At 39.9% G+C, this 108,354-nt stretch overlaps 4 protein-coding genes and 2 long non-coding RNA genes across 7 annotated transcripts; 2 read left to right on the forward strand and 4 right to left on the reverse strand.

The window, feature by feature from the left end:
• Positions 1–3,540: 3,540 nt before the first annotated feature.
• LOC145442950 (uncharacterized) lies at positions 3,541–11,871 on the reverse strand. The gene is made up of 6 exons (XR_013916197.1): positions 11,612–11,871; positions 10,961–11,088; positions 10,028–10,144; positions 7,888–9,428; positions 7,571–7,677; positions 3,541–4,870 (listed from the first exon to the last, which is right to left on the reverse strand). It is a non-coding gene; the product is annotated as an uncharacterized LOC145442950 (long non-coding RNA).
• A 722-nt stretch (positions 11,872–12,593) lies between these two features.
• On the reverse strand, positions 12,594–15,399 carry LOC145442986 (uncharacterized). Its single transcript, XR_013916240.1, has 2 exons — positions 14,440–15,399; positions 12,594–13,286 (listed from the first exon to the last, which is right to left on the reverse strand). It is a non-coding gene; the product is annotated as an uncharacterized LOC145442986 (long non-coding RNA).
• Positions 15,400–31,636: 16,237 nt separating this feature from the next.
• Positions 31,637–65,632, forward strand: LOC145442789 (uncharacterized). 2 transcript variants are annotated; one of them, XM_080320782.1, is made up of 14 exons: positions 31,637–31,775; positions 31,835–31,973; positions 32,580–32,723; positions 32,837–32,915; positions 42,219–42,396; positions 46,397–46,585; positions 46,920–47,087; positions 52,950–53,063; positions 54,686–54,812; positions 56,102–56,293; positions 60,596–60,662; positions 62,935–63,081; positions 63,766–63,884; positions 63,951–65,632. In XM_080320782.1, exons 1-14 carry the CDS (start codon positions 31,695–31,697, stop codon positions 65,486–65,488), a joined length of 3,282 nt encoding a protein of 1,093 aa, XP_080176908.1. In that variant the 5' UTR covers positions 31,637–31,694; the 3' UTR covers positions 65,489–65,632. The 2 variants fall into 2 exon arrangements, with proteins under 2 accessions (XP_080176908.1, XP_080176909.1); XM_080320783.1 differs by having other exon boundaries at positions 62,938–63,081.
• Positions 56,300–60,061, forward strand: LOC145442868 (uncharacterized). Its single transcript, XM_080320901.1, has 2 exons — positions 56,300–59,197; positions 59,749–60,061. The coding sequence occupies exons 1-2, from the start codon at positions 58,502–58,504 to the stop codon at positions 59,998–60,000; spliced, it is 948 nt and encodes a 315-aa protein (XP_080177027.1). The 5' UTR covers positions 56,300–58,501; the 3' UTR covers positions 60,001–60,061.
• Positions 65,633–71,049: 5,417 nt separating the features above from the next.
• On the reverse strand, positions 71,050–86,462 carry LOC145442925 (uncharacterized). The gene is made up of 3 exons (XM_080320974.1): positions 85,803–86,462; positions 76,998–77,156; positions 71,050–71,834 (listed from the first exon to the last, which is right to left on the reverse strand). Exons 1-3 carry the CDS (start codon positions 85,804–85,806, stop codon positions 71,581–71,583), a joined length of 417 nt encoding a protein of 138 aa, XP_080177100.1. The 5' UTR covers positions 85,807–86,462; the 3' UTR covers positions 71,050–71,580.
• Positions 86,463–92,317: 5,855 nt separating this feature from the next.
• On the reverse strand, positions 92,318–99,003 carry LOC145442926 (uncharacterized). Its single transcript, XM_080320975.1, has 3 exons — positions 98,873–99,003; positions 94,596–94,724; positions 92,318–93,087 (listed from the first exon to the last, which is right to left on the reverse strand). The coding sequence occupies exons 1-3, from the start codon at positions 98,874–98,876 to the stop codon at positions 92,825–92,827; spliced, it is 396 nt and encodes a 131-aa protein (XP_080177101.1). The 5' UTR covers positions 98,877–99,003; the 3' UTR covers positions 92,318–92,824.
• Between the last annotated feature and the right edge of the window lie 9,351 nt (positions 99,004–108,354).

The raw sequence follows: 108,354 nt of genomic DNA on the forward strand, positions 1-108,354 counted from the left end.
AGCTGAACCTGTTTCAGCGGGCTTGATTGCTAGATTGAATTTATCATTGTTTTTTTTCGCCTGGCTTGTGTCGTTGTTGTTTGTGGTATTCATGATATTTTTTTGGCTACTGTGGTCATTTACACCATACCGTTACTCTTTATGCAGTCGAGTTTTAGCACGGCCCGCTCCAGGCTTTTTTTTAAGAAACCGCTCACATGGATCAGATGGCGAGGAGGAGCCTAGAAAGCCCTCCAACACTTGGTATTGGATACATGCGTGTGTGTAACCTAAAGCAATTAGATCCGGTCAGTGAAGGCAAGCGTGAAAGTGCCTCACATGTCGTCATAATCAGTAAAGGAGAATTGTGAACACCTTCAACGATTACTGGTATTTTTCAGCCTATGTGTTCATGAATGACTAATGTTGAACATTCATTCCCAAAATTACACAGTTGGCATATTCATTATTAACTAAAGGGGGAATAAGCTGTAAAGCAAAGACGAGCCAAGCCTCATTCGTGATATCGCAATTCATTGTTAACACCCAAGAATTTATAATTACTGGTATCAATCCGTTGCTATTGTCGCACGGATCCGGACAATCCAAATATTGATAATGTCCGAGCAACAGCAATTCGGCATTAATATGTACAATAAAAGCGCCGTGAAACGATGCCAGGTATAAAGCACCAGTTAGTTTGCTTCGCTGATTGCTGGCTAATCGTAGCGCGATGAAACAATGTGCTATCTACTTCACGTAGCCTATGTATGGTGAAGCTTGAATTCCTAAGTTGGTGCGGCCAAATACCTTCTCATACTGAGTTAGCTGTTATGTATTTTCCATACCTAACTTAAATTTTAGATATGTATTAACTTTATGCGTAGGCCTACTCAGCACGCGAAAAGTGCTAATGTGCAGCAATAACTCGCCAGTCCGAAAAGCTATCCTTTTCGGGTGATGTATTTGTATATCTAACTTTGAAAGGATTATCAGCTATAAACCTAAACGGGTGTATGGCATGCATCGTTTTGTGATTAACAATTCAGTTCGTTTTTTAATACTAATGCCTATATTGGACGACTTTTCAGGCTAAATGCATCGAATTCAAACTCTCACTGCGTGAGGTGTAGGGGTAGTTTCTCGTCCTGACGTTAATTAATAGGCTTTTGAAGTCGCTGATATTTTTGGGGAATTTGGATGATGAAATTCTACACACGCATGAGTTGACGAACGCCACATCACGACTATAACGAACAAAGTGTAGTCTTATATCGTGCGAAGTCATGACGCTCTCTTAAAAAGTTTAATGGTCTATAACTTTATTCAATCGGGCAATCATTATATATTTGCCAGTTTCATTTTTGCGAATTTCTAGCCCCTACGTTCTACTATCATGTATAATAGGCTCGATATGGAATGAAGTATTCCACTGAAAAACGAAGGTATTGATTCCAAGGGTAAAGGTTGGGAAGATTTCCCTGCTCAGGCACACCCCTTTGAACCCATCCCGCGACCCAAATTAAGTTCTACATCCCTGATGTTTAAGTTTCACAGGACGAAGTCCAATTGTGCCATGTTGATTGATCGGTCTCTGGAAAAAAGCCATTCAATTGTGGATGGATATGAAGTCCATTACAATGAGCCGCGGTCTCACATTGAATGGGAGGTCCGCGGTGGTCTTCCTCACAGCTGTAAATGAAATCATCAATTGATCACATGGTTATAGGAATGATCGTCGAGCCTTTGTAATGCATAATATTACTGGTAGCACAGAGAGTGAAATTATCACTACCATATATTCTTCATTTACTTGCAATTTACATTTTACTCTCTATCCCGCCATTGTTTATTAATTATGATCGCAATCTATTGAATGACCTGTGAGGTGCCGGCGACGAGGAGAAACTTAGCGGTGTCGCCCAAAAGACCCTATTGGCTTCAGCTTGTTATTGAGAATTCAAAAAAAAACGTGAAATATAAATAAGTCACAACCGTCGTAGTGTCATCACTGTATGGTGTCTGCGGAGAAATGAAGTTTGATTGTTCTCGAATTCAATGAAATTCGAATACAACACTCCAAGTATCGAGGGATACAAGTAGCTTGACTGAATAATGCAACTCTCCTGTCTGATTCGACGCGATGTGCTCTGCAAGTGTTCACTGTACAGGCATGACTGTTCAATGCCTTTGAAAACAATTCAATATTTCGTCATTAAATACGCTGTAGGCAATAGGGTACAAGAATGGCATATTGTTTATGATTTGCGTAAAAAATGTATTTTGAATTTGATGAATATGAAATTAAGTACTGGTAGCATCGTTTAAAAATACTTCTCAGAATCAGACATGGGGTGATTACTTCACGAATGTAATCGATTGCGATCGATTGCGATTACGATTACTTCTGAATCACGCGATTACGATTATGATTACAACAAAATCAGGAAGTAGTCGATTACGATTACGATAACATTGGAAAAGTAATCACGATTACTCACGATTACATTTATTTTGCTTCTAATCTAACTAATCTTAGAAGATATTGGTAAACAATATAATGATTGTGATGAAAAGGTGTAATGAGATTACAACTTTCTTTATAGATAATAGATCATTTGCTTGCTACGTCATAATACACCGAATGCCCAACTTTATAGTGGACGATTTATCGCACCCAACCATTTGCTTTCTTGCCAGGTCCGCAACTGCCGCACCGCAAACTCCCTAATAGGGTGGATAGCAGGGTTGTAATGACTCGAGTCGCGATTTTGGTGACTCGACTCGAGTCATTTTTTCAAATGCGTAAAATTACTCGACTCGATTGAATTTTTGCATAAACTCGACTTGTACTCGAGTCATTGTGCATGACTGGAACCAAGTCATACGACTCGAGACTGGGCGGCCAAGACAGACATTTCATTGTAACTACGAAGAATATTAAAGTTAACACATTATTGATATTTCGTCTATCAGTTCTAATACTGCGAACATAGGGCCAGAGACTGTTAAGACTGAGGAAAATAACTATGTTATGAATGCGAGTCGTCTATGTCACTCCAGCAGAGTTGAAAAAGTGGGTTGAACCGAATTGAACTGAAAACTGAACAGTGAACATATAATGACTCGAACTCGGCCCCGTACTATAGCTGACTTGGACTTGACTCGGTGGTGAATTGAGAATGACTCGACTTCACTCGAGTCAAAACTATAAATGTGAGATTGACTTGTGACTCGGAACCTTGTGACTTGGTTACAACCCTGGTGGGGAGCGAGCTCTAAAGTATTTCGTAAATCAACATAAATTATACAGGATATTTTCGCGAGATTTAATTAACTCGAAAATGTTCTTCGAGCTTCGCAATTTATTGTCTCTATAACTTGATTTTATATTGCATACCTCTCTCCCTCAAGAATAAAAGCATGCCCAAGTTAAAGGAATAGGCATTTCGGTACCACACCAAAATACATATGCAATTTCGGTCAACATGCGACTCCGCGATGTGTGCCACCAAAGTAAGACCTAGGCCGAAGCTTTGAGTATGTGTCCATTGTCAATAGCCGCGCAAATAGTCCTGACGTTTCAATCTGAGTCCCACAAAACAAATGCCACCGGGGGCATCCACAGAGGAATGAAGACAAGACAATTTGTGTGTGCGTCTCACAAAAGTTTAGTCTGCTACGTTTGGGTGACTACACTATATTTTGATTATATAACAGATGGCAGGTCACGAATTAACAACATACAATAAAGCAATTATAACAACATATCAACATATCAACATATCACATGTTATATAACTATGAATCACGCGGCCCCAGCTCTACCGGCAAATCTGACCATCGTGAGTTGAGAGGATTAAGAAATAATAATATAATGTAAATACCAATATTCTGACGAAATCCAGTCATCAGCCTGAAAATTGAACACCGTATGGGGCCCAAGACTATAACGTTTGGAATTGGGGTACGACTTGCTATTTTGCTCCTGATTCTATTTTTGGATTTCAAGTATTTTATTCATCCACAAAGAATTGTGTAATTACGATTGGAGATCGTTTCAAGTAGAGTCATAGGAAAAAAGATGAAGTGAACATAAAATTTTGTCTTCCACTACAGATACTGCAAGCTGCCGCCAGGAGAAACGGCAAACAACGGCTCGGATATGATATATATCCCAGCAGCTTCATTGTGGGAATCGTAATGTTTATTTCATTTGGCGAGTACAAAATTTCAAATGTTTGTCCGGTGTACGTAGTACTACGTATTAGGCCTACTGCCCGCCAGCAACAACGGTCAAGCCGCGTTTAACTAGGCATAACCCGACATCAATACATAAGTTACTATTTGAAACTAGGCAGAGTGGTGATTATTATCCTGCTGTAAGGCAGTGGCGTCTGGAGTGTATTGATAACCTGATATACAGCACACTCTTAGCGAAAAGAGTGGTTATACTCACCCCAAAAGGTGGTACACGAAAACAGAACTTACGTAACCCTGCCGGTGTGAATGACCAGAATCCACCCCATTCCTTGCGGTGTATATCGGATATCTCACCCTAGCCGTTAGAATTGATTGGGGCGGAATTTCAATATATACACCCCACTTGAAATCCTGCATCTTCTTCCAAATGGCACGCTATTGCAAATAAACTTTCTTGATTGCATATATTCGATATCAATTGAACCATAATAACATGAAATGGAAACATATTTCGTGAAATAACAAAAACAGAGATCCCAGCGACGGAGAAAAAATTCACTGAAAATACTGCTCGAAGAACATTGTTGCCCATGTAGTATTGGGAAGTCGCCTCCTCCAGGTTTCCGATAAACACTCTTGTACGGCGAAGGCTGAGTCACTATCTTCAGCAAGAACTTGTGGCATCATCCTGAAATCAAAATGCATATTCACAACCCAAATAACAGGCACATATGCTAACATGCATAACTTAATGAAAGACCACAAAAATAGAAGCCATTACGAAGTATATATATTTTCACAAAGTACTTACAAAAAATCAGATGTTACACTTGCTAAGGAATTGCAGCACAGACTGTGGTCCGATAGGGTGAACTTACCGCTATAGGAAACATGTTCACACACGATCACTGTATGTGTGGGCAATTAGGCATCGACAAGATGGAAATTGATGGATAGTTTTCATGCAAGCTGCATGTAACAGGCAGACTTGGACAACTAGAAAACGTTCCCTTTTTCCAAATTGGATTGGAATTATATTACAACTACAAGTTTTTTTTCGAATTAGAGTAGAATTAAAATTTGAGCTACACAGTTGGAAATTAGATTAAAATTATAATTCTAGCTAACAGTTTTTTTCAAATTAGATTAGAATTAGAATTACTGAAATCGCCAAAAGTTGAATCAAACTCCGTTATCATCAAATCATAGTTCATCTTATGAGCATGAGAATAGCAAATTTCTACTGTACATTAGGGTGTTCAAAAATGACTTTTTCTTTCAAATCTACTGGCTACTTGGTAAAATTGTTAGGTTACCTAATTGAAGCCTGCACACCAAATTTGGTTTGATTCCAACCAGTAGCCGCACTGCCGCATTGCTACAGGAGAAGAAAGTTTTTTATTTATTATATGAAAATGAACGAAAAAAGACTAAAAATTTTATGTTCACCCCATTAAATTGTTAGGTTGTCTATAGCAACAATGCTCAACCGATGTGGCTCAATTCCAACCAGTGGAAGCGGAGTTATTGCCGTCACAAAATTTTGGATTTGAATAAAATAGTATTTACGGTGAACGATTCTTTAATCATTTATGACTGTTGTGCCCACCGTAAATACTATTTTATTCAAATCCAAATTTTTCGAAATCAATAACTCCGCTCGACTGGTTTGATTTGAGGCAAATTTGGTGGGCATCGTTTCTATAGACAACCTTACAATTTCATTCGTGAACGGAAAATTTTGAATTTTTTTACTAATTTTTAAATAATAAATAAAATAACTTTCTTCTCCTGTAGCAATGCGGCAGTGCGGCTACTGGTTGGAATTGAACCAAATTTGGTGTTTAGGCTTCAATTCCGTAATCCAACAATTTTACCAAGTAGCCAGAAGAATTTGAGAATAAAGATTCATTTTTAACACCCCTACTGTACAGCAAGCTTGGCTTGTTTCGCACTATACAGTTCTCCTGTAGCATTTCCAGGAAAACCAGACATTAGATTAGACTTAAAATTAGATCATAGAAAGATTTCATACATTCGATTAGAATTGGAATTAGAGCATAGAAACATTTCACAAATTAGAATAGCTTCAATTAGGATAATTACACAACTAGAATACTAGCAACACCGCCTATATCAGAAATAACTGAATACATTTTTGAAGATTCTTGCTGTAAGTAGTGTCACATGCCATTAGTAATTTTATATTAGTCGCGAAGATTCATATCGCAATTTTCAAGGTAGAATCCTCTGAAAATCTGCGTACCATACTTGACTATTTTTCCGACATTTCGTATTCTACTTCCACTTGGCGTAGTTTTGACATGTATTGGGAACTGCTGCATCTACTTGTAATCGAGTATAAATTGAAGTTGGTATGTTTACATCGACTTGAGTAGCAACGCTGGTAACTTTGACCATCTCTGCTTTGGTTTACCTCATAGATGCGACTACGAAAGTTGACATCAGGTGTCATTACTAGGGCAATTTTTTTTGACATGTCAAAAAAAGTCAAAATTAGGTCAAAATTGTAGCGTTAGGTCAAAATTGTTTACAAAATTTGTCAAAATTGTTTACAAAGTCAAACATTTTTTGACCTCTGCATTTCGTTTGTATCGTAGATTTTGCGCTGTCAGTGAACTTATCATTTGATATTTTACAGCTTGTAGCCTACTTTATAGGCCTACAGTTGTAAACGGACCATCGTCTGCTCATTGTGATTCATAAAGGGTCAAATGAAACAAATATGGACATGGTTTTATGGTCAACGTACCAGAATATCCTAGCTGAAGCAAGAATGCTTGGACATTGCATGGTTCTTATATCAAGAAGCGCAAGCTTAAAAATTGTGATATAGACAACATTGTCAGAATGAAGCAGCACGGTTTGTCACCAGCACTGTGCACAAAACTTGCGTGTTGTCAGCCAACAAATGCTGCTGTTGAACGTTCTTTCTCCGTTCTTGGCAAGCTACGTAGTCAGGACAGACACTTTCTACCAGAGAATGTAGGAAAGGATCTTTCGTTGTACTACAACAAATTTTAATTATTTCTACCAGAATACGTAATGTAACTACTGGAATTCTTCATAGGGTCAGATTTCGTTAAAATACTAGTTTTTCATGTAAAAATCTGTCAGTTTTTGAGCCAAAAACGTTTTTTCAGGCCAATCTACTTTGTAAGGACAGACAGTTCCAACCAGAAATGAAGATAAGTAGTACAATTTTAACATTATATGCGAAAACACCTAATTTGCATACGTGAGGTCAAAATTTGGTCAAATTTCAGTTTTTAAGTCAAAAAAGGTCAAAATTTAGATTTTTTTGGTCAAAATCTTCCATGTTTTAGGCAAAAAAAAATTGCCCTAGTCATTACCAAAGTTGTCATACCTGCTGGCTTGATAACGAGTTATTCAGTTTTCGCAGCAAACTTCTAAACTCGGTTAGTTCCTATGATATAATCTTGCTCTTGCAGCATGCAGTCTTTAAGCAGCATCCTAAAATTAGAAGAAAATCAGAGAAAGAGATACATGGACTTGATTTAAATTTGACTACTTGGTATTAATGCAAAACACGAAACGTTTTCTAGTTGGGCAATATTGACTTTCAGAATGGATTCAAAGCGACCGCAGATACAGGTCTGATTAGAAAACCTTGACTTGCCTTATACATGGAAATTAGCAAATTAGCTGGATGCTAATGATTACCTTGCAATTTGTGCTGTTTGATAACGATCCATCACTGTTTCGCAGCATAAGGTTTTATGGTTCAATGCGACGTCGACTTGGTTGAAATGCCCTGACATGATCTTGTATAGTAGCATCCAAAAATTGAAATATTAACCATGAGGTATAAACGTTTAGTTGACAATTTGGATTGGATTCTAAACTCATCTGATATGTGCGCTGGGGGTCTTCAAAAATGGATTTTTTCTCAAATCGTACTGGCTACTTGATAAAATTGTAAGGTTACCTAATTTAAGCCTGCACGCCAAATTTGGTTCGATTCCAACCGGTAGCCGCATTGCTACAGGAGAAGAAAGTTTTTTATTTATTATATGAAAATGAATAAAAGAAGATTTGAAATTTTCTGTTCACCCCATTAAATTGTTAGGTTTTCTATAGAAACATTGCTCAACCGATTTGGCTCAATTCCAACTAGTGGAAGCGGAGTTATTGCCGTTGAAAAATATTGGATTTTAATATAATAGTATTTTTACGGTGACCGATTCTTTAATCAGTTATTACAGTTGTACCCACCGTAAATACTATTTTATTCAAATCCAAATTTTTCGACATCAGTAACTCCGCTCCGGCTGGTTTGAATTGTGGCAAATTTGGTGGGCATCGTTTATAGACAACAATTTCATGGGTGAACAGAAAATTTTGACTCATTTTAATATAATAAATTAAAAAAACTTTCTTCTCCAGTAGCAATGCGGCTGCTGGTTGGAATCAAACCAAATTTAGTGTGCAAGCTTCAATAAGGTAACCTAACAATTTTATCAAGTAGCGAGTAGAATTTGAGAATAAAAAGTCATTTTTGAACACCCCTACTGCACCGCAAGCTTGGCTCGTTTCGCATTCTACAGTTCTCCTGTAGCCTTTTCAGGAAACCCAGACATCAGATTAGAATTAAAATTACCGTAGACCATAGAAAGATTTCATAAATTCGATTAGAATTAGAATTAGAGCATAGTAACATTTCACAAATTAGAATAGCTTCAATTAGTATAATTAGACAACTAGAATATCTAGTTGTCCAAGTCTAGCAACACCACCTGTACCAGGAATAACTGAATATATTTTTGAAGATTGTTGCTGTTAGTAGTGTCATATGCCATTAGTAATTCTATATTAGTCGCGAAGATTCATATTGCAATTTTCAAAGTACAAACTTCCGAAAAACTACTTACCATACTTGACTATTTTTCCGACATTTCGTATTCTACTTCCACTTGACGTAGTTTTGACTTGTATTGGGAACTGTTGCATCTACTTGTAATCGAGTATAAATTGACGGGGTATTTCTACATAGACTTGAGTAGCAACGCTAGTAACTTTGACCATCTCTGCTTTGGTTTACTTCATATATGCGACTACGAAAGTTGACATCAGGTGTCGTTAACAAAGTTGTCATACCTGCTGGCTTGATAACGAGTCTTTCAGTTGTCGCAGCATACTCCTAAACTCGGTTAGTTCCAGTGATATAATCTTGCTCTTGGAGCATGCAGTCTTTAGGCAGCATCCTAAAATTTAAAAAATAATCAGAGAAAGAGATGCATGGACTTGATTTAAATTTGACTACTTGGTATTAATCCAAAACACGAAACGTTTTCTAGTTGGGCAATATTGACTTTCAGAATGGATTCAAAGCGACCGCAGATACAGGTCTGATTAGGAAACCTTGACTTGCCTTAGCCCAGTGGTTCCCAACCTTTTTCGACCCATCGCCCCCTTTTCAAGGTCTACACCGATCATCGCCCCCAAAATTTCGTGTACCGAAAATTGGGCATACAAACTGTAATCACCGGCGGGTTGACTAAAAAAAAAGGTCAAATTTTCGGCTCGATGTCTAATTAGACACACTTTTGTAACTAAATTTCCGTGGGTTGACTAAAAAAAAAAGGTCAGCCGTTTTGACACGTCATCGCCCCCCTATCGCCCCTTCCTATTTTTGCCCCCCGTCCCCCCCTTTGTCCATTTTCGCCCCCCTGTCGCCCCCTTCGTCATTTTCGCTCCCCTAGACTGCCAAATCGCCCCCTGGGGGGCGTTATCGCCCACGTTGGGAACCACTGCCTTAGCCTATACATGGAAATTTGCAAATTAGCTGAATGATAATGAATACCTTGGAATATAAGCTGTTTGATAACGATCCTTTACTGTTTCGCAGCATACGCTTCTACCGTTAAATGTGACGTCGATTTGGTTGAAATTCCATGATATTAGCTTGTATAGCAGCATCCTAAAATTGAAAAAATAACCATGAGGCATACGGTAAACGTTTAGTTGACAATTTGGATTGGATTCGAAAGGCCCACGACATCCGAAATGTGTACTAATGTTGTAGCCTTGACTTGCTTTATGCTTGTAAATAAGCGAGTTAAAGTACAATTTTGTAACTATCCTACGCATAGTATATTACTCACCAACAACATATTTGATTTCACATTCACAGAGTAAGAGTCTGCTACTAATAGCTATCAGTCCTTGAATCTAACAAAACGCAGATTTGTGCATATGCACAGATCGTGTGTATGTCATATCATGAGTCAAGAAGTGCATATATTATGATTTGTTTATATTGATCGAAAGGATAGTTTGATAAACTTTGGCAAGGCTATGTTTGCCTCTTCATATTGGTCAAAACATTGAAGACCCAGCTAATCCGTGCATTGTTGCACACCGAGTTGACCGCAGTAGTGAGCATTGCTACTCAAGCCATAGATGTCAATTTCTACTCAATGACAAGCATATAGAAGTGGCTACGTCAAATCCATGTCAAGCTGCTTCAAATTAAAATAAATATATGAACAGAACTCAGAGAAGTAGTTTCAAAAGAAGTAGTCTGGTTGATGGGTCACATACTCTTAACAGATAGTCTGAGTTGGCCACTGCAAAATATGTTCAATGAGGTAAGCCTGTTCCTAGTCAAGTCTCTCATATTCATAGTGATAGCAATATAGCATCGTCATATTTTCACCCATGTCATAATATCATTAACATTTACTGGCCCCAATTTACGGGGATCGAAAGCTTTCATCAAATGTCCATTGCTCACCTCAGATACCATTGCTTCATATGCTTCAGCCCTTTGCTGTTTGTATGTTACACTTGTTTTCTCATGAGGAGAAATCAATAATTTCATTCTTCAAGAGCCACAAATTTGCGATCTTTGCCCATGCAAGTCTGAAGTAGAATAGATAATATGTTTACCTTAATACCATAACATAACATAATATATAATGTGTATATAGCTCAGTGATAATGACAGGGTGATAGGCCTATAAACATAGCTCTGCATAGTCAGTGGTAGGCTACCCTTTACACTTAAACAGGTCGTGATGTGCTTTGGTAATCAATATAACGACAATCGAGTCGATTTTTTTTTCAATGCACTTACAAACGATGTCGCTCAAACCTAAATTACCGTAGTGTATAATCATAGTTTATGCTGGACCTGTCAACAGTATCTCCATTAGAGACATTGAGCTACTGTGTCTTAGAGATTGGTATCGGTACTGGTGATACAACAATTTATGTGAATTCAATGTATCGTCACTACCGGTACGTTTAAAATTCCAACTTGCTACATATAATTCTGTTCAGTACAGCTGCGACACTGAGTAACAGTCTGAATCGGATCTGTACTGGAAACGCAACGGAACAAATGTTCTTTACTACAATAGTACAGATACGAAATGTAACTCACCATCCAGATATTTTCAATCTCGAAAGAGGCTTTCTTCACAGATTCACGACGACTAATACGGTCAGTCGATAGCCAGTCTGGTCTCTTAAGCGCGGAAATACGGCATATAACGAAACATTTTACATAGCTGTAGCCAAACATAGCAGCAGCTGTTCTGGTGACGACGGTTTGTATATTCCATTATGATGTGACAATTGACTCACTGATGTAATAACTATATTGAAGTTAAGGATCTCCGGAATATTTGTATGTATACTATAATAGACACTTACGTGACCTTTGACACGAACCAATCAGGTTGCAGTAGGATGTAAACAAAGAACAAGCCCGGGCAAGCTTACTATGAGCTCTTATGGAAAAGGGTTGAAAAATATAGGTTTTTAGCAAAATTACATTGAATTGGGAATAGCTGGCTTTGGTGAATGGTAATAACATAGAGCTAGTATGTATATGCAGTGTTATAACCTACAATAAGCATGAATGATGGCAAGCACGCATCAGCATGGTATGTCCAAATGAATGAATTTCTGACAACTTTTCGGATGAAGCAACTATTGCTGTATTATCCTTAGTCGTATACTATAGGATTGTCGTACCGAATAGAATGTATTAGAGGAATAGTGAGTCAGGATATGTGTGGTATCCATTATGTGGCGTTATATGCGTTCTATTTATGGAATCGACATTTGTATATAGTAGTCTACAGTCGTATCATTATCTAGCAAATTACTGTCACACTGGACACTTGTCTGCATATTCAATGATCATATTAATATGATATATGTTAGGCAACATGATCCGTTCCCAGCTGAAATCGTCATTTTTTGTTCTAGCTCGTGTATTGAATCTATCAGGATAAATGCCGGATAAACACTGTGCTAATAGCCTGTGTAACATGGAGATGGCTACCCAGACCGTTCCTGGTGTGCGCTTTTACCTTTCCCAGAGCCAATGACATGCATGGAAGAATGTAAAATCTGGATAAAGGCATGTGGACTTCCTTGTAGTCATCTGAATTCTCATTTTATTAAGAAAATGACGTATCTATTACTGTACCAAAAATATTGAATCGTGACATAATCTAGAATCTAGATCAGTGGTTCCCAACGTGGGCGATTTGGCGGTCCAGGGGGGCGAAAATGACGAAGGGGGCGACAGGGGGGCGAAAATGGACAAAGGGGGCGACGGGGGGCGATGACGCGTCAAAACGGCTGACATTTTTTTTTTTAGTCAACCCATGGAAATTTAGTTACAAAAGTGTGTCAAATTAGACATCGAGCCGAAAATTTGACACTTTTTTTTAGTCAACCCGCCGGTGATTACAGGTTTGTATGCCCAATTTTCGGTACACAAAATTTGGGGGGCGATGATCGGTATTGACCTTGAAAAGGGGGCGATAGGTCGAAAAAGGTTGGGAACCACTGATCTAGATGAAACAATTCTGTGTTTCAAAATGAGTCCAATCTGAAATGCAGTCACACTTGATGCCACAATCAACTTGGTGTGTGACTCGTTTTATTCCACTCCAGTTTTGTTGCTTGATGGTGTGTAATGTATTGAAATTGTTGAAAACAATATATTCAATAATGAGACGAATAGTTGAAATTGGTAGCGGTGATACGTTGTATGAGTCGGACGAGTACGCCTTGATAGGTGCCTGCACAGCAGTATTGCTCTGTAAAATAAACATATTATATATTTTGTGCAGGCTTGATGGATATCTTTTATGAAGCTGCAGAAAGAGGAAGTCGATGGATAAAACGCAAGAAAATCAAATTTCTGGAAGAAGTATAGAAGCACAAAACAGTAAAATCGTCCAGGAAAATTACAAATTGACGGACAATTATTGCTAGTGAAGTTCAGTTCTCAGAGGAGCATCATAATGTCAAAAGATGCGGAGAAGCTGAAATTTTATGCTAGACTACATTAAATTCTTTCTGAATTGCCCGACTTATCCTACTGACGTCAAATTTATAGTATTGCTGTAAGCATAGTATTTAACCATTGGGTCAGCCATATGTAACTGCTTCATTAAATCGCGATTTGGCCATGTAGATATATTTGCATTCATTCATGATTTCTCAAATCTAGAATGATTATTGACTGTCAATAAATCCCATACAACTTTGAAAGGATTGATGGATTGTGGTACACTTACTTTTATGCAGGAACTATTCACAGGGAGCATTTCAGATCGAAATATTAGTTAAATATGTGGATTCGACAAGAAATGTAAGAAAATGATGGAGTTCAGCTATGGTGAGCCAGGCAATGCTATCATGGCAGAAAAGGGATTCACCATTGAGTCTGATATCAAGAAATTGAATCTAGATTTAAATATTCCTGCACGTGATTTACACACCGTCAAATGCCTGAGCCTGACTGTTCCACAACAAGAAAGATGGCGAGAGAACGTATTCATATTGAACAGCTGATCGGAAGAATCAAGGAGTATAAAATTTTGTCTGGTGTCATACTATGCAGCATTGTGTATCACAACTAACCAAATATATATGGACTAATTGCATACTCTAATTCAAGATTGAAAATTAAAAATGAATGACGCATCATATTCGGCAATTGTGCAAATTCAGTTCCATTGTCAATATCGTAATGCCTAATAGCATGCTACGGATCGTAATTGCGCGGTGCCATGGTCAGTCTGTACCAACAGTGCATGTCTAGATATTCCAGTGGTGTGCATTATTGAAGCTCATTTAGATGCCCAATTTGTTGAATGAACAATTCTCCAGATGAAAATGTTCTAGGATTATTTGTGTTTGGTGGAATGTTATAAAACTGAAGACACCAGATACACCAAAATCTACCTTGAGGCAGGAGTTGATCGGTTGCGAGTACGGTGGAGAGATTGCTTGTCAATCACGATGGAGCTCACTGATGCTGATGCAAATCACAATGTAGTCCTTTTAGCTTCAGGTTCTGGATTGTCTTAATCAATGCATATGCATGAGAGCATATATCAGAACTCAATATGAAAATAAATCATGGTTAAAATATCTATTGAAGGAGTCTCTGAAAAAATGTCTTTTTCCTTACTTACCCTGTCTTACAAGTGCAAGACCGATCAATAATGGATTTTCCGAGAACGTGTATTTCCATTGAGTGTGTTATCTCACTTTTCCGCAAGTTGCGATAACATTGGCTGTTCACTAGAATATTGCTTCTAAAAAGAGTGGATTGTCTCCTCAATCTTTATCCCTAAATCGTGTGCATAGCGCTCCATGAAATACTTCGTAGCTTTCTCCGCGGTGTTAGAAGAAGATGCTGTTCCACTCAAATCCATAAATTCGATAGAATCTCCATAGCTTTCAAGTTTCATAATCAATACACAAAAATTGTGATGTGTGGCAGCAGCTATATTTTATAGTATATATATTTCTGAACATGAGATATGCTTGAAAATTTTGCTCGAGACCTGGAGCCTATGAAATCGTTAAAATATGCATTACCACAATCCTATAGTATAGTATACAACAATCGTCGCTTAATCAGAAAAGTTGTCAAAAACCCGTGCATTTGGACACAGCACGCTGGTGCGTACTTGCCACCATTCATGTTCATCCTAGATTAAAAGCTGCAACCACATACTAGCTCTACGCTATTACTATTCATTAAGGCCAGTCATCTCCAATTCAACGTAATCTTGCTTAAAACCTTCATTTTTCAACCTTTTTCCATAAGAGCTCATAGTAAGCTTGCCCGGGCTTGTTCTTTGTTTACATCCTGCTGCAACCTGATTGGTTCGTGTCAAAGGTCACGTAAGCGTCTATTGATTTATCGGAAATATGGATTTGATAGCTGTGAAGCTGCAGATTGCATCATAATAAGCTTCAAAAAGTCTTGCAGTACTAGATTTATCTTCATAGATCGAACCATTGATACGATCCGAAAGCTGTATGCGAATTGTCGGTTAGGCTTAGTGTGCAATTCATAAAGCTACCAAATAGTGAATAACACATCAATATAGATATGAAAATAACCAGGAAACTTTGCCCAATTTAGTCCCTCTTTCGCCCAATTCAATGATTGTTCCGTGACGTAACCTGGTGTTCCATTCTAATTTGAATTCTTGCTACGCCCATATTGCGTACTGCTCATATAAGTTTGTGGCTGAAATTTAACTCCTTCTAGTATTCCCAGCTCTAAATACCCTTAACCTGCATTATATTGTGGTTATACACTAATGCTGTGCGGAATAGGCCCGATATATTTTGTACATATAGGCTACGTGCAATGTACATTGTACAATTGTGCATTTGACGTGACATGAAAGAAATTATAAACCAGTATCGTGACAACTTCATAATGTGTCGTATTTTGCCACACACTTGAGATACATCGGTCACACTATAGCAGACAGGGTGAAATTTCAGCCAAAGTACGAGTACCGCAGTGCACGATAAATGTGAATTACAATATGATATTGCGGACTTAGCTATTATTCATTCATGTCAATGTAGCACACGAATGTTATACAACGAATGCTTATTTGTCACTGAAGCTGAAACTATATGCGTAGGCGAATTTACTTGATCGAACCGGGTTAAATCCATAAAAACTGAACAATGGAACATTGCCGAAGCCTACCCAAGAAGCCTTAAAGACATGGACAACGATAAAGTGGGCGAAAACACGCATTTTCGGTGGATAATTCAACCCCAAAGAGAATATGTCCTACACGACCTACAGTTAGACACAGCAGAGAAGTTCTCAAGTGCCCATACAATGATCAGTACAGTGATTCGACTGAATTTTTAACAAGAATGCAGACTTGCCGCACCCCTGCCTGCTTAACCAGGCTTCTGACCGACACAGACTTAAAACTTCAACAGTCAAGTTTTGTGGAAGCGGCTAGCGCGGATTGAATCCCAAACTTCATATTTGTCTGACAAAAGGTGTAATCTTTAACAATTCACCCCAAATGCCAATGCTTGGGGTGTATATCTTATGGTATATGTGTGCAGGGGTGTGTTCGGCTCATTTCCACCAATAGCTTAGGTGTAAATGACAAATTTAGTACCCAATAGGTGTGGTGACCCAAAACACACCCTACGCTAGGGTGTGAATTGCGAAAACACACCATTTTCGTTTACAGTGCATGACAGGTGTTCTTACAATCGCACTACATTGAACATCGAATGTCTATTTCATATGTGTGGCTGTGGAGTGTGGATACAATGACGAGCAAAGCCAATATACTTGTGACGTAATAATGAGCAGTGGCGTTTGAAAATCAGACATTTGTGCTATCAATAAACCTGGTATAATATGTGCTTGTTCACGAATATTCAGTTTATGTCATAGTCCTTGCGCAATTAAAAAGTAATCGTTCATGCACAAAGCAATCGATTAGATATGTGGAGTAGTCGATTACGATTACTTCGGAATTTTTTCGAATGTAATCGATTGCGAATACGATTACTTGATTATGCTGTAATCGTCGTAATCGATTACGATTACTAATCGCGATTACCCCATATCTGCTCAGAATAATGAAAAATCAAAAATGTTGTTGGGTGAAATGCATGCTTCAAAATCGATCGACTATCATCTTCATTCATGAAATGTTTACTTTGCATACAGTTGACTTGTAACCTGTCTCATTGTACGATGCGTTGCCAGAAAAATGTGGGGACCATACATACGATCACTATATCGCATACTCGCGTATGTTTGTTTGAATAATCTGGGCTACAATTGAAAGGACACAGGATTATTCTCCAACACTTTGACTATAAATATAGTACGCCATGATTAGGTTATCATGTAGCAGACCGCATGCGTCGGTATAGAATTTCGACAGTCGCATGCTCTAGAATCTAGATATATATTTCAATGAAATTCAATTACATGCGAGATTTCGTGAAAACTTGTGAGTCTTAGAGCGCATATATGTGATGTATTGTATATGAACTGGTATGCTGATATGCATACTAAAAATTCGTAGACTTAAAATGTGCTCCATACTTTGTCAACTAATGCCCTCTCGGAACCATACTTGGAGTGTTGAAGGTGTGTCCATCATCATCATCATCATCATTGATATATTAGCAATTTTATCAGTTCAATACACCACAAAAATGCGATACAATAAAAGGATAGGAAGGTGTCGAAGCGACTTGGAGTAGTCTATGGGATCAGACACCCACCTCGGCCTAGGCGATGTAAATAGGAGGCATGCACACTGAATGAAAAGTAAAAGAAGATAGTATAGAAAAAGCAAGCGACAAAATGAGGGGCATGCCATGGAAGGCGAGGTCGATAGGTCAGGTCGTGGTCCGGTAGTCTTGAGGATGGACTAGTATTCACTTAGTAGTAATTGTTTGTGTTTCGACTTGAATGTGGACAAGGACATGTTCGTCGACGACGGATGGCCTGCGGGATACTGTTCCACACGTCAGGTCCGGCATATTTGATAGAGCGATGATCTTTTCGGTCCATCATATGATATTTGGACGACGTGGACGCGCGTGTGTTGTACTTGTGCGCTTTTGATTCCGAGGTAGAGAAGTCATTGAAATATTCGGGGCCTAAATTTCGTTGGCAATGTCTACTACGAAATGAATGGAGCGAAAGTGGTACATGCTGTGATTTAACAGTCGAGTAGTCATAAACACAATTGTGGGCCGCGTGTGAAGTGAATTGCACGGCAAAACATAACAATCAAACAGCAACATAGTATGCAGTCGCATGTTAACTGCTGGTGATAGAGTCCTCAATTTGAACATTGATAATAATATTATTTATGGCAAAAGATGACAGGCCACGTGTTGTTTCTCGCCACACTATCCTATTATGAGTAATGTGGTTCGAGGCAATAAGTTAATCGGAGAATATTGCTTCCGTGACTACATTGATGGTTGTATAATTTATTAACTCGAAGACTTTTCGTGTGCCCCTATCAAGGGTTAACGGCATATTGAGAAGCATATATAAACATCGATTCAAATTAAAACCAATTTGGGAAAGTATGACATAATAATGTAATAATAATATATCGCTATACAAAGTCAACTGTACTGGTAACTATGTGGTAGTCATAGCAAAGGGAGATCAAATAATGCAATACACGAAAAATGCTGAACAAATATGCAACAGTATATATTAATAAAAAAAAATCAAGATTATAAATCTATACACTGTTTCTTCGTAATGAAAATTCTTCGTGTTGAAATATATGCCCGTCGGTCAGCAAGTTCATTAAAAGTGGGAGCGATAGTTCTCTGCAGATTTTTGCGCTTGAGCCGCTGCTGGTTACTTCGAGACGAATTTGTTTTCGGTATTCACCTGCAGAGACATTAAACGCAAAAAAAAACGAATCCGGCGCAAAGCTTACTCGATTTGAATTATGGCGATAACTATCTGCTCATTGAATATGTCAGACAAATCCGTGTCTTATTAGGACTCTGCGAGCCGTGTGATAATTTTAACAGGATGGTTTGAAGTGATGTCATAGCTATAATGTGATGTCACAAAAGACAATATTGCCCCTATTCTAAGTTCTATGCAGTCTCAAAGTTGATTACGGAAATATTACTATTATAAATTTATTGATATTATTACATTGATTGTATTCAGAATCCGTAACGAAAAGGTCTGATTTAGCAATTAGTATATATTGACCAACATATAGTATCGCCACTTTGCCAGTATATTTCTGTGGACTGTCTAACCATTAGTGTGTGTAGAATGTAGAATATAGATCAGGGATCACCAACCTTTTTGAAACCAAGAGATACTTCTTGGGTATTGAATAATGCGACGGTGTACCAGCTACTGTCGCCGTTTATCCTTGTTACGTTGGATTTCTTCACTTTTAGACATTCAGAGCACCTTTCCGCCCCTTACCAAGAACAGTCACCGGGACTCACACCAGCGTCTCCGGGCTACCGCCCGTTTGCCGCCCTGCGCACCGATGCGTCTATCTCCGCATTGAGACTCAGGAACAATGTTCTCTCTAATTTTTGACGTGTCTGCGCACACTCACCAACTCACTGAGCAGACCCTTGGACAACAGTGCGTAACGACTAAAAAAAGGTCAGCACTTCGGATTTTCTGTGCGCAGAGACAGTGCCAGCACTATGCATTTTCGCACGTGTGCAGCTTAGAGGGAACATTGCTCAGGAATGTTAACTAGATTCACGTTAAGTCTCCCTATGGGCGAAGACGATAAACGCCCCAATCGGAAACTGCGTTCGTATGTTCCTTAGGGTCGACCGACCCATGTTCAACTGCCGTTCATATGAAACCCTTCTCTGCTTCGACATTTAAATCTCTCATTTGAATATTTGCTAATGCGACCGCGGGCGTCTCATGTGGTTCTCGCCGGCACCGCGTTGAGGACCCCTTGATATGGATACTATATTCAAACAGCTTCTTGGAGGTACAGAACTCCAATATACAATTGAATAATATATTCATATTGAAAAGTATATTCATATTCGGGTTCATTTCAATATGAATATACTATTCAATTTTATACTGTATTCAAAATGCATACCTGATAAATGAAAATTGTTTAGTAACAAGGACTCGTTTTTACGTGATATGGGTATTAGATTTGGCTGTTACGGGTTACCCTCGGAAGGGCCGATCCTTCGCGACTTCTGAATTGTCGGAGCATAATGTCACGGCACGGACATAGAGATCACTTGCATACAGAGTGTCGCTACATTAAACGTACTGGAATAACTCGTACCGGACTCACTCTAAATTGCTGAATTACAAACCGACTTCGTGGAGAGCACTTCATTCAAAGTTGACAATTCACCTTTTTCTCTGCGAGTGGCTGGTTGCACATCCCGGCCTAGTGTAACATTATTTGAAATTGTAACACGCAACGTTTAGCGAATAATGTCGAACCAAATTTGGCAGTGCATGTTAGGTCACTCAGTACGATAGCCGTCTACTTCTATCGTCGCTATCAGTAAACGAACACATATGTATTGATGAATGAAAATATGACGAAAAAAGTTATAGCTACATTATTTTTAACCTGGATGCTTAGCTATAGGCCGAAGGCCAGTGCCGTATGTACCCAGAGGTTAAACCGGCTCTGATCGGAATGTAGGTTTTGTAGCGTTGACACGAGAAGCGTTCTTTCGCCTATTAATATTCCAATCTGCTAAAATCACTACCAGATTGACATACAATGAAGGATGTGAAGGCGCCGAAACGAAATAACGAAGCAATATCAATAGAAAACACCCATCGTTGACTATGAATAATTATAAAAATCTGTTTTGATTGCACACAAAAAGAAGAATCGCAAATCATACTGACGTGTTGACCGTTGGTATCACTTCGACAACTCCACGTATACATATCGGATACGGTTTGAGGTCACATTGTTTAACAACTGTGAAGTCCCAAACAATACATTCAACGTAACAATGGGTCTTTAAAATAGCTAACAATTATACAATACATCGATGAGAGACTGCACACACGACGAATATCCTAGAAATTCCCAACTGACTGACCGATTGAATGGCTGCACGGATGAGATCGTGAAATCCAGACAATGGTGAACCGTCATGTTACCCAGAGGATCTATTTCGAATGGCTAGGCTAAGAATGTGTAAGTGTATGGATACAATTTTAAATCGTCAAGTAATTGACACTTAGTTCTGGGCCTCAGCCACGACGGAATGAATTATAATCCACCACAATCAACAGAAACGCAATAAACGTTTTCATCGGTTCTCCCATAAAATTTTGAATTAGACTGATGACACCACGTAACAAAATTTTGCAAAAGTTTTAGTTGGCTAAAAACTTTTATGTATTGTGTTTTAGTATTCCAATCTAATTACCGAAATACAAAAATATTTTTCCTGAAAATATTTTTGATTTTACGCATAATTGGTCCGTATTAATCACAATAATTCTTTATTGGAGGTAAGAAAACGCCAATGAAAAGGTTAATATGAACAAATATAGCTTACTCATGCATCAAATAACAAATCAACACTTTAAGAATCTTCAGAAGTGGTTTTGTTTGCGTGACTTGCGTCTGTGAAATGAGAAATCTTCTCTTATTGTGGACCACAAATAACATAATGTAACAAAATTTGGCAAAATTTTATTTGAGTAAAAATATTTATGTACTGTGTTTTGTTATTCCTTGCCAATCACTAAAATAAAGAAATTCCTTTTGAAGTGTCCCTATAGTCTCTGAGAAATGTCACTTTTTTGATTTCTCGTTTTGCTCAAAATTGCCCTGTTATAATACGCATATCAGTTCCGACGCATTGGCAGCTCCACGGGCCAGTCGCATTTTGGTAGATCTCCGTACATCACAACAAAGCATAATATTATGCGGTAGATATATCTAAAGTAAAAAAGTTCTTCCCGATTCCCGCAATATGATGTCCCTCGATTTCTTGCTTCGAATATATTGTTACACCCCCTCCCCTGATAATGAAAGAACGCCTAATGTACCAGATTGAGTGTACCTATATTCGCAATTACGAGAGAAAGTGTCGTCCAACATCATGTATATCGCAGAAAGACCGCCGACGATCAAACCTATAGGCACAAAATGATTGGCGCATTTTCGCCGAAGATTTCGATATCGATATGTCCAGGTGCCGAATAGTCAAATCCTTGTGAAATTAGACCAGCGATATACATCAGACCCGCAATACACTCAAGTAACAATATTATTGACCTATACACTTTGAAAAATTTTCGCGCTTGGCGCGGCTACTGGCTCGCGCGCTGGTTCGACAATTGCATGTGGCCCTATGGCCGAAATGATGGACCCTGCTAGAGCCAATACCGACTAACTGCGACTGAGAAGATGATTGTTGATAACAACCAACTATTATGAATTGAACGATGGATCAATGTGACGTCACAGTTAATATAAATTTCTATAAAGGAGCTTGAGCCGGCAGTTTTAAAAGCTTAAAATGACATTTTTAAACGACACTTGAGGCAAATAAATGCCAGAAACATGTTTTACCAAGGAATATGGTATAGGAAATATCAAAAAATCGGCGTAACTAAATATTTGTTACATGGTGTGATTCATGTTGTACGCTGTTCAGATTTACAGAACATTTCTTATCGATTTGGTGTTGGGTATCAATGCTCGTTGGGATTACGCTGGTTTTCAGTGAAAAAGAATTCAACAGGATAACAATTTCATTATGGTTAAATAGTACAGGTGTGGTGGTAAATTTACGATTTACTATTCGGCGCTTACGCAGGGTTGTAATGACTATAGAGCAGGGGCGGGCAACTTCTCCAGTCTGCGGGCCGGATATAGGAAAATTAAGTACTTGGCGGGCCGGATTGCTGCATCGATACATTATTCGCCCATTTATCCACATATACAAGGAATAAATCGTATTTAATTAATGTATTTTAACGACAGCAATGTAACTTCAAAGCCATTTCTCGCCAATAATGACGAAGGCAATGTTGCTTTGAGAACGGCATTGTCATACAGGCACCACCACCACGCCTGCTTCTCTCTGAGCAATCGACACACTGTGTAATCCTTAATTAAGATTTCAAGGCGTTCGATAAGCCCGGTACCCTAAATTTACCAAGATAGCATTCATTAGGGTGCAGTAGGTGACGAGATTGTGGTTGTTCAACTGATTGGCCTATTTTATCTCGATATTGAATTCATGAGGCCTGCGCCCTCTACGAAATTTGCAAGTGCAAGAGTTGGCGACCGCTGGCATAAGCGGTATCTTATAAAAGCCTAGAAGTGTGCCGTGCTACAAAGTCGGCGTTTATGGAATCAAAAATAAGAAATATCGGCCTGGTGTAAATGATCATTGTAGCCGACAAACACCATGATTACCACAAATGACATTATGGTTGAGTACATGGTAAATGCCGATAATGCAAGTCTTCTCGCTCCGACGAACTTAAGTGTAAGCTCCACCCTCGCTCGCTGCGCAGTGTGCATACATGTGTGTAATAACATACAGTTACTAAAATTTGACTGATGTAAGCAAGTAGTTGTAGTGGGGAATCTCGGAAGACTGGGGCTGCGGGCCACATTATCATGTAAGACGGAAGACTGTCCGCGGGCCGGACAAAATCCCCTCGCGGGCCGGATCCGGCCCGCGGGCCGTATGTTGCCCACCCCTGCTATAGAGTCATCACTCGACTCGAGTCCGACTCGAGTCACGATTTTCTGGTGAGTCATTTTCTCAAAATACGAAAATGACTTGACTCGACTCGAGTCAATTTGCGTATTGATTCGACTTGGACTCGGGTCATTTCGGATGACTCGAACCAAGTCATATGACTCGAGACTCAGATGGCCAATACCGACATATCATTGTAATTTCGAAGAATAGTAAAGAAACCACACTATTGGGATTTCATCTATCGATACTGGTAATTTAAATGCGACCAGAAAATGCTAAAAGTAAGGAAAATTAGTATATTATAAATTCGAATCATTTGATATCACCAAACAGCGTTATAAGAAGTGGGTTTAACAAGACTTCAACTGGAAACTTAGCGGTCAACACAATTACTTGGACTCGGACTCAGTCATTATACCATGACTCGGACTCGACCCTCTGCTCGATGACTTGTACTCGGACTTGACTCGGTGGTGGATTGAAAATGACTCGACTTGACTCGAGTCAAAACTATAAAAGTGAGATTGACTTGTGACTCGGGGTCTTGAGACTTGGTTACGACCCTGCGCTTACGCATCAAAACAATTGACCACTGTTTCTAGATAACCCTCATGGCAGCAACATGTCCAATGTCCATTTTGTTGAGACTAGCATGCAGCCTTGATTTATTAGCTGCCAAAGGATCAGGATCAGGTAAAGCCCTGCACTTGTATGAATTGGAGAATATGGTCCTGTTAAATCGCGCCAGGCATCATAATATCTTTGCAATCGAAGTGCAACAAATATAGCATGAGCTATAGAACTGGCGAACGTGTGGAAAAAACTCGCAGTTCTAGCTTCCTCCTACTCCAAGGCACATCTTTAACTTTCGACCTTCATAGTTGTATATATATTTCGCTCAAGTCTATAACAATCTAGAAATGTTGCACAATATAATCGAAGGCTAAGTTCCAGTTAGTATGTTGTACAAGGTACAATGTTGGTGTGCGCATCTTTTACACTACGGGATGCAGGGGCGATCACAAAGTATAAAGTAGTTCGATGTCACTCAAATGAAAGTGAATGTGTTCTAAAAGTGAAACAATATAATTCAAGTGAGAATAGAAGGGGTCTCAAAAGTCCTCGTGTAAGTGCCCTAAACTTGCATGATGTGGGTGCATGATGTAGGTAGATAATAATTATTTTCTAAATAGCCAAAACCGCGACAACATACATTAAGCCAAGGTGCTACATGAGTACTCCAAGAAGATATATGTAATTTGTTGTGACTTTTGGTCAATACCGTATGACTTGATCATTTCCTTATTACAGCATTGATCTCGTTCCGGAATACTTTCGTATATTTTCGCCGTTTACGTTTCTATACCGGCTGAGTTGAATTGAAATGTCAGCATGATCGATTCATTTGATTGTTCCCTAAAAATACAGCCCAAATCCGCGTTAGTCCACATTCAATATGTGGATTAGATGCCCCAGGTGTATAGGTTATCAATTTATTCACAATGTAGTCTCTCGCGTCATATGAGCAGTTGAACACTGAGTAACATTTACAACCGCGAAGAATAAGAGGGATGCGCCATAAAAGGACTTGGCACTTCACCATTCAAAGACATTTAAGAAGCGATTCAATCAGTAATAATAAATCATCATACAAAAGGTTATTATTATCACAGAACGACGACAGTGGCCTTATGCGTCACGACAATACACTGAAAAACGTTTAGGGTATTTGCTTTAATGGATGACATGTCATTTCGCGCACTCCCACTCTTCAGACACTCTCGCGTTCTTGCGTCCTTTTTCGGGTCTCCGCTACCGACTCTGACCGACTTCCTCTGGGATATTTGAAGACGCTGCGTCGATGATGAACTCAGATAAACCTCCGACACACAGAAGCTTGACAGCTACGTGAGGTATCGGTGATGCGTTATGTTTGTTGGCAAACTTCACAAAAATGATTAAAGGAAAATGGTAAAAATATTGAACAGAGCAGTACTGTTTCTTCATTTAAAAATGAAGAAATTTTGCTTCTGTGCAATAAACCGCCCATATCATTAAAATACTTCGGAACATCACAATTTAGTTCAGAATGCCGACTGAACTAGATATTCTGAATACATTACCAGATGATCAGGGAGCTTAAAGAAGAGATGCAATATCGAATTTGCTTTTTCGATGATGATTCCACCATTAGTGGAATTTACCCAGCAGTTTTACGTTAAGCTGGATGTAATTGTAGTTTAATACACGCACCAAGGGTATGGTAAATAGAAATGTGCAAGTTTGGTATGGTATGGGGATTTCCGAGTATGGCATAGAAATTGTTTTCCATCGTTTTCCATACGTCCATGCCTCGACAGTTTTCCGAGAACCATGACAATGACCCAACGCTCAATTTGGCGAATCCATTGCATAACTCGGAAAATCGTTACTTGTCATGACTATCTCATATCTCAAATTGCGACTCAGACTCAACCACCCTTGTCAATATCTATTTGAAGACTGAAAAGATGTGCAAGTGGTTTATGGAGGAAAATATTATTATTGATAATTGTTCCAATCTGAATATCATAAAATCATATTATATTCGACCGCTGTCGCGTTACAGCTTGCATAGGCCTACCATGAGAAGTTTTAAAATCATAGACGATGTGAATGTAGCTGTTTCATGAATATTTAAATGCATTAGTTGAATTTGGAAGTCGTTTCCTGCGCTTTACTTGGATGATCATCACCCAATTTCTATTTGACATAAGCATCATTGTAATTCAAAAATATCTAGCTTATCTCGGAGCGACGTTATCCCATTCCGGCATGCAACACGCATTGCAACTTTATTAAATATGGTTATCTCTGATAAAGGAACGGACACCCTGGTATATCGGCTGATGAAGCTTATCAGTACGACCCATACGTTGGCTGGGGAACCGGACATTGGATCCGCTATCGCAAAATCTCTAATGATTGTAGCGATGTCAAATTCTATTCTAATGTATATATTCTGATGAGACAACTCCCATCATACCCAGACACAACTTAACGGTACCATGAACTTATATTTACGTTCAAATATCAACAGTCCCGAAAAGAGACCGGTATATATCTTAATGTTGACCAATGTGCAGAAAGCATAATAGATACGGGAGAACCATCCTAACTCACTAATCGGATTGGTATTGTGTATGCTTTGCCGCTTCCAAATACAAGCCGGCAATATTCAAACTACCTAACAGCGATACGTGACATATTCACTTAAACACAATACCCCCAAACGCTGTCCCCATTGGTGACATACAACAAAACGTCGCGTGCCTTTCAGTCTACTATTTACTCACCTATACAACTGCAATCACGGCAATTGATAAGGATAACGCGCTTTCCGTTTCAAAATATTCCCCAAACCACAAACGCGCGCGCTATTGTGTGCGCATACACTGGTCTACTTGTTATAATATTGCTCCAAACGACAATATTCATATTCAAACGTACTTTTTAGAGTTCGTTGTGAAATTTCCATCAGTCGGAATCCGTTAGCATCAAAGTCATACGAAAATAAACCATTTATTGATCAGCTTAGAGTTGAGAAAGTATTGCGAACCTAAAGTCAGATTTGAGAAAGTAACGAATTCAAATTGTGCCCTTGGACGAATCCGAAGTACGGTTGTTTTGCAAACACTAATTTGGCTGTCGAAATATGCATTTGGGGTGATATTAAATTCTCCTTGGGCTAGATACTCGGACTGAATTCATTACTAGCTACAGACTGTGAATCGTACGGGCCGGAGATCAAACGATAGATTTGATAGGTAGGATATTGTTCTTGATTACAATCATTGATCCCGATGTAGCTTAGAGTTTGAGATTAGTAGAGCATTGAGTTGTGCATTGTGAGGTGCATACGCATCGTGCATTTGCAAAACTTCCGTACTCGATATAACTTGTCAGGGATTATTTGGATTCTGCATATTCAGGATGGGGATTAAATTCTTTACTGACAGTCGGTCAGTCGGTGTATCGAGCACAACAGTCCAGGCTTCAGAATATGCTGTTTTCATAATTTTGTTACAAGATAGTGTCATCAATTTTTCTTTCCCGAATACAACTGTCTCGTAATATTGATGTTTATGTAATTTGAGTGATCAATCCATTCGAATTTTCAAACTGGAAATTAACCCAAGTCAAGCCTCCTATAATAGAGCACACTAATCAATTTATGGTGTAGAATCAGTAAGTGGTAGTACAGTAGGCGATGTACCTACTAGAAAATTATTAATAAGGACTTGATATTCCAGTAGAGCAGGAGTGGACACGTAATTCGATTGGTATGTGTTGGCGGCCGTCGACGTGCATATTGAATTTACGAATGGACTCCCGAATATTCGAGAGATTTTAATTAATTTTGAAATTTTCTTCGCGCTGTGCGCGATTCAATGCGAATACATTTCCATCTTAATATGGTAGCGCCTTTTGCAATCTGAGTCCCATAGTACGGATGTGAGCAGCAGAGGAAAATGATGCGGTCCATGTAGAAATACCAATTTTGAATCATGTGTTCCCCACTGAAGAAATTTTTTCTATGGTACGTTTGGGCGATTCCAATATATTTCCACTATACGGAACAATCTTGATGGGAGGTCAAGAAATAACAGCATGCAGCAAAGTGACTAATAACAATCGACCCCCCGATAATCCATAATCATTTATAACTTGCCCTAAATTTTCGAAAACACTGCCTCCATCAACTCTACCGGCGAATCTAATCATATGGGCTGGGAAAGGATTAATGCTTGATAGGAATATGTGAAAATGCTAATAATAATGATGGAGTTCATTCGCGAATCAGCTAGTTTTTTCGCGCTAACATGATCACTTGTGATTTCGATGCGCATAGCATATAGTAATCCGATATGAATAAATAGATGAGTCCGGAGTTCACAAGAAATGGATATGGAAGTTTAACATGGGTATTTAACGTCCATTTAGTTCATTACGACTATGCCATGGAATGCGACTGTAGGCTACATGAGCAATCGAACTGCGATCGTGCATAGCAAAACGGTGTGCCACCCCTGCAGTAAAGGGACCAATACTCCCCTCATTGCTATAGTATAGTGACTATGCCGATCCGAAACTACGACAATAGACGGTTGCAGCCAAATTGAAGTTTAACATGTATCTCTTGTAGGAACGAGAGGAACGATAAGACGGTGCTGCAAGTACTGTACAGTACTGTATATAACAAACGTCCAGCATCGTACGTTTGAATTCGTGACTTATTTGGTGTTATGACCCATTTAGCACGCACAGATTTATAATAATAAATAACAAAGGTTTTTTAATCTCCCACGCTATGTATCTTTATCACACTGCAGTGCGACGTTGCAAAATTAATGTATCTCCAGGCTTTGTCTACATTGTTTTTATTGAATTTAACGGTCATTGCGGCGGGGGAGAGTTGTAGTGGTGTGCCCCGCCGCTGCAATACCGTTGTATTGAGGGTTCGCGTTCTACCGAAGTCGACTCCAAACTATCATTATAAGCGTCGCGGAAGATACCTGCGTGTCCCGGATATTGCGATGAATTATCGCCAGTCAAAAACTTTGTGGACAGTATCCACTGGATAGTAGTACTAATTTAACGGTACTCATGAGTTCATATGGACAAAACCAAATTTAGGGTTAAGAGCTTTGAAACGGTGACATTTGGCAAACCCACCGGTGTTACATATTCATCTGAGCTTCACACCATAGGTTTTGCGAAGCCCATAACGAAAGCTGGCACTACTATGTCGGCGTCCTAGAAATGAAAACATAAGATACTCGACCTGGTGTTAAACGACAATTCCCGTCGTAACACCTTGGATACAAAAGCAACAACGGTCATTATTAAAAGTCGCCTTTGTCACACAAGCTTTATGTTTCGGAGGAATGTACCTATTTTGCTGTTACACTAGGATCTGGCGACAAAGTTACTGGACGAATGGTTGACTGGTTGACGAATGGTTGACTGGTTGACGAATGGTTATGTTTCTTTACTGAATGATAGAGGCCTACGTTCTATATATTTATGGCTGCGGTGTTTTCGTAATATCATGCGCGGGCCGTTGTTCCATCATCATGATATCCCAGATGCCACGCCTCAAATATACTTGACAGTTTGAAACAAGCTTCTTACGATTTCGTATTGAAAATCCTTCTGCGACGGTGTCATTGGTATAGTTTGAAACAAAATTGATTTGAATAATTGATCGAGATCACAAAGTAACAACATAACGTTCGGCGGGACTGCCATTGTTAAAATTGAATCAGTGTCCATTGTACCCCGCGGATTGTTAGTGGGTGATTTGAATTTTGTTGGCATGGACGCTGCTAATGAAAACAAATGAAAAGTTCACAAATATACAAGAGATGAATGTAACAAAAACTTTAAATCTAGCCAATTTTAGAATCCTATGCTGAATTGATCTCCGAATATGCGCCAGAGTGGCTATATAGTTAAAGTTATTCAAAATATTAAAACTATATAACATGACATCAAATATAGACGACTGCTCATAAAGATTGGAATATAAATTAATCTACTATGATAAACTTCGAAATAAGGCAATGTGCTTCTGAGCAACTGTTCCCAAAGATCCGCTTGATGCCGCTAATGCTACCTCATGTTACGAGGGGCGGGCAACTTCTCCAGTCGGCGGGCCGGATATAGGAAAATTAAGTACTTGGCGGGCCGGATTGCTGAATCGATACATTATTCGCCCATTTATCCACATATACAAGGAATAAATCGTATTTAATGATTGTATTTTAACGACAGCAATGTCACTTCACAGCCATTTCTCGCCGATATTGACGAACACAATGTGGATTTGAGAATAGCATTGTCATACAGGCGCCGCCATGTCTGCTTCTATCTGATCAATCAACACCCGGTGCAATCCCTAATTAAGATTTCAAGGCGTTCGATAACCCCGGTACCCCTAATTTACCAAGATATCAATTCATTAGGGTGGAGTAGGTGACGAGATAGCGTCGTTGTTCAACTGTGTAGCCTGATTAATCTCGATATTGAATTCATGCGGCCTGCGACCCGATTTGAGTTGGCGACGCTTGGTATAAGCGGCGTCTTACTAGGGTTACCATACGTCCTCTTTTAAGAAGATTTGTTCTCTTTTTTGACTTTTTTGAAAGTGTCCTCGGAGGACGCCCAAATGTCCTCTTTTTTGAGAATTTTGGTTAAATATGTGGCAAAATCGACTGAGATACAGTAAATTAGCACTGAAGTAACGCTCCAGCGGCTATTTCGGGAAATGAGCCGGAAAGCCGTAAGCTCCACTCTCGCACGCTGCGCATACAAGTATATCATAACATACAGTCACTAAAATTGGAGGTAGTAAGCAATTAGTGGGAAAGCTCGGCAGACTGGGGCCGCGGGCCACATTATCATGTAAGACGGAAAACTCTCCGCGGGCCGGACAAAATCCCTTCGCGGGCCGGATCCGGCCCGCGGGCCGTATGTTGCCCACCCCTGTGTTATGTGATAGGTAGGGCAATCCAAGTGCTTTAAATTATTATTTGAACAGAAATTAGAGATATTATAGTTACACGGTAACGTCATCTTCCATATAATTATTATATATATTTATTTATTTTGTCATTCGAACATTCCCATGGGGATTTCCACATTGGGTTCGAGGTACGCATTGTAGTTTGATACGCCAGATGCTCTTTCCGCGGCAATTGTCCGGGAATAGGGCTCGCACTGGGACGGATCCCGCTCGTTAGTAGGTGAGTTAAAGTGTTACAGCTGCGGATGGAATTTGAACACGGGAGTGCAGATTGCGTGACCAGTGCTCTCAATCTTGAGTCGACTGACAATTGATATATTTAAAATAATATAACATTACTCTTTGTATATCAGTGTCAAGGTAAACAATTACTATAGATATGAGTCGTGTAACTCCGCTACCAACCGAGAGCGATCCATTCGCAGAAAATTTCGCCGAGGGAGCTGCCACAGCGACAAAGGTAATATTGAATATGTCCCGAATGCAGACATCTGCAATCATATTTGTTATACCTTTTAGAGCGGCCCGCTGCTCTCCAAACCTGTCATAGGAGTGATAGTAGCCGTTAGCGCGTGTGCTGTTGCTGGTATCATTGCCGGAGTGGTGATTGCAACACGGCCAAGCACGCAAACAGTGTGCACCGGCCTAACTGAACAAGGTATGAACAATGTACTTTTTCCTGAATATCATTTTTTAATGCTGTTTCGTTATATGTTGGTAGTTTTCCGAATAGTTTTACTCTATATGTCAAGGTTGGTTTTCCGGATTATCAGTACTTTCAATATTTTGTCAGGCTGGCGTTACACCGGTTCTTTATTGCTTCAGAAAAAATTTGCCACTTTAAGTATCATCTGCGTCACGGTATATAGCAGATAACATAACAATCCAACACAGAGGACAACTGGTCTAAAGATTCTCATTCGAATACATGCTAGATAGGCCTACAGGTATAATACATGGTCCATGCGAAGACCAAACTCTCTGTCATGCATCTTTATATGGACCGAAACAATCTCAATACACTTTGTTTTGCCAATAGAGCAACAAAAAAGTTTTGTTACCTATAATGTTTTGGCAACGAACAAATTCCTAATCATTCGTCAATGAATCTGTGTCGTCCTAATCGCTGTCCAATCATAATGTTTGAAATATAACTGTGTTCGATATCGAGGTTTTGCTTAGTATGGTCGACGCTAATCCGCTATTTCGAGGATCGAAAAGTCATGCTAGCAAACAAATCAATTTTCATGTTTTTCGAATTCAGGTTGCAACGCCTCGCTGTCGCAAAACATCCAATTCATAACTTCCGATTGTGAAATGGACATCGGCGTGTGCTCCGGAGAAAGTTGTCAGACATGTTCAGAGTGTTGCGGAGCAATATTTGAGACAACCAACACGACATGCGAGGGTAAGCTCAGCTCACGGTGGCTTATTTTCTTTCTTCCCGATAACAAGTGACGAATGTGTGCACGTTGTGCACGAAGTTGGCTGCGCATAATTTATAATCTCATTTCTTCGCAGGGCAAGAAGTCATTTTCTCGAAGGTAGTCGGATGCGATTGTCAAGGTTGCAATAATTTCCCGATTGCTGTCTCTGGAAGGTGAGCTTAATTTGACGGAACCAAATTGATTGCAAAACATCTAACTTCGAGACGCTTGTGCTGTGATCTGCCAAATCCTCTATACCTAGAGCTCGCTAAAGTTGTCTTCTAAACACATTTGCGCACGGATCCGGACTGCCGAGCATGCTGTACATCTTCCGTATTTATCGATGTTGAATACGGAAATTTCTAGCGGCGTCGCAGGACTAATTACCTCCTGATTATTTCTGACTGATGAGTAGAAAAATGCCATAGAAATATTCATCCTTTGCAGAAATACTGTTGTGACAGGTTGCCTACCAGTTTGTTAATCGATGGCGAAATATCGTAAAATATATATCTATATGCATACTTTGGACTCCGCAAAAACAATTTCCCAATTACTGAGCACAATCGCGGTGATATATCTGAAAACTGAAATATGTGTCTCTGTGTCTCTATGTGTGTGTGTGTGTGTGTGTGTGTGTGTGTGTGTGTGTGTGATTGAGAGAGACTGAGAGGAAGACAGCATTGGGTTTCAAAATTCTTTCTATATTTCGAATTTGATCAAGCGCATTTACCGACGTTCGCTCCTGATGAGAGCCAGTTGAAAAGCTTTGACTGGAATAAATTTGGCAATATGAACGTATTGTTTGCTGTAAATCCTATAAGTACAGAAACCCTACCCAGCCCAAAAATACCAACCCTGATCGAACACAAGCTAACCTGGCTCCTCACCTTAACTTGAGACAACCCTTTCACGTTGGTTATTAAACTTTAATAACCTGGACAACCCTTACACTAAGCAGCAAGCCTTCGGGGAACCCCAAATTTTCGCTGATCCATCCAAAACTAAAGTTCAACACATTACACTACTAAGCTACACATCTGATACATTACTATAGATTACTGGTGCATAAAATGATATGTGAATCAAGTCTTAAAAGAACGAAACAATTGAAGTACATAATTTTCATATAAAGCTTAGACATTCGCACGAGTATTTATAGCATATCAGTGTGACTACCGCCATCGTATTGTTACGTCGAAAAGCAACAACGTGATACTAATTGCAAATGATCTAATGAATGTTGGAGGTAAAATCAGCGTTTCAGAAAGGCGAGCCTCCCCTGCGTACGCCGCTGCAGAGGACGTACAAACGCAACAGTCTCATTTCGACCAGACTTGTACAAACTACTGGATTTTCCAAAAGCGCAACTAGAACTAGAAGTGCTCAATTTTTGAAACTTGCAACTACAACTAGACCTAGAACTACCCTATTTTCAAAATTCCATTTTGAAAACTTTTGTTTCACTTTTTGAAAGAAACCTGGTTATAATAATGCACATCAAATCTTTCAGCGTGCCATGAAAAACCATCTTACGTGCCACTTTTAACACGCGTGCCAGGGGTAGCCGGTCCCTGGCGTATTCTCTATTCATAATAGAGTCGATATAACATGTGATAATTTAAGTCGGGATTATGACATAAGCAAGCATTCATTCGGCTAAAGCTGCGAGACGACGAATTCGGACAACCTGCCAGTGAAATTACCAAATCAACAGGACGATTTTACCAATAAGCTACACACCTCTCTGGATAGTGAAAAAGCTGAAACATCCTTTATATTTTTGTGTCTTTTAGAAGGACGTGTCCATGGGTTGGTGTGATTAAAAAGAAGTAACAATGTTTCTCGTTTACCATTGTCTTGAATAATTACGTGGGATAAATATCATATTTGTACTTTAACTCTAAATTCTCAATTGCCTAATAGTAATACATCCACTGAGAAGCTTGTGTTAACCAAGTAATTCATTGCTTTCAATTCATAAATTATTAAAAATACTTACACCGCCGAATATAGTACAAGCTTAGCTCGCCAACGTATTTCCTGCCTGTCATTCTCAGAAAATAGTTTCCCATCCGTGACGTAGGGGTTCCCGAGTCAATAAAGGTTTAGAACCATATACAGAGCTGGATTTCATTCTCCTAGTCAACACATTGGTTTTTATTTAATCGGAAATATCAGACATTGAATCGACATTTTAAGAGAACGGGGTTTCGAGTTTGAAATGGGAGAGATTCCGACCCCAAAAAGTCACCCACTTGCTACGCCATTGTCAGCAGTGATGGCTCTGAGCGAGCAATGGCTGCACAAACATCATTCAACAGAACACCAGCATCTCAATTCGCCCAAAGCCACGACACGTGTTTTCTAGTTGATCGGCAACTAATAATTTTTTCCAGTGGCGGCTCGTCCTATAGGGCAACTGGGGCATTGCCCCACCTAAAATTCTGTTCAATAACAATTTAACCATTTATAGACGCACAGCAATCAATATATACCGAGATCACAGCGAAACCCGCGTTCTTCTTGTGCTTTCGCTTGCAAACGCCCATACATAGCGAAGTCTCTGCGAAAATCGAATTCTCTTCTGTGTTTTCGCTTTGTGAATGCCTAGCCGGGGCTTGCCCCGGTAGCGCTCATAACAAGCTTTCACTATCTATTCTCTCAAAGCCGCGCACAATAAAGAAACGGTGATTTACTCTCTCCTATTCGTAAAATTGCCGAGCAACCGGGGCAAATATGCCTACTCGCCCCTAAGGTGTGATGTAACAATCGTATCTATATCTGAACTCGGTTACCGTAATATGCGTTGAGTCGACCTTTGCTGGTATAGGTCGATTTTGACGGTGTTTCGCACCATGATAATTCTTGAAACTTGGTATGATATGTCGTGAAGGTAGTATTGAACACTGCTCCAAGTTTCAGGCTTGCTACTTAAAGATAATGGTAGTAATTCCGTTTCCGAAGTTCAGTGTGTGCTGATCTATCATGTACATAGTACAGCAAACAGATTTTACTCAAAAGCCGGTATTGGTCTCCATTGATTTTGACGATGTTCTATACCCAGATCGGTCATGACATTTGGTACGGTAAGTGTTAGTATCGACCGCTGTAACAAGTTTTAAGTTTGTCACTGAACTATGTGGGTGGTAATTTCGTTTCCAAAGTCGAGTAAGAGCTGACTCTTCATTTATCGCCAACAAATTTACGCAAAAGCCGTTATTGGTCTCTATTGATTTTAACGATGTTCCATACCTAGATCTGTCATGAGCTTTCACGCGGTATGTCTTGATTTTAGTATCGAACGCGGTGCCAAGTCTTAAAGTTGACACTCAATGATTGAGGCAGTTATTTCGTTTTCGAGGTCGAGTATGGTAGAGATGCACGCTGATCTGATACTTAGCCTACCTACGTCATTGCGGATCTCACGCAAAAGCGGATGTCGGTCTGTGCCAGTGGTTCCCAACCTTTTTCGGTGGCAGGGCCAAATTTAGAATTTCAGAGTACGGCGGGGGCCGCACGAATACCAAGGCAATGAAAGGGACCCAAAATAGTCACCAAAATATGAAAATTGGCATTGTTCCGATCATTATCGATCCCACGAAATCAGGATCCCCGTTTAGTGAGCCCGCGTGGAGCGCGAAAATTTTCGATAATTCAAAATAAAATAGGTCTATAAGATCGGCAATTGCATATATATTGCTATCAATTACTTGTCCTCTCTGCCCACGTAATCAGATTTACCGGTAGAGCTGAGTGAGGTGTCTTGGAAACTGTAGGGCCCGTAAATAATAATTAAAGATATTCGGACGGGCGAACCCGTTGGTACGACTTCGTTAAATTATGTTATTTGTTATTTCGTGATCTCCAGTCTGCTATATCAAGAAATATAGAATCGCCCAAACATACTAAACTAAAAGATGCACACGATTTCAAATTGGTAGTTCTTCACTTGTATATAATTTTTCCCTGCGGGATGGTAGCCTATTTGTCTCGTGACGTTCAGATTGCCAAGACAGGAACATTCGGCGCCATTCATTTGGGCGCCTATGGTCAATTATACCTATATGTATTTTGAATATACATAACGAAGTCTTCGGTCAGCGTAAGGGCAGTCCTTTTCGGCCAAGGTTTTCTCGCTGCCGATCATTCTGGCACGCTTCTTGGAGTCGCATGTAACATGGCCTAAAATCCAGCGTGAGATAACCTCGTTGAACCATCAAGCGACCAACCTCGGTTCTAGTATCCATTACGTATGGATACCAGGGCATGTTGGAATCCCGGGAAATGAAATTGCAGATGCACACGCAAAAGCGGCGGCAAGCGATGAATCGCCAGCTTCGGAATTCAATATAGACACACCAACAAAAGACGCAAGAGTTTTAATACTCGAGCATTGCCGGCAACGCTGGAACAATGATTACATCCGTGACCAAAAAGGAGCCTGCTATAAACAGCTTCAAAATACAATTTTCAACCGCCTCCCCGACACGAATAATCGTCATTATTATCGAATATTATTCCGCCTACGGTCAGGTCATTGCCGTCTTAATTCCCATCTATTCAAGATTGGATGTGCCGACTCCCCCTTGTGTTCCTTATGCTGCGTCCCGGACACTGTTTCACATTTGCTAATGGAATGTCGTAAATTTGAATTTCATCGCCGCTTTTTGATTGATCATTGTGCCAATGAAAACGTTGCTTTCTCTGTACAAAATCTATTGACCCTCCATTGCCTAACTATACCAGTTATAGAATTTATTCTCTCCTGCGATTTATTTCTCTGATCTCTTTGCTTTTCTCTGATTGCCTCATTGAATGTATACTGAGCGTGGCGCAAATAACCATCATCGGTTGAAAGCGCCACTTGTTTCCATAATAATAATAATAATAATAATACATGGCCTAAAACCTTGGGGTGTCTTCGTGCGTCGTGGTGCGGTAATGGCCAACGCCGATATGCCTACTTCTATAAATCTTTGCGTATTTTATCTTTGTCGAAGAGTACCGAATAATTAGGGTACTTGGAAACTTGAAATCGCGCGCAGCGCGAAAAATCTTTGAAAAAGTTGCATAAAACTTCATAAAATACTCTATAATTTATGCTAATTCACTAAATAATTTCGGCCCCCTTCGAGCTCGCTCCCCCCAATTGGGGGGCTTGGGATGCGGCAGTTACGGTCCTCTCAATACCTATATCTATAGGTACTGCCCGTTCAACTGGAAAGTTAGGGCACATTGCATTGAAACAGCAGTGACGCAATCTTAGCAGTCTACTCACAACTTTCCCGCAATCCTAATTGAAAACTCCAGACTTCAAGCCAAGCGAGAGTATTTTATAAATACATTTTTTTTTCATGAATCGATTTCTCAATATTGTTGTGGGGGCCGCAAGAAGGCTAGCTGAGGGCCGCATGCGGCCCGCAGGGCCGCGGTTGGGAATCACTGGTCTGTGCTAATCTATAGTCTGCGTTCCATAACGAGATCGGTGATGATATTTCCAATGGTATATCTCGATGATCGCATGAAACAGCTAACCAAGATTCTCGGTTTGCATTCAAATATTCACATAATTTTATGTTCGCCAATGTCCATTTCACTGTGAAATTGTGGCCTTCAAACCATTTGCTTACAATCCCCTGTCAATTGCGATAGCTATTTCATTTTCGATGTCGGCTAACAGCTGATCATTCGATCAGCCTATTCCTCGATCTATTTTACTCAAAGTTCGGTGTTCGTCTGTTTGCATTGATTTTGACAGTGTACCATACCGGAATGGGTTATGAGATTGCGTATGCTACTTCTCGATGATTTCTTGTAACAGTATACTAAGTTACGGCTTTTATTCATGTATTTATTGATTAATATATTTTCCAACGGCGATTTCGCAGCAGACTTATAGACAGTAAGCCGTATGTGTTGTGTCACAGTCTCCAGTTTCAAGGTCAAAATGTCCTACGTTGTTCCGAGACCGAAGTTCCGAGGCTGCTGTCCTTAGTTCTTCAAAGACCATTCAAATTGATGTTCTGGATTCAATATAACAGGCCCAATCTATGAGATAACAATTGCGTATGTGTCCGAACTCGTTGACCTTTCCAGTTAGGCTTACGCAATCTCTCGAGTTCTAGTCATTGGAATTAGTCAGGTCAAGTCAAGTGCGAACATGAATCGTATTGAATCTTTATTCCGTACGTAGTTTACGCAGTTGCCTTTAGAGCGAAAATGAGAGGTCTAGAAGTTGTCCAGTCTATTGATCCAATCGTACGCCGGGTGCCTCCGCTTTGGTTGCCTATTATCACATGGTCGTAACCAGAGATGGCCACAGTCCGGTTCAGGAGCCGGAGCAGGATTTCAATGTTTTTTTACCTGGCCGGACTGGATCCGGATTTCGAATTTGGGGTGACGGTCGGATTTTAGGGTCTATCGATTTGCGTAATCTATAGCTCCACCATGAAATCAAAACGCATGCTACTAAGGATGACCTGATACTTGATTCGTGGCATAGGGACGATTCTTAGTTCACGTACATTTTGTAAAATAATCCTTTGATTAAAAATAAATGAATAAAACATTTGTTACCACACTTCAAGTCACGGCTCACCGGCAAACCTCTCGCGGCACCTACGTTAAAATCACTGTTGTCGGGAAATTCATGTGACCATCATAAAGTTACTTTTTTACGTTGGAAAACGCCATTGTGACGTCATGTTGATAACAGTCGCTCGCAGCCCTTGCCCCACCACCCGATATTGTCACGAGCCGCCACTGATTTTTTCAAATGTGCAACTAGAACTAGAACTAAAACTACTGAATTTTCAACATCTGTAACTAGAACTAGAACTAGAACTACTCAATTTTCAAAATCTACAACTACAACTAGAAATATAACTACTCAATTTTCAAAATCAGCAACTAGAACTAGAACTAGAACTACTGAAAAAATCGTTAGTTAGTTGACCATCCATTAACTAAATGTTTAGTTTGTACAAGTCTGATTTCGACTGCTGATTGCGCCAAATCATCGCCTGTAGCAAATGATGGCCAAGATGGGCGCGTCATCACTAATCATATGTATGAGCTGAGTATGTCTCTTGACATCCCCTTTAAGAACTCTGTCATAATCACGAACTGGTTATATTGAATGCATCGGTTCTTCGAAGGCATCGCTATTATGACGCTCGCTGTTTTAACACCCGCTATTTTGCCCTGATGCCATTTACACCTGTAAATATGTGATTGAAACATTCGAAACCATGATTGCAATAGTCTTCAAAATAGGCTTCGCGTAAGTTCGACCGCATCAGTTTTTTTTTCAATCAATGTTTGCATGTCATAGGGGGAGTGATGCTCCTCGACAACTGATGCCTTTTGCATCATGTCCGTACAGCACATTCATGAATGTATATAGTATAGGTCCCTAGTGAACAATATGTTATAATGCCTGCACAGTGCACATCCATTAGAATATATGTCGCTATAGTGTATATGAACAGTTGGTTTGTGGTACAGAACTTGAAGATAGCTTTCAATACAACATCCATTGTAGTAAAATATTTATTCAACTCGAAGACTTTTCGGGTGCCTCTTTTCAAGAGTTAACGGCACACTGAAGGGATTTAAACAGAATGAAAAGCAAAACCAGAAAGGCGAAGTATGACGCAACAATCAGAAATTACATATCATGAAGTCCGCAATGTAACGATGGCAACAATAACAAACTTGAAGAGTACGATACAAGTAACAAAGCATTTTGAAACCAAACAATAACAAACACGAATTAGAACGCACTAATGGGAAATTTGTAAGTTATACAGAAAATCTTTTTGTCTACATAAAATAGGCTTGGTCAACAGGATGATTGTTGATTCTAGGGCTTTCAAATGAAACAAAGATCTGCCTCGCGCAATGACAGTAAACATTTGGTCATTATAGTTTTGAGCACAAGAAGGGTTCTCACTTAGATGTTGGCCAATTGCCGAAGCGTATGCTTGGTAATCGTCGTAACAGTCGGTTTTGGCGGCTGATTTGCATTGTCGTGCGAACTCCGTACGGTCATTTGCGCAAGTTTTTGAGCGAATCAATTTGGGAATGTGTTGCGTTATCCGTTCAAACAATCTCTGTGATGAACGTCCCACATACCTACTATCACAGTGGCACTTAAACTCGTAGACGACGTTGCTTGCATTTAAAGCAGGAAGTACATCCTTTCGGAAGTTTGGCAGAAGTGGTTTGGTTGTATACACCACATGCGCATTTACACTATAATAACAACGGTGCACGGCCGATCTGATCAACTTTTCAAACCGATTCGACACATTGCCTAGCCACGGTAGATGTAAAAATGCCGGGCATTTTTCCGGTCCATAATTGGGAGGTTGATCCGAACGTTTTAACACTCTTGCGAAGGAGCATTTCAATATATGTTCAGGATAGCCATTTTTTGATAGGATAGAATGGATCTCATCCAATTCACGTGGCAATTTTTCTGGCGAACAGATACGCAAGGCCCGATAAACCAGAGTTGACCAAGCCTATTTTATGTAGACAAAAAGATTTTCTGTATAACTTACAAATTTCCCATTAGTGCGTTCTAATTCGTGTTTGTTATTGTTTGGTTTCAAAATGCTTTGTTACTTGTATCGTACTCTTCAAGTTTGTTATTGTTGCCATCGTTACATTGCGGACTTCATGGTATGTAATTTCTGATTGTTGCGTCATACTTCGCCTTTCTGGTTTTGCTTTTCATTCTGTTTAAATCCCTTCAGTGCGCCATTAACTCTTGAAAAGAGGCACCCGAAAAGTCTTCGAGTTGAATAAATATTTTACTACAATGGATGTTGTATTGAAAGCTATAGTGTATATACAATATCACAAAGTATATCATGGATTGAATGGTGTAGGTAATTTTAATCGACGGGCGGATTGAGAGTGGAATATTGTTTACGATGATTAAACTAGATTACTAGAAGAACGCTTGGTAGCGGTTTCAAGATGTAGCAAAATGCTCGAACGTCTATAGTTGATTATGTGTAGCCTATCGCACAGTCCGGTTTCATGAAGTTCAAGTCTCTACATGTCGATACGTGGAAAACTTCGTCGATATTGCCAGTCAATGTCCGTTTGCTTCCGGTCATTGTCTCATTAAGTTACGAGAAATTCATGAATGATGGTTTTGGCATGGCTTGTAGGCCACTGTACTATGGTCATTTACACCAATTCGTCTTCATCTTTATTCCGTAGCTGCCGACTTGTAGCACGGCCCACATCTAGGCTTTTTATATAAGACACTGCTAACACGGACGATATGGCGAGGAGGAGTCTATTTAAACTTCCAACACTTAGGAAATCTGAAGTAGACCTCGGTCGGCTTCGACCCGCAACCCATTGATGTTGTATATCTGGATTATATACCGCTACTCATAGGTCTACTACATAGGTCTGGTTTTTCAATCAATCCTTTTCACTGTCTCTCATAGAATCACGGGAAACTGCACCAACAGTGCTAGCTGTGACATGTCCATCACGGTAGGAGGAGTGGAAGTTACATCTTCAAATAATGACGGTTATTTCGCATTCACGACAACCTATCCCTCCGCCGATCGGCTCGTCATCAATGCGATTGATGGCTCTGGAACCTACGACAGGAAAACACAAGTGAGAACACATGTATCAACAACGGCACGCCAATACTGATGCGTCGATTTCCGTAGTAGATATTCGTTTATCAACCGCCAAGCATGATGGTGTGGGTTATGACGTTTGGATTATGGCTAGGACGTATTAATTGGACAACCAGTATATTTCAAAAACAGCATTTACCTAACCCTTTCGATAACGCAGTGGTTCCCAACCTGTGGTACGCGTACCACTAGTGGTACGCGAGGGTCTTCCAGGTGGTACGCGAGTAGATTTCCGTTTTTGACTCAAGAGACTTATCAGTTCAGGCGGGGTTGATTTTTGAGTTTTTTGAAGCCGTCGTCGTCGTGGTATGGTACGTCCGTGGTAAGGTACGTCTTTTGTTTCTCACCACTGTGACATGATGTGCCTCCATGATCGATCCATTCTCTGTTGCTCCGGCCGACTTGCTTGTCGGGACTGGGGAGCAAGAGGAGCTCATAGATGGATATCCAGGATGACCATACGGCAAAGACGACACACAAAGATTGTTCTCCAATAAACTTGTGGCTTAGCATGGCCTCCTTGTACTCGACGATAGCTTCTCACGCTATTACCCAGTTGCTAATTTTCACTTCTGTGTAGGAGTGCGAGCAAGGATTTTCATCTCTGATGACTATCAAATCGAAGAAACGAAACCGACTTGTTGCGCCCATGCATGACTTTCGATGCGCTTTGAGCCACGCGTCTACCAGCTATTCGAAAATAAACAAATGCAGCCATCGCATCAAATAAATTGACTTTTGTTGTTTGTTGTTTCATTATATTGTTCTTCTTGTGACTAGTGGTTGAAAAACATTGTCATGCATCCCATCAACAGTGGCTGATAATGTAGGGTTACCATATTTTTGAAATTTGAAAAGAGGACACTTTTTCAAAATTTCAGACTTGCAATACCGGAGGAAAATCCTGAAAATGGTCGGTTAAGTAAGAAAAAAAAGTCAACTTTCCGGCTCATCTCCCGAACTACAGCTTTTCTTCTCTCACACTGTCCGTTAGTTGACTTAAAAAAAGGTCATCTTACCAGCTCAGCTCCCAAAACAGCCACCGGAGCGTTATTTCAGTGCTGATTTGATGTACTTCTGTCGAATTTTACCCTATATTTAACCAAAATTTTCATAAAAGAGGAAAAAATCTCAAAAAAGAGTACATTCAGGCGTCATGCGATGACACTTTCAAAAAAGTCAAAAAGACATGTTAAATCTTCTTAAAAGAGGACGTATGGTAGCCCTATGATAATGCCTACTTTAATAGAATCTGTTATTACACCTCGCATAGGTCACATACGTGATTATGACGTCATAAATGGTAGAACTAATGTAGGTGGTACGCGAATACTGCATAGAACTTCGAAATGGTACGTGGGCGGAAAAAGGTTGGGAACCACTGCGATAACGCATAAAGTCTTTGCGAAATGTCATCAAATACCATCCACCAAAAATAAAACTACAAAACGCACTAATTAATCAAAACATGTTCCTGGCGAAATTGATGTTTTGGGATGCAAATACAACAATGCCCGAGCGCAAAGTTGTAATTATGCAATATGAACGATTTCGGAAGTCGGGATCAACAAAACGTAGTATCATATATACCGACATAACCGTGTAAGCGGCGCCTCATAAAAACCTAGATGTGGGCCGTGCTACAAGTCGGCAGCTAGGGAATAAAAATGAAAAAGATTGGCCTGGTGTAAATGACCATAGTAGTCGACAAACACCACGAGCAGTGGCGTAGCCAGAGAAGGGCGAAAAGGGCGATCGCCCCCCCCCAAATTTCAGGAAAATTTTCGTAAAATCAATAAATCTTACAGAATTTTGGGGAAAATGAATGCAACCATGCTTCACGCGATTAAGCGTCCGTTCAAGACGTGATTTTATTATCGGTATCCCGAAACAAATACCACTAATTGAATTTAGCTGCATTCTCAATTATGAGAATACAACAACGCCAGTATATACACTAGAGTAACCCAGGTAGTTGGGTTGATTGACAGGGGTGTCAGTTCAGTATGGGGTTGGGGAGTGTTAATTCGGGCAATTTCCGTTCCGGGACGCACGAAGGCATATAAAGTAGGCTATGCGACTCCGCAAAGTGAGCTCCCAAAATGATTGATGGCCATAGAACCGACACATATATTTCGAAGCCTTCGATATAGATTTTCGGGTGCTTAAATGGCTGGCGCCTAATGATTCTGTTCCTGTATAAGATCTCTCCGACATAAATGCGACTGGCACAGGAAAATATCGCCACCTCCCGTTAAAAAGCGTTAATTGGAAATCGCACGAGTCTGATCAAAGGAGTTTTTTAATTCGGTACGAATACATACCAGACTGTATTAGCGATTCCAATCTATAAAGTAGCGTCAATCTTTACTTGAGGTTGCTAAATAACCGTGCTTCAACGAAGTAATTAATAGGCTAATAATGTACACCACTTACTCATACATACGCACCAATATTATTGATCAAGTTCTTTCATTTATTAAAAAAAATTTACGCTCCGCGCGACTAGACCCGAAATTACCACTGATTGTTCATCGCTTAATGTCAGCGACTTGTGCTCGTCCGTGAATCGATCGCCTAATACAAGCTATAGTTAGCAACTATGGAAGCTTTCATATGGTGTGTGTGTGTGTGCGTCTAAGAATCGTATGTATAAAGGGTAGTGATGAAATTGACCATGGCAGGATGTACGGTTCTGCGAGGAGTTCCCACGAGGGAGCTCCCCTAAACTCATGAGCAATTTGACCCCCCCCCCATAAAAAGTTGCTTTTCTGGCTACGACCTTGCGTGTGAGCGATCTTTCGAGTGGTGACAGCTTTCTCTGCAAGTCATGAAGTAACAGCAATAATAACAACTGTCCCGTCGGGCGCTCGCCCTCTAGAAACTCTAAATAGTTTTGCCGTGCATGTGCTCTTAACATATGTTCAAGTGCCCCCTGAATGTTCGATGACACCATTTCTATCAGCCCTACAAGTGAATATGATAATCGAAACGTAATAATGAACCAATTTCATTCATTAACCATAAAAATATTTCGCGCCTGGCGCGAAAGCCTTGACGCCTAAGATTTTCACAATCATTATATTGTCACATCACTTTATGTCTGTGACTGGAATATATGTATAACGATCGCCCCAGATGTTGTGTTAATCATCCAATAAGGGCCAACGACCATCGTTTTTTACGTTATCTTTAAGGGGGGAGTTAATTTACGTCATCGAATTTTTCGCCCCCCCCCAAATATTTTTTCTGGCTACGCCCTTGACCACGAGTACCACGAACAACAACAACCTACATAAATACAATCAGCGTATTATAGCTAGAGCTGCGGTTCTCAATCTGGGGGCGCGCCCTCTTTTGGTGGCATGAAAGCATCAGAACGGGCGCGAAGCTATGATCAACCGAAAATTGTTTTCGTGCTGCGCGCGATTTGCCTCCAATCCATAGTTCTCTCTCTGTGTATAGACCGAATTCCATATTTGAGAATTCTCTCATCAACAGTCATAATCTTCCATGCCATCAAACTATCCGTTGGGATTGCTAGCATTCTGGTTGCATTTTGTGATATGACGATAAGGGGGCACGAAATATTTCATCATCATAAAGGGAGGCACGTATAAAAAAAAGTTTGAGAACCACTGAGCCAACTGATATTTCGAAGGGACGACATATTTTCAATAATACAGTGAACTCAAAGACAATTTTTCACTTAGCTATCGGACATTAAGTCATAATTTACGAAGCCAACACATGCCGGGTCTAGAACGCTTCCGGCGGGCATGCAACTGTTCGCGATGAATGCTTCAACACTCTCCCGCTCGATTTATACTTCGTTCAAAAGTCAACTAATTGACGGAAAATCGAATTGCATACACCTTTAGCCGTGATTGCTGCATGAAAATCTGTCAATTGTATTGCTTTTCTTGATGGGCATGAGTTTACTAATCACTACAATGAACAACTACGATTTTTAGGTTCTTACAGTATCGCGCACCTCACAGTCTTACGTCAATCTTGAGATTACGCTGTCTGAGAAACCTACACCGAGAACTTTCGACACATCGGCCGGATTAGAACTACCATTGGGCAACAACAACACAGTTGCCTTAACTATCCTGCCTGGCTCTGTTAGACACGAAAATGGCACGATTTTTAACGGGACGGTAAGAGAGTTGAATTTTCTTTCGAGTGTTCATATATGGTTTTGTTGTAATGAAGTCCCGTAAAGGAAAAGTCGATAAAAGCAGCTGATACATTTTGATCCGGGAATCCAATTTATACCGACCGAAGTACTAAATCTACGCTATTACATGCTGGCGAGGCGATTTGCGCTAATTTGTCGAACATAGCTGTATTAATGATGACTATATATAATAGTATATATCGAAGTTATGTTAACCACTGCCTAACGTTAACGTTAATATATAAGACATCTGGGTCGACCCGTGAATAGCGTTATTACTAAATCCTCCATAGATATATTGAATACCTTTTCAGGCTGCAGTGACCGTATCTGTCGTCGACACTACAACCGACACAAGTATTGACGGAATAAGCGGAGAATTAACGGTCCAAGTTGGGGATGAGCAAACCCCAATGATCAGTTTTGGGATGTTTGGAGTCGCCATATCGAGTGCCAGTGGCAGCTCGCTCACAGCCGAAAATGTGAGAAATCTGTTTTGCTGCATTGATCTTGGTTGGCTATAGAGCGATTTAAAACGTTGTAAAGTTAGTGAAAAGTTAAGTTTTGTAAGTTTTATTATTCCAACCGACATAATTTGCGTTCATGTTGTTAAATTTAGTTTACTTCAATCTTGTCGGCCGACTCACAAGCAATGTTCCCTCTAAGCTGCGCACGTGCGCAAATGCGCAGTGCTGACACGGTACTCTGCGCACAGAAAATCTAAGTTGCGCACAAAAACCCGAAGTGTTGACCTTTTTATTAGTCGTCGTTACGCACCGTTGTCCAAGGGTCTGCGCAGTGAGTTGGGGAGTGTGTGCAGAATCGTCAACAATTAGAGTGAACATTGCTCACAAGATATTTGAACATCATTACTGCGTTGAAATGAATTCGAAATACAGATGTAATTTTGCCGCTGTGGCGTGATCATGACAAGCATAACAAGCTCGCGCATGGTAAATGGCGACCCACAATCAAAAACAGTGAGGTGAAATTAAATATCATATAACAAAAATTGTGGGAACCATCACCATTGACAATAGGCATTTCCTGTCAGCCTACGCATTCGGGGTGTGTTTGTAATGGTTAGTATAAATATTGTGGTAGTATTGTTAGTGTTATGACCACTAAATATCTAGTACCGATTACTTTGAACGGATACTTCGTGGATACGTGATTAAGCTTGTCTCATTTCACTTGTCATCCGAACGGCTGAAGGGGAGTTGAATATTAAATCTATCTGAAAAACTTCTGGTGCATCCTTGATGATATACAGCAGGAGTTCTTCAATATACAATCGAATAGTATATTCACATTGAAATGGACACGAATATTTTCGGCTGACACTCGTCAGGGGTAATCGTCAGCAACTATAGTAGAGAATTGGAAAGAACATTGTATATCAGCGATCCTATCTCGAATTATGACGTCACACTGGCACTTAAATTCGTACACTACATTACTTTGTTGAAGTGCAGTGCAGGAAGCACGTCTTTACGCATTGAAGGGAGCAGTTGCGCTGTCGTGGAAATCACTTTAGTTTTCACTGTGTCGTAACACTTACTGACCGCCGAAATCAATTGTTTTTCAATGTGGGTGGAAATGGGACCAATCCAAGGTAGATGGATATAAACATCTTTGGCTGTTTGTTCGGTGGGCTCTGTTGACTTCTTGTCGCTGAATTGCGTTAATTTCCTCTCTATGCCGCGGTTGATGACGTGTTCAGGGTAACGGTTATCAATTAAGATTTTGCGGATGTTGTCAAGTTCTAAGCTCAGTTTGTTACCCGAACATATCATCAACGCTCTATGCACGAGGGTGCCGAAGACGTTGATTTTTCTGCTTCGAGGATTAAATGAATTCCAACGAATGTATTGGCCTGTGAATGTAGGTTCCTGAAGACAGATGTTTCAAATTGGTTGGTATAGTGCTTTTCGACTAAAACATCCAAAAATGATAATGAGTTATCGCGTTATTTTTCGATTGTGAATCGCAGCGCCAGGTGAAGCGAGTTAAAGCGCATGAGAAATTGATCACACTCCGACTCATTCCTGAATATGAAAAAAGTATCATCCACGTATTGGCGGTACAGCAATGGTTTGGTGGACGAGACGACAGATTTTGCGTCATCGGATGGGGCCGCTCACACTATCATCTGTGTGCATTGGAGTCGAACTTTATCAAAATACATCGGCCAAAGCTTTGTCAACAAAAGGAGTTCGCGTACCATCTTAAAATAGTACATTGAACGCTCTCTTATTTGAGATCTCATTTCATGATGGTGACGTCATATTTTTAGATACGATTGTAGATATACAATGTTCTTTCCAATTCTCCACTATTTGCTGACGATTACCCCCGACGAGTGTCAGCAGAAATATTCGGGTTCATTTCAATATGAATATTCTATTCAATTGTGTATTGCAGTTCTGTACCTCCAAGAAGATCTCAGCAGGAGTTCTCCAACTTTTTTTTCACCCTTACGATTTTTGCATGTATGGCGTAGGCCTACCCCTTACAAATGATGTTGTATAAAGTGTGCAGAAGTGAAAACACAAATCCCCTTGACTATATATGTTTACACAAGACATCATTACACTGCGATAGATGAGCTTGCCGCTGCTCCTGAATAAAGTCTGTTACTGGAAGTGGACGCGAAGGTCAATGCAAAATTTTGGTGATATTATGGCTTAGAAAACGCTGTATTTATGGTGGGTTCTATTGTAATACGAATCTAGTACACCCCACACGAGTGGTATACACTAGACCAGTGGTTCTTAACCTTTTTTTCTCCAGCGCCCCCTTTCGAAAATTGCCTGATTCTGGCGCTCCTCTCTTTTAAGGACTGTAGCAAAAACAGTGGGTAAGTGGTAAGTGGTCGAAGTCCGTGCTAGTTTCGGGATCAAATCCAGGTTGTTATAACAACCATCGGGCTCATAGCATTTGGTTCGAGATCGATGTAGACATCCAAAATTCTCCTCTGCGATTGGCAATACGGAGAAGTTAATTGTAATACCTTTTTTTTTATTGCTTTGTGGGACTACTAAATCAACTAAGAATGAGGTAGAGATTTGGTCACATTAAATTTAGTCTTCCTTTACCAAGCTCTTAACTTCAACATGAATCGGGGTAACAACACTAAGCATTATCATCCTTTGTGACATGATGAAGCAATATTCTGACGATTTAATTGTGCAGCTCTCAAATACAAGTATTAGTTAAAAAGCTTCAGAATATATTTAATGTACAAAGGACATCACTCTCCAACGTTGTAACGTAGCCTACAATGACTTTTCGATTTCGACACGCAGTGTGCTGCACGATAAAAAACCTAGTTCAAATAGTTTTGTGGAAAATAACGCGAGCTATCAGTATAAGTATCAGTTTATTAATATTTTCATCATTTCAAAACACCACAAAACTACGATACAATGAAAAGATAGGAAGGTTTCGAGTAGCTAGCGTTGCGGGAGTGTCATAACGGGGAATTGGCAATCCAAAAGTAGGCCAAATTAATTTTACAACAATTAAAATAGAACACTGCATTCATGGAAAGATGGTCGGTGGATATTTCGCGATGAGCGCAACGAAAAACGTTGTGATTTGACACAATAATCCGCGGCTGCAACACCAATGGGTGCTGGTTCGAGTCCGACCGAGGTCGACCGGACCGGATCGGAGCCGGATCAGTACTTTTTTCATAAGGCCATAATCTTTATGGATAAGCATGACGTTTTTAACTAAATAACTACCAACCAACCAACCAACCAACCAACCACACGCAAGTAACCGCCAAGCCAATGCGAAGACAAACGAGCCATCCGTACCGTGTTGGGTCGGATTTTTGGCCGGACTTTCTCATTTTCAGCCGGATCGGAGCCGGACCGGAAAATTGAACAACCGGATCGGAGCCGGACCAGAGAATTTGTCGATACGGTCCGCACTATTAAGAACCACTGCTTGGTATCTACTACGATACCAAACACCCGGCTCGCAGGATGGCCCGGTCTGCGAAGCTATGAGTATTATCGAATAAGTGCTCTTTTTATCCAATGCCTTTCCAGATTTGAGAAATATTTCTACATAATTAATCTCCTCAGACAGTAAATGTCGAGTATGTTCATTGTTCAATGTTCATGCCACATTATAACCAGCCGGCGCAAACGTGACGCTATTACCCAATTCACCATTGTATAGTGAGAAGTCTGTGACGGCAAAGGACGTCTTATGTGTGAATTTCTCATAACCCAGCGCAAGCAGCGGTTGTATGTATATTGTATACATACATCATCGCCACTAATGCGCTGGCGCTAGGATACAACTCCGATTAACCGTACGCAAATGCATGATTTCAGATCGGGCGGGTACTAGGGATCCTCAGTATTTTTGATAAGTTACTTAATGTAGTGTAATGAGTAGGGCGATTTTTTTGGACACATCAAAAAAGTCAAAATTTTGTCAAAATTGCAGCGTTAAGTCAAAAAAATGTCAAAATTTGTTACAGAGTCAAAATTTTTCGCAACCTGCATTTCGTTTGTATCGAAGATTTTGCACTGTCGGTGAACTTATCACTTGACATTTTACAGCTTGTAGCCCACTTTATAGGCCTACCGTTGTAGACGGCACATTGTCTGCTCATCGTGAAGCATAAACATTCAAATGAAACACATAGGTTGACATCGTGTTATGCTCAACGTACCGCAATATCCTAACAGAAGCCAAGACTGCGTGGGCATTGCATGGTTCTTAGATCAAAAAGCGCAAGGTGAAAAATTGTTATATAGTCACCATTGTCATAAATCAGAATGAAGCAATACGTTGTGTCACCAGCAGTGTATGCACAACTTCAGTGTTGTCAGCCAACAACTGCTGCTGTTGAACGTTCTTTCTCCATTCTTGTCAAGCCACTTACTAAGGACAGACACTTTCTACCCGAGAATGTAGGAAAGTATCTTTTCATGTACTACAACAAATTTTGATTATTTCTACCATAATACGTGATGTAACGACTGGACTTCTTGATAGGGCCAGATTTTGTTAAAATAAAGTTTTGTCTTGTAAAAATTTGTCAGTTTATGAGTCAAAAAGTTTTGTTTTAGGTCAAACTACTTCGTAAGGACTGACAGTTCCAACCAGAAATGCAGATAAGTAGTACAATTCTAACATTATGTGGGTAAACACCTAATTTGCATACGTTAGGTCAAAATTTGGTCAAAATTAAGTTTTTTAGGGTCACAAAATGTCAAAATCTTCCGTTTTTTAGGTAATAAAAAATCGCCCTAGTAATGACACTTATTGGTCAGGATATCAGAAAATTAGCTCGAAACGCAAGTGATTCACTTCATCTGAACATCAGTGTTGGGATCAGGTCACTACCTTCGAGTCACGAGTCATCTCGAGTCATTGCACATTTTGACTCGAGTCAGATCAAGTCAATCTATTTTCAAAGGTGACTCGAGTCAAGTCAAGTCACTCGTTTTTTAAAGGTGATTCGAGTCAAGTCGAGTCAAGTCAAGTCGAGTCACGAGTCAAGTCACGATTTAAGTCAAATTGAATTTTCAAAGTATGAGTGATGATGCAAAGTCATTACATTTTGCTAAATGAGTGAAGGACAGATTAATTGACCATTTATCTTGAATCAAATAACGAATATAAAGTTGATGTATCGCTCACGCATACGTAGAACTGCTAATAAAATGCGAGAGTATAAGTGCATATAGCTACATGCTACAGTCTGTTATTATCAGCCATTATAGAGGATCGAATACGAACCCTCGAAAAGTTGAACAAATTGATGTGTTACAATACACTACCCCTCTACACATCCGTGTGAATATAAACGCATAAACTATATTCGTTTGATTTAAGAGTGTTGGTAATGGTGAGCACTGCGCAATGTAAGCATTGAGCCCTCTAAGAAACAAAGATACGTTTATAAGATTAATCTACTGCTACTATGACAAAAACGTAAGCTGTGACTGTTTCATTTGCGGTGAATTTATTTGTGATATAACAATGGAGGGAGGATCAGTGAAACGTACAATAAGTGAATGACTGCGGGTTGCTCTCACAGTAAGTGACACCGGAGTATCGCGAACAACACGTACATACATAAAATTTATTGATAGCATGTACTTAATCACTTGGAATTGACTCGTAAATTTTGCTCCGAGTCACGAGTCAATCCACATTTCTGAAGCGCCGAGTCAAGTCAAGTCTAGTCAAGTCAAGTCATTTTTGCACAGTGACTCGAGTCAAGTCAAGTCACCCGAAAAAGTTGATTCGAGTCTGACTCGAGTCAAGTCATGACTCGAGTCATCCCAACACTGCTGAACATATCATTCCAGGTGACCATCAGTCTTGACACAGATGCCCTCTCAAACGAGACCAATGGAAATGAAGTATATCTGTGGTCCTTTAACGAGGACACGGGAGAATGGGGATCGCAGACGGATCTTGCGGTAAGTAGCTAATTCGCGACGACGCGGGTGAATAAACTATAAACACACCCATCCGAGTAGGCCTACATGCAGTTAGATCACGCGAGGCGAAACTGCAGCTCACAATCCGTTTTTATTTTGCATTGATCATCGCCATTTCTGCAAAGTCTTCACCATACAGCGCTGCACGGAAATAGTCATCTGCAATTTTTAAAATCGAATAATTCATATGAGTTGGTAATTTAATCATCATTTCCCAATTCAACTTGTTGACCTCAATTTACCGTAAAAACTGCCCCAGTGTTATACTACTTGTTATATTTGTAACGTAATAGCAGCTCGATTGTTCCTCTTTGCAGTAGAAAAATTCATGTCATCTGACATTAGTTTCGGCTTGGCTGATTAGCTGGGGAAATTACATAGAAGGGGGTGGCCACTGGCCAGGTGTTCGCACAGAAATGACAAACTATTGTTCGACTGTCGATATAAGTAATAAATCTGTTCGCGCACTGCAGCGAATAATTTTAATTGTATAAGTTGGCGTCCAGCAACAACTAAGGTACTTTAGAGCAGTGGTTTCCAATCATTTTGAATGTCGGAGCCGCATTTCAAACATCAGAGTAGATATGGGGCCGCATGAAAACACGTAGGCGACTTATAACGAAAATTCAAAGGGAGCCTGCCTACCTCTGGATATTACAATCCAACCAATTCAAAAACATGCACAATGTAAATAGCCTTCTATAGATTTTATATCGGTTATTTTTGCATTGATAGGCGTAGATTGACGAGTGGTATACATTGAAATAAACTGAAAATACATATACTTACTACAACATACTATTATATCGTTTTATGATAGCTCTTCAGTCTTCATACATTCCAGCACTTAATGCACAAGTTTTCGGGGGGGGGGGGGGGTATATACGGCAAGCAATATAGGATTTATTGCAAGCTATTGACTACGAGCCGTTATTTTGCTGTTAAAAAAATTATGTCGAAATTTACTCTTCACAGAGACGTTATATAAAGGTCTATGACCACTGAACAGCAGAAGTCGAGATGTATCTTTGTTCGACGGGTATTCATCCGTGCGTTTGACGAGTCTGCAAGAATTCTCTTTCCCGATTTTCAGAAGCGGCCTTGGACGACTTTAAACATAACTAATATCCCTCATTTCTGCATTCATATACAGAAATTGACTGTACCTGTTCAACGTGTTCATAGAAACAAACAACAACAGTCGTCTATTATATTTTGTCGCATATTTAGAGGTCATTCAGAGCCGCAGGAAGCTATCTTGGAGCCGCGGTTGGGCATCACTGCTTTAAAGTTTAGACTAGGCATATACAACGTAGTGGATACAAGTTTCCTAAAACTCGTCAACAGAGTAGACTGAGATCGATTTCAGTGCTTGCTTTACGTTGACTGGGTTATTGGATTACTTACATCGCAAAATAGCGACCGAGCACTACCAGTAGGCTACGAAAACACATATAAAATATGCAACAAGGAGAACACTTTAACCAAACAGAAAGCTGCTGCAGCTTTAAATTGCAGAAGTAGGCCTATGTCTTGTCGTATGGAATCCTTTGCAGCGTGTGATAACCGTAAGCGTTATATTGACTGATGCCATATTGCAGCGTAGCATTGCACGAAGCTCAAGGATGGGACGGTCATCCACAGCTTTGTCCTGTTCAATCAACCTATCCAACATTCGAAGAATATATAACCTCGATGCACTTGTTGGCTCATACTGCTACATGAAAGGTAAAGCATATTTCCACTGCTAAACATTTTACGCTACATTTCTTTTAGTTCAAACAAAAACTGTTCGTGAGTGTGATCACAAATTCCACTCCCGCGAGGTCAAACACCTACTTACCGCGATAAAATCTTTTCTTCATCGGCTGCCGTTCTGTGAAAAATGGTGAAGATTCGATCAGATTACCTGATATTATTATTAATATATTCTTTATTCACAGTAAAACTGGTAAATACACACATAATCCGGGGAGCAACCTGCTCCAAATGAAAAAGGCGAGATTGGAGTAATTTTTTAAAATTTCAGTAATGCATTCAAATTGTTATTCCTATGCAATACATGGAGAAGTCAGATTACAGAATTGCATCAGATGAAGAATTGGCAAGGGTTACAGAGCAGAGGTAGAGATGATTGAAGATGAAGAATCGAAATTACAGAAATCATGCTGTGATTCACAAGTGTAATTTTAGTCCAGTGGTGCCCAGTGCCCAATAATGTGATCTTTTGGATCATGTCGAATCGAACGTTACCCAGAATTTGTTGGATATGTCTCATGAGTTTTTTGCTTACGACCCCTGTAGCGCCAATGACTATCGGTACAGTGTTTATTTTGCATCGCCACATTTTCTCACATTCCATTTTGAGGTCTGCGTATTTGGAGTGTTTTTCTGATTCTTTTTGCAGTACGTTGTGATCAGCTGGGACAGCCAGTTCAATGAATAAGCATTCTCTTTTCTTTTTTAGTTTGACGATTATATCCGGGCGGTTGCTCCTGATTTCGCGGTCAGTTATAACTGGTACATCCCACAGAATTTTTACTTGTTCGTTTTCTGTCACTGGTGCTGGGCTGTAGTCGTACCAATTTTTTGTCGAAGTGGTGATGTTAAAATGTTTGCATAATTCAAGATGAATGTAGTGACCAATCATATTGTGTCTCCATGTGTATTCGGTAATAATTATTAATAATAAATTATCATACATGCCATCAATTTCGTCTCTAAATCAAAACTATAAGTCCGTTCTATACGTTCTATACGCATTTTATTATGCGATGATGACAGACATGTGATAATCACGGTTTGTAATTGTAACCGATTACGACGATTACAACATTTCCAAATAATTGTAATCGATTACATTGGAAAATTCCAAACTAATCGTAACCGTGTTTGATATCGTTTACATATATAATAATTCATCGCTTGCTTTAGCAATTTGGTGACTCTTTTTCATTAACAGTGATGCGTATCATTGATGTACCAATACCGGCCGAATCATTTCTTACAAATTTCAGTGAGAATATTCAATGATGAGACGATTGCAAGCACAAATCAAATTCGCGGCGTTAGAGTCAATGCTGTCTACAGAAGAGCGAATGGTGGATGGACAAACTATATTTCTAGATACTCGTCTAGTTATGGAGTTTGCGTGAACGTTCCCTGCGACAGAAATGGATGGGCGGAGGTTACGAAAGTTTACGTGACAGGTAGAGGGAAATTGTCGTACTGATAAGCAGCCTAGCCTTATGCATAATAACCGTAAGAGAGTTAACAATCATACGGACCAATTCGTGGTGTACAATTGGCAGTGAGAAACATTTATTAGAACACCCACGTAGCTAGGGCTGCATTTAAAACAAATGGTTCTTTAAAACACTATGTTTAAAATATGTTTTGACAGTGTTTTAAACAAAGGCCTTTTTTAAAAAATGGCGTTTTTCTGAGTCGTATAATTAGGCCATAATTGAGTAAATAATTTATCAAAAACATGTTGTATGAACCCACAGACGATTACCACCCGATATAGCCAATGTACACGGTATGGGACCGTCAGAACCCTCGAAATAGTCGATTCAACAGCTATAGTACGTATATATAGATCATTGGTACGGAATGAATGTTCCGATGATGATGACGGCCGACCGTAACAATGCTGCATGACGATGTATAGTCCTGGTTAAAGATATTTTTGATTCGTATAGAACAAGGGTTGGAAGTAGGGTTGCATTTAAAACAAACGGTTGTTTAAAACATTTAGTTTACAACATGTTTTAAACATTGTTTTAAACAAATGCCATTTAAAAATAATTTTTTTTTTTTTCAAAAGTTATATGAATTATATAACATGAACCCTCGGACGATTTGCACACGACATAGTCGACGCATACAATATGGTAGGAATGGAACCCTCGACATCGTCACCGCTTCAGCAATTAGGCCTCTAACATGCAGGCTATATATCACTTGAAACGATTCGATGTTTTGATGATGATGGCCCTACTCCATAAAAATTCTGCATGATGAGGTAGACCGATAGATATAGGCCGAATAAATACTTCGGTCGGTGTAAACATGATCGTCGCCGACTTCCATTGTTTCATAATAGTAAAATTAAAAGCAATATTGTCACGCTCTTGAGTCTTGACAATGGTCCGACGGCCAACATTAAACGAACACATATGAACAGGTCTGGATGTGTTTCTCTGTTGTGTGAATATACTGGATATTGTTTCGCTGCAACCAGTACATGCTAAGCGGACCGGACGAAGAAAGCATGCTCTCTGGAGTTTATATCAAGAAGTTTGTACAAGCTCTTCGAGTGTACAGGTACGAAAGAAGGCCAAGTGTAATTATTGTGCCAAGGAAGTTGAAGGACAAATTTCGCGGATGATGAAGCATACTCAGGAGTGTAACGGGACCCCTATTAGCACTAAGTGCAAATTCGCTCGTCCAGTGCAATTGGAAAAGGACGATGAAAGTGAACGCAACTCGAGTGTCGGGAGCAGCAGCAGTAGTCAAACAGTATTGCATCAGTTTTACAGGGGTGCTTTTAATCAGGCTGCTACTAATTCTGCTTACGAGCACTTAGTTCTTGCACTGATAAGCGGTAATGTTCCGTGGAATTTTTTGGAAAATGAACATTTCCAAAAATTCTGTCTCTCGATACAGCCAGAATTTAAAATACTCAGAAGAAGCAAGGCTTGTTTGTCGGTATTACCGATATTGCATACAAAAACCAATGCATCTATCCAATCGTTCGTCAACAGGGCGGAACATCTGACGATGGTTTCAGACAGTTGGACAAGTCCGTCTTGTCAAAATTATTCGTGTTGGATAATCATAAATGAAAATGGCGGAATAGAAGTGCTCGCCGTAGAGAAAACATGCCCAACTAAGAAAAGCGAGTACATTGCTGTTGATGTGATGAGAATGGCGAAATCCCTGAACGAGATGTCTGATTCGTCGAGTATGCAAATACACTTTGTGTCTGACAGCGCAAGTGTCTATGACAAGGCAAGAAACCTTTTAAAAGAGAATAAAGATTCAGGTATCACATTGACTGGAGCTTGTTTGGCGCATCAATCAAACCTTTTTGTGAAGGACTTGATGACAATTGAGCGAGTATGGGAAATAATCGAAAAAGCTGTTCAAGTTGCTGCATACATCCGAAAATCGGTGGCAGTTCGAACCGCTTTGTGCAAATATTACCGACGAGAAACCATCCCGATGTGGCTGCCTACCGAGTCAAGGTGGTACTCCTTTGCGACCTCGCTGGAACATGTTATCAACATACAGACCGCAATTCAAGTTTTGTTTGTTGAGGACCGAGGAAAGCCGTACTTACAAAGTAAAAGCGCCACCTGTGTGAAATCAATAATTAATGATGAATCGTTCTGGCGAAACACACAAGAAATATGCAAACTGCTCAAACCATACTGCGTAATCACGGGCATGTCAGAAATGGATTATGCATCCGCAGGGCTCATTTTGACAAGTTGGACTTGGTTGAAGAGTTGTATATCATCCATAGTGCGTTTTTGCAGTCCAATGAGAAGAATTCATTGCTTGATAAAATGAAACGAAGGACAGCCAATTACATTGAGCCACACCAATTCATGTCGTGGATTTTGGATCCAAAAGCGCGGGGATGCGGCTTAAATCAGTCAGGGAGGCGAAAGATAAGAGACCTTGCGCTTCAACTATTCAAGGATCTGTATCCTTTGCGATCGACTTCTCACGAATTTGTCAAGCAATGGATGGCCTATGATATGAAAACAGGTGTCTTTCATGGAGACAGCTCAGTTTGGGCACCCTGCATTACAGCAAATCCCATGATCTTTTGGAGTGACGTACATGAGGACGCACCGGACATTTCTATGTTAGCCAAGACCTTACTATCATGCTCACCGCACGTGGCCTCGTGTGAACGACTATGGTCAGCAGCAGCTGCCACCGTTACCAAGTCAAGAAATAGGCTAAGTTGCGGAAGTCTAGAAATGATTCTGAAGATTAAACGTCACCATTCGCTTGGAAATTATGACTGTCAGAAATCGAAAGACTTATTAAGGAAGTTTAATAGAATACTTGCGGAGGAAGAAGAATCTGAGAAGGTATGCGGAAACTAGAAATCGCCAAGTTCATGTATCAGTTTCACTGCGGTCGTTGCCCCGAATATTTCAATGACTTCTTTACCTCTGAATCAAAAGCGCACAAGTACAACACACGCGCGTCCACGTCGTCCAAATATCATATGATCGACCGAAAAGATCATCGCTCCATCAAATATGCCGGACCTGATGTATGGAACAGTATCCCGCCGGCCATCCGACAGTCGGCGAGCATGTCCACATTCAAGTCGAAATACAAGCAATTACTACTAAATAAATACAGTCCATCCTCAAGATTACCGGACCACGACTGACCTATCGATCTCGCTTCCCATGACATGCCGCCCTATTTCTTGTCGCATTCTTTTTCTATACTATCTTCTTTACCTTCATTCAGTGTGCATGCCTCCTCTTTACATCGCCTAGGCCAAGGTGGGTGTCAGATTCCATAGACAACCTAGTCGCTTCGACATCTTCCTTTCTTTCATTGTATCGCATTTTTGTGGTGTATTGAACTGATAAAATTGCTAATAAACCAATGATGAAAAAAAAAGGTTATCGATGAAATCAGCGAAGGAGAGGAACTACCCAGCGAAGCCGCGGAAGTACCCAGCGAAACTGACGATGATGATACATACCCGACGACTCTTTTGAGTCGTGTAAATGGTCTATTCAGTCGACTTGAAGGGCGGGACGATTTCATAACTCCGTCCATGATGCAGCATGACTTATTCATGGACAATATTGACGATGATGTCGTAAAAGTAAAGCAGTTATTGCTCTATGCTGTTCAGTGTGCCGTGTAAGCCACTCAGTGATTTTTTTTTCAATAAAATCTTCGTTGAATACAAGAATTTTATTCGAGCATTCCATGCCGTGCAGTTGCAGTGATCACTCTATCGTCATTTTAGAAGGTATTCGTCATCATTAGGATATCTTTGGTAGAAAAAAAAACAAAAATAACAATAAAAATCATGTTTTAAACAAGGGCCGTGTTTTAAACATGTGTGTTTTAAATTGACTTTTGTTTTAAACACAACCCTAGTTGGAAGCCTATTTCGTCAAAGAAGCTATATTTACCCTATATTTTCAATTGTCAATGCGAATCCATTATGACGTCACAATTAAATATTAATAAAAACTGTAAAACAATATAAAACATGTTTTAAGCAATTGCCTTGTTTTGAACATGTCTGTTTTAAATTGATTTTTGTTTTAAATGCAACCCTAATCGTAACTGCATGCCTCGTATTCGCTTTAAAATAAATCACGAAAAGAAGTGACTCATCAAAGTAGTATACAATATTTGAGCAACGATTCAACGTCGACAGAAATAAGGAAGTCGTAGATTCGATTGATGCAAGAGTATCTAATGTTTTATATCCTCATTTTGATTTTCAGTCAGTGGCTATCAAGCATACGATCCATACCGCGTCACGGATGCCATTACGACAGGCATCGCGTATACGTAAGTACGAGCTTTAGACGTTAAGACTAAATGGCAGTATGAGGCGTAGGGTTGTTTTATTGAATATGCACTTGGAGAACAGATGTTCACAACAAAACCCTTGTTTTATAAACCATTTTAATATTTAATTTAGCCATGACATAAAAAATTACATCCACAACTACAATATTTTGACACGAGATTGAACGGTATTACACTTGTATTGAAGAAATAATGTCAGTAGAAAAAAATCACTTAAAGTCATCCGTGTATCGCGACCATGACTTGCACGAATTATCTTCAATGCTATTCATAGACAGGTCTCTTACGTCATGACCGAATTTGCAAGATCAACACTACATGAATGTTCACAATTTGGTAGATGTCGCTATATCGTCGACATAACAGATTTCCGCCGATAAACCGACATCATCAGCCGATAGGAAAATGTGACATATTTCAAGTGACACTGCTAATTAGTGACAGAAATTCTGAAAAATGTAATCATGTCTCCGTTTATTTACACTAAAACTGCAGCAGACTGAATAAAACTAGCATATTCATCACAAATGGCTTATATTATACAGTATTACAGGAGACGCTATTCCGCATTGCGACTAATATCTGAACATTTACATCCGGTCCTTATAGATCAATCCTACCGAACTGAAAACAGGCAGTAACTCCCACGTCTTCCTTTTGTTGACTCCTAAACCATCAAGTGACAGCAACAACATTGCCTTTCAAAGTCCAAGCACCAGGCAAGGCAGGATAGGCAGGATAGTGGGCGTTCGGCCATGGCGATAGTCTCCAATTAATCTCCACAATTACTAATGATGATTTGTCGCATGTTGCTTCATAGCATTTAATGTTGGAAAGTGACTTAACAGGTTTAAACAAATATTTTAAGCTTTAAAGCACGATTTGTTTTAAATTCGCCAACGTCTACGGACAAGATATATTATTGGATGTTCTCTTCCATTACTAAAACAATCTTCGATATGATACACAACAATAAGAGACCCAGACGGAAATTGGACATAATATGTGTAGCAACGATATTTTCCCGAATATTCGTACATTCAGGACCGTAACAGCACTTCGTCAGATCCCCCCAAAAAACGTTGGTCTTTGGCCCCCCCATAGGGTGATAAGCCAAACGCCTGGGGGGACCACGGCCCCCAGACCCCCCAACCGGTTAATCGTGTTTGCCACGTCATCTCATTGATATTTATTGGACTGGTTAGTATGGGACGCGCTCCTACGCCTGAACGCGCCTAGCGCGAAAATTTTCAACAACTCATAATTGAATCGGTCAATATGATCGGGAATTGCATACATGTTGCAATCAATTTTTTATCCTCCCTGCTCACGTAATCAGATTCCCCGGTAGATCTGAATGAGGTATCTTGGACACTGTAGGGCCCGTAAATAATAATTAAACATTAAACACATTCGTGCGGTAGAAAACTTCATTACATGATGTTGTTTCGTGACCTCCTGTCTTCTATGTCAAAAGATATTGAAATCACCCAAACGTACTAAACAAAAACAGGCACACGATTTCAAATTGGTAGTTCTTCACTGGCAATTAAATTTTCCTTGCGAGTTAGCATTTGTCTTGTTTGGTTCAGATTTCCAGGACAGGAACATTCGTCGCCAGCCTTAGGCGCCTATGGACATTTAAAAATATAGGCCTATGTATTTGTATATGTCAGAAATTTTTCGGTCAGCATAAGGGCAGTCCTTTTCGGTCCAGATTTTCTCTTCGCTGATCGTTCTGGCACACTTCTTGCAGCCTCCATCATGTTACATGGCCTAAAACTGTATATGTCTTGGTGCGCCGTGGCGCGGTAATGGCTGACGCCGAAATGCCCATTGGTATAAATCATGCTTTTTTCATTTTTTTTGGGGGGGAGAGTACCCAATAATCCAGATAATTGGCGATATTAAATCGCGCAAAGCGCGGATTTTTTTTTGTGCAAAAATTTCCGAAAAAACTTCGTAATTTATGCTCATTTGCGAAATTATTTTGGGCCCCCTTCGAGTTAGCCACCCCCCAAATTGGGGGTTTTGAGGTGCGGCAATTACGGCCCTGCGTACATTCCATGATTTTTCTTAGCACTTACAACAAAGTCGAACTTGCTATTTTTAGGTGTATAATCGTTAAAAGGCAATTTATGCGTAGTATTGCTGGATTCAATTTTAATATAGCAACGAGACAAGACGATATATCAGCAAATGCAAAGCCATTGTTACATTGGATTGATAGTCTGTAAATATCTTCCTATAGAAGATCGGGGACAGATGCATTCGAAATTACAATTCCATCGTCTGGAAGCATCCCAGTGAGCTCGGACGGTCCGTTTTACAGCAAGTACGACTGGCGCTGCTATTCCTCTAGCACATTTGACGGAGAATCTTACTTTCGATTCGTCAGGTGAGTCTTGATACGTAAGGCGGAAGTATGGTGTGACGGTGAACAGATCCCTTGATGTATGACATAATAGAGGGGTAATACGTTCGACTGAGTACGATGATAAGATTTATTGTTGAAATAATATTTACGGGTTGATAGTGGCACTGAAACTGCACAGGACGTCAGCTGACAATGGAAACCGAATAACTTCTGCTAGGGCGATATCATGACAGCAAATCAGATTGACAAAGCCCAATTCAATGTGTCAACGCATAACCTACATACAGAGGTGGCCAGTAACGATGTACTTCTACTTTTTGAAGTACTTCAAATAAATTTACCTGTAGTAAATCTAATACACCTCTACAGTCTACATACAAGGCTTTTACTAAGACAAACAAAAAAGTTGTATACCTAGGTCTACAGCAGATAACGTTCGGACAATCAACCAATTAGGTATTAATAACAAAACAGAAACGAGACGATAGCGATCACAATCGCATTTCCTACTTGCACTACGTTCTTAAGTGGTTATGATTTTATACAGACACTTCAACTTGACGATTTTCAGTTTTTTGACGAAACCAGGCCTATGCAATACGTACTCTTTTACTTCATTGTAATTCTCTACTTTAACTTCTACTTGATTACCGACGATGACTACTTTGAATAATTCTATACTTAAATATTGCTTTTTATCTTTAGATCTGTCACAACCACAACCACAACAACTTCGCAGGCGTCTGACAGCACAACTACCCAATCTGTCGTCAGCACCACCGCGACCGCTGTAAGTAGTCCCACAGCCACGCCGGAAAATACAAGTACGAAAGTCATTGCTAATTTTTGTACGATAATGTCACATTAAGAAATTACCTCTATCCCCACAGCAACCACAGAAAGTAGCACAACTACGTCGACACAGGTGTTTTCAACTACCACAGACGACCAAACTCCAGGAAGTGGTGCAACGACCTCTGCAACTTCAGATCCAACGACTGCAGAGGTTACGAATGAGGTAGCCACAAGTGAGACCACCGAGAGTCTTTCCAACGGAGCTCCGACCAACGATAGTTCCACCACTACCTCTACGATCACAACCATCGTGGTTACGGCAACTGATTCTTCTACTTCCTACACGACGGTTGTCACTACCAACTCACCTACACCCGGAAATGCAAACGACACTGAAAGTAGCACAACGATTGCGGGCACCACAACGGTAAAAGCAGAAAGTCTTACAACTGTTTCCAATACAACGGCATTCACAACTGAAGCGACCACAACCGGAAGTGTAAACGGCAGTATAGACGCCATTGATAGCACAACCATAGGAACCGAGGGACAATCTACAGCCTCCGGCGGCGAGTCGACGACCGATGATACAAATGTGAGCGAAGGCACCACAATGGCAACGGACAACACAAGCGTAGGTACCGCCAATCAGCCAACCGTTTACAATGCAAACGTGACCACTGCTGAAGAAACGACAACTGGAAGTGCAAACGGCAGTAGAAGCCTCATAGCGGCCACGGATACCACATCTGTAGTAACGGAAACGACTGTTTCTATTGCAATGTCGGCAACTACGGAAGGGTTTACGACCGAAAGTCAAAACAGCAGCGAAGGCCGCACAGTGAATACGGATACAACATTATTAGAAACAGAACGTCAATCAACTGTTTTCGACGCAATGCAGACTTCTACCGAGGGATTTACAACGAGAAGTCCAAACAGCAGTGGAAGTAATACAGTTGCCACGGACACAAATTCCGTAGGAACAGAAAGTCAATTGACTGTGTCCAACGCCACGGAGACTACTACGGAAGGGTTTACAACCGGAAGTGCAAACGGAAGTAGAAGCATCATAGCTGCTACGGATACTACAACTAGACGAACAGAAAGTCAGTCAACTTCTTTTAACTCAATGGCGGCTACTACGGGAGGATATACAACCGGGAGCGAAAACGGCAGTGGAAGCATCACAGCGGACACGGATACCACAACTAGAGGAACAGAAAGCCAATCAACTGCTCTTACGTCAATGGCGGCTACTACGGAAGTATTTACAAGCGGAAGCGAAAACGGAAGTGGAAGCAGCATAGCGGCCACAGATACTGCAACGGTAGCATCGAAAAGTGAAAGTACGATGATAGCTGCAACTGAAGAGTCTACGACCGAAAACACAAATGGTAGTAGAAGTATCATAGCGGCCACGGATACCTCAGTCGTAACCACAGAAAAAGAATCGACTACTTCTACTACAATTGATGTCACTACGGATGTATCTACATCTGGAAATGAAGAAATCTCTACAGACACCCATACCACTACGGAAATTGGAGTGGGTAGTTCTTCCACCTACAACTTTGAATCTACCGAAATCTCGACAACTGAGGCGACAGGCGGAAGTGGAAGCGGAAGCTGAGATTATCATTCCCAAAGAGAACAATTCAAGTCAACTTATAATAGTAATGTTCTTTTTTGTGGAAATGAATGTTTCGCGTTATGTATTTAACGATGAAATGCCTTCAATGTGTAAAACACGATCAAAATTTCTATGTAAACATAATGTCTCCTAAGCTTTCTATCATGTTGAATTCCTAGTTGCATAAGTTGATTTAAGGAGATAAATTATCGGATATTGGAACCAGAAGCTAGTAGACAAAATAGACACAAGAACAGTGCCTCCGAACCGGTGGTACGTACGTACGAGGGTATCAAGTGGTACGCGAGAAGCATTCTGCAGTACTTTGGAACTCAAATCTTTAATTAAGGGTGTATTGTATATGCATAGTATATAGCAGGGGTGCATGCGACTCTTTCGGTCCTTGATTGCGACTCTTTAATGATCGCACATGTGTTGCGTCATTTTGCTAGAAAGGTTTAAGCCAGGGGTGTCAAACTCAAATTGCTTCGCGGGCCGGATTCAAGCCTTCAAATCGCTCGCGGGCCGAACCAGTCAACTGATTCCAAAATGTTATACCTCGTGCTCTTGCCTTTCACTTGAATACCTCAAAAGCATGTATAAATAATACACGCATCATATGTTTTTTTAAAGTGGCGAGTCGCAACACCTTTATTCGCGAACAATGGAATTGGCAAAAATATGATGATTGTCCGGTTGAATGTGGTCGAGAACCGCTAAAACAGTGGCGTTAACGACGATACAAGTTGGCATATTCTATGCTCCCGTTGAGTTCGTCGTAATCTGGCGTTAGCCATTCATATGCGTTGTGAGGAATACACAATATTTAATTGCAATCGCGGACGTTCGAAGTTGGTTTATTATTATTAAATCGCTAGTCCGTTTTCTTTCGTGTCTGGGGATGTATTGGGTAGAAAGTGACACAGCTGTGCTACCATAGATATTTCCGGAATATGGTTGTGATAAAACTAATATACTTTCCATGTAAACTGCATATAACGGTTCTGCATTGGCGATTTCGCTTCTTTGAATAACTACTTTTCCGTCCATATTTGCATACAACTCTGAACTTGGTGTGCACTTTTTGCCTTTATGAAATTGGATGTCAATTTCACCGACTTGTTACTATTTGTAACTATAGAGGGAAACCTCAGTGCCGTAGTAGGGGCGTTATGATGGTGCCTGTGCACATGAAAGTATTTCCTGCCAAAAAATCTCAGCATTGTTACAAAGGTACTGGAAAGTACAATAATTTTTAATGTACTCAGAATTGCTTCGCGGGCCGGATGAAATCGTCTGGCGGGCCGGATGCGGCCCGCGGGCCGTATGTTTGACACCCCTGGTTTAAGCTGATTATAAATTGATGCATTTTATCGCATATCAACAATATGCGTATTGTTTACGAGTTGTTGCTTTCCCTGGGGTTTACGCAAGACTTGTAAAATTTAAGGGGATGAGGAACGACAGTGTTACAAATTAGCAATTGAACTCTCGAACCGAGTTCACATAAACGTTTCACCAGCAACAATGGATGGTCATCAATCAATGATAAATCATTGTGTTCAACAATAAACTTGATAAATAATTACGACAGCTCAGGTCACAATCCTTTCCGGGCTAGCAATGGTGAATACGGCTCTTCCATTGGTTGTACGGTGTTTGTTGACTAACATGGTTATTACATACACATGGCCAATTTTCGTCATTTTTATTCCGTGGCTGCCGACTTGTAGCATGGCCCACTTATAGGCTTTTATAAGACACCGCTCGCACGGATGAGATAGCGAGGAGGAGCCTACAACACATAGGTAGGAATTCTGGAGTAGATCTCGGTCGGACTCGAACCCGCAACCTATTGGTGTTGCAGCTGTGGATTACAGTGCTGGGATGACTCGAGTCACATTTTTCGTATGACTTGACTTGACTCGAGTCACTTTGCTAAAATGACTTGACTCGGCGTATCAGAAATGTGGATTGACTTGTGACTCGGAGCAAAATTCACGAGTCCATTTCTAGTCATCAAGTAATCAATGCCGATAAAAATCACTGTATCTTGCATATGTTCGGATTTTTCGTGAAACTCTGGCGTAACCCGCGAGAGCGACCAATCATTCAATGATCGTCCGTTTTGCTGCGCCTCCATTGTTCTCTCACAAAAAAATTGACCGCAAACGAAGTGATTGAAGCTTACAGCTTGCGTTGTCGTAAACTAATATAGTAAAGTACTTTAATAGCAAAGTGTCTTTCTGTTCTCTTTTCTTACCTTAATAGATCTCTTGTTTCACTGAAATTGAATTCTAATATAGTTTATATAGTCCTCAACCATTGGCACAGGCTCGAATTGTATCATATCAATTTTTAAACGGGTAATGTGTTTTATCTTATCAATTCGTTTCTCTATTCTCTATTTTGGCTGGTAACTATAAACTGAGACTATGCAGTTAGTTACGTAGTTTAGCAGTTCTACCTATATGTGAGCGATACACCACCTTCTTGCGTGTATATTTATCTCTATATTCGTTCATCGGTTCAAAATCAACGTCCACTCAATATGTATTCCAGATAGCTAGCAAAATTCAATGACGTAATCATGCCTCATACTTGGGAAAGGCAACTTTACTTCAATTGTGACTTTACTCGTGACTTGATTTGACTCGACTTGACTCGAGTCACCTCCAAAAATCGATTGACTTGACTTGACTCGAGTCAAAATCTGCAATGACTCGAGATGACTCGTGACTCGAAGGTAGTGACTTGATCCCAACACTGGTGGATTATACCACTACGCTATCTCGCCACCTTCTTCCATTTGTATTGTAAAGGCTAGCAATAACTGCAGAGTTTGGCCAAGAAAATGTCGTCGAGATTACCGAACTGAAAATCTTCCTTAAATTCTCATCAGCCTTTGAAGAAACTGCTCAGAACTGCTCATATCAGCCTGATTTGAAACCGCTGGCAGCCCAGGTGGAGATGCACCGTGTCACCACACACACAATAATAGACTTAATTCGATAACTGACTTTTCATCGTGTCATCATAAATTAGAATTTTAGTGTTATTGCTCTTTTGCAGCTAAGATTTTTGATATGCGGTTCGCACATGAAGCATGCTTGCCCACCCCTGGTATATAAAGCATCTGAAAGACTTACTTACTTACGTTCCGTACTATATCCGCTTCATGAAACGCTAGGCCAGCGGTTCTCAGTCGGGAATCCGCGAAGCATCTTCAGGGGATCCGCGAAACCTCTTAATTTGTAAAATGGTTGATGACCTAATTTCTATTTTTTTAAATTAGAGAAATCACAAAGCAGTTTAGTTTCATAACTGCTAAAACTTAAGGAGTCACATACACAGAATGGCCTTTTGAGATGAAATATTCTACTGTGGAAACTCATTTTAATTGCCAAATTGCCAACAGTCTACAAACATATTCCTATTCAGAGATGTTTTGGAACAAATTTGTTTGAAAATAAATCCATTTTCTGCTGTGATATGTATAACTGCTATTCCAGAATAACTTCAAGATGAGCTGCTAGATAGAACTGACTAGGATTGACGTTTATATGTTTTGTTTCTCATTTTGATGCCGCATATGTGGTGATCATACTATAGCAGGGGTGTCAAATATGCGGCCCGCCAGACGATTTCACCCGCCGCGCGAAGCAACTCTCAGTAGATTGAAAAATACTTGTATTATTCAGCACATTTCTAACAAATGTTGATATTTTTAGTAAGAAATACTTCCATCAAATAATCCGTGAATACAACAAATGCTGAGCATGTCCATAGGACACATAATGGCAATTCGGCAACGGTGATCTGGTTTCCCTCTAGTCACCATTAGCAACATCAAGTCCATAACATTGAGAACCAATTCCGAGAAGGCAATACCGTACATACTGACTTCAATGTTTTATGGGGAAATGGACCTAAATCTAGGTATTTACTGAAGGGAAAACGCCAAAGCGAAACCGTTATATGCACATGCACGTGTGACAGATGTGACACAGATGTGGTCGCGAGCACTGCGGCATCACTTCTGAGCCAAAACTTCTGCAACCTCGAGAGAAACACGAATAGCGATTTAATGATATTGATTCCAATAAATAAATTATAACTTTAACTTTTACAGTTAAATCTCTTGCATTCCTCACAACGCGTATGCAGGGTTGACGTCAGTCTACAACCAAAACAAATTGAGGATAGAAATATGACAACTTATGTCATCGTTGAGCCACTGTTTCAGCGGTTTATAACAGTATTCAATCGCTTAATCCTCGTATGCTTTGTCAATTCCATTGTGTGTGAATAATGGTGTGGCTAGAATAAAACCCCATATGATCTTTAATATAATATAATATATTACTGTGTATATTGACTTGATATCATAGTATTTAAAGATACTCGAAAAGAGCATGGATTTGAAGGCGATATTATGTGACCATTTGACTGGTGCGGCCGGCGAGCGATTCAAAAGTTTAAATCCGGCCCGCGACGCAAGTTGATTTTGACGCCCCTGTACTACAGCGTACCGCTCATTGATGACCCTGGCTATCCCGATTTGATTATTATTACCCTCGCTGATTCGCCTGATACCACTCTTGTGTTGTGCTGCATTGTAGTCAGTCGCTTTTAGCTGGCATCCAACAAGCATCCAAGTGATTTTAGGATGAAAGAGGTACACGCTAACGTGTTAACGTTATCTTAACAGAGCCGCGGACCCAGAATAACGCGCTGGCGACAGAGCACGATATAATACCCAAATATGTCGTCGGAAGCATTACACGTTATTATTACATCCACCAGCATCTGTCTTTGTGCAAATTGATTCTCGGCACTCGTTCATATCAATTCGACGGCGTGGATTTTCAAGACACAGCCGCGAATTTCAAGAAATGCCGCTACATAATTCGGTTTAAAATAATCAAAGTCATCCCAATTTCCACACTGACTAAGGAGCTTCCCGGAGACACGACACGACACACATTCAACTCATGCACATGATTTGCGATGTAACGCCCTTCTTGGTTATCATTGGTTGCCCCATCAGTAGTCGAAATGTGACTATTGTTACTCAAGTAAATCTAATTAGCGTTTACTTAGCCATAATTTGCGACATACTCACTTTCACTTTTTTTTAGTTTTTCGGTTCGTCAAGTAGAATTACTATGTTTTCTCATTAAGATAGAGGAAGAGAGAGGAAGAGAGAGGAAGAGGAAGAGAGAGAGAGGGGTAGAGAGAGATACAAGGACGTATATCTGCAGGGGCGATTCTGCCAAGAGTCCAGTATTTTCGTCATGCTTCGCGCGAAATATATATGGAATGCAATAATACGATCTACCATACTTGTAGCCGCCCTCATAATCACGCAAAGGGTTATTGTAGTATTCATTATGACTTATGTCCTGCAGCTGAGCGCGAGACACTTAAGTAGTGATCGTGGAGACGACCGCAATTGAAACAGCGACCAAATAATACGCGCACGGTTTCATATACTGTTCTGCTACTGTCCGATAAGCCCAACTGGGACGCTGTTTTTGCTAAACCACGAAGATTACAAATTACGACTAAAAGGTTTTATTAAATTCACGAATATTGGAAAAAAAATTTACAATGAGTCATCAGTCATACATTTTATTGCTATGTCCATTACGGAAATATAACAATATCGAAATCTTCTCGAGCTGACACTATTCAGGGGAAATCATCAGGAACGGAGTAATTTCAAAATCTTGCGTCTAACTACATTGCCCACATCATAATATGACGTCATAGAAACAGATGCAACATAAAATAATGGCAAATCGTGAATCAATGTTCAGTTTGATCCAAATTATTTTCTACGGACTATTCCTTTCTGTAATAGCCGAATATAAGCACAAATATGATTACCCATCATGTTTACGAATGGTCGTTGTCTGTTCTGATTTAAACAATCCGTTTTTGGAATTTTGTTAGCGATGTTTTTTATACAGTCAAAAATAGAATATCTTTCTCAAAATATGAAGAAATTCCATAGAACGGGACGAATTGATAACACTCCATCAACATCAACAGACTATTGATTGAATACGTATGAAGTTATATAGATTTCACCATTTTTTGCCGTGATCCACACCCTCAATGTCGATCCACATCTTTCCCCAAACAGCGTTTTTTATATACCCACCCTTATCTACTATTACACTATAATTGTTTGCCACGCGTACATTTGCATTCTTGATGTTTGATCCAATCTTTATGGTAACATGGACACACCCATCCGTGCCGTATTCCGCGAATGAGTAATATGCTCCAGGCCGTATGGTCACGAATCCAATTTCACCGCTCACGTATCTTGTCATACCTACAGATATAAGATGCTGTATTTATCGCTGTGTTATATTGCAACTGGGGTGGAAATTTAAAAACTATCACGGAAAGCAACAAAACCACTTTTTCCTGACAACAACTATAGAGTAACTGGATTAAGCATAATAGGCTACTGGTACTATCGTCTGGAAATGTCATCATCTTCGGTCGATATCTCTTGCGTAACTATATTAGCTACTGCAGGGTATCGTATCTTAGACACCACTTGCGGTCTATTGGTGACGCCACGAGTTGCTTAAAAAATATCGTTGAGATGACACTTCAAGTTTACAGAATGCATTGTCAGTTATCAGTAGGGCAAGTTTTTGTTGCAGTCAAATCCGTGGAAAATTGCATTTATTTTTCCCAAAAGTTGCAGGAAAAAGTTGCATTTATTTTTCACAAAGTTGCATCGAAAGGTTGCATTTATGGACAAGATCCTTGAAATTATTAGGGTTTGAGATACTGAAATCAATCCATATCCAAGGCAGTATAGCAAAACTCAGTGTTGATGACTTCAACAAAATCAATAGCCTGAAAAAATTGACCCAGTAAAAATATAATTTTTGGCGGTCTAGCCTGACTGTACGACAAGTCAGACAGGACCTCAAATTTTAACGACTGTGAAATAATCAAGCGATCGGTTTACATATAGTGCCAAATATCCCCAGTAAAAAGTTAGTTGCACGAAAAATCGAAACTAGTTGCAAAAATTTGCATGAAAAAAATGGAGAAACGTTGCAAAATTTTTGTTGCAATATAAGATTCCCCTAAATAGCTTAAAACATCATGCTACATAGCTTCTGAGTATTAGGGAGCTGCCGGAAGCTGTAAAAAAATGGCAAAAGTTGCAAAAACTTTCCCTGGATCAGTGGTAATCTATGGGTCGTTTATAGCCCAACAGGGATATGGCCTGCCCGAAAACAGGTGCGACCCGAAATGAAACGAAAGAAATGGACTCTAATGCTTGCTTTGTTACGTGGGATCCACGAAGACGTATCAACAGGTTCGTGGCGGCCCGCGTTTACACGCTTCATCAAGGAATTTCAGTACAGCATCCACTGTAGTAGACTATTTATTGACCTCGAAGACGTTTTGTATGCCTCTTTTCGAGAGTTAACGGCTCACTAAAGGGATTTAAAAGATTCGAAATCACATATCATAAGATTCGCATTGTAACAATGGCAACAATTACAAACTTTGAAGTATACGGTACTATAGTAGCTGCTCAATTTGTAATTAAACAGTTACAAACACGAAACAAAACAAACTAATGACAAATTTGTAAGTTACAGGGGAAATCTTTCTGTCTGCATAAAATAGGTTGGTCAATTGAATAATGGTAGACTGCAAAACTTTAAATGGAACAAATATCAACCTCGCGCAATGACAGTGAATAAATGTCATTATAGTGTTGTGCACTGGCGATGTTTTCACTTCAATGTTGACCAATCGACGAAGCATATGCTTGGTAATCGTCATAACAATCTGTTTTGGCAGCTAATTTACATTGGCGTGCGAGCTCCGTGCGGTCATTTGTGCTTGTTTATGAGCGAATCAATTTGGGAATATGCTGAGGTAGTCAACGTTCTACAAGTGGGAGTAGCAATTCCAAAGACATCTCACTGTTTCGTTAAGTAGAAGCAGAAAATGAAGATATGAAATGAATACTCAAGTCAATATCGTCAAAAAGCAGAATTGATCAGAGGATCGCATACTATTATCAGTTAATCAGTGGTGGCCATGGGTGGCGAGATAGCGCAGTGGTATAATCCGCGGCTGCAACACCAATGGGTACGGGTTCGAGTCCGACCGAGGTCGACTTCCGAATTCCCATACCTAAGTGTTGGAGGTTTACCTAGGCTCCTCCTCGCCACCTCATCCGCGTCAGCGGTGTCTTACAAAAGCCTAGAGGTGGGCCGTGCTATAAGTCGGCAGTTACGGATAATAAAAAAGAATATCGGCCTGGTGTAAATGACCACAGTAGTCGACAAACACCATGAATACCCCAAACCAAACAAACAGTGGTGGCCACTGTTGCATTGTGTATCCTCGGGACTAATACCTTACTTCATCAATGTATTCGATTACAGCAGAATATCGAGTATTGTCGATTACGATTACGATTATATTGAATAGTTATCCGAATTACTTACGATGACATTTATTTTACTTCTTAGAAATTAAGCTTTTGCGCATATGGAAGACAATATAACGATTACGAAGAGAAGACTCCTTGAGAGAACAATTTTCTTTTTAAATGTGACAACATCTTTTTGTTACATCACAATATATCCATTGCCGACGATTTCACACCGCAACGATATTCATTTCAGGTGTAATCAATGCTGTATTGCGTCAGATTCAAATGTTGAGAAGAAATTGGGGAATAACTATTGATGCCTGTTTCAAGTATAGGGATATATGAGAATAAGTTACAGTGAACCTAAAATAATGCCATAATGATAAATAATAATTGCTTCTCGTATAGTTGTAAAAAAGTATGCCCATTGCCTATAATCCACTGAATACAGATATTGTGACCGGCCGTCAAGGAGAAAACGACAGAAAACCGGTCGCTACTGATTTATAACAGTTGCCGTTGCTTCGATGTGGCTCGTCATGTTTTTATTTGACGACTACAAAACTTCAAATCTTCGTTGGGTGTGCGTGCAATGTTCATGCTCCCCGTCAAACAGCGACGTTCAACTTCGTTTAACTAACTAACCAAACATCAAAAATTACGTTTCTATTTGAAACTGAAGGCGGAGTGGTGATTATTATCCGACTCCTTCTAAGTATAGTATAGTGTATGGTTTGTACTGACGTCTGGAATACGGCATGGCGGTGGTTCTTCCAGTCGTACTTTTACATCTAATAAGCATTTATTAATGGATAACAGCATATAACATTATGAATAACACCATATAACAAAATATTGCAAAAGTTTTAGTTGGCTAAACATTTTTATGTGTTGTGTTTTAGTATTCCAAACTAATTACCAAAATACCATAATTTTTCTGAAGTGTCCCAACTTTTTGAGAAGTATCAATTTTTCTAATTTTTGATTTTACTCATAATTACTCCGTATTATTCACAATAATTCTTTATTGGAGGTATGAAAACACAATTGAAAAGATTATTATGAACAAATATAGCTTACTCATGCATAAAGTAACAATGCAAACACTTTATAAATCGTCAGTACTGGTTTTGTTTGGGTGACTTGCGTCTGTGAAATGAGAAATCTTCTCTTACTATGGACCACAATTAACACCATGTCACAAAATTTTGCAAAATTGTCGTTGAGTAAAAAAAATTGTATGGTGTTTTGCTATTCCAAACCAATTACTAAAATACAAAAATTTATACTGAAGTTTCCCTGGTCTTTTAAAAATGTCACTTTTTGAGATTTCTCGTTTTACTCAAAATTGTCCTGTAATAATACGCCTAATCCTTTATTGGGCGTACAAACACACTAACAAAACGAAGGAATATGCACTAATATTGGCTACCATATGGATTGTATAAGAATGGAAACACTTCAACAAATTTCCGAAGTGGTTTTGTTCGCACGATTTGGGTCGATATAGACTGAGAATTGTTCTCGTATTATGGACCGCAAATTATCCCCCATCATGATGCTATTTCACTACTCTTAGTATCTTCCTTCCAAATCATACATATCCTCCTGAAACACGTCACTGTTCCTCGCTTACATCACCCATACATGAACTAATAAAATAAATGTGAAAGTGCAGGTAATGCGTTTTAAGGACATGTCCCACTTCATTTTTTCACGTATCTCGATAATATTCATAATCATAATCATATTATTGCTTGGATATTTTTGGATAGTTTCGACTAGACGTGACTTTTTATTTCAAGTCAAAAGTAAAAAATAGTCAGCTCGACAATCGAAACGGATATTGTACCCCCCTGTAATAAGACTGGTAGCACTCTAAATGTGCTGCCTTCGTAAAGGCTACGCCCTAAATGTATCTTAGCTTAGCTTTACAATCGGGATATTTGAAAAAGTTATTCTATTCAGATTTTTCTGATTCTGGACGAGATTTTTCGGATTCGCATGGATATTTGGACAAGATTCTACGGATTCGGACGGATACTCCTCGGATGGATTCAGATTTACAGATATCATTATCCACTCATCATTGGCGTACACTGCTGGTGACACGTAGTGTTGCTTCATTCTGGCAATGTTGTTATGGCGCGCTATTATGACATGCTGTCCAAGTCAAACACTGCGTTGCGTTCCCTCTAGGTTCCGCAACACAGTCGGCGAATACGTTGGCATGCACTTTATTGCGCAACAGAAAACATCAGCAGCATTTAGATGAGAGCAACAGATAAGAACGGCATCGACCGTACGGCGTCGGTACATCGTCAGATAAAAGAATGCACGTTGGTTGATCGGCAAATAAAAAGTACGTTAGTGGCTCGACAGGTAAAAAAGACCCAACACTAGTCGAACGACGGTGTTTTATACGGGCAGAGCTCCGAACAATCGACGCCAATGAGTAATATGGTGATTAGCACGGTGATCCTCCATATAGTTGTCCACATCACAATTTTTCATCATGCGCTTCTAGATATAAGAACCAATGCCCACACAGTCTTGCTTCAGTGAGGATATTGCGGTACGTTGAGCCAAATCAACCTATTTATTTCATTTGGTCGTTTATGATTCACAATGAGCCGACGATGGACTGTCTACAACGTACCGCAACGTAACCTAATAGGCTACAAGTTGTAAAATGATAAGTTCACCGACAGTACAAACATTTACAATACAAACGAAATGCAGGTTGCAAAAAATGTGACTTTGTAAGCAATCTTGACACAAATTTTGACGTATTTTGCCATGTCAAAAAAATCGTCCTATTTATGAGACCAAGTTCAACATTATTGTTGCATCGTAAATCAATGTGAAAACATATGAGAGAATATGTGAGACAGCACGAAAAAAATACGACTCTAATCACTGCAACCATGAGTCCAAGTTTGACACTGACACATGTGAATCAGGCGTGCACTAATTCCTTACAGATATTTGGAAATCGTTGGCCTGCAATTTTGCGTATTACATTTTGGTATGAAGCTTGAGGATCTGATATTTCGTCTACGAAAATAGACTTACGCGATTTACTTCCTGTTGTAACCTTCTCCCCACCTTTACTGCTAGATTCGCCATCGATTTCCTCATCAAACACCTCGATCTTGTCTCTCGTCACGCAGGCTTCAATATCTTCGTTGTACGCGTTCGCAACACAAGTGCGGAATGAGCTAGGTCTGGCTCCTTCGAATAATAACGGAAATATAATGTGAACGAACGTATATGCAGCGTGCTAAATTTCCCGTATACTATTTAAGGAAGCTCTATGTAAACTTCCGTAAGTCTACTGCGATGTGGGAAATAATGAGATTCGTGTCCGAATCTATTAGTTCACAAATCCGACGGGTCGAATTCCCGATAGTAAAGCCACTACCATCTGGAACAACTAATTAGGCAAATTAGGCAAGGATTCTCATGCAGCATGTCGAGTCTGCGGAAATAAACTAACCGCGCGTTCCTGGGACAACTGTGAGCAACACAAGATTCAAATTACAGCATTTACATTTCAGATTACCAGTGAAGAAGGTGAACTGCGCTCCAAATATGATGTGGTCTAATATTGAAGATAAATTTTGCAAAAAAAGTATGGTGACAAACTAATTCTTCAGAAAGCTACCCTAGTCAAAGTGCATCAGAAAGAGTTTTTTCAAATATTTACCGTAACACACTCCACACACCATTGCTTCTTAACCCATTGCGATATTCTCGATATCACTGACTGGCCCTACAGTCCTGCAATCATCGCTATCAAGACATACAGTCGAATTTAGGGATACGATCACTCAAATGTAACAGAAGCACGAGCAGTATGAGAGTATGGCCTCATCAATAGCATTCTTATTTCTGCCGAATGCGCAACTATAGTTGAAATTCCATCAGAGGTGGTCAGTAACGAAGTACTTCTACTTTTTCGAAGTACTCAAGTAGTTTTCCTCTACTTCTGGTACTTACTCAAGTAGATCCGACTTTCGATACTTCTACTTCTACTTCATAATATTTTGTGATCTACTTACTTACTTTTCGCGATTTTCAGTTTGTCAAGTAGAAGTAGTTTAATCCTTCAATCAGGAAGATAGCAAGAGGGATTTCGGGGCTGTTTTCACGGGTTATCAACATTTAATTTTCATAAAAGTTGAGTAAAGCCCAGAATTTTTGTCTCTCTTCGCGCGCAGTGGATACGTAGTAACCAGTATGATTTAACGAAAGTATCGGTGAATATAATTTAGGTAGCGGGTTGGCATGGTTCCGTTCACACCGAATTGTCGCCCTTCGCCCATATGAAATACTTTATCAGAGTTTATATGGCTCTTCATAACGTTTGAAACTTATGTTTCGCACAGGTTTCGCAGTCTAGCATTTACTTATCATATCGTAATCTATAGCAGTCCATGGCGTGTCATAATCTGGAAAAGTGTACTCTGACTTTTTTTAGTTGTAGAGCTGTTTTAGCATACCACCTTTGAAACTTTCTGGACGAAAGACATGAAATACATTTTCCGCTTTTAGAAGTAGTATTTATATTTCACTTTCAATTTCCAGTATCATCCATATACTTTTAGTTCTAATTAATATCAATTCTTTTGTCTGGATAACAGATATGTTGAAGTATAAAAACAAGTGTAGCAGTGTTGGGATGACTTGAGTCATGACTTGACTCGAGTCAGACTCGAGTCACCTTTTTCGTATGACTTGACTTGACTCGAGTCACTTTGCTAAAATGACTTGACTTGACTCGGCGTATCAGGAATGCGGATTGACTCGTGACTCGGAGCAAAATTCACGAGTCAATTTCAAGTCATCAAGTAATCGGGGGTCGATAAAAATCACAGTAAATTGCAAATGTTCGTATTGTTCGCGAAACGCTGGTTTAATCCGTGAATGCGATCGATCAATCATTCAATGATCGTGCGTTTTACTGAGCCTCCATCGTTCTCTCACAAATAAATTGACTGCAAGCGCAGTGATCGAAGCTTACAGCTTACATTGTCGTTTACTAGTGTAGTGAAGTCATTCGATAGCGGAATGCCTATTTGTGTTTTCTAATCTTAGCTTAACCAAACCTGTTTTATTGAAATTGAATTCGAATATACTTTATTTATAGTCCTCAACCATTGTCACAGGCTCGATTTGTATCATATCAATGTGTAAATGGGTAATGTAATGTATTGCATCTTATCAATTCGTTTCTCTGTTCTCTATTTTAGCTGGTAACAACAAACTAAGGCTATGCTTACGTATTTTAGCGATACAGCGACTTCTTGCGTGTATATATTTAACTCTATATTCTTTCATCGATTCAAAATCAATGAACACTCAATCCGTATTTCAGACAGCTAATATAATGCAATGACGCAATCATGCCTCATACTTCGAAAATGCAACTTGACTTGAATTGTGACTTGACTCGTGACTTGACTTGACTTGACTCGACTTGACTCGAGTCACCTCCAAAAATCGAGTGACTTGACTTGACTCGAGTCACCTTCGAAAATCGATTGACTTGACTTGACTCTAGTCAAAATGTGCAATGACTCGAAATGACTCGTGACTCGAAGGTAGTGACTTGATCCCAACACTGAAGTGTAGTAATGCCTTTAATTTCCGGAAATAAAGCTACGCAATAAGGTATTTTACGATCCACCACATTTTTTATTTCCGTTTATAGTAATCGCGCAAGGTGTTTACACCGTATCCTACACAACTTCTCCGTATTGCTCTCTAACTAAACTGCGGGTCTTATAATATGGGGGAGGGCGCGATACCATGATATTTTCTAAAACGTGCTGTTCGGGTATACAGAGGATTAGTATCGCATTTCCATATCAATATTAGCATTTTCATCCCATGATGCGGATGAATTAGGATTGGGACCTCGGGATCAAATTTCAAATCCCGGGATCGGGATTTCCCGGGATTTTCGCTTCTCAATCCCGGGATTTCCCGGGATTGGCAAAGTAGCAAAATGCACATACAAGCTACACGGACAACATGTATTCCTTGCAATATTGACGCAAAAACATGCTCCCGTGAATACGAATGAAACGCAGCGATCGAAAGCCACCCGGATAATGAGCGTTTAAATTCATGTACCGCCTGCTTCGTGTATAGGAGTTGATTTGTCCAACGTGATCGAAAAACGTCCAGCATTCCGTTACATTGCCATAAGCTCTTCTTCCACACACTTGCGGATTTTTTTGTGCTCGATCACGAAGTCCCGAACCCGTTTGTGACATCTTGGCAAGTTATAGCCGTCAGCCTTGAAGGCCCGACGAATTTTGCTCACTTTGGAGCAATTTGTTTAAATGCTAGCCCGTCCACAGAAGTTCACCGAACCAAGGATTATGCGATTTATAAAAGGAATGATATTTTTTTGACTTGCCCGATTGAGTCATGCGGGTTGATTTAATTACTATCATGTGTTCGGACCTTGAATGCGTTACCAGTCCCTTTGTGCTATACCAGTGGTTCCCAACATTTTTCGTCTTATCGCCCCCTCATCAACCTCGACATGCACACATTTTCGCCCCCCATCCATCCCCTATCGCCCCATATTTACGGATCCGAATAAGAGGACATATAAACGGGAAAATCATTCACCTAATACTTTGATCGCCAAAGAATTGAGTAAATAAAAAGCTAATTTTTCCGAGTAGGTGCTCCAAAAACCGGTTTCCGCCGTTAAGTTGACCATTTTTAGTCAACTTTGGCGTCGTATGCAGAATAAGCCACTGCTACGATCCGTAGACTACGACGGAAATGATTGTGCAGTTCATTTTATGCCATAGTTGGTTTTATTATCATATAATTGTGAATTGTTTTAGACAATCAGCCGAGTTTGTAACACTGCTTCATTACCAAAATAAGATACATGACGCTACGTAAGCCTTGGTAGATGCTGTTTACAAATCCCGGGATTTCATTGCGATTAATCCCGGGATCGGGATTGCTTCAAATCCCGGGATCCCGGGATCGGGATTTCCCGGGGTCCCAACGCTAGGATGAATGCTTATGCTGTCGAAAATTGGATACCTCCTGGTATGCATCAATATGAATCAAGCACGGCACCTTTCGCATAGCTCAATTTGCACCTTTTGACAATCCATGCGAACGAATTACGATCGTTTTCACAACTACTTACTTACTTGATTAGATTTGAAGTCAGTCAATTCTACTTCTACTTCAAGTAGTTTTAAGTTGCTTATTCAAAAAGTACTTCTACTCGTACTTGAGTAGATTATTTCGTCGCTACTTCTACTTCTACTTGAGTAGGTTTCTTGACTACTTTGACCACCTCTGAATTCCATGTTGGTTGGTGCGTGTTATTATCGGCTTTACAGTGGCGATCATCCTTACCGGAACATACCGTTTAAACCAGGGGTCACCAACCTTTTTGCAACCAAGGGCTACTTTTGGGTACTGATTGAAGCGACGGGCTACCATTTACTCCCGCCGTTTACCCGTATCAGACGGAATTTCCGCTTTAATATTCGTAACACTAGGCAGAAATAGCATAGCGGTAAGACTTCCAAGAGAGTCTTTTTATCAAAACATCTCATTTCAACTTGCTAGCCACTAACACTTTTTAAGAAATCACGAATTACTTCGCACCATGTTTATATAAATTATACAACAACTGCCAGCTCAAATTCCAACATAAATCATGTCACACGTTGGACTGGACATCGTGTTATCTGTTTTCATACCAGTCAGTGGGAGGCCTGGCATTGCATGCTATCAACTATAGTGAGCTGTACTCTGGTATGTAACTTGACACTGCAACTCTGAGTAAGTGTTCCAGATGTGCACTGGTGAGGCGTGTTCTAAGTGTTTTTTTTTATGAAGGTCGTGTCCGCAAAGGCTGATTCACAACGATAGGTTGAACCAAACACGCTTGCAACCTTCATAGCTGTTGCGCATTCAACACTGTACCTTTCCGTGTCAACAAGGCACCAAAAGTTTGCTGCAGGCTTTTGGGCTTTGAGGTGTAGGTGATTCTGCAGTGGTACAATTTCAATCTCTGACTGTTCAGCATCCAGACATGACAGATTTCATTATACGTGACAGCAGCATCGATTGCATGACAGTGTTGGGATCAAGTCACTACCTTCGAGTCACGAGTCATTTCGAGTCATTGCACATTTTGACTCGAGTCAAGTCAAGTCAATCGATTTTCGAAGGTGACTCGAGTCAAGTCAAGTCAGTCGATTTTTGGAGGTGACTCGAGTCAAGTCGAGTCAAGTCAAGTCAAGTCACGAGTCACGAGGTATAGTCGTTATTACGTCATTGTATTTTGTTAGCTGTCTTAAATACAGATTTTGTGGTCATCGATTTTGAACCGATGAAGGAATATACAGTTAAATACACGCAAGTAAGGCGCTGTATCGCTCACATATAAGTAGAACTAATAAACTACGTAAGTAATTGCACAGCCTCAGTTTATAGTTACCAGCCAAAATAGAGAATGAAGAAACGAATTGATAAGATACAATATATTACCCTTTTGCAAGTTGATATGATACAATTCGACCCAGCGCCAATGGTTGAAGAGTATATAAACTATTTTCGAATTCAATTTCAATAAAACAGGAGGTTTGGTTCAGGGATATCTAGAATTTCTAGATATCCCTGGTTTGGTTAAGTTAAGAACACAGAACAGAAAATTATGCTATTAAATTACTTTACTATACTGCAGTATACGACAACGTAGGCTGCAAGCTTCGATCACTTCGTTCGTGATCGATATATTTGTGAGAGAACAATAGACGCTCAGTAAAACGCACGATCATTGAATGATTGGTTGCTCTCAAGGGTTACACCAGCGTTGCGCGAACAATTCCAACATATGCAAGATACAGTGCTTTTATCGACACCGATTACTTGATGACTTGAAATTGACTCGTGAATTTTGTTCCGAGTCACGAGTCAATCCACATTTCTGATGCGCCGAGTCAAGTCAAGTCAAGTCGTTTTAGCAAAGTGACTCGAGTCAAGTCAAGTCATGCGAAAAAGTGACTCGAGTCATCCACACACTGTTACATGAAGGTAAAATATGGTACTATAAACTGCGTTGAATGTAAGATAGACAAGCTGTGTCAAAAGATGCAATACATAATGCTGGGCATACTGTATTTGCTAGTACTTCACCGCTATCTACAACCGGATAATAATGTTGTTTACTACTTTGGTATTGTCATGGACGTCGAGCTACCATAACGGATCCCCCCACCATTTCAAGAAGACCTTCGATGGCATGCCGTCATATTTTACATCTTCGATATATATATATAACCAGTTCCTGCAAAGCTGTCAAATTTGTTACTTTGCCATATCACCGACATTCTGGCTAGGCCGCCAAAACTATATCTTTCCCAGTACGCAGCAAGAAAATTGCGCAATGAGGGAAGAGATTTTCCCAAAAAATCCAAACGGCATACCGATAACACGGTCGTGCTTGGCAGGGGTAGTTACAATTATTGCTTCAGCCATATTGTGTCATATATAGCATAGTGATATCAAGCTAACCCATCATATAGCTCAGGGGTGTGCAACTCAAATTACGTCGTGGGCCGAATTCAAACCTTCCAAATGCTCGTGGACCGCACCATTTGCTTTTCATTTAGATACTTTATTATAAAGCATATATGGAATAGTATATTACAATTGTGTTTCTATCATCGTGTTCTAAGGTTTCATTCTAGCAAGTAGCAACACCTTTATTCATGAACAATGGAATTAATGATGATGATTGGCCTGTTGAATACACTCATGAAACCCTGCTAAAACAGGGGCGGTAACGACGATATAAGGTTACTTATTTCTATTCCCCCTTTGCCTTAGTCGTAGTCTGGCGTTAACCTCGTGTTTGCGTTGTGAGGGAAACATGAGATTAAACTGTAAACGCGGATCTTGGAATTTGTTGGATTCTTATTAAATCACGACTCAGGTTTTTCTAGATTCCGGGAACCTTTTGAGTAGGAAATGATGCAGCAGCGCGACCATGCACTGATATTTGAATTATATTTTTGTGCAAATAATATAATATCCATGTAAACTGAATATAACGGTTCGGCAACTGCTCTCTGAATAATAACTACTTTTTGGCACATTATTCTATGAAACTCAACTCAGTGAGCACATTTTTACCTTTTTGGAATTGGGCGTCAATGTCGTCGATTTGTTCCTATAGTGGTAACAAAGTGTGAAACCCAAAACACCGTATTCGGGTGATTATAATGTGACCTACGAACATACTCGACATTTGCTGTCTTAACGGAATATTCAACGGATGTATTTCTTCAAAACAATTCAGCATTTGTAACAAATTTGCTGAATAATATAAGCGTTCTCGATATACTCCGAATTGACATCCCTGATATATCTCTTTGTGATGAAAATCAAAGAGAATATAGAACCATACTAGAAATAGTTTATAGCATGTTTTTAAATCACTCCTTTATATTTTGACGTAATATTTGATAAAAGTTGCAGTAAAAATTGGTATGAAAAATAGAAACAAGTTTCAAAAGGTTGCACTATAAAATCTCTCCAAACAACTTGAAACATCATAGAACATATATTCTGAGTATCTTGGAAGATGTCGAAAGATGTAAAAAAGTTGCCAAAGTTGCAAAAACTTGCCCTACTAATTACTAAATAGAAATTACTGAGTTACATTTGTACATCTAAATGGCTCGCTAGTTTGGTCTTATAAGTTTCAGTAACGTTCTGCGAAACATATATTCATCAATTTTTCGAACCACAGGCCCATTTGTTTCTTTTGCGCAGCACAGGTTATATTGCCGCGTAGGCCTTGCCAGCAATGCGCAATTCCGTACGCACACAGCTTAGCACAGTACCGACGATGTGACGAAAAGGGTACCCACGTAACCACGACCAGTGGTGATTTTATACACGTTTATAGGCTTATGCACATATATGTTGCAAGTTATAATGAGAGTCTGTGCTGTTGCATATCACGCAGAAGCAAATTGACTGACACAAATACCGAGAGAAATGGGATTATAAGATAGAGTCCGCGTCGAAATGTGATGAAAACAGTGATGAAATCCGTGCCAGTAATTTCACAAAGGGTTAAGAAACTATGAACAGTAACCTCAACACCACCCATGTTATGGCAATAGTTTGAATAATATTGACGCTGACGCTCGAATACGGTGACGCTCTGGAGAAAATGGCTTCTGTCAACATTTTTTCTCAGATATATCTCAGATATGAGTCGACATTAGATCTAGAATTCAGTAACTCTTTAATGAAGCACAAGGCCTAAACTATCGTGGGTCTCCGTAGCGGCATGATGTCCTATTTTAAAAGTTTCTTTCTCACTTTTTTATTAGTGCTTATAATATGTCTTTCGGCGTGCAATGGAAAATCATCCTTCGTTTTGGAGGTTGACTACAGAATTGCTACTCAAGTGTTGTTTATTTAGGCTCCCTTGGACCATATTGTCCACGTCTCAGTGGTGTCTTACAAAAGCATAAAATGAAAGTGTGGCCGACCTACAAGTCGGCTGATTATATGTCATATTAAAGAATATCGGTATGGTGTGAGTAGGGATGGTGTGAACGTGAGGTTCACGATCGCGTTCTGTGTGTGAACCTCGGAAATTTAGAGGTTCGCGTTCACAACAGAACCTTGGTAGGTTCTGCACTGTGAACCTTTTTGGTAAATTGTAATTTGCACTTCATTATAAGATCTTTGGTTCAAATTTATTTCATTCAACTGCGGGTCACTCTATGCATGCTTTATACGAACTGGCAAAGACTTATGTCATCAATAATAATTATCTTCCTTCAAGTAACGCGTACTTACCCATCACGACAAGGTGAATGCTGCAAGTGCATCAAAGGATTTTCTATTTCCAACATCCGCCGTAACCGTAGGCCTATATTAAGTATAGGTATGACAGATCAATGGTAAACGCGAAACTGTACAATGCAAAGAATAGGAAAGACAGGATGAATTCACGAAGTGCATCAATGATTTATCTCATTTGTAATTATAAGCAATGGAGAAGCTACTAGCTCAGTAAGCAAAACTACATTGAAACAACAGCAATGAGTGGTTATTCGAGTCCCACCTATACGTCTGTGGTTTATCTTATCTTCTCGTCGCCGATCCCACTGGACGTAACGAAGTCATTGCCATGGGACACATAGCCAAAAACAGGTGCAGCGCACAACTTGTGTCATAATAATGTATATAATCGAGCCTAATTGTTAAATATTGAAAACTGACAGTCTAGAAGGCATGGTTGTATAATGACTCGAGTCACGATATTCCAATGACTCGACTTGACCCGAGTCATTTTCTCAAAATACGGAAATGACTCGACTCGACTTGAGTCAATCTGTGTATTGACTCGACTTGGACTAGAGTCATTGTGCATGACTCGAACCAAGTCATATGACTCGAGACTCAGACGGCCAATACCGACATTTCATTGTAATTTCGAATAATAGTAGTAAAAAATAGTAGTAAAATTTCCCATTAATATATACCGCTATTTGTCTGTGTGTTGTCTTCCGTGTATAGTTGATTTTCTCTCGTCTCTTGTTATGACTACCGGTACAGCTGACTTTGCCTAGCGTTAATTTTTATTATAGTATTATTACGTCATACTTTGCCAATTTGGTTTTCGTTTGAATCTCTCTCTGTATGTTTATTATTGTGCCGTTAACTCTCGATAAGGGGCACACGAAGAGTCTTCGAGTTAATAAATGCTTTACTGCAATGAATGTAGTTGTGAAAGCAATACTCAAGTTTAGTACCGCCAACCATATTTTCAAATAATAGTACAGTAACCACACTATTGGGATTTCGTCTATTGGTACTGATACTTGAAAATGCGACGAGAAACTGCTAAAAGTCGGGAAATTAGTATATTATAAATGCGAACTATTCGATATCACCAGACAAAGTTGTAAAAAGTGGGTTTAACAAGACTTCAACTGGAAATTAAGCAACAAAACTGCAACAAAAAGATCTAATATTGTCATAGGAGCTATCTATAGACACCCCCACCAACCACTGGCTCAGTTTATTGAAGCTCTTGAGAATTGCCTAGAAAATCTTACTGCACAGCATAAGACATTTTACCTGCTAGGAGATTTCAACATATACTTTCTTAAAACATCAAATAAATACTCTAGGGAATTAGCCGATCTTATAACTAACTATTCTTGTCAATCACTGATAAATGACCCTACTAGAATAACTCAAAAGATTCAATCGCTGATTGACCATATCTTTACGAACAACTATTCTCAGCACGACTCTGGTATATTAATCAGTGACATATCTGATCACCTGCCAATATTCTGTAAAATTGCTAACACCTCTCCAGGAGTTAAACCAAAAATATCTTTTATTCGCGACTATTGAAGACTCTCACTTGATTTGTTTTCATCCGAACTTACTGAAGCATTAACTGACCTACAACCCGTCTGCAGTTCCGAACCCAATAACATTAACCAATGCTTTACCTCATTCATTAGTTGTATTAATTCCTTTTTGGACAAATACGCACCGCTTCGCAAACTAACGCGCAAAGAACGCCGGTTCTCGACCAGACCTTGGTTCACTCATGCAATCCGAAAATCTATAGCAACTCGACGTAAACTATATAAAAGTCATTTTTATCAGGCAATGCTGATAAAATGATTTTATACAAAAAGTACACTAATATTTTTACCAAAGTGAAGAAAAAATGTAAAAGCAATTATTATCGGGACCAATTCGAGAAGATTCAGGGGAATCAACAAAAAATCTGGAATCTCTTTAATCGATTATTCAAAACCTCCATACCAAAAAAATTTCCATCGAAAATCAGTAATGACAATGTCATTGTTGCTGCTGAGAAAGACATATGCAATGAGTTTAATCAATACTTTGCGAACATTGAAAAAAATCTTGCAGATAAACATGTGTTATCTAGAACCTACAAGAACTACCTAGGTAGGCCACAACCTAACTCAATTTTCATTGAACCAACAACAGAGAATGAGATCATAACAATTGTGCACAATCTAAAAAAAACTCGGCAACAGAGCCTGATGGTGTTCCTGTGAATATTTTGAAGGAAACCATATTCATAACAGCGTCAACCCTCACTGTATTGATTAACAAATGTTTCGAACTTGGGATCTTTCCTGATTGTCTCAAAGTAGCACGTGTGACTCCGGTTTTCAAAATGGAGATCCACTCAAGTTATCCAACTACAGACCAATATCAATATTACCAGTCTTCTCTAAAATTTTAGAAAAATTAATGCTAATTAGATTAACCAACTTCACAGATGAATTTAATGTATTATCTGAAAAACAGTTTGGGTTTAGAGAAAACCACTCAACCTTGCATGCAGTAATTGACAGTGTTGATAACATCTATCAGAGCTAGTTTAAGAAGCTATCAACCATTTGTGTTTATCTAGATCTGCAAAAGGCATTTGACACTGTCGATAGAACTATACTGCTAGGCAAATTACATCACTATGGATTTAGAGGAGTGATGTATAAACTATCGGAGTCCTACTTGAACAATAGAAGCCAATTTGTCAAAAGTAACGAATTTTTATCTGATAAATCAATAGTTGAAATGGGTGTACCACAAGGATCCGTTTTAGGTCCCTTCTTGTTTTTGATCTATATTAATGACTTAAATAATGCCTCTGACTTTACTATCCAATTATTTGCAGATGACACATCTCTGATGCTGTCGTCGAACAATATAACTGACTTAGAGTTCTCTTGCAACATAAACCGGCAAAAAATATTGCATTGGATGAATAATAATAGATTACCCATAAATTCCTGAAAAAACTCACTGTATGCTCTTTGGAAGGAATTCGGATAGTAAGATTGATATAAGGCTGAATGGGGAAAGCCAGATTTTACAGAAAAGCATACATTATTTAGGTATAGATATTGATAACAATCTGACATGGGGTGAACATATAACCTCTATTTACAACAAGCTATCTAAAACCATAGGTATCATTCGAAAGTCACGTTTTATTTTACCACAGTCCACACGAATAATGATTTATCATACCCTATTTCACTCTCATCTAACTTATGGTATCATTCTCTGCGGATCCACATGGGAGAAACATTTGGATCTATAGTCAGGAGCCTGCAAAATAAAGCCATCAAACTAATACGCCTTGCCAATCGTAGAGATCACGTTAACCCTTTATATTATAATTTAAAAATTTTGAAAATTGATGATATTTATAGATTTGAAATCGGCATTCTGATGCATAAGTTCTACAATAACACCCTACCTGACATTTTCTCGGACTACTTTACACCTATCAGTGAACATCATTCTCATTTTACAAGAGGTTCTGTTATGAATCTGTATTTGCCTAATGCTCATCACAAAACCATTGCCTATCAAGGTCCTCTAATATGGAACTCCATTCCTTCGCATATTAGGAGCAATACCTTATATGTATTTAAAACCATGTATCGTGCCTTCCTTATTGAATCATACAAAAGCTAAAATGTATTTTTAGTGCGAACTAGTACCGGTCATCATATCTTGTTTGTTTCAGACCAGTACACTTTCTATTCTTTTCCTCCGTTTATCCCAACATGTGCTCTTACATTTATCCTGTCAGTCTTACAATTCACTGTTGCAGTACGATGTATGCAATTTATAGCCAATCTACTTCGATCAGCTGCAGTAGACTCGATGATCGACAGATCACTTCGCTGCAGCTTCATCTTGCAATCGTAAAACATATTGGCCAATCCTATGAACTGTAAATCGTATTCGTACACATCTCATTTGCTTTGAAATTGACACTGTAACCATTTTTTTGTATGTCTCCGTGATTCTAAAGTTTATGCTATTTTGTTGCCTGTTTTGTTATTTTGCGATGATGAATAAAAAAATTCTCTCTCTCTCTCCCTCTCAATAAAAAGACTAGTACTCGGACTCGAGTTTTAATACCATGACTCGGAATCGATCCTCTTCTCGCTGACTTGGACTCGGACTTGACTCGGTGGTGAATTGGAAATGACTCGACTTGACTTGTATCTCGTAACCTTGTGTCTTGGTTACAATCCTGCTTGAAGGTGACAAAAGATATTGCGGTTGCGAATATTGTGTGATCTATATGTAACATATGCCAGATTTAAAACATTCATTACCGGATCGTAGCTTTCATTGTAGAACAGAGGTTTGTTTGTAGTTACCATTGAATTGGGTTATGAAGTAGCGACTTTGGCTCCTACTCTACTATCGACTCTAACATGCAGAGAATTGCGCCTTCATCTTTGAATGTAAGCCCCTACTTGCGACCCCCACCCCCAGTTTAAGCTATGATTAGAAATTACATAGCATGTCAGCACCTAGACCTCTCAGACCAACCAACCAACTCACCCTCCAGTTACGAGTCTTGGTACTTTCGCTGCAACACTACCTTCCAATTCTTCACCAAATCCAACACTTAATAAGAAATCCATCTGATAGATAATGGCGACTTTGACTCCGCCTTCCGTGAAATGCATCCTGCGATTGAGTGATGTTTTAGACGTTGAGGTGCAATATGTCGACTTGTACAGTGAGTATCGAATATTACCAAATCTTTCACCAACCAGTAGCAGACTCTCCATCCGCTTGGCTCAAATTCCGTTGACTGTGGTAGTATAGTAATCATGCTATACATTCAAAACGGAATGAACTTTGATATGGACAGTACCACAGTCAACAGAATTTGAGCCAAGCGGATAGATAGTCTGTTACTGGTTGGTGAAAGATTTGATAAGATTAGGTACTCACTGTACAAGTCGACATAATGCACCTCAACGTCTAAAACTTCACTTAATCGCAGGATGCATTTCACGGTCAAATGAAGTGAACGCTTGTCATATCATAGTCGTCTGTTGTAACCTTATATTTTTCACCCTCGCGTCCAAGCGACCGAAAAAGGGTGGATTCCCTAAATATACTAATTTCAATAAATAGTATTTGTTAAACCCCAATCCTTCTAAATTCCCTCATCATATTTAGTCTAAAACGTTGTGATTCTACCGAGAGCCAATTCAAGGCATGCACTCTTTATCTATCTACTTCAGTCAATACATTTGTAATCAGTAACCTGAGTAAACTAAATAGTTTCAGGGTGAATACATTTTGTGTATTTGTATTGTGCTGGTGTGTACATGCAGTACACAGGTACACATTTTATACGATCCGTTACCATCGCAGACTATACCGTCAACTGCAGCACATGTTTGCCTTCACATCTGATGTGACATGCATTCTGACAACTAGGTTTCTCTATACCCCGATATACGTGACTTCAAAGCGTCACCTATGCTTGAGGTGTTTTCTTCTGTAAACCTGCTTCTTGTTTCAACTTCAGGCTGTCAGGTAGTTTTCCCCGTTTCCTTATTCATTATTATTAGATTAGTGAGACATAATGTAAACAATTTCTGTCACTTTTAATACACCATTGTCGATAGACTCTGTTACGTTGAGCGATGCAGTACTGTTTATCTTATTCCAGACAGTTATGTCTACTGGGCAATTAATTGAATGCTTGTCTCTCATTCATTCTAGAATCCATGGTAATGTTGCGGTGTTCCAACAGCATGTAAATGCATATGACGATACTTATCTGGTACGTTGAAATTCGGGTTACCATATTTTCAGAACCGACAAACAGTGTGTTTTTTCAAGTTACAATTAGAGTCATGAACTTGTGATATTTATACAGATTATATAAGAGCCGGTAGGTTCTAGGGTGACTGAACCACTCCTACTTTTATTTGAGTAGACATTCCGGCATTACTTCTACTTCTACTTGAGTAGATACGGTGACTACTTTGACCACCTCTGATCCATTGTCCTTCTAACAATAAACCAGTTTCTCACAAAATCCCAGATATCAATTGTGTGGGATTTCCATTATGTTGTGTTGCAACGGCTCTTAATCGAAAAATAATGCATAAGCTGCAAATAAAAAAAATAGCTTTGAAAGTTCAAAATTGTAATTTCTGTGAACCATCGCAGTATGATGCTGTTCGTTATTGACGCCGCGTAGTTATTGTCTCGTAGCAATGTGTTAAGTCGAAGGCAACATTTTTCTCATCCAAATTATTACGTACGATAAACGTCACTTGCCGTAACTACTAGTTGCTAAACATGCTACTTCACATCGTCTTGACCATTCGTTCGTTATACCGGCATGTTCATTTCTAATAAGAATTCTCTCTGTCTTCTGATGGAGGCCTGTTGCAAGAAAATGTTTAACCAAGCAACCCTGGAAAATCTTATTCATTTGCACGTAGTTTCATAAATCATTCCAGCAAGAATTTCGGGATCAAGTTAGATTTTAATTGTCAAGAATTGTTAAGATTTGGAATACAACACTGTAAAAAACACAGTACACTGTAAAATTATTATGTATTGCCGGATCGTGATATGGAAGTATGTGCCAACGCGATTTGAAATTAATATACTGCCATGTTTATCTGGTCTCAGATGCAATCTTGACTTCAGTGAATTTCCTTTTGTACATTTGAATCAGGTCACGATGCCGAGGATATCAATGAGAGGGAACGCACAGCATGCGCATGCGCATGGTTTGAACTGCAAAACTATGGCATGTACTGCGTTCATATAGGTCCCTTCAAAAACAGTAGAACATATTTGATGAATGGTCAGGACATTTCCCAATAATTTACAAAAATTAATTAATGGTTAAAATGTTTTGTGATCAGCAATTTTCAATCGAGGACCAACAAGTTGCAATATCAGTTTGGAGCGGTGAACCTGTAAAGCCAATACACTAAAAACAGAGATTCATATTGTGAGTAGTTTCATTGATTTATCCATCGTTTTTCGTGGGACACACCCCCAATGTCGGTCCAGATCTCTCCTCGGCCAGCGTTCTTCAAAAATCCACCGCTATCCACGATTGCATTCCCATTGTTTGCCACGTGAAAATTTGCGTCTTTGAGATCTAATCCAATTTTTATGGTAACATAAACAAGTCCTTTGTCGCCGTGTTGCGGGAATGAGTAGTATGATCCAGGTTGTATGGTCACGAATCCCGGATCAGTGTTCAGGTATCTCCTAAAACCTGGGGATACAAAAAAGAGCTGTTTGTTTTGTCGCGGAACTACAATTGCTCTGATGCCGATTTCTAGGTGTGGAGGCCTGTCTAATCGGTTATTCACGGACGATATTCGTTGTAATTTCAACAATTTTCCAGCGATTTTAATAACATGGCCAAGTCAGAGATACGATCTAAATCAGGGGAGACAACTTCTCCAATCGGCGGGCCAGATATGGGAAAATGAAGTAGGCCTACTTGACTGGTCAGATTCCGGAATCGATTTACATTAATCGCGTAACCTATCTATTCACATGTATCAGGAATAATTTGTTTTTAGTGTAAACCTTAGGTTTGAAGCATAGAGACCAAAACAGTATTTAATGAAATTTATAACATAGTATACTTCAATTGCTGTTGGAGTCTATGAGACATATGTGGCCGATTAAAGTTGACAACAAGTTCCTTGAACTCTCCCTACGTGTCGAACGACGAAATCCACTGTAAAGATTGCATGGGAACTTCATTTAGATTGGAACGCAAATGTTTGCTCGCAAATGTAAGTCGTACGGCAGGCCACATTATCATGTAAGACCGAAAACGTTCCGGCCCGTGGGCCGTTAGTTATCCTCCCCTGACATAAACGAAGATAGCGGACAAGTATATATGAAAGGAACTTGGAACCAAAGGAAAAAAGAACACCGTAAATGAGTAGCAACTAGTGATTCACAACGCTATATATAACGATAATAACAGCCTAGCCGAGAACACTTAATTGCTGATGGTTGTTAAATTACAAACATAATCAAAAGCTATCAAATAATGACATGCGTAATTATCAACACTGTTTTTACGTGGGCATTACGTGTGAACACGCTCTTTTACGAAACGTTCTCTGTGAAGAAGAACTTACCTTCTTGTATACGTAGGCACTAGGCTACCTGTCAGTGCTAAATATTGGTGGATAAGTTGGCATTAATTAGGGTACGCTGATGTCATTCGGTTTACTCGTGACGTTGTCACTTTAACGTTGTTGAGTAAATTTTACTATGTCCAGTATTGCTCGGATGCTCAGAGAATATTCGGAGCCCCGGAACCATTTATCACCTAGGATCACAAATAAACAATGTAAATCAGCTGCAATGACGAACTGTGCAGGAATATAAGCTCACGATGCGCAACTTCCCTTTTCCATACCATGCAAGCACGGAAAGGTCACTGAGGCGGAATAATGTGATACTTCAAGATAAACAATAGAATTTTCGAATATATCTGGCAGACATACACAAACCATAAAAGTCGCTAGTAGGCAGTCAACTAGCAAATATTAACTATATTAGTTATTTGTGTTTTAGTTAATTAGTTGCAGATTTTCAAAGGTCTTTAGTTCTAGTTCTAGTTGTAGTTGAGCATTTTGGAAATCCATTAGTTTGAATAAGTCTGATGAGTGTTGTGATCGTGTTTCTTTCTTGCGATCACCGTGATGCAGAGAGTGATAGGATGGTGCAATATTCCACTAAATAATTTAGACTTACTCGCTTCATCTTTGGATCTAGTCTTATCGCCCTCTAAAGCAATCTTGTTCACGATGACGCGGTCTTTTGTCACGCATGCTTCGACATCTTCGTGGTAGGCGTTTGCAACACACGTGCTCGAGTGCCCGCCTTTGAAAAGAACATAAGACGCGTTTAAAGAAGACGCCTTCAAAACAACATTTCAGCGGCGACATCGCAGACATCGGGTATTTTACGGAATAGCAAAATAAAATTATACGTGATTAACACCAATCTGCAAGGACTGTAAGATTTGGCATTTTCGAAGAATCAGATCCCACCTCGGTGCACATTGAACACAGTACGTAGGCCTATACAGTACGCATCTACATTAGGGTTGTCCATAATCTGGAAAATCTTACGAATCCTCCGTTGTAATGTCTTATTCTATAGATTATTGATGAAAAACGACACTGAGCCTGAAAGAAGCTCACAGGAAGGCCGTTAAGATTTCGTGCAAAGCGTTTGAAAGTAGCTTCCGTAGAATGGGCGTGCCACCTACCATAGAACGGCAAGAAGACTGGCAATCACGAAACCACGACTCTTGATTGGCTAATCCGCTATGCTTCAATGACCACAACAGCAGCAGCTGGCTGCGTAGGTGATCAAGGAGTCTGCTACCGGCGGCGATTCTGAAAGCGCATTGTATGTAGGTTGACAGATAATGATTTAGGATTAATTCAGGGTATGTTGAGGTACGAAATACATGATGAACAGACAACAGCTGCTTCACAAAAACGTCTAAAGCATGATCGCTTCATTGTGAAGGGAACCGCCGTAGCCTATATGCCTGTTTTCAACGAGTGAAAGCATAGGCGCTTATGCAAGTAGCGACGGATTCCTAGTTTCAGAAAGAATATATCATTATTGAATACAAATATGAAGCTTAACAATGCCACTATCATTTGTGTTATCTTATCGGGCTCAGGTTGTAGTACATAGTTGAAGTTTTGAAAGCTCTAAGGATCGGCTGAATCAGCGGGTTATGCTTGACACTTGTCAGATGCTTGCATCAAAATGTATTCACTTGCGAGTGTTGTCAAAGTCCTTGATGGTGATGCAGAAAAGAGGTGTAAAAGTAAGCACATACTATGCTGAACAGGATATGTCAAAGTCCTTAATAATCGCGCAGAAAAGGGGTGTAAAGGTAGGCACAGGCAATGCTGCATAGTGTAGCCTATAGCATGCAGCATAGTTTGTACATCATATCAAGCATAGTCTGTGCTTGCATTTAAACCTCGTTTCTGCGGCATCATTAGGGACTTTGAAAACACTTACAAGTGAATTCAATTTGCTGTAAACATCTAATGAGTGCCAAGCCTAACCGTTTGATTCAGCCGATCCTTAGAGCATTCGACCGAGCGAGATAGTGTAATGGTTATGCGTCCGGCTTCTCGAGCGGTAGGTCGTGGGTTCGATCCCCGGCCGGGTCATACCAAAGACTCGAAAATTGGTATTCGCAGCTATCCTGCTAGGCGCTCAGCAATCACGGATAGCATGGAGGAGAAAAAAAAAACGGGGGTGCAGACTAGATGACCTCATGGGGCCGTATCGCAACTCCGTCGTCAAAAGCATCTCGATGATGCAGGCGAAAAAGAATATCATAACTCTCTCTCTCTCTCATTCAAAACTTCAATTATGTACTACAATCTGAGCCCAATAAGATCACACAAATTATAGTGTCATTGTTAAGCTTTATCTTTGCATTCAATAATGATATAGCCTTTCTGAAACTAGGAATCCGTCGGTATTTGCATAAGCGCCTATGCTTTCCCTCGTTGAAAACAAGGCATACAGGCTACGGCGGTTTCCTTCACAAAAAAGCGATCATGCTTTAGATGTTTTTGTGAAGCAGCTGTTGTTTGTTCATCATGTATTTCGTACCTCAACATACCCTGAATCAATCCTAAATCATTATCTGTCAACCTACATAAAATGCGCTTTCAGAATCGCCGCCGGTAGCAGACTCCTTAATCACCTACACAGCAAGCTGCTGCTGTCGTGGTCATTGAAGCATAGCGGATTAGCCAATCAAGAGCCGTGGTTTCGTGATTGCTAGTGTTCTCGCCGCTCTATGGTCGGTGGCACGCCCATTCTTCGGCAGCTACTTTCAAACGCTTTGCACGAAATCTTAACGGCCTTCCTGTGAGCTTCTTTCAGGCTCAGCGTCGTTTTTTATCAATAATCTATAGAATAAGACATTACAACGGAAGATTCGTAAGATTTTCCAAATTATGGACAACCCTAATCTACATGAAAATTAGTCTTTCGACTTCCTCCAATTGTCAGGTTATCACAGCGGACTACTGCTCACAGCAGGGCATGGTATGGTATGGTATGGAAAGAGAATTTTCCATACTTCATACTTGCCTTACTCGCTCCATACCATACTTGCAATTTTCCATACCATACCAACATTGTTCCATACCATATACTTGATACATATTCCATACTTTCAAATACTAAAATATCGTAAGTATATTTCCTTTTCTAGAACATATATTATTGATATTTCGGATGTCAGTATTGCTTAAAGTATAGCCATGGTGCGAATCTAATTCCTGGTAATAGTTTTACAGAGTCTGTTTTGGTGAGGTTTAGTCCACGGTGGTGTGGTGCCGTGTAAGTCTATTCTATAGCTTTTGCGAGCAAAATGAAATAGTCAGCAGATTGTTATCTAGGACCGTCCATTAAAGGGACAGGTAACATACGGCCCGCGACGAGATTTTGTCCGGCTCGTGGACAGTTTCCCGCCTTACATGATAATGTGGCCCGCGGCCCCAGTCAGCCAAGATTCTCCACCACTTGCTTAAACGTAAAATTTTAGTGACTGCGTATGTAATTATATAGGTGCGAGAGTGCGAGAGTGGAGCTTACGCGTAAGTTCGTCGAAACGAGAAGACTTGCATTATCGGCATTTATGATGTACTCCACCCTAATGAATTGATATATCTTGGTGAATTTTGGGTAACGGACTTATGAAACGCTTTGAAATCTTAATTAAGGATTGCAACGTGAGTTAGTTGATCAGAGAGAAGCAAACATGGCTACGCCTGTATGACAATGCTGTTTTCAAATCCACATTGTATTATCATTATCGGCGAGAAATGGTTTTGAAGCGACATTGATGTCGATAAAATACATTCATTAAATACGATTTATTCCTTGTATATATATGCGCGAATAATGTATCCATTCAGCAATCCGGCTTGCCAAGTACTTAATTTTCCTATATCGGGCCCACCGACTGGCGAGGTTGCCCGCCCCTGCTCCATAAGAATATATTCGCATTTCCGCTACATTGGCATGATGCACATGCAAGTTTGAAGTAAATACTCGCAAAATAATTTATAATATAGGCGCACCCATAAAATATCCCAGCTACAGGCGATCAATACTGCAGCGATCTGCGTGATTATTAGTACAGCATGTGGTTGGGGTTAGAGTGGCGGGAATTTCAAACTATGTATGTCCTACTCCCTAATTTATAATCCTAATGCGAGAGCGTTTGAAATATGACCAATAAGATATCTCGGTATGCAAATAGTATAAATGTGCGGAGCGGACAATGTTTCAGAAGAATTGTAATTATCAATCGCATTGAGCAATTAGTACGTTGCATCATGATTGCTTGTGAGGTGACGTCACTCAAGGAATGAGGTATAGTTGGAGTTGCCTACATTGCCAATTATTGCGTCACATGATAAACTATGCTCGGAGACGTCGTTTCTAAACTCAATAGAATATCAGATCAACATTACTGTTGTCATTATTATATCACAGAATGATGTCATTTCAAGTGCTCCTAAAACCGTTGCACAAGCGCGTATTTGTACCTATACATCGTTCAATAATTCACGTTCACACATAACAAAAGCGATCGTATTGAGTGAGCAGCGATCAACGTACGATTCATGAAGCTTGCACAGATCATGATAAAATGTATAAAATACCAAAGTATGGAAGTATGGAAATGTCGTTCCATACCATAGATTAAAATCTTCCATTCCATACCATACTTACATTCTTCCATATTCCATACCAAAATATCGATCCATACCATACCATACTTCCATACCATACCATACCATACCATGCCCTGCTGCTCAGTTGTCCGGACGACCAGCATGGCAGGAGTATTACGCCGGACCACGATGTCACAGATTGATAATTATATCTCTAATTTGCATTAATCTGTTGACCGTAGAAGCCACGGGGAATTATCCGTACCTAAAATATACTCGGAACAGGGTACTTACCCATCACCGCAAGTCGAGATGCACAGATCTATATAGAAGGCTGTTAAAATTCAAAAGTTGAGTTTAATTATTCAAGTCATTACACGAAAAATAACATTTAGCTTCATTGATATTGGTTATTTCATTGAATCAATTCCTTAATCGCAGAAGACTTGTAATCATGTTGACTGCTTATAGACCAGTGGTTCCCAACCTTTTTCGGTGGCAGGGCCAAATTAATAATTTCAGAGTACGGTCGGGGCCGCACGAATACCAGGACAATGAAAGGAACCCGAAATAGTCACAAAATATGAAAATTCGCATTGTTCCGATCATTCGCTTGACGCCATTGGCCATTGTGTTGCCGCGCTCCCGTTGTTCAGAACAATCAACCTTTGCTGGCTATTTCGGAGTAGTTTTATTGCCCTGGCGAGATTTCAATACGTATTTTTTAAATCAGTGCGACACCTCCTTTCGATAAACACCGCCATATAAAATTATTCGGACGTTTGGGTCGCGAGCTATAGGACTACTAATTAGCCTATGCTGTTTTTGCCGGCTAATCAGTACGCATCTCGGCGTATTCAATCGTGAGTCACTTGTTGCACATCTATCCCTAAATTAGTTATCAATACCCAGGACCGTAACCGCACTTCGACAGCCCCCCCCCCAAAAAAAACGTTGCTCTTGGCCCCCTCAGGCTAGATGGCTGTTTACCGCTATTTATCATCAAAATCGGGTGTCCGTTTTAGGCATCTTCTGTCGACTAATCGCGCGAACTGCGAAAAATTTCTATAATTCATGATTGAATCGGTCAATGTAATCGGGAATTGAAAATATATTGGTATCAATTTTAATCCTCTCTCTCCTCACGTAATCAGATTGACCGGTTGAGCCGAGTGAGTTGTGTTAGAAAAGGTAGGACCACTCAATAATAATTAAACATCTTCGGGCGTATACCCGTTGGCAGGAACGAAACAGCACTTCGTCAGGCCTCTCAAAACACTTGGGTCTTGAGCTCCCATAGGGTGATAAACCTACCCTCCCCGTCCCGTTGTTCGCTTCTGTCACGAAATCAGCATCAGCGTTTAGTGAGCCAGCGTGGAGCGCGAAAATTTTCGATAATTCAAAATAAAATAGGTCAACAAGATCGGGAATTGCATATCTATTGCTATCAATTACTTGTCCTCTCTGCTCACGTAATTAGATTTACCGGTAGAGCTGAGTGAGGTGTCTTGGAAACTGTAGGGCCCGTATATACTAATTAAACATATTCGGACGGGCGGACCCGTTGGTACGACTTCGTTACATGATGTTATTTCGTGACCTCCAGTCTGCTATATCTAAAAACATAGAATCGTCCAAACGTACTAAACTAAAAGATGCACACGATTTCAAATGGGTAGTTCTTCACTGGTATATAATTCTTCCCTGCGGGATGGTAGCCTATTTGTCTCGTGAGGTTCAAATTGCCATGACAGGAATATTCGACGCCAGTCATTTAGGCGCCTATGGTCAATTATACCTATATGTATTTTGTATAAACATAACGAAGTTTCCGGTCAGCGTAAGGGCAGTATTTTTCGGCCAAGGTTTTCTCGCTGTCGATCGTTCTGGCACACTTCTTGGAGTCGCATGTTATATGGCCTAAAACTCTATGTCTTCATGCGTCGTGGCGCGGTAATGGCGAACGCCGATTTGCCCACAGCTATAAATCTTGCGTATTTTATCTTGGTGGAAGAGTATCCAATAATGAAGGCACTTGGAAACCTTAAATCGCGCGAAAAATTTTTGAAAAAGTTGCATAAAATTTCATAAAATACTCTATAATTCATGCTAATTCACTACATAATTTTGGGCCCCCTTCGAGCTCGTTCCCCCCAATTGAGGGACTTGGTATGCGGCTGTTAAGGCCCTGTCACTACCTATATCTATACCTATATCCATAGGTACTGCTCGTTCAACTGGAAGGTTAGGGCACATGGCATTGAAACAGCAGTGTCGTACTCTTAGCAGTCTACTCACAACTTTCCTGCAATCCTAATTGAAAACTACAGACTCCAAGCCAAGCAAGAGTATTTTATAAATATATATTTTTTTTCATAAATCGATCTCTCAATACTTTTGTGGGGGCCGCAGAAAGGCTAGCTGGGGGCCGCATGCGGCCCTCGGGGCCGCGGTTGGGAATCACTGTTATAGACTTTATGCTATTACAGCTTCAACCGGAGTTATTACACCGCGTCATTCTGTTTTCATGCTATGTCACTCTCATTTCTCGCTGCTCCTTGTATTCGAGTTATTGAGGTATGCTGAGTCCGTTCACTTAACCGGTTACTACAACTTCACTTCGAAAATCTTTCGATATACCGATGCTGAATCGAAACCATATACTAAGACAGGGGTGGGCAACATAAGGCCCGCGGATCGGATCCGGCCCGCGAAGGGATTTTGTCCGGCCCGCGGACAGTTTTCCGTCTCACATTATAATGTGGCCCGCGGCCCCAGTCTTCCGAGATTCCCCAGTATTTGCGTAAACGTCAAATCTTAGTGACTGTATTACACATGTATGCGCAGCGAGCGAGGGTGGTGCTTACTCGTAAGTTAGTCGAAGCTAGAGAATTGCATTATCGGCATTTCCGCTGTACTCAATCTTGATGTCATTTGTGGTTATCACGGTGTATGTCGACTTCGTGTGTATAGTAAGCCTATGTGATTAAATAGATAAGTCCGGAGTTCACCGGAAAAGGACATGGACACTTTTACATGGGTATTTGGCGTCCAGATAATTTGTTACGACTATGCCCTGGAATGCCGCCGTAGGCTACAAGAGTAGTGGAAATGCGCCCGTAAATGGCAAAAAGGTTGGCCACCCCTGTACTAAACCCTAATGAATTGACATCTTGGTAAATTAGGGGTATCGGGCTTATCGAAAGCCTTGAAATCCTGATTAAGGATTTCACTGTGTGTATGTTGATTGATCATAGAGAAGCATATATGATGTGTTGCTTCGTGCCCAGATGGGGTCTACGGACCCTGGTTAAGAAACCCAGGAATAGAAATGTCCAATCAGCGAGTGAGGAGTTCATTGGTGTTACAGCTATAGAGCATACTATCCTACCTTACTCGCCACCGACAATAACATGGTTAAAGAGAACAAACGAGACCCTGCATGTACCAACTATACGTCACGGGGTTCACGGAATGCCAATGATTGCCTTACTGACCTGAGTAGGTAGCTTTATACCCTACGCAACGCAAGCTACGACCTTTTGCTATATTACTATTCCCCATGACAGTTTCATAGTTTGTTGCGTCGGTAGGATTACCAAGTCACCATTCCGAGTCGCACGTCCTTCTCTCATTTTAACGGTTTACCCGACTTAACTCGAGTCATTTTTATTTAATCACCAGCAGCCAATCCAAAATCGAGTAATTTTACGAGAAGGTCGCACCAAACCAAATCACAATTTTCAGTCAGGAATCATCAACGGTTAATGTTTTATCACCATTACCTAGAAATGTGACGTAATAGCTGATCTTCTACCTCATGGTAGCTTTTAAAAGTGATGCGATAGTGAAGTTTGTTGAGATTTCAGTGATTTTGAAAGTAGTTTTAGGATGAATTTTAGGTTCTTGTATCTAAAAAAGATACATGGTACTTGAATATACTGTTTAATACTTGAAATTCCAAAATGCCGTCGCGGGCCGCGTGTTTGAGACCTCTGTTCTAAAATCAGAGGTGGTCAAAGTAGTCAAGAAAGCTACTCAAGTAGAAGTAGAAGTAGCGACGAAATAATCTACTCAAGTACAAGTAGAAGTACTTCTTTCATAAGCAACCTAAAACTACTTGAAGTAGAAGTAAAATTGACTGACTTTAAAAGTACTCAAGTAAGTAAGTAGTTGTGAAAACGATTCTTATTGGATGTATTATAAAAAGGTGCAAATTGAGCTATGTGATAGGTGACGAGCTTGATTCATATTGATGCATACCCGCAGGAATCCAATTTTCGATAGCATAAGCATTCATCCGCATCATGGGATGAAAATGATAGTATTGATAAGGAAACGCGATACTAATCCTCTGTTTTCTGGAACATCACGTATTAGAAAAGAGTATGGTATAGCGCCATCCCCCATATTATAAGGTCCTAAGTTTAGTCGAAGAGCAATACGGAGAAGTTGTATAGGATACGGTGTAAACACTTTGCGCTATTAGTAAACGTTAATAAAAAATATGGTGGACCATAAAAATGCCATATTGTGTAGCTTTATTTCCAGAAATTAAATGCATTACTGCACTTGCTTTTATACTTCAACATGTATGTTATCCGGACAAAAGAACTGATATTAATTATAACTCAAAGTATATGATGCTGGGAATTTAAAGTGAAATATAAATACTACTTCTAAAAGCAGAATATGTATTTCATGTTTTTAGTCCAGAAAGTTTCGAAGGTGGTATGCTAAAACAGCTCTAAAACTAAAAAAGAAAGTCAAAGTCCACTCATCCAGATTAGGACACACCATGGATATATAATGCTAGATTACGATATGACAAGAAAATGCTAGATTGCGAAACATCAGTTTCAAACGTTATGATGAGCCATATATACTTTGATTAATTATTTCATATGGGCGAAGGGCGACAATGTGGTATGAACGGAACCACGCCAACCCTCCACCTAAATTATATTCACCGATACTTTCGTGAAATCATACTGGTCACTCCGTATCCACTGCGCGCTAAGCACGACGAAAATTCTCTGCTTTACTAAACTTTTATGAAAATTAAATGTTAATACTCCGTGAAAACAGCTCCGAAATTCCTCAGGCTATCTTCCTGATTGGAAGATTGAACTACTTCTACTTGACAAACTGAAAATAGCGAAAAGTAAGTAAGTAGATCACCAAATATTAAGAAGTAGAAATAGAAGTAGCGAAAATCAGATCTGCTTGAGTAAGTACCAGAAGTAGAGGAAAACTACTTGAGTACTTCGAAAAAGTAGAAGTACTTCGTGACTGACCACCTCTGTCTAAAATGAACCGACGAAGAAAAATTAACATCGAAGAAGACTGTGACATCGGGACCCAGGTCGAGGTGGAAGCCAGTTCAAGAGACCCCAACTGATTGGTCGCTCGGCATCGCGCTATCTGTTTATTACATCGCATTGAGTGTCTTGTATATCGTATTGTACATTGTGTGTGTGTCTCGTACAAAGATTATCTACTTCTTGATCTTCAGTTTACGTTCTGTCCGCCACCACCAAAGCATTGCAAGAACAAATTTAAATGAATATGTAATAATCCAAAATTATACGATCATGTTTATTGTGTGTTGTATTTGTATCATTTAATCTGTCCAGCTACCGTTTAATGCATGAATTGCATATAAAAGTTTTTTTTAATAAGGAGGGCATTGATTTTGCAAAACCTGCTTCGGGGACCACAGTCTAGAAAGGTTGGGAACCCCTGGCCAACGTGAAATACTCAATGACTTCTGTGAATGCTACGGCAGTTTTTAGTAACATTAGAGAGCATTCGATTCCATTTTAAAATAATTAGAGTCAGAGTGGGAATTACAGCTCCGACTCCAGCCAGTATGTGTTCCCCCATCTCCGTCACCAAAGGGGGCTACAAAATTTCTGTAACTCGGACACCATCATGAGAAAATTTAACGAAACTTCGACTCCACATAAATCCATGCTCGGCTCGTCCGCATAAGCAAATGTCACAACCCTCCATATCTTCAGCCATCGGTACAGGCGAACAGAAGATGGACGAAAGTTTTAGTTTCATATCTCTGGCGGCTGCATATCATCTGCGTTTCACCGAGCTTTCCTTATAACGTTTACATAATATCTATTATGACTGCATTGCAAGTACATCTAATTCGACGATCTGCTATCACCGCAACTTAATACTACCTGCAATAGTAGACATTCAGGGTTAATGGTATCGACAAATACTCTGTCAGCATTTACAAAGTGTGTTGCACTGCACTGTTGTGCAGTTGGTACACATAGACTAAATGTAAACATACTCTACGTTTCACTATTATTACAGCCGAACGCTAAGTACAGTCCATGCTTAGTCATCGTTTTACAGTTACATAGCGTGAGATTGGATGCTTTGGATGCTTACAATACAGTCATTTATTGCTAAACGACGATCAAAATACTCAGGAATCAGCATCCGGATAATGTAGCCTCGATACGCGAGCCGCAATTCCTTTGAATAAATCTATTCGCTTTATTCGAACTCAGTGTTCCTCTAATGATCCTACGTAGTTGCAAAGATCCGCGCATGCCAACGCAATGATGCGAATCGTGGCAACTACTAAATCGAGGCAACTACTGAACTATACTCAATGATGCAAGGTGCGAACACAATGACGCAATGCGCGAACGCAACGATGCGAAGCGTGACAAGTACTAAAGGTGCTTGACAAAGTTAAACTGAATACGCTGTTTGCATTTGATCCTTGTCAGAAATTTTTGATCGCCACACAAGATTGCGCTGAGAAGAGCAACAGAAATGTATACCATATCAGATTTCTTTTATGTATATTTCAATCTACATAAACATTTTCATCTCACAACTGAAAAGAAATTGAAGTAGTATCCAAAAACCTTTGCCTGGCGTCCTGGATATGATAGCAGGAGTGGTAATTGAATCGACACTGGATTAGTCAAGTGGTTCCCAACCTGCCCCCCCCCCCCCTTGGGGGGCGTGAATGCTCGGAAGGGGGCGCGAAGAAACGGACAACTGAAAAAAATTCGCGGTTTGCGCGATTTACCTACAATTCCTGCGTGTTTCTCTATATAGACACCGAATTTCATATTTTTCAATTCTCTCATCAACGGTTATTACCTTCCATGACATCAAAAAGTCTGTTCGAGTTGCTAGCATCCTGAATGGACTTTGTGATATGACGATAAGGGGGGCGCGAAATGTTTCACTATCATAAGAGGTGGCGTGTCTAAAAAAGATTCGGAACCATACTGGATTATAGCCGAAGGTGTTTCGAGAAATGTAATGTAAGCCCGGGTCGGTCAAACTTTTCGGCTAAAGGGCCACATGCAATTGACGAACAAGTGCGCGGGTCACTAGCCGCGCGATGCGCATAAATTATCAAAGGCAAATGAACTAGGTCAATAATATTATTACTTGAGTATATAGCGGGTCTACTGTATACCGCCCGATGGGCTCAGTTTGCAATAAAAAGACTATTCGGCATCTAGACATATCGATATCGAAGGTTTCCGCTAATATGCGACAATCATTTTGTGCCTACGTTTCCTCGTCGACGACATTTCCGTGAGCGCAAACGCGAAAAGACTTTATATCGTAATTGCGAATAACGCTAGACTCGATCGGGTGAATGAGGCGTCTTTTCATTTTCAGGAAGGGTATCAATATTTAAAGCAAGAAATCGAGTGAAAATTAAATCACGCGAAGCGGGAAGAACAATTTTACTACTATTCTACTTTATTGTTATGTAGGCCTACGGCGATTTACTGAAAATGTGACTGGATCGTGAAGTTGCTAATGCGTCGGAACTGATATTTTCATCATCAACATCCCAGGTGTAGCGGCCAGACTAATCAAATTTTTGGTTGGCCTAGCAAGTTCACCATCTGAAAAATTCATTTTCTATAATAAAACTAAATTCGAAAATTACCACGGGTGTAAATAATCGGGTTTAGTTTTTGTTTTCCGCACTGTACGTTACAGCGTTGTAGAATTTAATGGCATCGATTCTATCTAAGCATTGAAGCCTAGTAAGAAGAACCGTAACTGCCGCACTCCAAACTCCCCAATCGAGGGGAGGGGCAAGCTCGAAGGGGGCCTAAAATTATTTCGTGAATTAACATAGGTTTTCGAGTTAATTGTGGAAATTTATGCAACTTTTTCAAACATTTTTCGCGCTTTGCGCGTTTTAATGTTGCCATATTTCTTGATTATTGGGTACCCTTGCCCTAACAAAAAATTACGCGTAATATATCAAAATGGGCTTTTCTGAGTCGGCCATTACCCCGCCACGATGCAATAATGCATATTAGGTTTTAGGCCATATGACACGCGACTCCCAGAAGTGTTCCAGAACGATCGGTAGCGCGAAAACTGAAAAGGACCGCCCTTATGCTGACCGACAACGTCAATATATAATATACATATATGTTGTTGTTGTTTGTGGTATTCATGGTTTTTGTCGACTCCTATGGTCATTTACAACAGGCCGATATAACGAGGAGGAGCGTAATAAAACCTCCAACGCTTAGGTAGGAATTATGTAGTCCACCGCGGTCGGACTCGAACCCGCTACCCATTGGTGTCACAGCTGTGGTTTATACCACTTCGCTATCTCGTCACACAATATGTATGATTTATTCAATTGTATATTGAAGTTCTCTGTCTCGAAAAGTATCTTTAAATACTACAGAATACGGGTCTACGAAATGAACCGTGTATCAGTAACAACGTATAATTGTATATTCATGTAATTTATCTGTTCGTGTTCAAGCTGTACTTGACTTTTAGTGCGGGGCGGATCGACAAATTCTCTGGTTCGACTCCTAGGCCGGATTCTTGAAATGACCATGGTACAAAAACATCAGATTATAAGGTACTGGTTACGGTTATATATATACATTATACTCAGTTTTGTATTGGCTGCTACTAGCGCGTAATTGATAGATACAACAGTCACGCTCATCAATAGTCTCGATAGTCATTCACAAAAGTACGCTCCTGCTACTAACCAATGATATATATACAATGATTGGAAACTGCCACGCCCCTTAACGCTATAAGATAGATTCGCGGCGAAATCAGTCCGTCGCGGGATATGCTTGAGTAGATGTACGGAATTGCGTATGTCTACTGTGGGGGAGTGCTGCAATCGACCTTTTTGGCGTACTAATTCACTGATTTTCCCCAATTGGTTTAGTTTTTGTTGGATTCTTGAGCATAGTGAGGCAGTGCTGCATACTAGGATCTAATATAACTTTTAACAATGCACATTTATCAAAGTACCGACGAGCTGTGAGGCATTTTAGCATCGGTTGCAACCATGCATGTACGACACAGCCAAAAGAATTAAAACACTACAAAAAAAATTAGACAAGTTTGGTCTCAAATCGATTTTTTAGCAGAAAAAGTCTTAAAGACAAATTAGTCTTACCAAGTAATTTCTGTCTTAAAAGTAAGACCGGAATTGATCGAAAACAGTAGGGGTGCTTTGGGGGCATCCTTTTCAATGTTAGGGTCTGAGCGAAGGGGAAGCACGAGAGACCAGAATTTGCAGTGTTGGGATGATATACTGTACTAAGGAGTTTACAAGATATTTACTAGATATACTTATCAAGGTACATGCCACTTACTACTCACATGTACTATTCAGATCAATATATATATGGTTGTCTGAGTCGAAAATAGCATTTATGGTGAGTGGATGGTAAAATGAGACCAAATCATCCTCATTTCTTAAATTTGAGACCAAA

This window comes from Botryllus schlosseri, chromosome 7 (assembly GCF_051294905.1).
Source record: "Botryllus schlosseri isolate E-star chromosome 7, Bs_hap1, whole genome shotgun sequence".
Lineage (NCBI taxonomy): Eukaryota > Metazoa > Chordata > Ascidiacea > Stolidobranchia > Styelidae > Botryllus > Botryllus schlosseri.

Coding starts and splice junctions, on each gene's coding strand:
- LOC145442868 (XM_080320901.1), top strand. CDS start 58,502: ATGCAAACTGCTCAAACCATACTGCGTAATCACGGGCATGTCAGAAAT. Junction 59,198..59,748: donor AGGAAGAAGAATCTGAGAAG/GTATGCGGAAAC, acceptor TGAAAAAAAAAG/GTTATCGATGAAATCAGCGA.
- LOC145442926 (XM_080320975.1), bottom strand. Junction 93,088..94,595: donor TAGATCCAAAGATGAAGCGA/GTAAGTCTAAAT, acceptor TTGTATCCCCAG/GTTTTAGGAGATACCTGAAC.
- LOC145442789 (XM_080320782.1), top strand. CDS start 31,695: ATGAGTCGTGTAACTCCGCTACCAACCGAGAGCGATCCATTCGCAGAA. Junction 53,064..54,685: donor GATCGCAGACGGATCTTGCG/GTAAGTAGCTAA, acceptor GCCATATTGCAG/CGTAGCATTGCACGAAGCTC. Junction 63,082..63,765: donor TCTTACTTTCGATTCGTCAG/GTGAGTCTTGAT, acceptor TTTTATCTTTAG/ATCTGTCACAACCACAACCA.
- LOC145442925 (XM_080320974.1), bottom strand. Junction 71,835..76,997: donor TACAACAGGAAGTAAATCGC/GTAAGTCTATTT, acceptor TTATATCTGTAG/GTATGACAAGATACGTGAGC.